This window comes from Taudactylus pleione, unplaced genomic scaffold, assembly GCF_031769625.1.
Source record: "Taudactylus pleione unplaced genomic scaffold, aTauple2 ptg001443l, whole genome shotgun sequence".
Lineage (NCBI taxonomy): Eukaryota > Metazoa > Chordata > Amphibia > Anura > Myobatrachidae > Taudactylus > Taudactylus pleione.
In genome coordinates, this window is record NW_028285842.1 from 626,706 (window position 1) to 762,726 (window position 136,021).

At 45.9% G+C, this 136,021-nt stretch overlaps 1 protein-coding gene and 1 pseudogene across 2 annotated transcripts; one reads left to right on the top strand and one right to left on the bottom strand.

Annotated features, from left to right (window-relative positions):
• Positions 1–10,884: 10,884 nt before the first annotated feature.
• On the bottom strand, positions 10,885–42,242 carry LOC148442594 (uncharacterized; annotated as a pseudogene). Its single transcript, XR_015875786.1, has 5 exons — positions 42,195–42,242; positions 33,564–33,672; positions 17,265–17,362; positions 16,597–17,089; positions 10,885–13,182 (listed from the first exon to the last, which is right to left on the bottom strand). The product of XR_015875786.1 is annotated as an uncharacterized LOC148442594 (transcript).
• A 152-nt stretch (positions 42,243–42,394) lies between these two features.
• On the top strand, positions 42,395–111,470 carry LOC148442595 (uncharacterized). The gene is made up of 8 exons (XM_088463776.1): positions 42,395–42,629; positions 49,206–49,355; positions 49,740–49,818; positions 49,936–50,033; positions 50,214–50,751; positions 54,997–56,442; positions 80,055–80,672; positions 110,333–111,470. The coding sequence occupies exons 3-8, from the start codon at positions 49,785–49,787 to the stop codon at positions 111,343–111,345; spliced, it is 3,747 nt and encodes a 1,248-aa protein (XP_088319902.1). The 5' UTR covers positions 42,395–42,629; positions 49,206–49,355; positions 49,740–49,784; the 3' UTR covers positions 111,346–111,470.
• The last annotated feature ends 24,551 nt before the right edge of the window (positions 111,471–136,021 follow it).

The window sequence follows — 136,021 nt, forward strand, 5'->3', positions numbered from 1 at the left end:
TGTCAGAGGCATCACCGGATCTGGTGACCCCCCGTGCACACTGTAAAAAACCCCTGCATGGAAAGGGGGCGTGGTCTCGCAGGAAAACCTGTTCTCATCACTCAGGAGTCGTAGTTCCTCAATTACAGTTTTCATGAATCACTCAAAAATGAAAGCTCTTATGCACGTGATACCATCATAATCCCAAAATAAAACCTTGGGGATTTATTAACAATAGTATGAACAATTTTTGAGAGTTTTATCAAAAGTTTAAAAATTAGGCTTTTTCATAAAAAAAATTGCAGTTTAAAGGTCTATAACTTCAAAACCAGTGTACATATTAGCCTAAGATTTTGGGAGGTTTCTTTACACCTATGGCAGGATTTATTATACCAAATTTCATTGAAGCTAGAGAATGAAAGTTAGAATTGTTTTGGAAATTGTGTTGATTTGATGCAGAATGATCCTACATCTGGGATGGGATGTGGAATAATTACATCTACTGAAAGGGAACTATCCACTACTGGGACAGGATGTGGAATAACCCTACATCTACTGGAAGGGAACTATCCACTACTGGGATGGGATGTGGAATGACCCTACATCTACTGGAAGGAAACTATCCACTACTGGGATGGGATGTGGAATGACCCTACATCTACTGGAAGGGAACTATCCACTACTGGGATGGGATGCGGAATGACCCTACATCTACTGAAAGGGAACGATCCACTACTGGGATGGGATGTGGAATGACCCTACATCTACTGGAAGGGAACTATCCACTACTGGGATGGGATGCGGAATGACCCAACATCTACTGAAAGGGAACTATCCACTACTGGGATGGGATGTGGAATGACCCTACATCTACTGGAAGGGAACTATCCACTACTGGGATGGGATGCGGAATGACCCTACATCTACTGAAAGGGAACTATCCACTACTGGTACGGGATGTGGATTGACCTACATCTACTGGAAGGGAACTATCCACTACTGGGATGGGATGCGGAATGACCCTACATCTACTAAAAAGAAAGTATCCACTACTGGGATGCGGAATGACCCTACATCTACTGAAAGGAAACTATCCACTACTGGGACGGGATGCGGAATGACCCTACATCTACTGAAGGGGAACTATCCACTACTGGGATGGGATGCGGAATAACCCTACATCTATTGGAAGGGAACTATCCACTACTGGGACGGGATGCGGAATGACCATACATCTACTGAAGGGGAACTATCCACTACTGGGATGGGATGTGGAATGACCCTACATCTACTGAAAGGGAACTATCCACTACTGGGATGGGATGCGGAATGACCTTACATCTACTGAAGGGGAACTAACCACTACTGGGATGGGATCGAAAGATATCAGATCTCTACAAAGAGCAATTAAACTGCCCCACCTAAATGAAACATCTAGATCCACCCCTGATGAGTGGTATCGTTGCATCTACTAGTTTCCAATCTTGCTTTTAATGAACTGATATATAAATACGTCACCATTGTTAGGTCCTTCTTGTTGAGGGATCCCCATGACAACGGATTCATCTGTGTGTTATTTAATAATTGTTATTTTCAACCTTTAGCCTTAGGAGTTATACTACATCATCATGAGCGGTGTACGTGAATTTGGTATATATACATACACAGACACACTGTTACTGTAATCTATATTTAGCTCTGTGTAGGGTGTAATAACTGGCTTATTGCTCATCAGTGTCATCTTTCATTCCATAATCACAGATTATCTAACAGGTTCCCCCCTAGTCTCTAATGCACCCAGTGAGGCTAAATCTGCCTCACCCAATCTCTGGGTCTTGGTATAGTCCTCTCCCAAAGCATCATGGTAAAAGCTTAACTCATCATTTCTGCATGAGAATAAGAATCAACTAAGGTCAGAGACTTGGATAGTGAGGGCAATGAGACCATGTACATAGAAGACTAATAACATCACACATTACAGTACATTACAATGTGGAATGGATGGATGGAGTTCCGGTATACAACACAAAGTGTTGGATATGAGATCCTGATGGTCAGTATACTGACAGTGGCAATGGTCAGTATCACATTGGATATTGGTAAGTATTTTAATCCAAATCTTAACCCTAACCCACACTCCCACAGCCTAAACCTAAACATCCTGCAACCCACCCCTCCCACAGCCTAACACTAACCCTCCCGCAGCCTAATCCACCCCTCCCACAGTCTAACCCTAACTGTCCTGCATTCTAACCCACCCTTCCACAGCCTTACTCAACCCTCCCACAGCCTAACCCTAACTGTCCTGCAGTGTAACCCACCCCTCCTGCAGCCTAACCCTTACCCAGCCCTCCCGCAGCCTAACCCATCCCTCCCACTGTCTAACCCTAACTGTCCTGCAGTCTAACACCCTTCCCACAGCCTATCCCTCACCCAGCCCTCCTGCAGCCTAACCCACCCCTCCCACAGTTTAACCCTCCTGCAGCCTAAGACTAACTCCTGCAGCCCAACCCTAACCCACCCCTCCTGCAGCCTAACCCTAACCATCCTACAGCCTATCCCACCCCTCCTGCAGCCTAACCCTAACCTTCCTGCAGCCTAACTAACCCAACCCTCCCACAGCCTAAACCTCCCCTTCTGCAGCCTAACCCTTACCCAGCCCTCCCACAGCCTAACCCTAACCGTCCTGCAGCCTAACTATCCTGTAACAACCCAAACCCACCCCTGCCGCAGCCTAACTCCCACAGCAAAAACCTAAACATCCTGCAGCCCACCGCTCCCACAGCCTAACCCTCACGCGGCCTAACCCAAACTGTCCTGCAGCCTGTCTTTAACCCACTGCTCCCGAAGGCTAACCCTAACCTTCCTGCAGACTAACCCATCCCACCCACAGCCTAACCCTAACCAACCCCTCCTGCAGCCTAACACTCCCGCAGCCTAACCCTAACTATCCTGCAGTCTAACCCTAATCAGCCTGCAGCCTGACCATAACCATCCCGCAGCCTGACCATAACCATCCCGCAACCTAACCCTAGCCATCCATCAGTGTAACCCACCTCTTGCAGTCTAACCCTCCTCTTAGAAGCTAACCCTAATCCTAGTACCTAACCCTCCTCCTAGTACCTAACTTTCCTCTTAGTACCTAACCCTCCTTCTTGTACCTAACAATCCTCCTAGTACCTAACCCTAATACCTAACCCTCCTCCTAGTACCTAACATTCCTCCTAGTACCTAACCCTCCTCTTAGCACAACACTAACCCTCCTCCTAGTACCTAACACCCTCCTAGTACCTAGCATTCCTCCTAGTACCTAACCCTCCTCCTAGTACCTACCCCTCTTCCTAGTACTTAACAGTCCTAATACCTATCCCTCCTCCTAGTACCTAACATTCCTCCTAGTACCTAACACTAACCCTCCTAGTACCTAACCCTCCTTCTTGTACCTAACATTCCTCCTAGTACCTAACCCTAATCTTAGTACCTAACCCTCCTAGTACCTAACATACCTCCTAGTACCTAACCCTCCTAGTATCTAACACTAACCCTCCTATTACCTAACATTCCTCCTAGTACCTAACACTTACCCTCCTAGTACCTAACATTCCTCCTAGTACCTACCCCTCTTCCTAGTACTTAACATTCTTCCTAATACCTAACATTCCTCCTAGTACCTAACACTCCTCCTAGTACCTACCCCTTCCTAGTACTTAACATTCCTCCTAATACCTAACATTCCTCCTAGTACCTAACCCTCCTCCTAGTACCTACCCCTCTTCCTAGTACTTAACATTCCTCCTAGTACCTAACCCTCCTAGTACCTAACACTAACCCTCCTCCCAGTACCTAAATTTCCTCTTAGTACCTAACCCTCCTTGTACCTAACATTCCTCCTAGTACCTAACCCTCCTCCTAGTACCTACCCCTCTTCCTAGTACTTAAAATTCCTCCTAATACCTAACATTCCTTCTAGTACCTAACCCTCCTCCTAATACCTACCATTCCTCCTAGCACTAACCCTCCTCCTAGTACCTAATTCTCCTCCTAGTACCTAACCCTCCTCCTAGTACCTACCCCTCTTCCTAGTACTTAACATTCTTCCTAATACCTAACATTCCTCCTAGTACCTAACCCTCCTCCTAGTACCTAACCCTCCTCCTAGTACCTAACATTCCTTCTAGTACCTAACCCTCCTCCTAATACCTACCATTCCTCCTAGCACTAACCCTCCTCCTAGTACCTAATTCTCCTAGTACCTAACCCTCCTCCTAGTACTTAACATTCCTCCTAATACCTAACATTCCTCCTAGTACCTAACCCTCCTCCTAGTACCTAACATTCCTCCTAGTACCTAACCCTCCTCCTAGTACCTACCCCTCTTCCTAGTACTTAACATTGCTCCTAATACCTAACATTCCTCCTAGTACCTAACCCTCTCCTAGTACCTAACATTCCTCCTCACCATCGGAATCTGCCAGGACTGTGACCGTCGCCGCCCTGACTACATCCCAACACAATATAGGAAATAGTAAAATAAATAAGAAATATGATGATATATTACCAGCTGGCACCGTGCACATGAGATTCCCTCACACACACTTAGCACCAGCTGTCCCATCATTTCCTTTTTATAATCTTACTACATACAGGACATCTACTTGTTTGATAATTATAGTTTATCACTTTATTATCTACTGACCATACAATAGCACATCATGTTCATCTATACACAGTACTGTTATTACATATATACAGGGTATTGTGATTACATGTGTGATAACATATACATGGTAATATATTGTGTGATATTATATACACAGTATTGTTATTACATATGTGCGATAATATATACACGGTATTGTTATTACATATGTGCGATAATATATACACGGCATTGTTATTACATATGTGTGATAATATAGACATGGTATTGTTATTCCGTATATGTGATAATTTGTACACAATATTGTTATTTTGTATGTGTGATAATATGTACACTGTATTTTTATTACATATGTGTTATAATGTATACAAAGTATGGTTGGAGATAACGGCTGGTGACCAATGGTTCTTGTTAGGAACAAGTCTCAGTGTATAACCCAGACTGGAGCAGATGGAATGGAGCAGACTTGGAACTGGAATCACGGACTGGAACCGTTCAGATACAGAGTACCTGGGAGCTCAGCACAAAGCTGTAACTTCAGCAGAAGCAGCGCTGTACTGGCAATGGAGGCCAGTCAGGAAATGGAATTTATAGGGGTGGGTCCCCAGGGATTGGATGCTGCAATCAGCTGGTCTGGCAGCAGCACTCTGAGTGGTGGAGAGTCAGATGACTGAATTCAACATGGCTGCGCCCATACTGAGTTGTGGAGGGAAATCTGTTGGAATATCACCAGCAGCAGGACCATCAGTGGGCAACTCTAGGGGTAATCATCCTCCAGGGTCCTCACATCAAGGGCAGTGGTGTCCACAGTGGGGTAACTAGACACTGAAGTCTGCTCTGTCCCGACGGCACTATCCAAGGGGGGCGGGGCATCATCCCCACTCCGTCCAGCAATCTTTATTCCCCCTACCACCACCACTATTATATATGGCAGTGGGCAGCCGCGGTGGATCAGAGAGAGGCAAGATAGAGGGGGTGATCGCGGGAGGAGGCAGCCAGTTCCGCTCACAGGGCATGTGCGCTCTGTGCAGGCGTACCGGCCGTGCCTCCCTAGTTGAGGCCTTGCTTTCAGCACCCATTCTGAGGCAACCAAGTTGTGATCAGCCCTTTTTCTAGCTGGTGGACGCCTCCATGGTTGGTGTTGGGGCAGTTTTGTTGCAAAAGGATAAAGAAAACAAGTTGTACTCCTGTGGGTTCTTCTCCCGAAAGTTCTCTGCACCAGAGAGGCATTATCCTGTTGGAGATAAAGAGCTACTAGCCATCAAGTTGGCCCCTCAGGAGTGGCGATACTTGTTAGAGGGAGCTAAATTTCCAGTGACAGTCTATACCAATCATAACAATTTTAGATACCTCAAGACAGCCCACTGTATAAATTATCTTCAGTCCAGATGGTCTTTTTTTCTTTATTGGTTTATGCCAAGGGTTCAACACTATCCTGGTGGTGGTGGATAGGTTCTACAAGGTCGCTCACTTTGTTCCTTTAAAAGGGCTAATTTCAGCACCAAAGTTGGCGGAAGTGTTTATAAGAGAAATCTTTAGGTTGGATGGGTTTCCTAAAGTCATTGTTTCCGACCGAGGGGTGCTATTTACCTCTAGATTTTGGAGAGCATTATGCAGGTGCTTTGGCATCAATCTGAGTTTCTCTTCGGCCTATCATCCCCAGATGGCCAGACAGAGCGAATAAACCGAGAATTGGAGAAATTCATTCGAGTGTATGTTTCTGTCAATCAGGATGACTGGGTCTCTCTGTTGCCATGGGCTAAATTTGCCCACAATCTGTGTCATGAGGCATCTGGGGACTCTCCATTTTTTACTCAGTACGGTTTGCATCCAGGGTTATCTGAGTTACCAGGTCTTCAATCAGTATCACTGCCAGTCGTGTGTTATACAGTAAACTGGTTATTTAAAATCTGGAAGCAGGTAAAGAAGAATTGTAAAAAGCCTCTTCAAGGTATAAACTGTTTGCAGACAGGAAGAGGATGGTTCCGGTGCTGAATCCTGGCGATAAAGTCTGGCTGTCAACCAAGAATCTGAGATTGAGTCCCAACGATGACGTTTGCTCCAAGATACATCGGTTCCTTCCAGATTCTTCAGGTAATCAATCCAGTGGCATTCTGTCTGAAACTTCCTAGTACACTTAGGGTACCCAATGTATTTCATGTGTCCCTCCTAAAAACCCCTGGTGCTTAATCATTTCTTGGCACCTTGCAACCCTCCTGCGATTTTGTTGACCCATCAGGAGGAGTATGAGGCGAAACAGATATTGGACTCCAGGGTTTCTAGAGCTGTTCAGTTCTTGGTGGATTGCAGGGGGTATGTTCCTGAGGAGCAGTGCTGGGTCAAGGACTCAGATATTCATGCACCTCTGCTTCTTCAGAAGTTCCACTAGAGGTTTCCTAAGAAACTATTTGTGGGTCATCCGGTGCCCACCCCTAGAGGGGGGGTAATGTCACAGTGCACTGGACTCCGGCTGTTGCTTATCAGAATTACTGGAGTCACAGGTGGCGGGCTGCAGACGAGGAGTCCTCGAGCCTGCTGCTGATGTGTCTGGCTCAGTGCAGCAGATAAATAGCAGGTGATTGCAGCTCTCCTAGGAGTGCAGTGCTAACCTGTAGGGAAATTTAAAGAGACAGGTGAGTCATTTGTGTAGTCTTGTTTGGGTTTGGTTAGAACTCCTTCCTATAAGAGAGAGTGTCTGGCAAGAGACAGGTGCCAGAGTATACGCTCCAAAACTGACCATTTTTCATCTGACCCCTGGTACTGCATTTGGTAATCTGGTTCTGACCTCAGCTATCCTCCGTGACCTGCATACGTCTTCTCCCTGGAACCGTGTTTCCCGTTAGATTCTGGCCCGTCCAGTCAACTACGCTGAAAGTCTTCTCCGCTCTATCCAGAGCTCACCAGCACCTGTATAAGGAAACCTATCCTGAGGGCCGCGACCTGTGTGTCAGACGCAGCCAAGTCCACACCTTCTCGCGGGGGTCCCTGATGAAAACCACTGGCACATTAAACTCCGCGCTTTAGAAACAGGTCTCCTCGTCTCCCAAATACGGGTTACATCCATAATCTACCTGAGAGTGTGACATTCACTGAGTGCAATGAGGTTAGCAATGTCTGAGTAGGGTCAGACCTTGCAAGTGTGCGCGAGGCTCCGATGTTACCGATGGTTTTGCAGACGTGTAAAGTATTACAGATGTGTATAAGGTAGGGTGGACGTCCTTATGGGCCCTAAGTTCATTTTAACCAATTTCATCCTGTTAGCCATAGAAAGCAGTATATATATATATATATATATATATATATATATATACTTGTTTTATATAAGAGACACTGACTGCACACACTGCTCCATGGTAACATATTACTGGTGTCATACAGGGGCTGTGACTGCTGGTGCTTTCCCTGCTATATAATCATCACACTGACTGCACACACTGCTCCCATATTACTGGTGTCATACAGGGGCTGTGACCGCTGGTGCTTTCCCTGCTAGATAATCATCACACTGACTGCACACACTGCTCCATGCTAACATATTACTGGTGTCATACAGGGGCTGTGACCGCTGGTGCTTTCCCTGCTAGATAATCATCACAGTGACTGCACACACTGCTCCATGCTAACATATTACTGGTGTCATACAGGGGCTGTGATCGCTGGTGCTTTCCCTGCTAATCATCACACTGCACACACTGCTCCATGCTCCCATATTACTGGTGTCATACAGGGGCTGTGACCGCTGGTGCTTTCCCTGCTGGATAATCACACTGACTGCACACACTGCTCCATGCTAACTTATTACTAGTGTCATACAGGGGCTGTGACCGCTGGTGCTTTCCCTGCTAGATAATCATCACACTGACTGCACACACTGCTCCATGCTAACATATTACTGGTGTCATACAGGGGCTGTGACCGCTGGTGCTTTCCCTGCTAGATAATCATCACAGTGACTGCACACACTGCTCCATGCTAACATATTACTGGTGTCATACAGGGCCTGTGATCGCTGGTGCTTTCCCTGCTAATCATCACACTGCACACACTGCTCCATGCTAACATATTACTGGTGTCATACAGGGGCTGTGACTGCTGGTGCTTTCCCTGCTAGATAATCATCACACTGACTGCACACACTGCTCCATGCTAACATATTACTGGTGTCATACAGGGGCAGTGATTGCTGGTGCTTTCCCTGCTAATCATAATTTTCGGACTCTTTGGATAAATATACTTATTAAAAATGTGAAGAGTATTTTTACTCCGCTGAAAAAAATGTGGCACAGCCATTGCTGAACTTACACTCTGAGTGATTTAGCTGTAAAAGTTTATCAGGTGTCTCCTTATTCTGCAAAGTCCTGGTGAGTACAGTGACCACTTCTAGTGTATACGCTGTTAGCCTGTAAGAATGAAGCTGGTAATCACACACAGCACTCACATGTGTCTCAGAGATGGATATACCACAATATTCATGGATCCATCAGGGAGACAGTATAAGTGATTTGTTACATCAGATCTATTATACAGCAATGACTGACGCATTTCACCTCCAACAGAGCTTTACCAGAGTCATTGCTGGTCTGTGACAGCTTCGTAGAGGGAGTGATCCAATTGCTGCATGACATTAGCCCACAGATGTTAGGGGACCTTTTACTTTGTGTACATGACATATAACACAATATAAATTGTAAAGAGAAAATTGGATGCGTGAAACTGGTTCAGTACAATAAATAACAGTTTTTTAATATTTTGTTTAGTTAATTAACACATAAACATTCAGTCCCTCGAATCTCAATACATGAAGATGATTGGCTGCTTTCTGTACATGGAAAACCAGAGAAACAAAACTACACAACATTACAATGTAGCATGTATACAATTATTAGTACACACAGCACAATATTACAATGTAGAATGTATACAATAATTAGTACATACAGCACAATATTAAGTTTCATAGATAGATCTTTATAGCCTCATTCTCTAAGCTCGGGAAGGAGTAGAGAGAGAATAGTACCCTGTATATACAGAAAGGTAGTACTGAGCACTAGGCTGCCGACCGATTTTGTGTCTCAGGAGCTGCTATATACAAAAAGGGTGTTCTCCCCTTACCATTAGATGCAATATACAGATAAATAAGTAACAGCGCTAACCCTTTGAACTCTAGATGTTGCGTTTAGTTCAGGCCAATGCCTGTACCAGGTGTCCTAGTTCTGCAATGAACAATATGAAATGAAATCGACAATATGACACAATCTGAGCGGATCCTTCTGTTTACTTAGTAAAATATCATGTGGACATTGTGTTAACACATAATAATGGTCTGCAATGCAAAGAACCTGCTACGTGGTGAGTGTAACTGAGTACACTGAATGTGATCTCCTAGTAGGAAATGGGGGGATGGTGAAGTCCTTGAGGTGGGTGTGTATAGGTTTAGCGGCGTCCCGCTATATTACCCATAAAAGTCCAGATATGACTGTCCATATAAGTAGGTCTATAAATGTGGTGCAATCGATGGTGGCCCGGGCGGCCTTCTTGGCAGGAGAGGACAACCACCTGGGTAGCAGTGCAGGATCTCCGGACTGGGGTCATGCAGGGTACAGTTAAGTGAGTGATACGTCTATTTAAATACTGTATCCTGCACTTCAACTCAGTGACCTGTCACTCCCGTCTGGGGAGGGGAATCGTCGGACGCGATCACTCGTGACCTGATCCGGCTTCCCCCTCCTGGAACAGAGACTTACCTGTCTTCCTGTCCTCCTCCTTCTGCTTGAATGTACTGTCTTCCGTTCAGCGATGGCGGAGGCCAAGAAGACAGCCCGGGCCACCATCGATTGCACCACATCTATAGACCTACTTATACGGACAGTCATATCTGGACTTTTATGGGTAATATAGCGGGACGCCGCTAAACCTATATACACCCACCTCAAGGACTTCACCATCCCCCCATTTCCTACTAGGAGATCACATTCAGTGTACGCAGTTACACTCAATCATTCATTCACCATGTAGCAGGTTCTTTGCATTGCAGACCATTATTATTATGTGTTAACACAATGTCCACATGATATTTTACTAAGTAAACAGGAGGATCTGCTCAGATTGTGTCACATTGTCAATTTCATTTCATATTGTTCATTGCAGAACTAGGACACCTGGTACAGGCATTGGCCTGAACTAAACGCAACATCTAGAGTTCAAAGGGTTAGCGCTGTTACTTATTTATCTGTATATAGTACCCTGTATCTATACATACACAGAAATATACACATACTGAGAGCACAAGGGACACCCACACATATAGGACAGTCTTTACTCCTCACTGTTATTGTGCCCTGATGGTGTGTGACAAATATATATATATATATATACATCATTAACTGTTTATATCCTCCCATTGCTCTGAGCACTTCCTTGCAGCATATAATAGAGGAAAGGGGGCTAGTGGCAGAAACTTGTCAGGTATCAGACCTTATGGTCTATTATTAGATGACAGGACTCTGTTACCGCCTTGGTCACTGTTCCTCGTGTCTTCCTACACCCTCTTATACCATTTGGGTGATCCAATTCCAAAAACTACTATAAACACTGCAGTCACTTTCCTTTCAAAATGGATAAAAGAAAAGTAACAACAGAATACAATGAGGGCAGTAGTACAAACTATGACCATTCACAAAACAGAAATTGCAGAGGTCAGTGAAGCGCCTGGGTCAGGAGAAATACTATGTTTAATAAAATTAAATACAAAAATTATATATTTCTCTTTGTAAACACGGTTTGTCTAGTGTAAATAAAGGATGGTCTAATTAGACCTGTTTTTTGTCATTTCTGATGATCAGGACATTAGTAGCTAATGTGTAAGATTTTTTATGTGAAACAAAATCTAATTTCCGTGTAAAACATTTAGAACACTCAGAACATGGAAATGTTTTCACCTGTGTGATTTCTCTGATGTCTAACAAGTTCTGATTTCCATTTAAAACATTTCCCACACTCAGAACATGGAAATGGTGTCTTACCTGTGTGACTTCTTTGATGTCTAACAAGATCTGATTTTTGTGTAAAACATTTCCCACACTCAGAGCATGGAAATGGTTTCTCACCTGTGTGACATCTCTGATGTATAACAAGACATGATTTCTGTGTAAAACATTTCCCACACTGAGGACATGGAAATGGCTTCTCTCCTGTGTGACTTCTCTGATGTGTAACAAGCCTTGATTTGTGTGTAAAACATTTCTCACACTCAGAACATGGAAATGGCTTCTCACCTGTGTGACATCTCTGATGTATACGAAGCTGTGATTTCTGTGTAAAACATTTCCCACACTCAGAACATGAAATTAGCTTTACACCTGTGTGACTACTCTGATGTGTAACAAGAGATGATTTTAGTGTAAAACATTTCCCACACTCAGAACATGGAAATGGCCTCTCATCTGTGTGACTACTCTGATGTCTAACAAGATGTGATTTTTGTGTAAAACATTTCCCACACTCAGAACATGGAAATGGCCTCTCATCTGTGTGACTACTCTGATGTCTAACAAGATGTGATTTTTGTGTAAAACATTTCCCACACTCAGAACATGGAAATGGTTTCTCACCTGTGTGACTTCTCTGATGTCTAACAAGAGCTGAATGATGTGTAAAACTTTTCCCACACTCAGAACATGGAAGTGGGTTCTCACCTGTGTGACATATCTGATGTTCAATAAGCTGTGATATGTATGTAAAACATGTCTCACTTGTGTGACTTCTCTGATGTATGAGAAGAGCTGATTTATGTGTAAAACATTTCTCACACTCAGAACATGGAAATGGCCTCTCACCTGTGTGACTTCTCTGATGCATACGAAGATGTGATTTCTGTGTAAAAAATTTCCCACACTCAGAACATGGAAATGGCCTCTCCCCTGTGTGACTTCTCAGATGTATACAAAGCTGTTATTTCTCTTTAAACCATTTCCCACACTCAGAACATGAAAATGGTTTCTCCCCTGTGTGACATCTCTGATGTGTAACAAGCCCTGATTTGTGTGTAAAACATTTCTCACACTCAGAACATGGAAATGGCCTCTCCCCTGTGTGACTTCTCAGATGTATACGAAGCTGTGATTTCTGTGTAAAACATTTTCCACACTCAGAACATGGAAATGGTTTCTCCCCTGTGTGACGTCTTTGATGTATAACAAGATGGGATTTCTGTGTAAAACATTTCCCACATTCAGAACATGGAAATGGCCTCTCACATGCCTTAGCTGGCTGATGGGTACTACGATCTGTGTTCTGTGTAAGACTTTTGGCTTCTATAGAAGAAGGAAATATTTTATCTACCCTAAGAGCTGTAATAGAGGTACGAGGAGGACATTCCTCATAATAAGCATGATCAGATGATACATCTGCACTGTGAGGTACTGGGCGTATAATTGGGGTAATGGGGTTTTCTCTCATAGAATCTTGGATGTCATTATTTTCTATTTCACAATCTGGAGATAAAACTGGATTTTCCTTTGAGATATTTCTGCTGTTACATCCATCTGCTGGGAATAAAATAAATGTATGAATGTCCCATAAATATATTTTCCATATAGACTGTTATCATAGGTCCCTATATCACCAAATGGATAAACTCACGATGCTCTAAGGTACAATGTAACACTCATCACCTGACATGTTACGATGTTATGTATAGAACAGGGATTACAGCTTTCTTGTAATCATATGTCCTGGGATTTACTCTGCAACATGTAGTGATAACACAGCACAGTGATAACATAAACCCCTCTGTATACTATCAGGGTTATTGTTGGCGTCTGACTGTGACATAACCCGATCCCCCCTAACTATGGTGTATTTCCTGTAACACTTATCAGCAACCTTAGAATCTGTATAGTGACTTTTAGGAGGATTATACTACCATTCCAATTATTATTCACAGACATTTGGATTACTCTATATGATTGTGAGAGGAAGCGGTTAGTCCTACTTGGATGTTTTCATGTATATTGATAAATATAAAGTATTGATTTATTATAGTAAAACAATTTTATTATGCTGGGGCCCATGTAATATTGTATAACTATTTTTTATTAGACAGCTTTTAATAAATGATATATTCTTTTGAACTGCGCCTGGGAATTATATTTATCACACAGACTGGTATAGCGCAGTTCATGTAATGTTTTTCTTTGGCTCATATTTATGAAACTGCAGAGTTTTTAACTTTTGAACAGCTGCTTAACCAGTCCTAAGGGATTATTATTATTATTTATGTTAGTGTTAATCAGCGCCAACTGCACCATGGACCATGGGACATTCAGAAGCTGTCCCTAGGGGAGGGTATGCTCAGAAAACCCAACACTAACATTCTTGGATGCAAAAATCCAGTCGCCCCTCATCAGCTGGAGGCCCCTGGACACAGGGAGAGACAGGAGGGCTGGGCTCCACAGACTGGTGTGCGGCCTCTGGAGGTATCCGGTTACCATGTGCTGCCCTGTCCTTATGTCTGTCATTGGGGGTTTTATTTACACTCTACTTGTATATTTCCAACTGCCTCCAGATCAGTACAGCCACCCCTTGAGGTTCCAGCCTCTGTCCCGGTCCAAGCAGACGGGCTCCGGGGACCTCGGGCAGCAGCCAGTGGGAGGCGGTGAGGCAGCACCATCCTCTTCTGCAGCTGACGCCATCTTCCTCCTCCTTCCACTCTTTTTCCACCGGCTTCTCCTCCCCTCCTTATCTCTACCACCTCCTACTGCTCCTTCCATTCTTTTCCCAGCTTTCCTGGAGCTCCCCCCAAGGACTAGATCTAGGTTTAGATTCCTGATAAACCAGCAGCAGTTGCATGGCATGGCCGGGGTGACCCACTACTACCACCTGCTCCAAAGCCCATCACCTCTTCCACATTATCTCCTCTGTCCTGAGTGCGCCAGGTATGGACAGAAATGACAACAGCCCCCCATAGGGAGTATGGCAATCCCACAGCCCTCCATTAGGAACAAGGAGAGTAACAAGCAATGAGAACCATCACATACTGTCCCCAGCAGGTAGTGGTGGATGTTATTTATCCCATGAGAACGATCGCAGAAAATCTGTCTGACAAGTTCACAGTGTACACAAAGTTTATACAGTAACTGCTGGGTACTGATAACGCAGGAATATGTGGTCGTACATGTTCCTCAGCAATTCACGAATATATGCATGTTTATATTCCTTTGTTTTTCCTTATATTGCAATGTAGATTATATAGAAATGTTAAGATGGTATTTATTAGTATAGTTGTGTGAGGTGCAGCTGGGTCGCATTTGTTGAATGGGCTCAGCCCTGGAAAAGATTGAGGCCTACCCTCCCTTGTCCAAAGTAAACACATGAGTTCCTGGCGCACCAGTATTTTATTTAATATTTAATCCAAAGATATAGTATATTATGTATTAATAAGTATATAGAGAGTAGTGTTTATTTCTATGCAGGTGTAACTAACTACGGCGATATGTATAAGTTAGAGCTGATAAAGACAGCCATCTTGTTTAGGGGTGAGCAATAAGAATTGTAAGCCATTTTGTTCTAGCAATAGGAATCACGGGTTTATAATATGTCAGTTTTTCAGTGTGAGCAGACAAGTCTCAGATTTAATAAACAATTGATACATACTACGTGTTACAGTCCGTATCCCAGCAGCCGCAATGCCGGCACTGATATTACCGGAGCCGGAATACCGACGCGTTTCACAATCCCAATATATTTAGTAAGTAGCGGGGTGGGGGTGAGGGTTAGGGTAGAGAGAGGGGGAGGGTTAGCTTACCAAACAAGTAGTGTAGGTATGCTAGCCGACTGCCAGCATTCCATGCCGATTCCTATACTAAGATCCACCATTTGTTTTATTGTCTGGTATGAGTTAAATATTACAAAGATTAAAGGCATACAGTATTCAATTTGGAGCGAAAACTTCGGAATCGGCTATAAATTATTGCCGATTTCAATTATCCCCGTATTCAATTTCAAAGACTTTTCGCAGGTGCGAAAAGTCTATGAAAAAAACGGGGATAACTTTTCACCATATTTTACATGGCGAAAAAAAGTGCACAATTAGGGTTTAGGGGTGCAGGATTAAAAAAAAAAAACAGCCTGGGAATGACATTTAAAAATCAACGTTGTCAAAATTTTCTTTTTATTTAAAAATAGGCCCACCCCAAAAAAAATATTTAAAAAATTGGGGTGAAAAAAAAAAAAAGTGTTTAAAAATAGGGAAATAGGTTCAGGGCTATTCTGCAAATATGCGGCAGGTGTTTTCTAGAATAGGCGATTAGCGGAAGGTGTATTTTTGCAGATTTTTAAAAAAAATACTTTAGGGACTTGAAAATATGCTTACCCCCATTTTCATGTACCCCAAATTTGATGGGACCACTTAAAAAAAACAAAAAAAATAACCTAAGTGCTCTTCTGCATCACTTCTTCAATGTCGGGAAAAAAAAAGAACCTGCAGCAGCTATTTAAAACTCCGACTCTGTTGCAGGCAAAAACGGGGGTACCCATAGTGATCCCCCATGTCTGGACAGCTTTAGGGGGGTCCTACAATTTACTCCAGGTAAATCCCGTTTTTTTTCGCCGATCCTACTTAGCCGGGTCCCGTTTTCGTAGCTTTTAAATTGAATACTGGGATAAAGCGGGCTCGGGCCCGATACTTTATCCCAGGAAAATCTCCGATGTGGAGCGAAAAGTCCAGCATGGACTTTTCGCTCCAAATTGATTTCGGCTGATAGACTACATTCAGTCACAGTCTGATTGCCTTTCCATGTCTCATTTAAATTGTGGACAAATCTGCAGTAACCTACTCTAATTTGATGTGGAAATTAACAAACTGCTCACTAACAAAGGAGGGTGTAAGATAAGAGATTGCTGTAGTGACAAAGCAATGAGAATATGTCTCTTTTCTGTAATACGTGTTTATTACTCACCTGTGCTGATATCTGTAGGGATTTCCTCCTCCTTACACTGCTGATCACCCCTCACATACGTCTCTTCTTCTCCCTCTGAATCTTCTGCCTTCATATCAGTCACATATGTCTCTTCTTCTCCCTCTATATCGTCTACTTTCACATCAGTCACAAACGACTCTTCTTCTCCCTCTATATCTTCTGCCTTCATACCAGTCACATACGTCTCTTCTCCTCCCTCTGTATCTTCTGCCTTCTTATCAGTCACATACGTCTCTTCTTCTCCCTCTATATCTTCTGCCTTCATATCAGTCACATATGTCTCTTCTTCTCCCTCTATATCTTCTCCCTTCATATCAGTCACATACGACTCTTCTTCTCCCTCTATATCTTCTGCCTTCATATCAGTCACATACGTCTCTTCTTCTCCCTCTATATCTTCTGCCTTCATATCAGTCACATACGTCTCTTCTCCCTCTATGTCTTCTACTTTAATATCAATCAGGTCTTCATCCTAAATTACCCACAAAACAATAATACTTTAATAATGTATGAGTAATTTATATTTAAGTAAATATTAGAATATCAGCATGTAGTGCAATCAATTAGATGTAGATTAATTATTTAATGCAGGTCAATTAATGAAAAGTCACTTTGGTATTTAAATTTTCGGGAAGATGCTATATTACCTGATCCTCCTGTGGGATCCTGTGATTCTCCTCTGTACAGTCCTGGGAATAAAGAGGACGGGGACATCTCTCTGGGGTATATCTGTTACTAGGTCCATCTGTAGGTGACACACAGTGACTGAGTACATTGTATATATGATTATCAGGTGATCTGTGTACAGTAACCTAACCAAATATACTGGATGGGGAAAGTTCCAAATGCAGCATTTACCAAGTATACAAGGAGGCATCTCATAAATGTTGCAATAAACAGGTTGGAACAATACGAAATGTCAAAGCTCTTTATATCAGGGAATAAACATCTATCATTATTATTTCATGTTAGGATATTCCCAAAAGATATGGTACAATGTATCTCTAAGGGACCCCACATCCCCAGCAGTGTGACAGGGCAGACCTGTGACACTATGTCTAGGGTCCTCACATCCCCAGCAGTGTGACGGGGCAGATCTGTGACACTATGTCTAGGGTCCTCACATCCCCAGCAGTGTGATGGGGCAGATCTGTGACATTATGTGTAGGGTAGGTAAATATCCCGCTGTTCCAGTTAGGTGAAGTAAAAAATAAATCCTTGTACTATGTGCAAATCCGGTATTGGAATCCCCCCCACCATCCTACCAGTGAGACTCTTAGAGGTCCAGTCAAACTCAACGTGGTAACAAACTAAGTGAAGGGGTCCAAACCAGCACAAAATGAGATGCAGCCGCATATGTAGGTACTACAGCCTTTAGTCTCCTATCTGTAGCAGCACATGGATGATCCGTTTCATACGTTGTAACAGGCAGCAGAGGGGAAGGTCTTTTACTACCTCTATATAAGCTGTAGTTGGTAAGAGAATGTACCTGAATACGTGCGGCATGCAATATGCTTTATCCGGATGGAGATAGTCAAGTAGTAATTCTGCTGTGAGCAATCACCAGACACACAGACGGGAATTTTGCAATTGATCTTGAAAGGATATGGGGGTTTTGGACCTTTTCTGCTTTAAAGAGGCAGAACCACTTCTCCAAGGCTCCTACCACCAGCACCTGGAAGCACCTTCTTCTGGGTATGTGGACATGCTACTTCAACATTTCCTGGGTAGTGTTGGCTAATACCCGTTGGTCCCTTAGCATGGACCAGTCTGCACTGTGTAGCTGACAGAGGGTTTCAGCTTGGAGACACTGGGCTCAGTGCAGAACCGCCAGAGAACAAAATAGTGATTTGCTCTATTCTGGCGCACACAGGATACAAGCAGATGCAGGTAACTTAAGGAAAGATGTTTATTGCTCAAATGTCTTGAAAAAGACAATTACCCATGCTGAAGGTGCTTGGGGCAATCACAGCATACACGATGTTCCACAAGTACAATCCTTCTTGATGTTCCAGAGGCTGTATGCTCAGGGCTCACAGGACATCCATTTACACAGTACTAATTCAGAATATCACAGGGGAAGCCCACCCTGGGTCCCTTAACCAATCAAGCTAACTGCATGTGCTGTGTATGCATACATTTAACATTTAGCCATTGTCAACCTGGCTACAGGAGCATCAAATCTAGGAGGGACTTCCAAAACCTTTGTCCTTGTCCGATAAGAGTATTTAAACCTTCTGGGAACCTGAAATTTCTTACATGGTTTTAACCAAACCTCCCTTAAAATGTCCAATAAATGTGAAAAGGCCGGAAAAGTGGATAACTGCTTCTTCTTATGAAGATCTAGCCTCAGGAGCCACTGTTTTCTAAATATTATGTGTCTGTCTAATTGCATCTATTAGTTTACAGACAACACTTGGAGATGCATTATCCCATCCCAATGTATCTACCAAATCCCCCTTTTGAGGAACCTACTGAATCAGAATCCAGGAAAAGCAGCAGAAGCTTGCTATGACCTCTTCCTAACTGCCAATGTGGGGGATGACAGAATCCTATCCATAGATGCCGACTTCTTAGAAACACACCACCCCATATTACGGGCCCATACTGGCTCAGTGGAAGGATCAGATAGAAGCTGAGGGACCCTCTAGCCACAGGAGAGAGAAGAATCACTCAACTCCAACTGCCGAATCACCTGCCTAGTAAGTTCTACAATGGCCTGAGCCATGGACTTAGCCTATTCCAGGATCACTGACTCATCCGTTGAACTTCCTGACGGCCGGTCCAAGGCCTTTGTCTCACAGACTGCGCATAGAGGGCTCCTGGCTCACTGTGACCCTTGTAAAATTTTGTTCCACATTTGGGGCAAGCATAATAGAATACAGAAGAGCTAAGCTTTGCCTTGGAAGCCTTTTCCTCTAATGCCCAGCCTTATAATCACCAACACTTAGAAGTATGGCAAACACTACCTAAAAGCAACATGTTCCTACGCGTAACATAGCGTGGTTACTAGATAACAATAATAGTATGTAATTGCCCCACAATAACCTCCATCAAGGCTTTAATCCATCCAAGTAAAAGAGAAAATATATAACCCAGCGCTATATAGAGCTGAAAATAGATATGAACTTATCCAAATAATAAATAAATCTGTAGCAACAAAGAAAAATGTGTCTGGTGGTGGCACAATAATCACCTAAATAGGTGTAACATAAAAAACTGAAAAAATATCTCTACGCTAAATTTAAGTTGAGAACGGTATGGATTGAATCATGCACTTTGTAAATGAAAATAATCACATTTAATAAAAGTTCATACAAATAATACAATAATGACCGCTCATAACACATATAAATAGAACAAATTCATATAAAAGACTTAAAAAATCAGACTGTATATTGTGTGATTATAAACACACTTAAAGAGGTGGATCAGAAGAAGGGAGGCATACTTCTGGGAGAGACCTGATGTACCGGGTGTTAGCGGCAGATGAAACTGGCTCCAGCCGCGTCTTGAACCCGGCCTCTACCCTCAGAGCTGCAACAAGTCTTCCGTCTCTCCTCCTAAATTGGAATAAAGGCAGGTGGGTGTAGAGTACATCCCAAGGGGTCCACAAATCCACTGACGCGTTTCGCTCCACAGAATAGGGGCTTTATCAAAGACTCTTTGATCAAAGACTCTCAGAAGTATGCCTCCCCTCTTCTGCTAATCCATCTCCATCCGTGAGGGCTCCCCTAAACTAGCTGTGGAGATCACCGATTGTATCTACCTGATGGTATGAAGCTCCACGGAGCTCAATACCTATGATTTTGACATTTTTCTCCATTGAGCGGTTAGACACATTTGGATACATATTGCTACTTGCAGGTGTGGGTGTGTTTATTGTCCCAATTCCCAACAGACTGGGTTATTATATATGACTGTGCAATTTAGATCCACCTCTTTAAGTGTGTTTATATTCACACAATATACAGTCCGATTTTTTAAGTCTTTTATATGAATTTGTTCTATTTATATGTTTCATGACCGGTCATTATTGTATTATTTGTATGAACTTTTATTAAATGTGATTATTTTCATTTACAAAGTGCATGATTCGATCTATACCGTTCTCAACTTAAATTTAGCGCAGAGATATATTTTCAGTTTTTTAATCATCCAACAAAACATGCCCCCACCGCTCTGCCAACAGCCCTCTAGCAGGTCCCCCAGCCTCTGGACACTTGCAGCCTCGGTCCTGCTGAAGCCCGCCAAGTAACACCGGGGTTTGGAGCCAGCCGCAATGCTTGCTTAGGAAAACGGTGCATCCACTGTCCCGGCTAATTAGCAGAGAGTCAGAATAAGCGCCAGCCAGTCACGGAGCCCCCTCCAGTTGGTACCATTTATAGAGAAGTGTGCAGAGGAGCGTCGCAGCCCAGCCCTACTCCAATAATAGGCTGTGACTACACACGGACTCCGGAGCTCCTATCAGGTACTGTCTCCTGTTTTTTGCTTAGGCAGGGCCCTGGACACTCAGACAGTGATCCAGCTACCCCCATTCAGGAGCTGATAGAGCCAAAATCACTCCAGGGCTTGCTGTCAACGAGACCCTACCGCAAGGGTCTCGTCGCAAGCCCGATGGTCTTGACCATCATCATGGACACTCGCATAAGCTGTGGGTGGTAACCCACAGCTATGCGAGCGTCCAAAAGGCCGCTTCGCAAATAAAAAAAACACGCCCTGATTCAGAGCGAGCGCTCGTTCAGAGCGTCCGGCTCTGAATCAGGCCCTGAGTTAGCAGAGTGGGTAGGTAACTAAAGCTGCATACACATTTAAAGATTTTCTGTCCAACCATCCAACTAGTTGATTGGTTGGAATGAAAATCTGGTAACGTATGGGAGTAACTGATGATCAGCAATTTGCTCCTAAATGCCAGAAAACAGATGAAAATGGCGTCAGACAAGTTTGTTAAATGTTTGATCTAAACAATTTGTTCAAACAACAGTTTTTGTCCATTTTCCGGTGTTTGGGAGCAAATTGCTGATTGTCATTTGCTTTCATACCTTACCAGATTTTCATTCCAACCAATCAACTAGTTGGATGGTTGGACAGAAAATCTTTACATGTGTATGCAGCTTAACTAAGCTCTGCTCTGCCGATGCCCTGAGCCCTCTAAACAGAGACTGAGAAGCTCCCAAAACATTGATAAAATTAAACACATAATTCTAGCAAAAAAAAGAAAACCGGAAGATAGGTCGAGGTAGGAGTGATTATATAGGTGCTGGGGAGGGGGGGGGGAGACTAACACAACCTTTTTAGTGCCTATACTCCTGGGCCAGACTACTAACCCTTAGTACAGACTACAGTGTCCCCCCAGATAAGATGTAAGAGGAATAGCAGGGCCTGATGGCTCCTGATGTATGAGATACACCAGAGAGTGTGAGGAGGAGATAGGTCAGATCTCTGGGCTAGTAACACATAGTGACATGATGTGAGGGGGGAGAGCAGGAGTATAATAGGGGATGATGGCTCCTGATGTAGGAGATACACCAGAGAGTGTGGGGAGGAGACTGGTCAGATCTCTGGGCTGGTAACACACAGTTACATGATGTGAGGGGGAGAGCAGGAGTATAAGAGGGGCTGATGGCTCCTGATGTATGAGTTACACCAGAGAGTGTGTGGAGGAGACTGGTCAGATCTCTGGGCAGGTAACACACAGTGACATGATGTGAGGAGGAGAGCAGGAGTATAATAGGGGCTGATGGATCCTGATGTATGAGATGCACCAGAGAGTGTGGGGAGGAGACTGGTCAGATCTCTGGGTTGGTAACACACAGTGACATGATGTGAGGGGGGGAGCAAGAGTATAATAGGGGCTGATGACACCTGATGTATGAGATACACCAGAGAGTGTGGGGAGGAGACTGGTCAGATCTCTGGGCTGGTAACACACAGTGACATGATGTGATGGGGAGAGCAGTAGTATAATAGGGGCTGATGGCTCCTGATGTATGAGCTATACCAGAGAGTGTGAGGAGGAGACTGGTCAGATCTCTGGGCTGGTAACACACAGTGACATGATGTGAGGGGGAGAGCAGGAGTATAATAGGGGCTGATGGCTCCTGATGTATGAGATACACCAGAGAGTGTGGGGAGGAGACTGGTCAGATCTCTGGGCTGGTAACACACAGTGACATGATGTGAGGAGGAGAGCAGGAGTATAATAGGGGCTGATGGCTCCTGATGTATGAGATACACCAGAGAGTGTGGGGAGGAGGCTGGTCAGATATCTGGGCTGGTAACACACAGTGACATGATGTGAGGAGGAGAGCAGGAGTATAATAGGGGCTGATGGCTCCTGATGTATGAGATACACCAGAGAGTGTGGGGAAGAGACTGGTCAGATCTCTGGGCTGGTAACACATAGTGACATGATGTGAGGAGGAGAGCAGGACTATAATAGGGGCTGATGGCTCCTGATGTAAGAGATACACCAGAGAGTGTGGGGAGGAGACTGGTCAGATCTCTGGGCTGGTAACACAGTGATATGATGTGAGGGGGAGAGCAGGACTATAATAGGGACTGATGGCTCCTGATGTATGAGATATACCAGAGAGTGTGGGGAGGAGACTGGTCAGATCTCTGGGCTGGTAACACACAGTGACATGATGTGAGGGGGAGAGCAGGAGTATAATAGGGGCTGAAGGCTCCTGATGTATGAGATACACCAGAGAGTGTGGGGAGGAGACTGGTCAGATCTCTGGGCTGGTAACACACAGTGACATGATGTGAGGGGGAGAGCAGGAGTATAACAAGGGCTGATGGCTCATGATGTATGAGATACACCAGAGAGAGTGGGGAGGAGACTGGTCAGATCTCTGGACTGGTAACACACAGTGACATGATGTGAGGGGGAGAGCAGGAGTATAACAGGGGCTGATGGCTCCTGATGTATGAGATACACCAGAGAGTGTGGGGAGGAGACTGGTCAGATCTCTGGGCTGGTAACACACAGTGACATGATGTGAGGGGGAGAGGAGGAGTATAATAGGGGCTGATGGCTCCTGATATATGAGATGCACCAGAGATTGTGAGGAGGAGACTGGTCAGATCTCTGGGCTAGTAACACACAGTGACATGATGTGAGGGGGGAGAGCAGGAGTATAATAGGGGATGATGGCTCCTGATGTATGAGATACACCAGAGAGTGTGGGGAGGAGACTGGTCAGATCTGTGGGCTGGTAACACACAGTTACATGATGTGAGGGGGAGAGCAGGAGTATAATAGGGGCTGATGGCTCCTGATGTATGAGTTACACCAGAGAGTGTGTGGAGGAGACTGGTCAGATCTCAGGGCTGGTAACACACAGTGACATGATGTGAGGAGGAGAGAAGGAGTATAATAGGGGCTGATGGATCCTGATGTATGAGCTATACCAGAGAGTGTGAGGAGGAGACTGGTCAGATCTCTGGGCTGGTAACACACAGTGACATGATGTGAGGGGGAGAGCAGGAGTATAATAGGGGCTGATGGCTCCTGATGTATGAGATACACCAGAGAGTGTGGGGAGGAGACTGGTCAGATCTCTGGGCTGGTAACACACAGTGACATGATGTGAGGAGGAGAGCAGGAGTATAATAGGCGCTGATGGCTCCTGATGTATGAGATACACCAGAGAGTGTGGGGAGGAGACTGGTCAGATCTCTGGGCTGGTAACACACAGTGACATGATGTGAGGAGGAGAGCAGGAGTATAATAGGGGCTGATGGCTCCTGATGTATGAGATACACCAGAGAGTGTGAGGAGGAGACTGGTCAGATCTCTGGGCTGGTAACACATAGAGACATGATGTGAGGAGGAGAGCAGGACTATAATAGGGGCTGATGGCTCCTGATTTATGAGATACACCAGAGAGTGTGGGGAGGAGACTGGTCAGATCTCTGGGCTGGTAACACACAGTGACATGATGTGAGGAGGAGAGCAGGAGTATAATAGGGGCTGATGGCTCCTGATGTATGAGATACACCAGAGAGTGTGGGGAGGAGACTGGTCAGATCTCTGGGCTGGTAACACACAGTGACATGATGTGAGGAGGAGAGCAGGAGTATAATAGGGGCTGATGGCTCCTGATGTATGAGATACACCAGAGAGTGTGGGGAGGAGACTGGTCAGATCTCTGGGCTGGTGACACATAGTGACATGATGTGAGGAGGAGAGCAGGACTATAATAGGGGCTGATGGCTCCTGATGTATGAGATACACCAGAGAGTGTGGGGAGGAGACTGGTCAGATCTCTGGGCTGGTAACACAGTGACATGATGTGAGGGGGAGAGCAGGACTATAATAGGGACTGATGGCTCCTGATGTATGAGATACACCAGAGAGTGTGGGGAGGAGACTGGTCAGATCTCTGGGCTGGTAACACACAGTTACATGATGTGAGGGGGAGAGCAGGAGTATAATAGGGGCTGAAGGCTCCTGATGTATGAGATACACCAGAGAGTGTGGGGAGGAGACTGGTCAGATCTCTGGGCTGGTAACACATAGTGACATGATGTGAGGGGGAGAGCAGGAGTATAATAGGGGCTGATGGCTCATGATGTATGAGATACACCAGAGAGTGTGGGGAGGAGACTGGTCAGATCTCTGGGCTGGTAACACACAGTGACATGATGTGAGGAGGAGAGCAGGAGTATAATAGGGGCTGATGACTCCTGATGTATGAGATACACCAGAGAGTGTGGGGAGGAGACTGGTCAGATCTCTGGGCTGGTAACACAGTGACATGATGTGAGGGAGAGAGCAGGAATATAATAGGGGCTGATGGCTCCTGATGTATGAGATACACCAGAGAGTGTGTGGAGGAGACTGGTCAGATCTCTGGGCAGGTAACACACAGTGACATGATGTGAGGAGGAGAGCAGGAGTATAATAGGGGCTGATGGATCCTGATGTATGAGATGCACCAGAGAGTGTGGGGAGGAGACTGGTCAGATCTCTGGGTTGGTAACACACAGTGAAATGATGTGAGGGGGGGAGCAAGAGTATAATAGGGGCTGATGACACATGATGTATGAGATACACCAGAGAGTGTGGGGAGGAGACTGGTCAGATCTCTGGGCTGGTAACACACAGTGACATGATGTGATGGGGAGAGCAGTAGTATAATAGGGGCTGATGGCTCCTGATGTATGAGCTATACCAGAGAGTGTGAGGAGGAGACTGGTCATATCTCTGGGCTGGTAACACACAGTGACATGATGTGAGGGGGAGAGCAGGAGTATAATAGGGGCTGATGGCTCATGATGTATGAGATACACCAGAGAGTGTGGGGAGGAGACTGGTCAGATCTCTGGGCTGGTAACACACAGTGACATGATGTGAGGAGGAGAGCAGGAGTATAATAGGGGCTGATGGCTCCTGATGTATGAGATACACCAGAGAGTGTGGGGAGGAGACTGGTCAGATATCTGGGCTGGTAACATACAGTGACATGATGTGAGGAGGAGAGCAGGAGTATAATAGGGGCTGATGGCTCCTGATGTATGAGATACACCAGAGAGTGTGGGGAGGAGACTGGTCAGATCTCTGGGCTGGTAACACATAGTGACATGATGTGAGGAGGAGAGCAGGACTATAATAGGGGCTGATGGCTCCTGATGTAAGAGATACACCAGAGAGTGTGGGGAGGAGACTGGTCAGATCTCTGGGCTGGTAACACAGTGATATGATGTGAGGGGGAGAGCAGGACTATAATAGGGACTGATGGCTCCTGATGTATGAGATACACCAGAGAGTGTGGGGAGGAGACTGGTCAGATCTCTGGGCTGGTAACACACAGTGACATGATGTGAGGGGGAGAGCAGGAGTATAACAAGGGCTGATGGCTCATGATGTATGAGATACACCAGAGAGAGTGGGGAGGAGACTGGTCAGATCTCTGGACTGGTAACACACAGTGACATGATGTGAGGGGGAGAGCAGGAGTATAATAGTGGCTGATGGCACCTGATGTATGAGATACACCAGAGAGTGTGGGGAGGAGACTGGTCAGATCTCTGGGCTGGTAACACACAGTTACATGATGTGATGAGGAGAGCAGGAGTATAATAGGGGCTGATGGCTCCTGATGTATGAGATACACCAGAGAGTGTGGGGAGGAGACTGGTCAGATCTCTGGGCTGGTAACACAGTGACATGATGTGAGGGGGAGAGCAGGACTATAATAGGGACTGATGGCTCCTGATGTATGAGATACACCAGAGAGTGTGGGGAGGAGACTGGTCAGATCTATGGGCTGGTAACACACAGTTACATGATGTGAGGGGGAGAGCAGGAGTATAATAGGGGCTGAAGGCTCCTGATGTATGAGATACACCAGAGAGTGTGGGGAGGAGACTGGTCAGATCTCTGGGCTGGTAACACATAGTGACATGATGTGAGGGGGAGAGCAGGAGTATAATAGGGGCTGATGGCTCATGATGTATGAGATACACCAGAGAGTGTGGGGAGGAGACTGGTCAGATCTCTGGGCTGGTAACACACAGTGACATGATGTGAGGAGGAGAGCAGGAGTATAATAGGGGCTGATGACTCCTGATGTATGAGATACACCAGAGAGTGTGGGGAGGAGACTGGTCAGATCTCTGGGCTGGTAACACAGTGACATGATGTGAGGGAGAGAGCAGGAATATAATAGGGGCTGATGGCTCCTGATGTATGAGATACACCAGAGAGTGTGTGGAGGAGACTGGTCAGATCTCTGGGCAGGTAACACACAGTGACATGATGTGAGGAGGAGAGCAGGAGTATAATAGGGGCTGATGGATCCTGATGTATGAGATGCACCAGAGAGTGTGGGGAGGAGACTGGTCAGATCTCTGGGTTGGTAACACACAGTGAAATGATGTGAGGGGGGGAGCAAGAGTATAATAGGGGCTGATGACACCTGATGTATGAGATACACCAGAGAGTGTGGGGAGGAGACTGGTCAGATCTCTGGGCTGGTAACACACAGTGACATGATGTGATGGGGAGAGCAGTAGTATAATAGGGGCTGATGGCTCCTGATGTATGAGCTATACCAGAGAGTGTTTGGAGGAGACTGGTCAGATCTCTGGGCTGGTAACACACAGTGACATGATGTGAGGGGGAGAGCAGGAGTATAATAGGGGCTGATGGCTCCTGATGTATGAGATACACCAGAGAGTGTGGGGAGGAGACTGGTCAGATCTCTGGGCTGGTAACACACAGTGACATGATGTGAGGAGGAGAGCATGAGTATAATAGGGGCTGATGGCTCCTGATGTATGAGAAACACCAGAGAGTGTGGGGAGGAGACTGGTCAGATCTCTGGGCTGGTAACACACAGTGACATGATGTGAGGAGGAGAGCAGGAGTATAATAGGGGCTGATGGCTCCTGATGTATGAGATACACCAGAGAGTGTGGGGAGGAGACTGGTCAGATCTCTGGGCTGGTAACACATAGTGACATGATGTGAGGAGGAGAGCAGGACTATAATAGGGGCTGATGGCTCCTGATGTAAGAGATACACCAGAGAGTGTGGGGAGGAGACTGGTCAGATCTCTGGGCTGGTAACACAGTGATATGATGTGAGGGGGAGAGCAGGACTATAATAGGGACTGATGGCTCCTGATGTATGAGATACACCTGAGAGTGTGGGGAGGAGACTGGTCAGATCTCTGGGCTGGTAACACACAGTGACATGATGTGAGGGGGAGAGCAGGAGTATAATAGGGGCTGAAGGCTCCTGATGTATGAGATACACCAGAGAGTGTGGGGAGGAGACTGGTCAGATCTCTGGGCTGGTAACACACAGTGACATGATGTGAGGGGGAGAGCAGGAGTATAACAAGGGCTGATGGCTCATGATGTATGAGATACACCAGAGAGAGTGGGGAGGAGACTGGTCAGATCTCTGGACTGGTAACACACAGTGACATGATGTGAGGGGGAGAGCAGGAGTATAACAGGGGCTGATGGCTCCTGATGTATGAGATACACCAGAGAGTGCGGGGAGGAGACTGGTCAGATCTCTGGGCTGGTAACACACAGTGACATGATGTGAGGGGGAGAGGAGGAGTATAATAGGGGCTGATGGCTCCTGATATATGAGATGCACCAGAGATTGTGAGGAGGAGACTGGTCAGGTCTCTGGGCTAGTAACACACAGTGACATGATGTGAGGGGGGAGAGCAGGAGTATAATAGGGGATGATGGCTCCTGATGTATGAGATACACCAGAGAGTGTGGGGAGGAGACTGGTCAGATCTGTGGGGTGGTAACACACAGTTACATGATGTGAGGGGGAGAGCAGGAGTATAATAGGGGCTGATGGCTCCTGATGTATGAGTTACACCAGAGAGTGTGTGGAGGAGACTGGTCAGATCTCAGGGCTGGTAACACACAGTGACATGATGTGAGGAGGAGAGAAGGAGTATAATAGGGGCTGATGGATCCTGATGTATGAGCTATACCAGAGAGTGTGAGGAGGAGACTGGTCAGATCTCTGGGCTGGTAACACAGTGACATGATGTGAGGGGGAGAGCAGGACTATAATAGGGGCTGATGGATCCTGATGTATGAGATACACCAGAGAGTGTGGGGAGGAGACTGGTCAGATCTCTGGGCTGGTAACACACAGTTACATGATGTGAGGGGGAGAGCAGGAGTATAATAGGGGCTGAAGGCTCCTGATGTATGAGATACACCAGAGAGTGTGGGGAGGAGACTGGTCAGATCTCTGGGCTGGTAACACATAGTGACATGATGTGAGGGGGAGAGCAGGAGTATAATAGGGGCTGATGGCTCATGATGTAGGAGATACACCAGAGAGTGTGGGGAGGAGACTGGTCAGATCTATGGGCTGGTAACACACAGTGACATGATGTGAGGAGGAGAGCATGAGTATAATAGGGGCTGATGGCTCCTGATGTATGAGATACACCAGAGAGTGTGGGGAGGAGACTGGTCAGATCTCTGGGCTGGTAGCACACAGTGACATGATGTGAGGGGGAGAGCAGGAGTATAATAGGGCCTGATGGCTCCTGATGTATGAGATTGACCAGAGAGTGTGGGGAGGAGACTGGTCAGATCTCTGGGCTGGTAACACACAGTGACATGATGTGAGGAGGAGAGCATGAGTATAATAGGGGCTGATGGCTGCTGATGTATGAGATACACCAGAGAGTGTGGGGAGGAGACTGGTCAGATTTCTGGGCTGGTAACACACAGTGACATGATGTGAGTAGGGAGCAGGAGTATAATAGGGCCTGATGGCTCCTGATGTATGAGATTGACCAGAGAGTGTGGGGAGGAGACTGGTCAGATCTCTGGGCTGGTAACACACAGTGACATGATGTGAGGAGGAGAGCAGGAGTATAATAGGGGCTGAAGGCTCCTGATGTATGAGAAACACCGGAGAGTGTGGGGAGGAGATTGGTCAGATCTCTGGGCTGGTAACACACAGTGACATGATGTGAGGGGGAGAGCAGGAGTATAATAGTGGCTGATGGCACCTGATGTATGAGATACACCAGAGAGTGTGGGGAGGAGACTGGTCAGATCTCTGGGCTGGTAACACACAGTTACATGATGTGATGTGGAGAGCAGGAGTATAATAGGGGCTGATGGCTCCTGATGTATGAGCTATACCAGAGAGTGTGAGGAGGAGACTGGTCAGATATCTGGGCTGGTAACACACAGTGACATGATGTGAGGAGGAGAGCATGAGTATAATAGGGGCTGATGGCTGCTGATGTATGAGATACACCAGAGAGTGTGGGGAGGAGACTGGTCAGATTTCTGGGCTGGTAACACACAGTGACATGATGTGAGTAGGGAGCAGGAGTATAATAGGGCCTGATGGCTCCTGATGTATGAGATTGACCAGAGAGTGTGGGGAGGAGACTGGTCAGATCTCTGGGCTGGTAACACACAGTGACATGATGTGAGGAGGAGAGCAGGAGTATAATAGGGGCTGAAGGCTCCTGATGTATGAGAAACACCAGAGAGTGTGGGGAGGAGATTGGTCAGATCTCTGGGCTGGTAACACACAGTGACATGATGTGAGGGGGAGAGCAGGAGTATAATAGTGGCTGATGGCACCTGATGTATGAGATACACCAGAGAGTGTGGGGAGGAGACTGGTCAGATCTCTGGGCTGGTAACACACAGTTACATGATGTGATGTGGAGAGCAGGAGTATAATAGGGGCTGATGGCTCCTGATGTATGAGCTATACCAGAGAGTGTGAGGAGGAGACTGGTCAGATATCTGGGCTGGTAACACACAGTGACATGATGTGAGGGGGAGAGCAGGAGTATAATAGGGGCTGATGGCTCAAGATGTATGAGATACACCAGAGAGTGTGGGGAGGAGACTGGTGAGATCTCTGGGCTGGTAACACAGTGACATGATGTGAGGGGGAGAGCAGGACTATAATAGGGGCTGATGGCTCCTGATGTATGAGATACACCAGAGAGTGTGGAGAGGAGACTGGTCAGATCTCTGGGCAGGTAACACACAGTGACATGATGTGAGGAGGAGAGCATGAGTATAATAGGGGCTGATGGCTCCTGATGTATGAGATACTTCAGAGAGTGTGGGGAGGAGACTGGTCAGATCTCTGGGCTGGTAACACACAGTGACATGATGTGAGGAGGAGAGCAGGAGTATAATAGGGGCTGATGGCTCCTGATGTATGAGATACACCAGAGAGTGTGGGGAGGAGACTGGTCAGATCTCTGGGCTGGTAACACACAGTGACATGATGTGAGTAGGGAGCAGGAGTATATTAGGGCCTGATGGCTCCTGATGTATGAGATTGACCAGAGAGTGTGGGGAGGAGACTGGTCAGATCTCTGGGCTGGTAACACACAGTGACATGATGTGAGGGGGAGAGCAGGAGTATAATAGGGGCTGATGGCACCTGATGTATGAGATACACCAGAGAGTGTGGGGAGGAGACTGGTCAGATCTCTGGGCTGGTAACACACAGTGACATGATGTGATGGGGAGAGCAGTAGTATAATAGGGGCTGATGGCTCCTGATGTATGAGCTATACCAGAGAGTGTGAGGAGGAGACTGGTCAGATCTCTGGGCTGGTAACACACAGTGACATGATGTGAGGAGGAGAGCAGGAGTATAATAGGGGCTGATGGCTCCTGATGTATGAGATACACCAGAGAGTTTGGGGAAGAGACTGGTCAGATCTCTGGGCTGGTAACACATAGTGACATGATGTGAGGAGGAGAGCAGGACTATAATAGGGGCTGATGGCTCCTGATGTATGAGATACACCAGAGAGTGTGGGGAGGAGACTGGTCAGATCTCTGGGCTGGTAACACAGTGACATGATGTGAGGGAGAGAGCAGGAATATAATAGGGGCTGATGGCTCCTGATGTATGAGATACACCAGAGAGTGTGGGGAGGAGACTGGTCAGATCTCTGGGCTGGTAAAACACAGTAACATGATGTGAGGGGGAGAGCAGGAGTATAATAGGGGCTGATGGCTCCTGATGTATGAGATACACCAGAGAGTGTTGGGAGGAGACTGGTCAGATCTCTGGGCTGGTAACACACAGTGACATGATGTGAGGGGGAGAGCAGGAGTATAATAGGGGCTGATGGCTTATGATGTATGAGATACACCAGAGAGTGTGGGGAGGAGACTGGTCAGATATCTGGGCTGGTAACACACAGTGACATGATGTGAGGTGGAGAGCAGGAGTATAATAGGGGCTGATGGCTCATGATGTATGAGATACACCAGAGAGTGTGGGGAGGAGACTGGTCAGATCTCTGGGCTGGTAACACACAGTGACATGATGTGAGGAGGAGAGCAGGAGTATAATAGGGGCTGATGACTCCTGATGTATGAGATACACCAGAGAGTGTGGGGAGGAGACTGGTCAGATCTCTGGGCTGGTAACATACAGTGACATGATGTGAGGGGGAGAGCAGGAATATAATAGGGGCTGATGGCTCCTGATGTATGAGATACACCAGAGAGTGGGGAGGAGACTGGTCAGATCTCTGGGCTGGTAACACATATTGACATCATGTGAGGAGGAGAGCAGGACTATAATAGGGGCTGATGGCTCCTGATGTATGAGATACACCAGAGAGTGTGGGGAGGAGACTGGTCAGATCTCTGGGCTGGTAACACACAGTGACATGATGTGAGGGGGAGAGCAGGACTATAATAGGGGCTGATGGCTCCTGATGTATGAGATACACCAGAGAGTGTGGGGAGGAGACTGGTCAGATCTCTGGGCTGGTAACACACAGTGACATGATGTGAGGGAGAGAGCAGGACTATAATAGGGGCTGATGGCTCTTGATGTATGAGATACACCAGAGAGTGTGGGGAGGAGACTGGTCAGATCTCTGGGCTGGTAACACACAGTGACATGATGTGAGGGGGAGAGCAGGAGTATAATAGAGGCTGATGGCTCCTGATGTATGAGATACACCAGTGAGTGTGGGAGGAGACTGGTCAGATCTCTGGGCTGGTAACACACAGTAACATGATGTGAGGGGCGTGCAGGAGTATAATAGGGGCTGATGGCTCCTGATGTAACAGATACACCAGAGAGTGTGTGGAGGAGACTGGTCAGATCTCTGGGCTGGTAACACACAGTGACATGATATGAGGAGGAGAGCAGGAATATAATAGGGGATGATGGCTCCTGATGTATGAGATACACCAGAGAGTGTGGGGAGGAGACTGGTCAAACCTCTGGGCTGGTAACACACAGTGACATGATGTGAGGAGGAGAGCAGGAGTATAATAGGGGCTGAGAGCTCCTGACTATACCACTGGGCATATACATTTTCATCATCAGTTTGTATTGACAGAGGAGGGTGCAGGATAAGAGATTGCTGTAGTGGCCGAACAAGGAGAATGTGTCACTTATGTAAAAAGTGTTTATTACCCACCTGTGCTGACATCTGTAGAGATGTCCTCCTCCTTACATTGATGTCTCCTCACATACATCTCTTCTTCTCCCTCTATATCTTCTTACTTTATATCAGTCATATCTTTACCCTATATAACCCACAGAAAAATAAAATAACGCTTAAATACCAATAAATGATATTAGACATTAGTAAAAGAGAAGAATATCAGTGGAAGACTAATTACAGCTGCCCTACAGACTGTATAGTAAATGTGGTATTACCTGTGTGTTACAGTAGAAGTCTGACAGTCACCACTATAAGTATACAATGGAATAGTACATGCGGGTGCAGAGATTTGTTCATGGTCCTCACAAACACTGGCCAAGTAGAAATAGTCATAAAAACTTGTAATCATACTGTGCATATCCCCATCCTATCACATCTTCCATCCAACTCCCATCTCTATCAGTGTGTGCTGGGAGCTGTGTTATTCCCCCTCATATATCACTGTACTGTCCCCTCTCCCCCTATATAATAATAATACCACATATCAGTGTGTGCTGGGAGCTGGGTTATTCCCCCTCATATATCACTGTACTGTCCCCTCTCCCCCTATATAATAATAATACCACATATCAGTGTGTGCTGGGAGCTGTATTACTCCCCCTCATATATCACTGTACAGTCCCCTCTCCCCTGTATAATAATAATACCACATATCAGTGTGTGCTGGGAGCTGTGTTATTCCCCCTCATATATCACTGTACAGTCCCCTCTCCCCTATATAATAATAATACCACATATCAGTGTGTGCTGGGAGCTGTGTTATTCCTCCTCATATATCACTGTACTGTCCCCTCTTTCCTATATAATAATACCACATATCAGTATGTGCTGGGAGCTGTGTTATTCTGCCCTCATATCACTGTACAGTACCCTCTCCACTATATAATAATACCACATAGTGTGTGCTGGAAGCTGTGTTATTCCCCCTCATATATCACTGTACAGTATCCTATCCCCTATATAATAATAATATCACATATCAGTGTGTGCCGGGAGCTGTGTTATTCCCGTCATATCACTGTACGGTCCCCTCCCCCTATATAACAATACCACATATCAGTGTGTGCTGGGAGCTGTGTTATTCCCCCTCATATATCACTGTACAGTCCCCTCTCCCCTATATAATAATACTACATATCAGTGTGTGCTAGGAGCTGTGTTATTCCCCCTCATATATCACTGTACAGCCCCTCTCCCCTATATAATAATGATACCACATATCAGTGTGTGCTGGGAGCTGTGTTATTCCCCCTCATATATCACTGTACGGTCCCCTCTCCCCTATATAATAATAATACCACATATCAGTGTGTGCTGGGAGCTGTTATTCCTCCTCATATATCACTGTATAGTCCCCTCCACCCTATATAATAATACCACATATCAGTGTGTGATGGGAGCTGTGTTATTCCCCCTCATATATCACTGTTTAGTCCCCTCCATCCTATATAATAATAATACCACATATCAGTGTGTGCTGGAAACTGTGTTATTCCCTCAAATATCACTGTATGGTCCCCTCCCCTATATATCTATATATAACATTAATACCACATATCAGTTTGTGTAAATTTATTGGGGAAGGAGTGTATGAGGGATATATGTATAGGGGTTTAGAAATATGGGGGCAGCGGTGTATGATGTGATTTTATATATGTTGTAGATATATGGGGGTCATAGGTGTATGGGGTGGGAGGGGGCTATATGTAAATACATGTATAAGGGTGTTGATATAGTGGGGCAGGGGTTTATGAAGTTCTAAGGGGATATATAAGTAGATAGGATAGATGTATGAATAGGGGTGTAGGCATATATGGGGCAGGGCTGTATGGGGTGTATCTACTCCCTATACATATATATGTATAGGGAGTAGATATATGGGTTGGGAATATATGTATAGTGGTGTAGTTATATGGGGGGCAGAGGTGAAAGGGGTGGGATGTGATATATGTATGCATATTATATATAAGGGTGTAGGTATATGGAGTAGGAGAAAGTATTTGGGGTAAATGAGGTAGGAAGAGTTATATGGGGGACACCGGGCAGGGGGGGTAGTTATATATGGGGTATATGGGGTGGGAGGAGGGGTAGGTTTATAAGGAGTGTAAGGGGTTGGAGGAAATAGATATGGGGTGTATAGGGGCAGGGGATATACAGTATGTATAGGGGTGTAGGTATATATGGGGTAGGAGCAGGGGCTGATCTAGACTCTTGCTTTAGGGGGGGCGGTGTGTTATATACACATATATATACATAGACACACACACACATATATATATATATATATACATAGATACATACACACACAGTGGTCGAAGTGGGAATTTTGAAGTGAGTTGTGGAGACACGCTGTGAAAAATGGGCGTGGCAATGTGTGAAGAGGGGCGTTGTTACGTTTCATGAGGGGGCAGCGACCACTGCAACTGATGATCGCGACGGTGGCCCAAGGCAGCATCTATGGACGCTGCACTGGGATAGTAACTGCATGTAGGAAGAGCCTAGTTCCTACAGAGGCCTTCTGCTGCATCTGCAGTTTAGCTGGACGGGTCACATATAAATCAGGCCCTTTATGCTCAGCATATGAAATCCACCAATATAATTGTACACATATATGCTGGGTCACAGATCCGGATATAGGATTATTCCCCGAGTTACCCTTTAACCGAATTGTAAGCAGAACCAGCAGAACGTTTTAGAGTAGAACTTAGTGATGCTGCTGACCTGGACAGTGGACATTAGAGAAAGCTCTTGCTCAGAAGGTGAGGAGCTTCTCTTATTAGCTTTTCCAAAGTGGTTCCATGTGAGGGGGGGGTCCTCCAAGCAAAGTGCCCCCCCACTTTCTTCATGTGCAGTGGCGGCAAGGATGTGCTTGCCACCGGGCTGGCGATCCGTCCATCATCATGGATACCAATGGGGGGCCCTGGGAGTGAGGTACGTGACTCGCCTGGGTCCTCAGACTCCTCATTAATACGGTTTTAGCCATCTGTAGGAGGGGGACCTTGTGTGTGGTATCTGGGCCGGTTCTAGACCAAGTAGAGCTCAGGGGGAATATTCCTTTTTGTGCTCCACTTAAAAGGACAAAAAAATATATATATATATCCTCCGTGGGCAGACAGTGTCCTCAATCAGTAGTCACTATTCACGTTGAAGAGCACATGGTCCGGAAGATGCCTGTGTGTGTAGGAATATAACCAATGTCATCATCATACAACAGAAGTTCAACCAGAAATGTGCCCCATGTGTCCCCTACAGCCTCCTGCATCGTGTTCTCTCCAGCCCAGTCATTCCAACTTCCAGCCCACTGGTGTACGGAGAGTGTGGCATTGTAAGGCATTGTGGCATTGTAAGGTTCTACCACAGTGTCTGAAACTTTGGGGGAAGGTACCAAACTGAAGGTATTCATTATGCGATCAGGGTATTCCTCCCTAATCCAGCCCCCTGTCATTCCAGCCTCCAGCCCTCTGTGTACCCTCAGCCCCCTCCAGCCTCACATTACTCCAGCCTCCAGTCCCATCATTCCAGCCTTCAGCACAGAGGGCCTGATTCAGACCCGCTCGCAAGCGGGTCGATGGTGACCCAGTGCGCATGCGTACGATGGAGCCGGCTTTGTCATGCGCCTGCGCGAGACCCGGATAGCGACGGGCAAACCGCCGCTCCGGGTCTCGTACCAAAGGGGGCGTGCTGTCGGTGTTGAGTGACAGCACGTCCCCTTTGGTGGGCGTGCCGGGGGCGTGGCTGCCCAGACGGAGGCGTTCCCATGGGAACGCCTACCGTCTGGGGCCGGCCCCACTGATATCACAAGTGATGTCAGTGGGAGTGCTTTCGGCTCTGTTAGAGCCGAAAGCACTCCAGGGCTTGCGGCCACAAGACCCTACCACAAGGGTCTTGTCGCAAGCCCGATGGTCGCGATGATCTTGACCATCGCGACCATCTTCCTGGCCGCTCACTATAGCTGTGGGTGGTCACCCACAGCTATACAAGCGGCCAGGAGGCCGCTCTAAAAATTAGGAAGGACGGCCCTGATTCAGAGCGAGCGCTCTGTCAGAGCGTCCGGCTCTAAATCAGGGCCAGTCCCTTCCAGCCCCCTCTAATTCCAGCCTTTAGCTCCCTGTCATTCAAGCTTCTTCCAGTCCTCCAGCCTCCCCCATCATTCCAGCCTCCAGTCACATGTTATTCCAGCCCCCTCTGTCCTCTCTATCATTCCAGCCTTCAGCCGTGTCCCCACCAGCCCCGTCATTCCAGCTCCCTCTGTCCCCTTCAGCCCTACCCCATCATTCCAGCCTCCAGTCCCGTCATTCCATCCATTATCCTAGCCCCCTGTCCTCTCCATCATTCCAGCCTTCAGCCACGTGTCCCCTCCAGCCCCGTCATTCCATCCCCATGTGCCCTCCAGCCCCGTCATTCCAGCCCCATGTCATTCCAGCCTCGTGTCCCCTACAGCCCGTCATTCCAGCCCCCTCCAGGCCCATGTCTCCCCTCCAGCCCTGTAATTCCAGCCACGTGTCCCCTCCAGGCCCGTCATTCCAGACCCATGTCCCCTCCTCCCAGCCTTGTGTCCCCTCCAGCCCCCTGTCATTCCAGTCCCCTGTGTCCCCTCCAGCCCCCCCCGTGTCCCCTCCAGGCCGCTGTCATTCCAGTCCCCTGTAACCTCCAGCCCCGTCATTCCAGCCTCCTGTGTCACCTCCAGCCCAGTCATTCCAGCCCCGTATCCCCTCCAGCACCCTGTCATTCTAGCCCCGTGTCCTCTCCAGCCCCCCGTGTCTCCTCCAGGCCACTGTCATTCCAGCCTCCTGTGTCACCTCCATCCCAGTCATTCCAGCCCCGTATCACCTCCAGCACCCTGTCACTCTAGCCAATGTGTCCCCTCCAGCCCCCCGTGTCCCCTCCAGGCCGCTGTCATTCCAGCCCCGTGTACTCTCCAGCCCCGTATCCCCTCCAGCAGCCTGTCATTCTAGCCCCGTGTCCCCTCCAGCCCTCTGGCATTCCAGCTCCCTCTGTCAAATCCAGTCCTCCAGCTCCCCCATCATTCCAGCCTCCAGTCCTGTCATTCCAGCTCACTGTCCTCTCCATCATTCCAGCCTTCAGTCTCGTGTCCCCTCCAGCCCTGTCATTCCAGCTCCCTCTGTCCCCTTCAGGCCCCCATCATTCCAGCCTCCAGTCCCGTCATGCCATCATTCCAGCCCTGTTACCCTAGCCGCCTCTGTCCTCTCCATCATTCCAGCCTTCAGCCCAGTGTCTCCTCCAGCCCCGTCATTCCATCCCCCTATGTTCACTCCACCCTCTTCATTCCAGCCCCATGTCTCACCCAGCCCCGTCATTCCAGCCCTCTGTAAATCCAGCCGTGTCCCCTCCAGCTCCATCATTCCAGCCCTGTGTCCCCTCCAGGCCCATCATTTCAGCCCCGTGTCCCCTCCTGCCCCCTGTCATTCCAGCCCCCTCTGTACCCTACAGCCCCGTGTCCCCTACGGAATGGGATTGAAATGCAATCCTGCCCCTTTTCAGTGCGTTTAGCTGCCGGTTCAAATCCCGACAGCGGATGCCCGACAGGAGGAGATCCCGATTGGGGCTGGTAAGTATACTAACCCTCCCCTAGTGGTGCCTAACCCTAACCTCCCCACTTAGTACCTAACTCTAACCTCCACCCCGGGGGTGCCTAAACCTAACACCCCCTCAACGCACCCTAAACCTAACCTTTCCCCGGTGGTGCCTAACCCTAACCCTCCCCCCTACGGATGCTTAACCATAATCTCCCCCCCCAAAACCTAATGCTAACCCAGCTAGACCTAATAATACTAACCCTCCCACCCGCCGCTAACGTTAAGGGTGCCCTGGACTTATCTTCGTTTGGGCTGGCGTCCTCTGCGTCCTGGCATCGGGATTAACATAGGCGTCAGTATTTCGACGCCAATGTTACATCCCTTGCTGGGATTCCGCTGTTGGCAGAGACCGGCGGTCTCATCACTACATCCCGTCCCCTCCAGTTCCCTGTCATTCCATCCCCGTGTCCCCTCCAGCCTCCTGTCATTCTAGCCCCGTGTCCCCTCCAGTCCCTGTCATTCCAGCCTCCTCTGTCCCCTCCAGCCTCCCGACATTCCCGCCCCGTGTCCCCTCCAGCCTCCTGTCATTCCAGCCCTGTGCCCCCTCCAGCATCCTAGCAATCCAGCCCGTGTCCCCTCCAGCCTCCTGTCATTCCAGCCCCGGGGTCCCCTCCAGCCCCCTGTCATACCAGCCCGTGTCCCCTCCAGCCCCCTGTCATACCAGCCCGTGTCCCCTCCAGTCTCCCGTCATTCCAGCCCTGTGTCCCCTTCAGCCTCCCGTCATTCCAGCCCGTGTCCCCTCCAGCCTCCCGTCATTCCAGCCCTGTGCCCCCTCCAGCCTCCTGTCATTCCAGCCCTGTGCCCCCTCCAGCCTCCTGTCATTCCAGCCCTGTGTCCCCTTCAGCCTCCTGTCATTCCAGCCCTGTGCCCCCTCCAGCCCCCTGTCATTCCAGCCCTGTGCCCCTTCCAGCCTCCTGTCATTCCAGCCCTGTGTCCCCTCCAGCCTCCTGTCATTCCAGCCCTGTGCCCCCTCCAGCCTCCTGTCATTCCAGCCCTGTACCCCTTCCAGCCTCCTGTCATTCCAGCCCCGTGTCCCCTCCAGCCTCCTGTCATTCCAGCCCCGTGCCCCCTCCTGTCATTCCAGCCCCGTGCCCCCTCCAGCCTCCTGTCATACCAGCCCTGTGCCCCCTCCAGCCTCCTGTCATTCCAGCCCCGTGTCCCCTCCAGCCTCCTGTCATACCAGCCCTGTGCCCCCTCCATCCTCCTGTCATTCCAGCCCCCTGTGTCCCCTCCAGCCCCCTGTGTCCCCTCCAGCCCCCGTGTCCCCTCCAGCCCCCGTGCCCCCTCCATCCTCCTGTCATTCCAGCCCCCTGTGTCCCCTCCAGCCCCCTGTGTCCCCTCCAGCCCCCGTGTCCCCTCCAGCCCCCGTGTCCCCTCCAGCCTCCTCATTCCAGCCCCGGGGTCCCCTCCAGCCCCCTGTCATACCAGCCCATGTCCCCTCCAGCCCCCTGTCATTCCAGCCCTGTGCCCCTTCCAGCCTCCTGTCATTCCAGCCCTGTGTCCCCTCCAGCCTCCTGTCATTCCAGCCCTGTACCCCTTCCAGCCTCCTGTCATTCCAGCCCCGTGTCCCCTCCAGCCTCCTGTCATTCCAGCCCCGTGCCCCCTCCTGTCATTCCAGCCCCGTGCCCCCTCCATCCTCCTGTCATTCCAGCCCCCTGTGTCCCCTCCAGCCCCGTGTCCCCTCCAGCCCCCGTGCCCCCTCCATCCTCCTGTCATTCCAGCCCCCTGTGTCCCCTCCAGCCCCCGTGTCCCCTCCAGCCCCCGTGCCCCCTCCATCCTCCTGTCATTCCAGCCCCCTGTGTCCCCTCCAGCCCCCGTGCCCCCTCCATCCTCCTGTCATTCCAGCCCCCTGTGTCCCCTCCAGCCCCCGTGTCCCCTCCAGCCCCCCGTGCCCCCTCCAGCCTCCTGTCATACCAGCCCTGTGCCCCCTCCAGCCTCCTGTCATTCCAGCCCCCTGTGTCCCCTCCAGCCCGTGTCCCCTCCAGCCTCCTGTCATACCAGCCCTGTGCCCCCTCCATCCTCCTGTCATTCCAGCCCCCTGTGTCCCCTCCAGCCCCCGTGTCCCCTCCAGCCCCCGTGCCCCCTCCATCCTCCTGTCATTCCAGCCCCCTGTGTCCCCTCCAGCCCCCGTGTCCCCTCCAGCCCCCGTGTCCCCTCCAGCCTCCTCATTCCAGCCCCGGGGTCCCCTCCAGCCCCCTGTCATACCAGCCCGTGTCCCCTCCAGCCCCCTGTCATACCAGCCCCTGTGTCCCCTTCAGCCTCCCGTCATTCCAGCCCGTGTCCCCTCCAGCCTCCCGTCATTCCAGCCCTGTGCCCCCTCCAGCCTCCTGTCATTCCAGCCCTGTGCCCCCTCCAGCCTCCTGTCATTCCAGCCCTGTGTCCCCTTCAGCCTCCTGTCATTCCAGCCCTGTGCCCCCTCCAGCCCCCTGTCATTCCAGCCCTGTGCCCCTTCCAGCCTCCTGTCATTCCAGCCCTGTGTCCCCTCCAGCCTCCTGTCATTCCAGCCCTGTACCCCTTCCAGCCTCCTGTCATTCCAGCCCCGTGTCCCCTCCAGCCTCCTGTCATTCCAGCCCCGTGCCCCCTCCTGTCATTCCAGCCCCGTGCCCCCTCCATCCTCCTGTCATTCCAGCCCCCTGTGTCCCCTCCAGCCCCGTGTCCCCTCCAGCCCCCGTGCCCCCTCCATCCTCCTGTCATTCCAGCCCCCTGTGTCCCCTCCAGCCCCCGTGTCCCCTCCAGCCCCCGTGCCCCCTCCATCCTCCTGTCATTCCAGCCCCCTGTGTCCCCTCCAGCCCCCGTGCCCCCTCCATCCTCCTGTCATTCCAGCCCCCTGTGTCCCCTCCAGCCCCCTGTGTCCCCTCCAGCCTCCTCATTCCAGCCCCCTGTGTCCCCTCCAGCCCCCGTGTCCCCTCCAGCCCCCTGTGTCCCCTCCAGCCCCCGTGTCCCCTCCAGCCTCCTCATTCCAGCCCCCTGAGTAACCATAACAACCATCCCGCTCCCCTCCAGTTACCTTCATTGTGGCAGCCGGACACCGCTCCCCCCGCTCTCCCGCCACCGCTATGCCCCGCCCCCTCCCCCCTCCCCCCTGACCCGTGGCACTGCCCCCTGCACAGAGCCGGGCGCGCCGAGGAGGGCGTGGCCTAATAGCGAGAGGCGTGGCCACGCCCCCTTATGGACAAAAATAAATAAATCCTTTTTGCAGCTGTGTTACCGGGGGGCGATCACCCTGATACCCCCACCAATGATATTGGGGCACCGGGCAGCGCGGAGACACCGGCACCGGGAGAGGGAAGTAGGGGAGGAGCTGGCAGCTGCCAGGAAGAGTAATGGCGGCGGCGGCCAGTAGCAGGAAGTGACGGAGGCCGCAGTGGGGCAGGAGAGAGAGGAACGCGGACAGGATAATAGGAGGAAGAGACCCGGCCTGAGCTGCTGCCCCGTCATACATGTAGGTATATATACAGTATATGTAATATGTGTTATATGTATGTATGTGTGTGTGAGACATGTATGACCTGTAGATATGACACACACTGTATACTGTTTGTCTATCTCTGTTTATGTAAGAAATAATAAATATAATTCTTTCCCCAATGTTGGGGTCCCCCCTATTTGTTACTGGCTTTGGTACTCCTAAAATCACAGGGATAAGTAGGGGTACATTCGGGGTGGGTTCTGGGTCCCCCCTCCCGCTTGCACCATGATACCAGGCAGCACAAGGCCAGTTGGGGTCAGGACTGGTTTTCCCGGGGAGTCAGCCCCCCCCCAGGTGTGACCAGCAGAGCCGCCATCATGGGGGTACAACCGGTACTCCTGTCCTAAGCCCAGGTAGCCAAGGCTGGCCCGTCCCCCCGGCAGAGTCAGTCGCGCTCGGACAGGACAGCGCACTCCGCTGGTGCTGGCCGGAGAGTTATATGGATTGGCCGCGTCGCACGTGCCAGGTTAGCTGTGTGGTGAGCGTGCGATAAGTCAATGACGGCTTGGGTACGGGATCCCGTCGGTCAGGATGCTGACCTCATTCGGTAAGTGCCCTAACGCTAACCCTTAGCCCTAACCCTCCCTTCCCGGTGCCTGAAGCTAACCTCCCCTCCTCCCTTAGTGCCTGACCCTCCCCAGTGCCTGAACCTAACCTCCCCTCCTCCCTTAGTGCCTAACCCTGACCCTCCCCCTAACCCCTAATACCTTCGCGATGCCGGCGGTCGGGATTCTGGAGCCTGTGTTTTGGGCGTCAGCATAATGCACCCTGGGATGCTGACTACCTCCCGTCAGCGCACATGGACCCGGGTTTTTGCTATGTGTGAAAGCACAGGTCTATGACCCGGCTCTGTACTGGGGTCGGGGACTGAGACCTGGGAGACTCCCGGGTCCATAAACCTGTGTACTTCCCGGCTCATCGGTGTGCGAGGTGTATAACAGCGCCGACCAGCGCCAGTGGCACGCGCCCGCTATCATCACAGCAGTGTATGTAATCCCTGCACTCACACTGATGGCGAGGATTGCAGCACTACTAGCGTCCCCGCTAGGCTGTTTTAGCGGGGCACTGCTCCCTGCCCTTCTTCAGGGGGGCAAAAAGCGCCCTGCCCTCAGCCTGCGGGTGCCGTCTTCACCCACAGGTCGCAGTGTCCCGCGGGTGGCGAAATGTGCGGTGACCTGGTCACCGCCGGAGAAAAGACGCCGGGCGCATGCACACAGCATCTATTCTCCCTGTCAGTAGTGATTGGGGGCTGCCCGGCATTCCGTAAGTGCTGGGCACGCCCCTAAGAGTGATGAAAAGGTGTCTTATAGACATGCCCCCTTTTCAATGACCACGCCCCCTTTTCAGGTGCGCGCGCGGAAGTGCCTACTCTAGCTTTGTGTTGGTTTGTTAGATTTCCTTTGTGGTTTGGTTTTTAGGGCGCTGGGTGTTGAGTATTTTGATAGTTTACCTATTTCCACAGTTCCCATCCCCCAGAATTCCCAGATGAGGCGGGTGAGGGACAATTGGGCCCCTGTAGCCTAATGACACTTTTTTAATTGCATCTGGTGCTGTTATGGTCATAGTCCAATTGGTCAGTGTAATGGTGGGTACATATCGGGCATATCGTCCAGTGCATCCTCAATGTCACTAATGCTGCGCTCTCCCACGCATCGTCAGCGACATCGCCAGTTAGAGCTGCATGCTCTCTGCTCTGGTGCTTCTAGCGCACTCTGGTCTGTATCTCAGCACTTTGTTGCATTAGCTGAGTGTGCTAGAAGCACCAGAGCAGAGAGCAACACCCATGGAAGGAAAGAGGAACTGCACGGGCTGTGACAGGTGCAGGGTGCTAGAATGAAGACTATGGGGTCAATCCAAACAGGTGCGATTTGCTATTTTCTCTTGGAATTCGCATTACCGAAATCATTTTGCAATCCAATTAGCAGCTCGCTCTGATCAGTCAGACTGAATTCGCATCTTTCCACTCGCACCTCCCTGAGGGTGAGAGATGGAAAGGAAAATCTTTATTTTAAGGTTAAAATGTCAGGACACTGTGTTGAACCCCCTGGACAACCCCCCCCCACTCCCTAATGACTAATTAGGCAATTGGAAGTTTCCAATTAGTTTAATTAGATCAATAATTCCATATCATTTGTGAGATAAAAAAAAAAAATTGTCCTCAAATTACCCCCAAATCAACTTTTTTGTTTAGGCATTCCAAATTCAATGACAATAATTTTGCAATTGAAAATGTAAATATTTTTTAAAAAATTTTCAAGATGCCCTCAAAGTACCCCAAAATCACCTTTTTCGTACTTATTTTTTTTTTTGCAATTTTTGTTTAATTCGTTTGAGATTATTTTTTTTTTTATAATTTTCTTGCATTTAAAAACCCCCAGAAATCAGCCATTTGACACCATTTAAAAACCTACCTTCCTAATGGCCACAAACAGCCCATTATACAGTCCTGCTAACGAAATTATCCATTTTGGGGGGTCCAGGATGGTCTCTCCACTTTTTCATACACTTCTCTCAAATGTCATTTGGAGGTCATTTCGCACCCCTCCGCTGCGAGCATCGCGAATAGGCATTTTTAATTGGATTGGAGAATTCTCGGGAACGCGCTTCGATGCAAGGTCTGCGAGTTTCAAGAAACAAACTCGCGACTCGCAATTCGCACCTCATTGGATTGACCCCTATATGTATGTTTGATGGCTGAGCTACTCTGCATGCTATCTTGAACGCTGTATCAGTGAGAATAGAGTTTGTAATATTGCTTAGTACATTTGGGGTAATATTATAAATGGTCACATATAGGAGAGGTAAATGCTATATAAAGTACTATAGGCCTTATTTATAAATTAGTTTTATAATTCACAACGAGGGATAATGTTTCGTATGATAATGTTGCTCCAACCAACCAGCTCCTAACTGTTATCTGTGTGAAAGACGACAGTTGGGAGCTGATTGGCTGAATCATCATTTATCATACGCAGCGAGTTTTCTCACTTGTTGTGAATGATAAAACTCATCCTATATTAGAAAAATAGGTTTAGGAACTCCTGGGAGGGGGGAGGCATAGATGGGCGGAGCTGTGAATAATGTGGGTGGAGCTACAGTGGGATGGGGCATCAATTGGTGTATAAACCAATGTTTTTCTAAACATCAAAATTTGGGCTGTGGCTGTTATTATAATGGTGCGTATCCACTATGCGATATTAATGGACGACTGAACGATAACGTTATCGTTCATTCGTCCATTAATCGTGCACTGATTGGGCACTAAAATGTTAGCAACGACCAGCGATGCGTGTTCACGCTGGTCGCTACCAGCATCGCTCCTCGCCCGAACATGCTGGTCAACCTGACGATATTGTCAGGTTGACGATGTTCGGGGTTGAGGGAGGGTGCCGGCACTGAACGATATATCGTTCAGTGTGGGCACTGTGCAGTTTAGTGTACGATATCGTTATCGTTCAGTCTTTCACAGTTGGGTAGTGGATACCCTCCTTAACTCTCACTGTCTTCTCCAATCTGTCTCTGATGACAATCTCCTATTCTGATTTATCCTTTCCTCTGCCATTTTTACCCCTTCCCCGTGCCCCTTTTGACCTCTCTCCATTTGCCCCACCCTGTCCCCACTCCTAATAACCTCAACCTCTTTCCTCCACTTTTCCTAACTAAGGTCCTTGTTCGCTGCTTTTCTCCCTTGTCTCCCCCATACTGTACCCTCTTCCTGACTCCATCTGTACTAACGTCTCCTCTAGGTGAGCTCTCCTAGTCAGCCCGATAGTGCTCTCTTCCTGACTCCATCTGTACTAACATCTCCTCTAGGTGAGCTCTCCTTGTCAGCCCGATAGTGCTCTCTCCCTGACTCCTTCTGCACTAACATCTCCTCTAGGTGAGCTCTCCTTGTCAGCCCGATAGTGCAGATGGCGTCAGGGAGAGAGCACTATCGGGCTGACTAGGAGAGCTCACCTAGAGGAGATGTTAGTGCAGATGGAGTCAGGGAGAGAGCACTAACATCTCCTCTAGGTGAGCTCTCCTTGTCAGCCCGATAGTGCTCTCTCCCTGACGCCATCGGCACTAACATCTCCTCTAGGTGAGCTCTCCTAGTCAGCCCGATAGTGCTCTCTCCCTGACTCCATCTGCACTAACATCTCCTCTAGGTGAGCTCTCCTTGTCAGCCCGATAGTGCTCTCTCCCTGACGCCATCTGCACTAACATCTCCTCTAGGTGAGCTCTCCTTGTCAGCCCGATAGTGCTCTCTCCCTGACGCCATCTGCACTAACATCTCCTCTAGGTGAGCTCTCCTTGTCAGCCCGATAGTGCTCTCTCCCTGACTCCATCTACACTAACATCTCCTCTAGGTGAGCTCTCCTTGTCAGCCCGATAGTGCTCTCTCCCTGACAACTGCTCTTTGTCACCCAAATTGCCCCTGATAACCCCTTGGTCTTGACGAGGAGGCAGCACTGAGACGAGGAGGGGGTACAGATCATGGGTGCTGGGGCCTGGAAAGGAGTCAGCACAAAGAATAGGAGGAGGGGGAAAGAGGTGGGACAGAGCAGAGAGTGCCAGCCCCAGCCGATGGCCCAGACGGGTGGCATCACTGGCCCACACACACTATGTGCAGCTGCAGACATGGACATGGCTGACTGCTGGGAGGAAGCAGAGACTGCTGCCTGGCTGCAGCTGCTTGCATTGTGACAGAGCGGCCAGGGAGCATCCTCTGCCTTCCTCCCGCAGTCAGCCATGTGCAGGTATAGTGCAGCTGCGGATGGCCCTAAATCAGTAAAATTGTACTGGGCGAGGGGGGCCGTTGGCACTGTCCTGCTTAGCTGAGCTCTCACCTGCCAGCTGCCATCTTGCAGGCATCTCGCTGGCTGTGAAGGGTCCTGACAGGATGTTCTGCTGGCAGACATAAGTTAGGAGATCCCCCAGCCAGTTATCGCACTGAGGGAAAAAATATGTGGGTCCCAGGGACCCGCCATTTAAAAAAAAATGGGGTCCTACCTGACCATTTCTCGGTCCTATCATAATTTATGCGTTAGAGCTCCCCATATGACCCTCAGACCTCCCCACACACCCCTAGAAGGCCCATATGATACCCACAATAGCATCAGTTTTGTACTCAGAGGTGAGACTGCAGTACCCATTGACAATAATGGGGACTGCAGTCAGCTGCGGTAGTTTGCTTTCCGCAGGAGATTTCTGTGAAATCTTCTGCATTAGACTGTTGGGTCATTCCGTGTCAAATCAACACACTGATTTTACCTCACCAGCTCAGATTTTGTAAAAATTTGGTATATGGCGAGTATATATGTAGTCTAAGAAATTTACAACATTTCATTTAAATACTGTATCTCATGCCGTTTCCAAAGTATGGCCATGTAAAGTTTTCAAAAATCTGTCAAAAACGCACAACCAGCATAGTAGCTCTCCTAATTATGCTACAGAGGTGGAAATGGTGTCAGTTTACTGTGTTTTTTATGCCCTTTCCCATGATATACAACACAATAGGCTTTGTGAGATAAAACTTTTTCCAAATTCAACTAAAATTTTTGATCATGATTATCTCAAAAAGTGCCTCGACAAAAAATTTCAAAACATTTCTGGAAATAGTCTATACTATACTACTATATGATACCTATAATGTTAAATGTTTTAAAAAATTTAAAAGTGGGAGGATAATGGGTTCATAGTTAAAAATAATTTTAAACCAGGAGTTCTATGACCTTCCAGCGCTGATATGTTGTCTCAGCTAGAGTACCTGACCACTGATGAGATTTGTACCCTTGTGGGCTCGCTTTGCTCGCAACGCTTCGGGCTCGGTGGCACACCACAGGTTTCTATTCCTTATCTATTCCCACTTGTATAGTAACTGATGACGTCAGGGTCCGTTTGGTGAAGAGCATCTAGACACTACCCAGGAGAGAGTGGCTATGTGCCACCGGCTATTAGAGGGGGAGGTGGAGTGGTTGGCAGGGGCAGCAGAAGGGGCTGGTGCCACCCGATATATGAGGTGGAGAGGAGCTGCAGACAGGAGGAGGTGGAGAGGTAGACAGGGACAGGAGAAGGGGCTAGGTGCAACCGGGTATTGGAGGTGGAAAGGAGCTGCAGACAGGAGGAGGTGGAGGGGAGCTGAGTGAGCTGCAGCATCAAAGGATGTGTAATGGCTGGCTCCACCTCCTTTTTGATATATCCCCTGCAGCTGGGCCAGTGGAGACATCAATCTTGTAACCAGAGGACAGGGGATTGGCTATCAGCAGAGCGCACCCCGGGGACCCACCCATTCAGAAAAAATGAGTCCCTGGTCCTCATTTTTGGGTAAAATACGGGCTATAGCACGTATTTGCGATTACTGCCCAGCGCAGGGTGTGCTGTAGTATTCTGCTAGCATATTTTAAAACAAAACTTATGCGGTTTAGGAACGCCATTCCAGATGATGTAATTTCTTACATGAACTTTCCGGCACAACTATAGCTCTGGCTATATACACTCCATGTTTTTCCTATTATCATCTAAGGCAGACTTCTAATTTACATTTTATTGATATCTCTTATTACACAGGGTTACACAGTATTCAGAAGACGTTTGTGTTACCATCTCAGCTGTGCCTCCTTCAAGGTGCCCCTACCTCACTCACTGATACATGAGAGAGACCATGACCAGGAGATCCTGGAACTCACCAACAAGATCATTCAGCTGCTGACTGGAGAGGTGACTGCTGGGAAGGGGACATTATACAGGAACACCAGGGGATGTGTCTGGGTGATGACTGGAGAGGTGACTGCTGGGAATGGGACATTATACAGTAACACCAGGGGATGCGTCTGGGTGATGACTGGAGAGGTGACTGCTGGGAATGGGACATTATACAGTAACACCAGGGGATGTGTCTGGGTGATGACTAGAGAGGTAACTGCTGGGAATGGGACATTATACAGGAACACCAGGGGATGTGTCTGGGTGATGACTAGAGAGGTGACTGCTGGGAATGGGACATTATACAGTAACACCGGGAGATGTGTCTGGGTGATGACTGTATCATTGTGTGTATCAGGTTCCTATAAGGTGTCAGGATGTCACTATGTCTCCATGCAGGAGGGGGAGTATATAGAGGAACACAAGAGTCTGCAAAAGGACGTGATGATGGAGAATCACCGGCCCCTCACATCACTGGGTAAGAGGAGACTTATTTATTGTACAGGGGAGAGCAGGTATGGGGGCCTCCTATATACACACATCACCTGATAATCACATATATACAATATACTCAGTCACTGTGTGTCTCCTACAGATGGACCCAGTAACAGAAATACCCCAGAGAGATGTCCCGGTCCTCTTTATTCACAGGACTGTACAGAGGAGAAACACAGGATCCAACAGGAGGATCAGGTAATATAGCATGTTCCCAAAGACTGAAAAACCAAAGCAACTTTTCATTAATTGACCTGTAATTATTAAATATTCTGCAGATAATTAATTTTTTAATATGCTGTTATTAAACTATTTATTTTCAAATAATGTACTCAGACATTATTAAGGTGTTATTTTATTGTTTTCTGGGTAATTTAGAATGAATATTTGACTGATATGAAGGCAGAAGATATAGAGGGAGAAGAAGAGACGTATGTGACTGATATGAAAGCAGAAGATATAAAGGGAGAAGAGACGTATGTGACTGATATAAAGGCAGAAGATACAGATGGAGAAGTAGAGACGTATGTGACTGATATGAAGGCAGAAGATATAGAGGGAGAAGAGGAGACGTATGTGACTTATATAAAGGCAGAAGATACAGATGGAGAAGTAGAGACATATGTGACTAATATGAAGGCAGAAGATATAGAGGGAGAAGAAGAGACGTATGTGACTGATATGAAGGCAGAAGATATAGAGGGAGAAGAGGAGACGTATGTGACTGATATGAAGGCAGAAGATATAGAGGGAGAAGAAGAGTCGTATGTGACTAATATGAAGGCAGAAGCTACAGAGGGAGAAGAAGAGACGTATGTGACTGATATGAAGGCAGAACATACAGAGGGAGAAGAGATGTATGTGATGGGTGATCAGCAGTGTAAGGAGGAGGAAATCTCTAAAGACATCAGCACAGGTGAGTTATAAGCACTTATTCCAGAAAAAAAAGTCACATATTTGCTTTGCTCAGTCATTAAAGCAATCTCTTTTACACCATCATCTTCCAGTACCAACTAAAGAGGGAAAAGTATCTACCCAGTGGGGAGTCAGGAGCCTCAGTTCCTATAAGACTTATGCTTTACTCCTCACATCATGTCACTGTGTGTTACCAGCCCAGTGATCTGACCAGTCTCCTCCCCACACTCTCTGGTGTATCTCATACATCAGGAGCCATCAGTCCCTATTATACTCCTTCAAACAACAGTTTTTGTCCATTTTCCGGTGTTTGGGAGCAAATTGCTGATTATCACTTGCTTTCAAACCTTACCAGATTTTCATTCCAACCAATCAACTAGTTGGCTGGTTGGACAGATAATCTTTAGATGTGTGGACAGCTTTAGAAGAGAATATATGGAAAATACCAGAATATATTAAGACTAACTATAGCAATGCAGCATGTCAAAGCTGATTGACACAATTAAAAGCTGGATCTGCTCAAGGCTTACCAAAACAATAATGAAAACACATGAAGCATCATTCATGAAAACTGTTGTATCTGCAGGCCGTAAATTGTAAAGTTTGTTGCTGATAATTGACAATATGTGTTGTATAATCACAGCCATGTGATGATAGGAAAGGTGTAGTTCTTAAGTAGGAGATGAAAAGTGTAGTTCCAAAACGTATGTCCTCCTTCTGCTGTCCTACCATGTGCAAGCAGTGAACGGGAGGAGGAGAGCACGGGTCATAGGATTGAAATCACAGGAGGAGGAAAGAAGTCACTTCTGGTGCAGGGCGAATCTAGCTGTGATCACCGATATCCAGGAGCATGGAAGGAGAGACAAAGGGCCTGATTCAGCTGCAGAAGTAGTTGCTATCGCAGCTGCTAACACGGTAGCAGCTGCGATAATATTATTATGTTAATGCAGTAGTAGGCTTCCAGTTCTCCTTCATGCATGCTGATCCAAGCTGCGTCCAAGGATGCGGCATCGGATTATTTGCGATCCCATTTACCGGCCTTGCTGACCATGGGGTTAGGCAAGCCGCCCACCGCAGATGCGGATGAGACCAGGAAATCGCCATCAGCTGGTGGAGATCCTGGCCTGTCCAATCCTCCCCCAATGGTGGCGACACGCCTAATTTTCGGGGAAACAGAGTCCGTCACTGCCCCAAAACGGCAGAAGACTGTTAATCGCTGACAGTCTGATGCCGAATTCCGTCCAACATTCCAGACCTGTACTGCACATTTGCAGTATGGGTCTAATGCATGTGCAGATTCCCGACCCTTGGGAATCAGTAATCAGACTCAAACTATCTTATCAGGTTGTGCTATATATGCCTGCAACCCATTTTCCCCATGGAGTCGGTTGGAGTTCCCACCGCTGGAATCACCCCATGTGTAGGGATCGGTTGGAGGTCCCACCTCGCACCCCTGGTATCACCCCATGTGTAGGGGTCGGTTGGAGGTCCCACCGTGCACCCCTGGAATCACCCCATGTGTAGGGGTCGGTTGGAGGTCCCACCGTGTAGGGACGTGTGTTTCGCTTAAAACTTTTTTTCTTTAATATACAATTATTAAAAGTTATATTTTAACTACAGATGTGCCCCCAAAAAGGAGTCTTTCTTCTGCCTCTTGCAGGAAAGATCTCAATGAATAAATGTCTTTATTTGATCGAAGGAACTACTTCCATCTGAAAATGTAATATACGTTGGTTAGTATATAATTTTGTTATTTCTGTGTAGTCCAGTGTGGAATATTTTTTGCCATTTTGAAACCTAAAAACAAATCAGATTTATAGAGCATAAGCAGAATACACAACAGCGAACCAGGGTATGTACAAAGTAAATCTGCGCATTACAGTTATGTCACACGGTAGGTGAAAGACAGGGATGAAGATGAGAAACTGACATAAATGACAAGAAGGCAGGATAACCTTAATGCAAAAAAAAAAAATGCAGCCTGGGCAGGACGTATAAGAACCAATTCAGCATAAGACATGACAGGGAGACTTGAAAAAGATTAAGAGTGGACAGATGTGAGACACATGGGAGGAGATAAAGAGATAATGAGCCAATGGGATAGTAGGCATAGAAGAGGGGGAGGCTGTATGTCCTAACTTTACAGGCCACAGGGTGCTTGGTGAAGTCCATGGTTGTGGAGGAGCAGGAAGTATAACATTGTGGCTGAGGTATAGAAAGGGAGGACAGATAGTAGGCCATAGCCTGTTGAGGACCCCAGTGGTACTTGGGCTTTTCAGGCCACAGTAGTGAGTGTGTTGTCTGATTCCAGAGCCCAGTGAAGGGATAAGTATAGCAGGGTACATTTCTGTTGTAATCAGTAGATGTATGCAGTCACCCCTACACATGGGGTAATTCCAGCTGTGCGTGGTGGGACCTCCAACCGACCCCTACACATGGGGTGATTCCAGCTGTGTGCGGTGGGAACCTCCAACCGACCACTACACATAGGGTGATTCCAGAGCCCAGTGAAGGGATAAGTATAGCAGGGTACATTTCTGTTGTAATCAGTAGATGTATGCAGTCTCTGTGCAATAGTGGTGATGGAAGGTACTCACCACACCAGCTGATCTGAGGATTTTAAGTTTTCCCATCTCCTTCCAAATTAAAGGTCTGCTTGGAGCAAAGGCCTAAATGGGGAGCAGGCGCAGAAAGCATAAAGGCATGGTCTGTCAAAGTGATGGGGCTTCATGAATTAGACAAGGTTTTTGCAGTCAAGTTGTAGATATAGGCCACAGTCAGTTGTTGATGTAGGCCAGTCAGCCATTCCTGAAGCATCACCCCAGAGTGAGGCGGAATGCCATGGTCCATCAGGTGCCGATGGTTTGGAACAGATCTGGTTACCTTTCGCTTCCGGTTCTTGAGCGATAAGCCAGGGATTTTTTTTAGTGTGGCGAGGAACAGACAGGGCAGCTCCGAGTAGACCCAAGTACTAAACCGAAGACTTAGTCTCGAGTAAAGGTGGAATTATATAATCAAGTTCAGAAATGCAGATCAGAGCAGACATGGCATACGAGGTCCAATTTAGAGACGTGCTGAAGTGGAGGTGAGATCCAGGCCGAAGTGGTCCATACAAGTAAGTGTAGGCCTGAGAGTGGATGAGGCAAGAGGAGGAGGCTCAAGGCAGGGATCATGAGATTGGCAAGGGAGCAGAGACACTCTAGTGACAGTGGTCTCCAGGGCGGATGTCTGAGACACTAATCGGCAGGGTGAATACTGAGCTGAATGGTGGGCTGCAGAACAGATTTAGGTTACTTAGCACAGAGGTTCCCAAATGCCACCATTATACTCCAGGTTTTAGGCATAATCATGGTTGAGCACAGGTTACTTAATTAGCACCTCAATTTGATTTAACCATCTGGACTCAAACATGGATAGCCTTAAAACTTGGACTGTAATGGTGGAGTTTTGGAACCTCTGATTGGGTGAGTACAGATTAAAGATCATGGGACCCATGGGAGAATGTGCCAGGCATAATTGCAACACAAAGCTTCAAGACATTTTTGACTCGTCAGAGGACGGTTTATAATGGAGGTCAGATGTCACCAATTGCATATATATATATTGCTAAGCTCCTGCCCTTTCCAGAATTCTTGATCTATTCGCAGAGGACTTTGAATCCTGACATGCTCAGTATTAGGAGCAGTGCAGTCTCCTATTACAGCTGCACAATCTAGGATAGTGGTGGGCAATATGCATCATGTAGACTGCTGTTGGACTACACATCCCAGCATGCCTTGTCATAGTGTTAGCATGCCCTGATCCACCTGTGGATCTTTTAACATGTCAGTGACTAATTAATACACCTGTGCACCTGCTGGGTGACCTGCAAAACGTGACCTGTTTGGCGTCCTGAGAAACTAGTTTGAGAACCAATGCTCCAGCTATATGACACAGGCACCTATATATTATATCACACAGTGACACTTTTTGTGTAGCACAGCCGGTTGCTACATTTTGCGTCATTTGGACACAGCGTGATGTCACGATTCACAGGCCTATGGGAAGGGGTGGGGCCAAATTTACGTGATTATCGTAGAATTGCGTCATATTGGCTGTTTATACATTTCTAATGGTAATGAAGTCTACTTAAGTTGCCAATTGGAATAAAATTACAGACCATCTTGAACTCACTAGTAGAATGAACCTTTGGGACATTGTAATCTGCTACGCAATGTAAAATAAGATTCTTTCCATTAATTTCCAGCAGATGGACAGAACAGCGGCAATACCTCGGAGGGACATCTCCTTTTGTCTCCAGATTGTGACATTAAAGATAACATCATCACACAAGTTTCTTTAGGAGAAAACACTCTTCCCCAAAATATACATCCAGTACTTCCCAGTTCAACTATATCATCTGATGCCTCTAATATTACTAATGACAACATTTGTCCTGATACCTCAGATAATGCTACACATAGTACAGTTCAAACAGGTGATAAAGTATATCCATGCTCTGAGTGTGGGAAATGTTTTACAAGGAAATCACGTCTTGTTACACATCAGAGACATCACACAGGCGAGAGCCCATTTGGCAAATGTTTTACACACAAATCAGATCTTGTTGCTCATCAGAGAAGTCACACAGGTAAGAGGCAATTTCCATGTTCTGAGTGTGGAATAAGTTTTTCACAAAAATCAGGTCTTGTTACACATCAGAGAAGTCACACGGGTGAGAAACCATTTCCATGTCCTGAGTGTGGGAAATGGTTTACACACAAATCATCTCTTGTTAGACATCAGAGAACTCACACAGGTGAGAAGCCATTTCCATGCCCTGAGTGTGGGAAATGTTTCACATATAAATCACATCTTGTTCTACATCAAATAACTCACACAGGTGAGAAACGTTTTCCATGTTCTGAGTGTGGGAATTGGTTTTCACGGGAAGAACACCTTATTCGCCATCAGCGAAGTCACACAGGTGAGAAACCATATCCATGTTCTGAGTGTGAGAAATGTTTTACACATAAATCAGCTCTTATTATACATCAGAAGCGTCACATAGGTGAGAAGCCATTTCTATGTTCCGAGTGTGGGAAATGTTTTACACAGAAATCAGATCTTGTTAGACATCAGAGATATCACACAGGTGAGAAACCATTTCCATGTTCTGAGTGTGGGAAATGTTTCACACAGAAATCACATCTTGTTACACATCAGAGAAGTCACATAGTTAAGACACCATTTCTGTGCCCTGAGTGTGGGAAATGTTTTGCACAGAAATCACATCTTGTTACACATCAGAAAAGTCACACAGTTAAGACACCATTTCTGTGTTCTGAGTGTGGGAAATGTTATAAAAGAAAATCAGATTTTGTTACACATCAGAGACATAACACAGGTGGAAAAACCTTTCCATGTTCTGAGTGTGGGAATCGGTTTTCATGGGAAGAACACCTTTTTCGACGTCAGAGAAGTCACACAGGTGAGGAGCCATTTATGTGCTCTGAGTGTGGGAAATGTTTTCCACATAAATTAGCTCTCGTTAGGCATCAGAGACGTCACAGAGGTCAGAAGCCATATCCATGTTCTGAGTGTGGGAAATGTTTTACACAGAAATCAGATGTTGTTAGACATCAGCGATATCACACAGGTGAGAAACCATTTCCATGCTCTGTGTGTGGAAAATGTTTCACACAGAAATCACATCTTGATATACATCAGAGAACTCACAGGTGAGAAACCATTTCCATGTTCTCAGTGTGGGAAATGCTTTACACTGAAACCAACTCTTGCTAGATATCAGAGCCATCAAAATGGTGCAAAACCATTGCCATTTTCTGAGTCAGGGAAATGGATTTCAGAGGAAGAACACTATTTGCCATCAGAAAACTCACACAGGTGAGAAACCATTTTGATGTTCTGAGTGTGGGAAATGTTTTACACAAATCAGATCTTGTTCCACATCAGAAATCACACAGGCGATAAGGAATTTCCCTGAGCTGATAGACATAACACAGAGATACCTTATGGAAGGCAATTCAAATAAGCAATCATACAGTATATAAACAAGTAATATTTTAATATACACATAGTGGATGTAAGTAACCAAAGTTAGAACAGACATCAATCAACAATAATAATACTACATTGTTATATAGCATTCTAATTAATAATCCTGTGAATGGGCTTCAGACTATTAAGGAGATTAAATAACTTGGCTTCCAGTAAAATCTTCTTTATATAATTATTTCAGCAGAGTTACAATTGATATTAGAGCATATGTTCTCAAACTCTGTCCTCATGACTCCAAACAGTGCGTGTTTTCCTGGTCTCCCCACAGAATCACAAGTGAAACAATTAGCTCCACCTTTGGCTATTTTAAAATGTGTCAGCAAGTAATGATTACACCTGTACACCTGCTGGGTGACCTGGAAAAAGTGAACTGTGTGGGGTCCTAAAGGCCGCGTTTGAGAACCACTGTATTAGAGCAATAGTGATATCAGCCAGGCATGACGTGGCGTGACAGCTGTCTTTCAAACTTCAATCCAAAATGTTCTCACACACATCACTTCAATCCTGCTTTTTATCTGAAACTATCACTAACATTTATAATGTCTTAATTATAAGTGGTTGGCACAGTTCCTGGCATCTTCCCATCAGTTATGGATTGGTTGATGGAGCCCTGCAGTTGTCTGGATATCAATTCATCAGTGAACTTCATGAAATGGGATGGTATTAATCTGTATCAAGTGCCAAGTTTAATGGGGTCTTCTCCAAATTGAGATCCACGGGGACAGGTGGCTTGTTGACATCTCGAGCCCGCCATCTCCTCAGCAAGCTGTTGAGTGTCTTTTGCGTAGTCATGCAAAGTCATCCATGTGCCACCGTCTCAACCAGCATCTGATGCCTGTTGATTACACGCCATCAAGATATAAGAAGCACGACTGCAAAAACAACTTGCATGAAGATATTTTGGCATTTTGCCATCTTCCATGTTTTAACACTCGAATATTCTATATGGTGCATTTTCTATACGTCAACTTTTATTAAAGTCTTATCTTTCCTAGTTCAGAGATAAAATATTGATAGACAATAAGAACATTTATCACTTTTAAACATTGCAGGATGATTTTAATAGCATAAATTCACTTTACACAAATTCCTTTTCTCATAATATAAGATACATTTTATTCCCTCTTTAACAGGGTTTTGGGTAAATAATAATAATGCGAAACAGATGTTATTACAGTGTTCATATTTTCTAATAAATCCCTTCAGTGCTAAGAACAAGTGAGACTTGTCCTCAACAAATACTTTAAAAGTACTGAGGATGAGACCCATTCATCCTTCGTACTGCAGGAGATTAAAGGGGGGGGGACTTACCTTACAGCTGATGGTGGCCACTGGGGGGAGTCATGGCCTGATTACCTCATTACTGCAATACACAATGACATCAAGCCCACCACTTAATTGAAATGGCTGGAGGGCCTTAAAAGTGCCTTATCTCCCTCATCCTAGGACCTAAAAATTGTTGGGCAACCTCAATGAAAGAAGGGAGTTGACTTTTTCAAATGATGTGTTCTCTCTAGAAGTTGTCCGGTGAACAGCGTGTTCTCCAGACAAAAAGATTCTATGCTGTAGAAATCATTATGAAGTCCAGGGATGGGGGAGGATCGCTCCTGTCAACTTCAATAAATTCGTGGACACACTTCCTTGAATGCAGGGTACATTAATTGCTTGCTCTCCATGTTAAATGTTACTCATTTGAAAGATGAAGTTCACATGTTCAGTGAATATGCCCCTTAGTAGTTATTGTCTGATGATCCCTCTATATTACAAAAAAACAAAGAATTCAAGAGATAGGAGAATTCTCACCCATCTCAACATCAATAAACACAGTAGGGCCCTTGATTCATGTCTACGTTTCAAAATGGAGAGACAAATGTAATAGGATGAGAGTTTAGCGATAAACTCACATTGGTTGAGTTTTATCTTCATCATGGGTAAACATCTAGATGAGAGTTAAATACTCTAAAAACAGAGTTCTCGGACAGTTTTTTCCATACTGCTGTGCGTATGCTAAAAGGTTGTAATGATCTTGATTGATTTATTTTGTAAATGTTTTATATTTTTACATTTGCAATATAACTGCCGCTTGTCTTATGTGGTAATGTGCTACATGGATTTTCGTTGACATCACTCGTTACAATAAAGTATTCTATTATGAAAATCTACATGTAGAATTGTTTTTTCCTGTTTTGGAAAGGTGGATTATCCCCTAGCCTGGCACAGTCATAAGATATGTGACCACAGGTAGTTGGCCTTTCAGTGTTTTTCGGTTGCATCTTATGTGACCTTAGAGGAGCACCAAGCTGTGGCTAGTTATCAGAAAGAAGAATGGGTGACGGTCTGGAGAGCAGAGAGGAGGAAGCTATGAGGATATGATTTGTGGAGATGGAAAGGTAAGTGGTGAGCAGAGAGAAGTAAGGGTGAAGATTTGTAGACCAGATAGAAGGTAGTGTGTGTTTCGGGTGAGGGAAGGGTGAGGGTATGGTGGGCAGAGAGGAGGAAGGGTGATGGTCTGGTGAGCAGGGAAGAGAAAGCTATAAGGATTTGAATGGTGTAGATCAGGGAGGGGGAATGTCCAGACTGAGGGCTGTATAAGGCCCGTGGAATCATTCAGTCTGGCCCTCTGAGCTTTTTTTTGCTAGCCTCATCTGGCTAGCAGGGTGCCTAGAATGATACCATACAGCCAGAATCTATGCAGCAGTGCCGCCTGCAGCATCCTTAGGACGCATCAGACGGTCACACCTCTGCCCTTACAGCTCCTCGGAGCATCCTTAGGATGCTTCAGGCATTGGTTATCACTGGGATTTGGGGCCCCACCCCATGTGATGTCACGTGGAAGGGCATGGCCTGCAATAGGCCCACCAATAATGTTATCTATATCAAAATGGCCCTCAGCAGAAAAAAGGCTCCCCACCCCTGGTGTAGATGAAAGGGTAAGAGTCTGGTGAACAAAGAGGAAGGGTCAGGTGAGCAGATAGGAGGAAGGGCGAGGGTCAGGTGAGCAGATAGGAGGAAGGGTGAGGGTCTAGTGAGCAGAGAGGAGGAAAGCGAGGGTATGATTGGTGTACTTGGAAGGGTGAGGGAAAGAAGCAGGGCGGAGGAAGGGAGCTTAGTGTGAAGGAGGAAGTTTGAGGGTCTGGTGAGAAAAAGGAAAAGTGAGGGTTTGGTGAACCAAAGTAAGGGTCCGGTTGAGCAGAGAAGAGTTGGGGTCCAGTGAGTAGAGAGGAGAAAGCCTGATGGCCTGATTGGTAGAGAAGGGGATAGGGTCTTACTAGGGGACTGTATAAAGGGTTAGATTCTGGTAAGTAGAGAGGAATGGTGGAGGTATGGTGAATGGAGAAGATTGAAAACATGCTCTTAACTATTGATTTACATGCCTGTTTTTACTTTGCTGATCTTTGAGTAGTTACATTTACTTATGTATACACTTGCTATGCTGCTTACTTTGTCACTGCTTTATGTCCCTTTTTTTTCCAATGACTTTTGATTCCTATTTGGCCTGCAGTGCCTTGTTTTCCTCATGTGCCCTGTATGTGGCATTCATACCCGTGTGTAGAATTCCCATACTCAGTACAACCTGCTGAGGGGTGAGAGATTACTATAATGCCCAGTACAGCATTCCCAGAATCCTCAGCACCCAGGTGTGTGTGATGACATCACTGACCATGTGGGAGCACTGACACCAGGACCTGCACAATAACATTATATAGAGAACATCACTAACAAGGCGCTGGGCAGAGACTGGCCGGCACAGGTAATGCTGGTGCTTCCGGGGCTTGTGGATTTATAAAGCCTCATTTTTTTATTGTATTGCTGGAGATTTTCCCCATTCATTTCAATGACCTTCCTAAATATAGTGCACCTGTGATTTCACACTGCACACTGCCATAAATAGGAAAAGATCAGAACTCTCAGAGGAGCTGGACCGGCCACTCTATATAATTACAGTACAGCACCGGGTACAGCCCACATTGTGTAGTGTTTATGGCGCCTAGAGAGGTATAAATGTGGGAACGTGACCAAGCTGAGGCCATATATACAGCAGGTGACAATTACATTGACATGGAACTTGGAGTAAAGCATCAGAGAAAACTCAGGAACACACTGGAGCTTATATTTACCCAGAATAATATAAGATTTGTACAATTATCTAGATCAGGATATCGTTTAATTGTCAGTAAAGTACATGTACTGTTTGTGTCTCATTCACTAACCTTATTCTACAGTTTATGACTTTTCTTCCAATGAGTTGTTATATTGCTAAGTAGTGACTTTACATGGTGGCCCGGTATATCATATATGTAACATACATTATACAGATTACACAATAGTAGTAGAAGAGGCATATGGTGGGGTAGTAAAGATACCGTACTGTATATTACATAGCAGGGGCGCACATTGGGGCAGTAAATAGAGGGCAAAGGGGCACACGGTGGGGTAGTAGAGATACCATTCTATACATTATACAGAAGGAGCACACGGTGGGGCAGTAGGTAGAGGTACCATACTATACAGAAAGAGCACACAGTGGGGTAGTAGAGGTACCATTCTATACATCATACAGAAGGAGCACACGGTGGGGCAGTAGATAGTAGAGATAGAGTACTGTACATTATACAGATTACACACCCATGGGAGAAGGCACATGGTGGGGTTGTAGATAGTACTGTATATTATACAGTTGATTATTACTGTTATAAATAAATTTTATATATATATATATATATATATATATATAGTATAATTTGGATAAAATTGACTATTCTCTGAATAAAGTATTTAAAAGGAATACCACAACACAATGTATCAAGAACTCTTTATCCCTAAATTACAGTACATGAGATATTGATTCCTCGGAAGGGGAAAGTTCTAATAACATGTCTTACAGGGACTTCAGAATGGTTTTTTTTAGGCAAACACCCCAAGGAGACACGAAAAAATACAAAGACAGATGGCGAAAGATCAGGAAAGGGAAAGGAAGAGAGGCAAAATAGAAAGACAGACTGGTGGGAGGAACCCAGAGAAAGGAGAAGATACATGAAGTATGTATAATATCTGATCCCAATAATTCAAGTGATGCTTTGAGAATTATAAATCTCATTTAAAAATGTTTGAATGATGACCAAGTCTCGATCCTTACCAAAGGAATTTCCTTCTCCCCAGCATGAGGTCTAGATAGATTTGATTTTTAGAAGGATCTCCATTTATTCACAAGAAAAATCCTTCTCAAAAATATTTATTACAATCAAATGTCCCTATATTAACAAAAATGATAGATCTGATCAAGAAAATATTAATATTCTGACGTCTCAAGATCTCTCAACTGTACAGATATTGGAAGACTTGGAACAAGAAATGTAATAATCCAATGGTGGCATTTCTGAACCCTTTGATAGAATCATATTTGTCCTCCAGTTAAGGTCTACTAAGACCTTGTTTCCAGAGACTTGGATCAACTATTTCTACAGAACAAACCTTATGTGGATAACAACTAAAGGGGAGAGAAAGGCACTCCCAACAAATTTCTAAGTGGCAAAACACCATAACTAAATCTCTCGGATAAAGTGGGGAATGCCATAGTTTGGCCAAGAAACATGTACATTGATGAACTTAGTGATACTAACTGTAATGAACTATTCCTTAATCCCACTCAGAATTTTCTGAGGGAAAACCAGTTTTATCCTACCAGTTTTTAAGAATAGGATTATGAACAGGAAAGACTAAGAATTGCTCAAGATAGATAGACCCAAAATATCGACTATCTTCCCAAGATACATAAAAATGACAAAATACCACATAGAAGGCCAATAGTCTCTGGTGTAGGGAACTGAACAGAAAAAGCTAGTATTTCTAGAGACCCACATCTACATAATTATGTAATTACCGTCCTACACTAGATTCTATGGACGTTTTGAATAAACTCCAAAACCTAAATGTCAACCCAGGGCTTGTATCATGTGACATTGAAAGTTTTTATAACAGCATAAACCATGAAAAAGGCATATCAGCAAATATTTAATGGGAACACAGAGCAACTTCCACAACTTTCTGGCTTCACTGCTTAAATTAGTCTTGATCAGAAATTATTTTACATGCAATGAGCGCTACTACCTCTAGGTTAGAGGGACAGCAATGGGCACAACTTGTGCCCCCACTTATGCTAACCTCTACATGGGGTGATGGGAGTGGGAAGTAGTATTCAAGGAATCATGAGAAAATTCCCAGAAAATATTTTGGTACATTGATATTTTGATGCTCTGATGGTTTACATGAGGATGTAGATGACTATATATCCATTCTCAATACTAATGACATTAACCTCACACCATGAGTCAAAGAGAAATTAATTTCTTGGACCTGACCATCAATATTGAAGAGGATGGCCAAACTATGACAGATATGTATTTATATTTTGCAATGTGATTGATTAAGACGACAACTAGGGATGTCGAAGTTTTCGTCAAACTCTATTAAAAACGCAAGTAAAAAATCTGAAGAATCCTCTGTAATATTATTTGGAACATATAATGCTCAATGGAAACAAATCAACAATATCATACAGAAACACTGGCCAACCCTACAAACAGATACAGATATTTATAAAAATCTAATCACCACAAGTCCAAACTAGCTGGAGACGCTCATGTACTATTAAAATTAGTACATACCCATTTAACAACTTAAAAAAAAAAATACAACTCAAAAGGATGTTATAGTTGTGGAAAATGCAGAGCCTGCCAATATGTAGTCCCAACACAGGAATTATGTGGCAGGTATAACAAAAGATGGTCCATTCCAACATATTAATTGTGCCACCATTGGCACAGTATACCACCTGTAATACCCGTGTGGCAAGATTTGAGGAAAACCTCATGGCCCTTGAAAGTAAGAACTTTAGAGCATGTTGGAACTATTCATAAAGCCAATCATGATGCAGCAAAGTTTAAAACCTTAACATCTGTAGCAAGGCATTTTTGTAATTCCATAAAAGTGACTCTAAAAGCATTTGGAATGAGACAAAACATTTGGAAATCTGTGAAGTGGATCTAGATCAAAAACTCAAGTTGAAAACAAATTATATTCTTAATGAATAGGTTATATCCAAGCATTCTTAATGAAGGGAACAGCTATGCACCATTTTTGTGATTCAAAGAGGCCTATTTAATTGATGTGGAATTCTCTTCTTTATTGTTCTAAAGAAACAAAAAATTTACATCAAATCATCTGTTAAATCTAAAACTACGTAAATGTAAATACATATTTTATGTACTCTTGGCTAAACTATTATTTTATATTTCCATTAGTATATAATATTGTTGCCTTACTAAAATTCTTAGGTGTACGTGTGTGTATTATATATATATACACACACACACACACTCAGGTTGAGTCTCCCATATATAAAAAAATGCTTGAGACCAGGGGTATTTTGGATGTCGGAATATTCTGTATTTTGGAATAATTGCATACCATATTGAAATGTCATAGGAATAGGACCCAAATCTAAACACAGAATGCATTTGTGTTATATACACCTTATACACACAGCCTGAAGGTAATTTTATACAATATTTTCAATAATTTTGTGGCTCAAACAAAGTTTGTGTACATACATGAAATTAATTTATGTTTCATATACACACAGCCTACAGGTCATTTTTTTTTATACTTTATTGTTAATAATTGTGTGCCTTAATAAAGTTTGTGTACATTGAACCATCAAAAATCAAAAGTTTCACTATCTCAGTCATGCTAAAAATATTCCGTATTTGGGAGACTCAACCTGTATATATTTTGAAACTTCTATAACATATCTAATAATGGTTATTTCTTAGGTTTAAATACCAGATATAAATAAAATTATCTCAACTTATTTTTCACATTTATACCACTAATACATGAATTAGCATCTGAGATCACATTATTTTGTAATTCACCTTTGTAATTTCATATACAGTATATTGAATATATTTTATACAATCAGCCATATATATGACATATGTTGAGAATCATGTATCTTGAATATTTGTATTGTATATGCATTTATTTCTTTTGAATTATTGGTCTAAATACAAATAAGGAAAGTATCCATCTGATGAGGGGGAGGACTACTTGAGAATTAGATATTTTAATATTGTCTATATTCCTACTGTATATTTAAACTAATATTTACACCAACCTATATATGTATATGTATAGATGACGATGTTGTAATTTTCGCCAATTTAATTTATCTCCCCGTATTCGATTTCTCTGACTTTTTGCCAGTGTGAAAAGTTTGCGCCTTGTAACCAGCGGAAAAGTTTTACCTATGAATACCCGGCGGAAAAAAGTGCAGAATAGGGATTTTGGGGTGCAAAATTGCGGCAAAACCTCTAAACCCTTTTTACACCCCCTCTTAACGCTAAAAAACCCCCACTAAAGACACCCCAAAAAAGCACTTTGAAAAATATGGGTGAAAAAAATCAAAGTGGGGGTACATATTTAAAAACTAGCAAAATAGCTTTTGGGGGTGTCTGGAAGTATGGGGGAGGTGTATTTTTTGGATTGCATGTGCTGAAGGTGCGTTTTTGGCGCTATTTAATGCTTGACTTTAGCAACTTTAAAATATCCTTGCGCCCATTTTCATGTACCCCAAATATGATAGGAATACTTATTTTCTCCCCCCCAAAATGGCTAAATGCTATTCTTCACCACTGTCACCAACGACACTAAATAGCGCCTATTGAGACCATTCAAAGACCCCAAATACCTTCAGCAGGGCTACTCAGGGGTACCCATATAGAAAACACACTTGTCAAAACATCTTCTGGGGGGTGTCAGGCTGATTTCCCCAAAAACGACATGACTTTTCACCTGTTTGCGTTTCACTGGGTCACGTTTTCGCCGATTTGAAATTAAATACGGGGATACGCGGGGGCACGTGCGATACTTTTCTGCTGGCAAAACCTCCGATGACGGCGAAAAGTCCGGCCCCGGACTTTTCGCTTCAAATTGAATGCGGACCTATGAGTTTTAAGCACTATTAAAGAGTCTTCATACAGTAAAGACAAAAGGTTCATATATGAATGTAAATAATAATTATATAAAATACAATTTTTACCATCAGACATTAGCATAAAAAACACAACTCTATGTATGGAATGAACGTGAATATATTCGGGACTGGTACAGTCCATCCAGGACCGCCGTGGTCAAGGAAGTCCTTTGGATACAGAGAATGGTATTGGGTACCTTACACTAATTCTGTCCTTTAAAGACCCAAGTTCAAAATGCAGGTGATAAATGTGTACACAAGGCAGCTGTCCGATTGCTATACTCATATTTGTTCTGTCAGTAGCAACGCCAAAGTGATGTTGGCCCTTCAGATCAATCGTGTGGATGGGAATGTGGTATCTTTAAATCCAAAGTCAGTCCAAAGTGTTGAGGTGATGACGAGCAGTCCAATGGGAAACCCAACGCTGTTCATAACCGCAGTAACTTCATCTACTGTAGCTGTCCAGTCATGTTCCTTTAGTACCCCAGTAATTAAACATATTCAAACTTATTTTCCATTTTTTTTTTAGAATTCGGCGCTCGGACCATTTTTGATCATCGAGTGGTCTTTCCCTTTTTCAATGTAGAAGACCTCACGGGCCAGTGATATTGTACAACTGCAAAACCAATACAGACGCTGTTCTAATGTTAAGAACTCATTCAAATCTCAATGACCCAATATTGTTAGTCCTGTTTGACACTATTCGCTACAGAGGGGCAGAGACTAACATGGCTGAGGTGTTCCAACGCGTACCCCCACCAGGAGGTATGGACTTTTCTGCTGACATCCAGCGGCTCACGGCCTCCCGGTGTAAGTATCAGACATGGCCAGCAGGAACAGTTGACATAAAGACACAATTATATCACTGTCAGAATGTAGAAACTACAAAAAGGTACAAGGCACAAGGATATCACGTAATTGACATTGAGGAACGAGAACATCGGGAACCAGTAACCGGAAGCAGATCTCAAGGACAGGAAACAGCAGGAGCCAACAATGTCGGATCAGCAATCTAACTAAAGCCGTATACACACTTGCCGATGCCGACCAGCGATAAACGATGTTGGGGGAGTGGGGCCATATCCCTCACGATATCCCCAGATTGGGCTGCATGTACAGCTGACTGGGGATATCGTTAATGGCCGGTGGGAGCGCGCATCGTTGGTCGTTCGGACCATACACACTAGACGATATGAACGACATACCGCTGAACGATATCCTTATCGTTCACTTTTATCATCTAGTGTGTACGCGGCATAAGACTAAAAGGGGTATCTTTACTAAAGTGAGAGTTTTTGGAAGTTGAGATGTTGCCCATAGCAACCAATCTGATTATACTTACAAATTTAACTGGCACCTTCTAGAAAATAAATGTGTAGAATCTGATTGGTTGCTATGGGCAACAACTCTCACTTTAGTAAATATACCTTTAATACTCTGACACCAGTATAGTGTATAGAGCAGGTGTAAATAGTTTGCTCATTGGTGAGGAAGTGTGCTCTGGCTGGGCCTGGTCATGTGACTGGGTTTTTAAAGGGAGCCTGAAGTTCTGGCGCACGACACCAAACACATAAACACTGGAGCTGCAGAAGCCGAGAGGATTTGGACTAAATTAGTCGGAAAAAAAAAAAAGGATCACAAAAATTATTCACTTGCTAGATCAGGGGTGGGCAATAGGCGGCCCCCCAGCTGCTGCAGGACTATACTTCCCAGGATGCCCTGCCACAATTTGCTATAAGGGCATACTAAAACTGTGGCAGGGCATGCTGGAATGTGTAGTTACACAGCAGCTGGAGGGTCAGTTATTGCCCACCATCTGCAATTGCTGACATCATCTGAGCCTTCTCCATTATAAACCGTCCTCTGACCACTCAAAACATCTTAAAGCTTGTGTTGTAATTATGCCTGGCGAAAGTGCCGGGCTTTTCTGAGCAGTTCCTGGTTGTAAAAACACAATGGGAAAAAAAACTTAGGGTTCCCCTGTATGTTCAATAACCAGCAATGGGCTCAGTGAGCAAATCCTGGTTATGGAAATACAGGAGATGAAATGAGTTGGGGTCCCTTGTATTTTCCACAACCAGTATCGGACTCTTTCTAGCTGGGGTGTAATGCCACAGCCGCGGGACCCTTTCACCGGGATGATTGTGTAAAAAATAGATGAAATAATATTGTCTTTTACAGTAGAACTAGAAGTCTCAGAAAGCCCCCTGCATGCTGGTATTTGGAGAACCACTAGTATTAGAATGTAGGGAATTAAGGGTCCGCTGGTACGTTTAGTTCATCTGCAAAAGACATATTAAAATAAAGCCAAGACTCACACACCGTGACAGTACACGTCTATTACACACAATCACACATACTCACCTTGTCCCTGGTGTAGATCGTGTCCAGTAGAATCCATACTCACCTACCCCTTGGCTCCAGTCCTCCTCTGTCCCTGTAGGCATCACGTCATCCATAACACAACAACCCGCCAATACCCGAGTCATGGACATGTATGAGGGCTCAGCCGCTGCAGGTCACATAGAAAGGTATTGGCTGAGGGTTCATTGGCTGAGGGAGACGACTCCCCACCTCTCCCAGCCAATGAGCGGTTCCCACCACTGACTTAGATGTTAGGAGCCGCTAGGTAACCTCTAGTAACAGATCCGCAATGGGTGTGGCCACTGCCGGGACCAGCGCATGCGCCCAACACCGGCTTCTAGGGAGGAGCAGCTGCTGCTACAGTGTTACATGTCTACAGGTCATATGTATGTCACACAGCCCCTAGGTCATACATGTGTCACACACCCCCTAGATTATACATGTGTCACACACAGCCCCTAGGTCATACATGTGTCACACACAACCCACAGATCATACATGTGTCACACACACAGCCCACAGATCATACATGTGTCACACACACAGCCCACAGATCATACATGTGTCACACACACAGCCCCCAGGTCATACATGTGTCACACACAGCCCCCAGGTCATACATGTGTCACACACAGCCCCCAGGTCATACATGTGTCACACACACAGCCCCCAGGTCATACATGTGTCACACACACAGTTCACAGATCATACATGTCACACACACAGCCCACAGATCATACATGTCACACACACAGCCCACAGATCATACATGTCACACACACAGCCCACAGATCATACATGTCACACACACAGCCCACAGATCATACATGTCACACACACAGCCCACAGATCATACATGTCACACACACAGCCCACAGATCATACATGTCACACACACAGCCCACAGATCATACATGTCACACACACAGCCCCCAGGTCATACATATATAACACATGTATGACGGGGGCAGCAGCAGCAGCTCAGGCCGGGTCTCCTCCTCCTATTATCCCGTCCGCGTTCTTCTCTCTCCTGCCCCACTGCGGCCTCCGTCACTTCCTGATACTGGCCGCGGCCGCCATTACTCTTCCTGGCAGCTGCCAGTTCCTCCCCTACTTCCCGGTGCCGGTGTCTCCGCGCTGCCGGTGCCCTGTGTGTGCTGAGGGGGGAGAGGCCGCTGCCTGACACTGAGGGGAGGAGGGGGTGAGGTGAGTGATGGCTGCCCGGTGCTTCCACACTTCGTACCTCGGCCTGTGCCTCCATATATACCTCCTCCTACCCTATATATACCTCATATATACCTCCTCATAGCTCATATACATTATATATACCTCCCCATACACCCCATTTATCCCTCCTCTAGCCCATATACCTCATATATACCTCCTCCTACCCCATATATACCTACCCCCCTGCCCGGTGCCTCCATATATATACCTTCTCCTACCCCATACACCCTATATACACCTCCTCCTATACCTTATACCTCATATATACCTCCTCACACCTCATATATGCCTCCTTCTACCCTATATACCTCCTCCTACCCGATACACCTTCTCCTACCCCATATACCTCGTATATACTTCCTCCTACCCCATACACCCCAAATATACCTCCTTCTACCTCATATACCTCCTCCTGCTCCTAATATATACCTCCTACTTGATATACCTCCTCCTACCCCATATACCTACACCCATATATATATATATATATATATATATCTCCTCCCACCCACTGCACCACATACATACATATCCCCGTACATCTCTATACATATATATCCTCCTACACCCCTGCTCGCCACATATCTCCACCCCACACATCCCTGCCCCTTATATATTCTATACATATATACACAACCCTGTCCCCCATATGTCTACACTCCTATATATACATATACAGATATACCCCTCCCACTATATAATATACAATTTTTTTTTTTACCATTTCTATACAGAGCAGATTTTTTTTTTTTATTTATAAATAAATTTCTTGTTTTGCACAGTGATATGTGGTGGCGCGCTGTTGTTATTATATAGGGGAGAGGGGACCATACAGTGATACATGAGGGGGATTAACACAGCTCCCAGCACACACTGATATGTGGTATTACTATTATATAGGGGAGAGGGGACTGTACAGTGATATATGAGGGGGAATAACACAGCTCCCAGCACACACTGATATGTGGTATTATTATTATATAGGGGGGAGGGGACTGTACAGTGATATATGAGGGGGAATAACACAGCTCCCAGCACACACTGATATGTGGTATTATTATTATATAGGGGGAGAGGGGACTACAGTGATATATGAGGGGGAATAACACAATTCCCAGCACACACTATGTGGTATTATTATTATATAGGGGAGAGGGGACCGTACAGTGATATATGAGGGGGAATAGCACAACTCCCAGCACACACTGATATGTGATATTATTATATAGGGGAGAGGGGACTGTACAGTGATATATGAGGGGGAATAACACAGCTCCCAGCACACACTGATATGTGGTGGTATTATTATTATATAGGGGGGAGGGGACTGTACATTGATATGATGGGGATAAAATAGCTCCCAGCAGACACTGATATGTGGTATTATTAATATATGAGGGGAGAGGGGACTGTACAGTGATGTATGAGGGGGAATAACACAGCTCCCAACACACACTGATATGTTATATTATTACTATATAGGGGAGAGGGTACTGTACATTGATATATGAGGGGGAATAACAGCTCCCAGCACACACTGATATGTGGTATTATATAGGGCAGAGGGGACTGTACAGTGATATATAAGGGGGAATAACACAGCTCCCAGCACACACTGATATGTGATATTATTATATAGGGGAGAGGGGACTGTACAGTGATATATGAGGGGGTATAACACAGCTCCCAGCACACTCTGATATGTGGTGGTATTATTATTATATAGGGGGGAGGGGACTGTACATTGATTTGATGGGGATAAAATAGCTCCCAGCAGACACTGATATGTGGTATTATTAATATATGAGGGGAGAGGGGACTGTACAGTGATGTATGAGGGGGAATAACACAGCTCCCAACACACACTGATATGTTATATTATTATATAGGGGAGAGGGGACTGTACATTGATATATGAGGGGGAATAACAGCTCCCAGCACACACTGATATGTGGTATTATATAGGGGAGAGGGGACTGTACTGTGATATATAAGGGGGAATAACACAGCTCCCAGCACACACTGATAGAGATGGGAGTTGGATGGAAGATGTGACAGGATGGGGATATGCACAGTATTATTAAAACTTTATATGACTATTTCTAATTAGCCAGTGTCTGTGTCTCTGCTCCCCCATGTACTAGTCCATAGTATTTTTATTGTGACTGTCTTGTAACACACACGTAATACCACACTTACTATATGGCCTATAGAGCAGCTGTAGTTAGTCTGCCACACTGATATTCTTCTCTTTTACTAATGTCTAATATAATTTATTGGTATTTAAGTGTTATTTTATTGTTCTGTGGGTTATATAGGGTAAAGATATGACTGATATAAAGGAAGAAGATATAGAGGGAGAAGAAGTGACGTATATGAGGAGGGATCAATGTAAGGAGGAGGAAATCCCCACAGATATCGGCACAGGTGAGTAATAAACACTTTTTACATAAGTGACACATTCTCCTTGTTCAGTCACTACAGCAATCTCTTATCTTGCGCCAAATTCCTGTGCCTGGATACTGAAGGTAAGTATCGGGGGAGTTAGGGTTAGGGACTAAGTGGGGAGGTTAGGGTTAGAAAACAAAGAAGGAGGATTAGGGTAGGGAGAGGGGGAGGGTTAGCATACCAACCAAGTGTCGGTATGCTAGCCCTTTTGGGATTCCAGCGCAGGCATATCATACCACTACTGTTAGTACAAACTAATTAGGGAATTGTATCTGCCCAGTGGTAGTCAGGAGCCATCAGCCCCTATTATACTCCTGCTCTCCCCCTCACATCATATCACTGTGTGTTACCAGCCCAAAGATCTGACCAGTCTCCTCCCCACACTCTCTGGTGTATCTCATACTTCAGAGCCATCAGCCCCTAGTATACTCCTGCTCTCCCCCTCACATCATATCACTGTGTGTTACCAACCCAGAGATCTGACCAGTCTCCTCCCCACACTCTCTGGTGTATCTCATACATCAGGAGCTATCAGCCCCTATTATACTCCAGCTCTCCTCCTCACATCATGTCACTGTGTGTTATCAGCCCAGAGGTCTGACCAGTCTCCTCCCCACACTCTCTGGTGTATCTCATAAATCAGGAGCCATCAGCCCCTATTATTCTCCTGCTCTCCCCCTCACATCATATCACTGAGTGTTACCAGCCCAGAGATATGACCAGTCTCCTCCCCACTCCCTCTGGTATATCTCATACATCAGGAGCAATCAGCCCCTATTATCTCATACACCAAGAGCCATCAGCCACTCTTATCTCCTACATCAGGTGACATCAGCCCCTATTATCTCATACATCAGGAGCCATCAGCCCCTATTATCCTCATACATCCTATCTGGGTTTCTAGTCTTTACTATGGGTTAGTGAGCTTGAACAGGAATATAAGCACTAAAAAGGTAATGTGTTAGGCTCCGTCCCAGCCCCTATATAACCTCTCCTTTCTCAACCTAACCTCTAAGTTATTTTTTGTGCCTTATGGTGCCTATCCATTAGGCGACCTGAAAGTCTGAACGTCTAGTGTTCAGACCTTCAGGTCGCCAAAGTGCGGTGCCTGCACTGAGCGGCGTTCACTGAAGGAAGCCCGACCTATCTCTGAACATACTGAAACTGACGAGCGTCGTCAGGTTGACAGGCATGTTCAGTAGATAGTCGGGGATTGCAAGGACCTCCTGGTTTTGGTTGGATTGTTCACAACGTCGAGTAATGAATAGGCCCCTTTAGGAGGAAGGCTTGTTTATAGCTAAAATTATGTGTTTTATTTTATCAGTGTTTTGTTAGCACCTCAGTCCTTGTTTACAGGCCTCAGTGCACTAGCAGAGCAGGGCTTAGTTACGTACCTGTTCTTCTAACTCAGCTCCTAAATGGGGGTAGCCTCGTCACTGTCTTAGTGTCCAGGGCCCTGCCTAAGCAAAAAGCAGGTGACAGTACCTGATAGGAGCTCCGGAGTCGATGGGCAGTCACAGCTTAGTATTGTAGTAGTGCTGGACTGCGACGGTGCCAACTGGAGGTAGACATAGTGTTACAGGTCTGCCCTGTCATACTGCTGGGGATGTGAGGACCCTAGACATACTGTCACAGATCTGTCCTGTCACACTGCTGGGGATGTGGGGACCCTAGACGTAGTGTCACAGATCTGCCCTGTAACACTGCTTGGGATTTGAGGACCCTAGACATAGTGTCACAGATCTGCCCTGTCACACTGCTGGGGATGTGAGGACCCTAGACATAATGTCACAGATCTGCCCTGTCTCACTGCTGGGGATGTGGGGGACCCTTAGAGATGCATTGTATTATATCTTATGGGAATATCTTAAAATGAACACTAATTATAGATATTTTTTCCCTGTTCTAAAAATCTTTGACATTTCCTATTGTTCCAACCTGTTTATTGAAACATTTATGAGATGCCTCCTTATATACTTGGTAAATGCTCCATAGGGAGTCATACCTAGAGAGCTTTCCCTATCCAGTATATATGGTAAGGTTACTGTACACAGATCACCTGATAATCACATATATACAATGTACTCGGTCATCGTGTGTCTCCTACAGATGGACCCAGTAACAGAAATAACCCAGAGAGATGTCCCCGTCCTCTTTATTCCCAGAGTTGTACAGTGCTTAATCACAGGATCCCACAGGAGGATCAGGTAATATAGGCTCTTCCCGAAGATTGAAATACCAAAGTGACTTTTTATTAATTGACCTGCATCTAATTGATTGTCTTACATGTTGATGTAATACTATTATAATATATATTCTGATATAATTTACTTACATTTTTAAAGTGTTGTTTTTTGGGTAATTTAGAATGAAGACCTGAATGATATGAAGGCAGAAGATACAGAGGGAGAAGAGACGTATGTGACTGATATAAAGGCAGAAGATACAGAGGGAGAAGAGACGTATGTGACTGATATAAAGGCAGAAGATACAGAGGGAGAAGAGACGTATGTGACTGATAATAAGGCAGAAGATACAGAGGGAGAAGAGACGTATGTGACTGATATAAAGGCAGAAGATACAGAGGGAGAAGAGACATATGTGACTGATAATAAGGCAGAAGATACAGAGGGAGAAGAGACGTATGTGACTGATATAAAGGCAGAAGATACAGAGGGAGAAGAGACATATGTGACTGATAATAAGGCAGAAGATACAGAGGGAGAAGAGACGTATGTGACTGATAATAAGGCAGAAGATACAGAGGGAGAAGAGACGTATGTGACTGATATAAAGGCAGAAGATACAGAGGGAGAAGAAGAGACGTATGTGACTGATATAAAGGCAGAAGATATAGAGGGAAAAGAAGAGACATATGAGACTGATATAAAGGCAGAAGATATAGAGGGAGAAGAAGAGACGTATGTGACTGATATGAAGGCAGAAGATACAGAGGGAGAAGAAGAGACGTATGTCACTGATATGAAGGCAGAAGATACAGAGGGAGAAGAAGAGACGTATGTGACTGATATGAAGGCAGAAGACTTAGACGGAGAAGAAGAGATGTATGTGAGGGGTGATCAGCAGTGTAAGGAGGAGGAAATCCCTACAGATATCAGCACAGGTGAGCAATAAACACTTATTACAGAAAATAATCACATATTCTCCTTGCTCATTCACTACAACAATATCTTATCCTACACCCACCTCTGTTAGTGAGCAGTAGGTGAGTGCATGATCTAACTCACTAGATATTTCATCCTGACGCGTTTAGTAGTTCCCATGCAGTTTCATCTGAGGAATAGCTTGTCAGGTTAAATCATTACATTTAAATGCCCTCATAAACCAATCAATTTGTGTGTGTATATATAGAGAGAGAGAGAGCGAGCAAGAGAGAGTAACAAGACAAGAATGTGTGTATAGAGTATAAAATTAAACACCAAGTGATGGATGTAAAAAAGGTATTGTGCGTACTAGAAAATCTGGATATTCTTATCTGAGTATGGTTCCACTCAAGGGTGATGGAAATCAAGATAAAGTCCTCTCCTAGGACACCTTTTCATCCACTTTTAATGGTCTCCATATCTGGAATACAGTCCAGCACTAAGCAAACAGAGAAGACTCATGTGGTAGTAATTTAGAATTTTCTATATCATCCCTGAGGAAGTTTGTTTTCACATGAAACGTGTTGGCGGTTCCTGTTCATCTTCCAAAGGCTCCCTCAGCCAGGGACGACCACTGCTACCGGGAGCTTCTACTTACTCAAGTGCAGTCTGCAGCGGTTGGAGCACCCTTTCTGTAGGATTAGCGTGAATTATATTGATATGGTGTTTGTATAGCTTTATATTGTATGTGTTTTGAATCCTATATTTTCATATGTAAAATCCCAAATGACTACACCCTGAATCTTCTCGGTGTGCTTGGTGCTGGGCTGTATTCCAAATTTATAGATCATTAACAGTGGTTAAAGTGCCCAAGTGGATGACTTTATCCTGATTCCCATTACCCATGAGTGGAACCATACTCAGATAAGCATATCCATACACTACCTATTTTACAGCCATCAATTGGTGTTTTATTTACTATTCTATGAGCGCCTGCTTGTTATGTTACTTTATTCCTTCCCTACCTTCCATGATCTCATGGGTACAGTGGCAGCCATGGTTTGGAGTTACAGTAAGGCCGGTCACTAATGTCCTATGTAATGACAGTACCCAGCAGTGACTGTATAAACTTTGTGTACACTGTAAACTTGTCAGACACATTTTCAGCAATCGTTCTCATGGGAGAAATAACATCCACCACTACCTGCTGGGACAGTATGTGATGGTTCTCTTGGGAGAAATAACATCCACCACTACCTGCTGGGGACAGTATATGATGGATCTCTTGGGAGAAATAACATCCACCACTACCTGCTGGGGACAGTATGTGATGGTGATGGTTCTCATTGCTTGTTACTCTCCTCCTTGTCCCTAATGGAGGGCTGTGGGGTTGCCATACTCCCTCTGGGGGGCTGTTGTCATTTCTGCCCATACCTGGCCCACTCAGGGCAGAGGAAATAAGATGTGGTAGAGGTGATGGGCTCTGGAGCTGGTGTTAGTAGTGGGTCACCCTGGCCATGCCATGCAACTTCTGCTGGTTTGTCATGAATCTAAACCTAGATCTAGTCCTTGGGGGGCTCTGGGAAATCTGGGAAAAGGAAGTAAGGAGCAGTAGGTGGTGGCACAGATATAGGGGGGAGGGGAAGCAGATAGAGACAGAGTGGATGAAGGAGGAAGGTGGAGTCAGCTGCAGAAGAGGATGGTGCTGCCTTACCGCCTCCCACTGGTTGCTGCCTGAGGTCCCCGGAGCTGGTCTGTTGGGACCAGATGACAGAGGCTGGAGCCTGAAGGGGTGGCTGTACTGACCTGGAGGCAGATGGAAATATACAAGCAGAGTGTAAATAAAACACCCTATGACAGACATAGGGACAGGACAGCACTTGGTTCCCGGTCACCTCCGGAGGCCACACACCTGTCTGTAGAGCCCAGCCCTCCTGTCTCTCCTCATGCCAGGTTGTTTCCTGCTTTTGACGGGCAACGGACTGCGCCAGCGTTAATGAGCGGGATTGCCAAAGACTTCCCCCTTGTGTGAATGGTGCAGGGCCTGCCTGCTCCCAGCCTATGTGTTGGCTTGCTCCGGGGGAACAGCAGGTGCAGGGCACAAACTGGCACTCTCAAAATACACAGGGCTCATTTCACCAAGTAAAAAAATGGACAGGGTGTGGCGCCCCGCTATAACAGCCAAGCTGTTAAAATCAGTAAGGAGGTACACTCACCAGAGCTGTAATTAGTGCAAATAAAGGGGGAAGGGTTCGTCCCAGCACAAGATCACCAATAAGTAGAAGGGTTAAAACTCCCACCCACCCTAGTTATGTTTAGATAGTGTTAGAGGTGCTCCCAGAAGTAAGACAATGATTCAAAAGGAACAGGAAGCTACTTCTCTATGGGGCACAGTCTGTGCCAGTTCTATAGTTTTTTACCAATATATAAGCCTTATGTTTTTTAAATGTGTACATCGGATAACGGACCTAATTGATGAATAGTAGATTGCCATCTAGTCCAGGTAATCCATTGTTATATTCTGTGTGGTCCATGTGTTGTTTTTTTGTGTGTTATTTTTGTATATATTGTAGAAGTTAGTCCAAACAAAGTCTATATATTGGTTAAACCCTACAGAATTGTAATTAATCAGGCAAGGTTTTGTGATTCTTACATAGTTATATCCATATGTAGATATATAGATATGTTGATGAGAATAAGATCCTATTTTGGGATGATCTCTTCTCCACTGTGTGATCATTTACTAATCTGGAATATAGCCCAGCACCCAACACACGAAGAGCCCCCAATTGATAAGGTGAATCTTAGGAAGAATTGATGTCCACAAAGTCTTGTTAGAATATAAGTGAGATTTATCAGCAATATAAATGTGGACAAAGTATTAGTGATTATAGGTAACACTACTATGCAGAAGCCAATGTAACCCAAGTGGGTTCTGCCTATAATACTGGAATTCCCTTCGTCATGATTAATATTAATTCTAGTACAATCTTGGTTCTCAATGGTCGGTGTGATGATCTCGGGACTTTCCAAACATCTGGAACATCTTGTGGTCGACTTGATATTTTATGATTTTCGATTCCAATAAATTGATAAACATTCATTGAGCAATAGTTCTATGATTTTAGTTATTAACTGTGTTTAATATCTACAAAGTGAAATGAAGGATTCTCCTTATATTTAATATCTCTCTGTCAGAGGAGGCTCTCAGCTTAGCCACACACTATTGTAACATGGAAAGCACAGAGCCCTTGGTTGCTCGCTACTTGTTTCCCCAGCCAATCGCAGCCTTAGTCTCTTTAGCCAATCACAGCCTGCAGTGTCTCCCTCCCTCCCAGCCCGCCAGTGCAGCGCATCAATCTGCTGAGTGCCCTCCAGGTCTGTCCCCAGCAGGGCCTCTGCATCCTCTACAGGGCGCATTGACCCCGGCAGCCACCGGCAGCACCATGTACCTAGTGCCGCAGAGACTGGACCTACTCACCCAGTGCAGTGCAGCCACCATCCTCCTCCGCAAAGATGAGCACTGCTCTGTCACTGCCCCATGTGTGCCCTGTATACGGGCAGCGAGCCAGTGTGACACCCCATGCCTGCCTACACTCCTCTGGCCAGCATCTCTGCCCGGGGAGAGGGTTAGGTGTATGTAGGCTTGAAACTCTGTGGTAGGGATGTGTAGAAGTGTCTCCCCCTGCAGTAGTGTGTGTTCCCTGTGCCTGCAGTGCAGCGCTGCAGCCTTAGATACATTATTACCTGGGCTTGGTATATCCTGGAAGGATCAGTCAGCAGTATTATTACTAATGTAGCACTGCCCATAGTACTGTCTGTGCTGAAACCACCTTTTTACCACAGCTACTAAGTACTCTTACCTCTTCCCTACCCCCAGTACTGACTGTCCCTAAGCACCTGCTTGCCCCAGCTGCTCTCTACCCTTACCCCCTAACTCCAGTACTGCCACAGCTGCTCTCTACCCTTACCCCCTACCTCCAGTACTGCCCCAGCTACTATCTATCCTTACCCCTAACCTAACCCCATCCTTGCAACCTAGTCCTGCCCCAGCTGCTATCTACCCTTGTCCCCTCCCTAACCCCCAGTACTGCCGTAGCTGCTATCTACCTCCACAGCACTGTCCCCAGTACTGCCTGTCCATAACCCCCTCCTTGCTCCAATGCTGCCCCATCTAACCTTACCCCTAGCACTGTCTGCCCCTAGCTCCATACTTGCCCCAGCACTGTCTCAACTGCTGTCTGCACTTACCCCCTCCCTGACCCCCAGCACTGCCTGCCCTTATCCCCTCTACACCCAATTCTCCCCACCTTTACCTCCTGTTCTACCCCAACTACTGCTTTCCCTTAGCCCCCTCTACCTCAGCTGCTATCTGCACCCAGCGTTGTCCCATAATATATGATGGGACCCAGAAACAGTGGAATAGAACCCCCATTTTTTGGAGTGAGAGGTCCCTGGGACCCACAATTTTTTTCGCTCAGCGCATTCACTGCACTGTAATATCATTGCATGTTGCAGAGTAAATTTGAGCACAAATGATTATAATAAAGCTGTAATCCCTGCTCTATACATAACAGCGTAACATGTCAGGTGATGAGTGTTACATTGTACCTTAGAGCATCGTAGTTTATCCATTTGATGGTGATATAAGGACCTTTGATAACAGTCTTTATTGGAAAATTACATTTATGGGACATTCATATATTATTTTATTCCCAGCAGATGGATGTAACAGAAGAAATATCTCGGAGGAAAATCCAGTTTTATCTCCAGATTGTGAAATAGATGATAATGACATTAATCAAGATTCTCTGGGACAAACCCCCATTACCCCAATTATACATCCAGTACCTCACATTGCAGATGTATCACCTGATCCTGTTTATAATGAGGAATGTTCTCTTGGTACATCTATTACATCTCTTAGAGTAGATAAAATATATCCCTCTTCTATAGATGACAAATGTCTTACACAGAACACAAAGTGTATTACCCATCAGCCAGCTAAAGTAGATGAGAGGCCATTTCCATGTCCTGAGTGTGGGAAATGTTTTACATGGAAATCACATTTTGTTACACATCAGAGAAGTCACACAGGTGAGAAACCATTTCCATGTACTGAGTGTGGGAAATGTTTTACACGGAAATCAGATCTTGTTACACATCAGAGAAGTCACACAGGTGAGAGGCCATTTCCATGTTCTGAGTGTGGGAAATGTTTTACAGTGAAATCATCTCTCGTTATACATCAGAGAAGTCACACAGGTGAGAAACCATTTCCATGTTCTGAATGTGGGAAATGTTTTACATGGGAATCAGATCTTGTTAGACATCAGAGACATCATACAGGTGTACAGCTTATTTCATGTTCTGAGTGTGGGAAATATTTTACACGCAAATCAGAACTTGTTAGACATCAGAGAAGTCACACAGGTGAGAAGCCATTTCCATGTCCTGAGTGTGGGAAAAGTTTTACATTGAAATCACAGCTTGTTACACATCAGAGAAGTCACACAGGTGAGAAACCATTTCCATGTTCTGAGTGTGGGAAATGTTTTACAGAGAAATCATCTCTTATTATACATCAGAGAAGTCACACAGGTGAGAAGCCATTTCCATGTCCTGAGTGTGGGAAATGTTTTACACGGAAATCACGTCTTGTTAGACATGAGAAAAGTCACACAGGTGAGAAATCATTTCCATGTCCTGACTGTGGGAAATCTTTTACACAGAAATCACATCTTGTTTCACATAAAAGATGTCACACAGATTAGCTCTTCTCATGTCCTGATCATCAGAAATTACAGAAATCAGGTCTCATTAGACCATCCTGTATTTACATTAGAGTGACTAGAGAAACCGTGTTTACAAATGGAAATTTATTTAAAAAAAGCAAGAACATCTTATTAAACAGTATTTCTCCTGACCGGGGGCTTCACTGACCGCTGACATTTCTGAATGGTCATAGTTTGTATTACTGTCCTCATTGTATTCTGCTGTTACTTTTCTTGCTTTTATCTATTTTGAAAGGAAAGTGGCTCTGCAGTGTTATAGTAGCTTTTGGAATTGGATAACCCAAGTGGTATAAGAAAGTGTAGGAAGACACGAGGATCAGTGACCAAGGCGGCAACAGAGTTCTGTCATCTAATAATAGACCATAAGGTCTGAGACCTGACAGACAAGTTCTGCCCACCAGCCCCCTCCCCTCTATTATAGGTTGCAGGAAGACAGGGTGCTCACAGCAATGGGAGGATATAAAGTTTTATATATAGTACCAGTCAAAAGTTTGGACACCTTCTAATTCAATGGTTTTTGTTTATTAAAATTATTTTCAACATAGATTAATGCTGAAGACATCAAAACTATGAAAGAACACATATGGAATTATGTTGTAAACAGAAATGTGTTATACAAATCAAAATATGTTTTATGTTTTAGATTCCTCAAAGTAGCCCCCTTTTTTTCTTGGATGACAGCTTTGCACGCTATTGGCATTCTCTCAATCAGCTTCATGAGGTAGTCTCCTGGAATGGTTTTCCAACAGTCTTGAAGGAGTTCCCAGAGGTGCTGAGCACTTGTTGGCTGCTTTTCCTTCACTCTGCGTCCAACTCATCCCAAACCAGCTCAATTGGGTTTAGGTCAGGTGATTGTGGAGGTCAGGTCATCTGACGCAGCACTCCATCACTTTCCTTCTTGGTCACGTAGCCCTTACATAGCCTGGAGGTGTGTTTATGGTCATTGTCTTGAAAAACAAATGATGGTCCCAGTAAGCGCAAACCAGATGGGATGGCATGGCGCTGCAGAATGCTGTTGTAGCCATGCTGGTTAAGTGTGCCTTGAATTTTGAATAAATCACCAACAGTGTCACCAGCAAAGCACCTCCACACCACCAGACCTCCATGCTTCAAAGTGGGAACCACACATGCAGAAACCATCCGCTCACCTTCTCTGCATCTCACAAAGACACGGTGGTTGGAACCAATAATTTCAAATTTGGACTCATCAGACCAAAGTACAGATTTCCACTGGTCTAATGTCCATTCCTTGTGTTTCTTGGCCCAAACAATTCTCTTCTTGTTGTTCATCCTCAGTAGTGGCTTCTTCGCAGCAATACGACCATGAAGGCCTGATTCATGCAGTCTCCTCTGAACAGTTGATGTTGAGATTTGTCTGCTACTTGAACTCTGTGAAGGCTTTATGTGGTCCCTAATCTGAGGTGCTGTTACGTAGCGGTTTCTGAGGCTGGTAACTCTAATGAACTTATCCTCTGCAGCAGAGGTAACTCTTAGACTTCCTTTCCCGGGGCGGTCCTCATGAGAGCCAGTTTCATCATAGCGTTTGATGGTTTTTGCAACTGCACTTGAGGATACATTCAAAGTTCTTGAAATTTTACGTATCGACTGACCTTCATGTCTTAAAGTAATGATGGACTGTTGTTTCTCTTTACTGAGTTGAGTGGTTGGTGCCATAATATGGATTACAACAGTAGTCAAATAGTGGTGTCCACTGTGTACTAACCCTACCTCTGCACAACACAACTGGTGGTCTCAAACACATTAAGAAGGCAAGTAATTCCACAGATTGACTCTTGACAGGGCACACCTGTTAATTCAAAACCATTCCAGGAGACTACCTCATGAAGCTGATTGAGAGAATGCCAAGAGTGTGCAAAGCTGTCATCAAAGCAAAAGGGGGCTACTTTGAGGAATCTAAAATATAAAACATATTTTGATTTAACACTTCTTTGTTTACAACATAATTCCATATGTGTTCTTTCATAGTTTTGATGTCTTCAGTATTAATCTACTATGTTGAAAATAATTTAAATAAACAAAAACCATTGAATGAGAAGGTGTGTCCAAACTTTTGACTGGTACTGTATGTATATATATATATATATATATATATATATACACACACACACACACACACACACACACACACACACACACACACACACACACACACACACAGTCAGGTGCATAAATATTGGGACATTGACAGAATTTTCATATTTTGACCTCTATTCACCACCACAATGGCTTTGAAATGAAACAAACAAGATGTGCTTTAACTGCAGACTTTCAGATTTAATTTGAGGGTAATTACAACCAAATCAGGTGAACGGTGTAGGAATTACAACGGTTTCTATATGTGCCTCCCACTTTTTAAGGGGCCAAAAGTAATGGGACTATCAACTCAAAAGCTATTTCATGGACAGGTGTGGACTATTCCCTCGTTATTTCATTATCAATTAAGCAGGTAAAAGGTCTGGAGTTGATTCTAGGTGTGACATTTGCATTTGGAATCAGTTGCTGTCGACTCTCAATATGAGATCCAAAGAGCTGTCACTATCAGTGAAGCAAGCCATCATTAGGCTGAAAAATCAAAACAGACCCATCAGAGAGATAGCAAAAACATTAGGTGTGGCCAAATCAACTGTTTGGAACATTCTTAAAAAGAAAGAACGCACCGGAGAGCTCAGCAACACCAGAATACCACGGAAAACAACTGTGGTGGATGACAGAAGAATTATTTCCCTGGTGAAGAAAAACCCCTTCACAACAGTTGGCCAAATCAAGAACACTCTCCAGGAGGTAGGTGTATATGTGTCAAAGTCTACAATCAAGAGAAGACTTCACAAGAGTGAATATAGAGGGTTCACCACAAGATGATGTGACTGCTGACAAAAGCAGCAGAATGAATTCTGAAGTGTTTTGGGCAATATTATATGCTCATATTCAGTCAAATGCTTCAGAACTCATTCAACAACGCTTCACAGTGCAGCTGGACAATGACCCGAAGCATACTGCAAAAGCAACCAAAGAGTTTTTTAAGGCTAAAAAGTGGAATGTTATGCAATGGCCAAGTCAATTCCCTGACCTGAATCCGATTGAGCATGCATTTCACTTGATGAAGACAAAACTGAAGGGAAAATGCCCCAAGAAGAAGCAGGAACTGAAGACATTTGCAGTAGAGGCCTGGCAGAGCATCACCAGGGATGAAACCCAGCGTCTGGTGATGTCTATGCGTTCCAGACTTCAGGCTGTAATTGCCTGCAAAGGATTTGCAACAAAGTATTAAAAAGTGAAAGTTAGATTTAGGATTGTTTAGTTTGTCCCATTACTTTTGGCCCCTTATGGGGCAAAAAGTGGGAGGCACATATAGAAACCGTTGTAATTCCTACACCGTTCACCTGAGTTGGATGAAATTACCCTCAAATTAAATCTGAAAGTCTGCAGTTAAAGCACATCTTGTTTGTTTCATTTCAAAGCCATTGTGGTGGTGAATAGAGGCCAAAATTAGAAAATTCTGTCAATGTCCCATTATTTATGCACCTGACTGTATACTTAATATCATGCAGCAATTGGATTCCACTACAAAGCTTTCACAGACCAGCAATGACTCTCTGATAAAGATCTGTTTGAGGTGAAGTGCGTCGGACCTTGCAGTTTAATAGATCTGATGTAACAAATCTTTTTTTTTTTAAAGTACCATTTATTGAATTTTCCAAATTAGCATCCATAAAATATACATGGAATATACAAATATCAATATAATATCCAATATGCTATAAAGAACAACATAGATGATACACATAGTCGTAATATAGCTGAAAAAATATTAAGAAACAAAAAAAAAAAAGAAAGATGCTAATTTGACCTTTATCCTAGTCGGAATTATATATTGACTTGGCCTAAATCCTAGGTCAAACAATCAATAATATTACCTGAGATAGTATATGAACTAATTTTTGGTAAATAGCATAAAAAACAAACACAAAACATGTAACACATAAGGAAAGAAGGGGGGGGGAAGGGGTATATATCTTAGTTAATTGAACAGAATTAGCTCCATCAATTTAAATATTATTGGAGTCCAATAAGAGTCATTGAAATGAGTAGGAGAGAAATATACAGTGGTATCTCTACTGTATCGACTAAGATGAATATAGACGTCAGTGTTAACAAATAATTTGATAATGTGATCCTGAGTAGATTTATCAAGAGTATTGATATAGGCTTCCCATTTATCATAAAATCTTTCTACTCCCTTATTTATGCCCGGCATGGTCGACCATGTGTCATAATATAACAATTGTAGCATCTTATGTTTGACTTCCACAAGAGTCGGGGATGATCTATTGGTCCAGTGTACTAAAATTACTTTCTTTGCTTACTTTGACCAAATTAACAATTGAGGGAATTTTTACATTTTTATGTGTTCCTAAATCCCATAGTTAAAAGCTAATGGGTTAGGTGTAAGTGTAAATAGGTTATTAATCATTTGAACTACCTTGTTCCAAAATTTCCGTATTTTGCCGCATTCCCACACGCAATGAATAAAAGTAGCGGTTACCATGTGACATTTAGGACAAATACCAGTTTCTGATTCGACCACGTGTTTATGCTGTGCTGGGGAAATATACGCCCTGTGAACTGTCCGGAAATGCACTTCCTGCAAATACGATGATTGTAATGTCCCTTAAAGAAGAATCCAGATATGTAGTTAAATCAGAAAGGGAAGAGATTCAATATCGCCATCTGAAACTAAGGGAATAGTAGATATGTAATGTCTTGTTTGCAAATACATATAGAAATGTTGCCTCAGTAATTGATATTTTTGTTGTAAATCAGCAAAAGACAATAGAGAGCCTCCAGGATCAAAGACCTTAGTAATGTTCGACAGACCTCTCTCTCCACCGAAGATAATTACTGTTAGTGAAGGGGGAAAGGCTGGGTTACCCCATAAAGGAGTATATGGAGAGTATAATTACTTCGTAATTTCTTGTTAATAGAAATCCACAAGTAATAAGTGATTTTGAAGAGAATGTATTGTAAAATAGAAGGAGGGATGTCTTTAATGTTGGAGTGTAATAACGCACTAGGGGAATACGGTGAGAACAATGCTAAATCCAATTGTTTATCTGTGTAGTTTCCTTTCTCTAATATCCAATCATTAATATACCGAAAAAATATGGAACGAGAGTAATTCTTAGGATCAGGGAGACCAAAACCTCCTTAACGCGAGTATTTGTCATCCTAGCCTGTGCTATACGTGGGCATTTACCTTGCCATATAAAATATGACTGCGGGTGTATCTGCATGCCCATATTCTGTGTGTGTGACTGCAGGTGTATCTGCATGCCTATATTCTGTGTGTGACTGCGGGTGTATCTGCATGCCTGTATTCTGTGTGTGTGACTGCGGGTGTATCTGCATGCCTATATTCTGTGTGTGTGACTGCGGGTGTATCTGCATGCCTATATTCTGTGTGTGTGACTGCGGGTGTATCTGCATGCCCATATTCTGTGTGTGACTACGGGTGTATCTGCATGCCTATATTCTGTGTGTGACTGCGGGTGTATCTGCATGCCTATATTCTGTGTGTGACTGCTGGTGTATCTGCCTATATTCTGTGTGTGTGACTGCGGGTGTATCTGCATGCCCATATTCTGTGTGTGTGACTGCGGGTGTATCTGCATGCCTATATTCTGTGTGTGTGACTGCGGGTGTATCTGCATGTCTATATTCTGTGTGTGACTGTGGGTGTATCTGCATGCCTGTATTGTGTGTGACTGCGGGTGTGTCTGCATGCCCATATTCTGTGTGTGTGACTACGGGTGTATATGCATGCCTATATTCTGTGTGTGTGACTACGGGTGTATCTGCATGCCTATATACTGTGTGTGTGACTGCGGGTGTATCTGCATGCCTATATTCTGTGTGTGTGACTGCGGGTGTATCTGCATGCCTATATTCTGTGTGACTGTGGGTGTATCTGCATGCCCATATTCTGTGTGTGTGACTGCGGGTGTATCTGCATGCTTATATTCTGTGTGACTGCGGGTGTATCTGCATGCCTGTATTCTGTGTGTGTGACTGCGGGTGTATCTGCATGCCTATATTCTGTGTGTGACTGTGGGTGTATCTGCATGCCTATATACTGTGTGTGACTCCGGGTGTATCTGCATGCCTATATACTGTGTGTGTGACTGCGGGTGTATCTGCATGCCTATATACTGTGTGTGTGACTGCGGGTGTATCTGCATGCCTATATACTGTGTGTGTGACTGCGGGTGTATCTGCATGCCTATATTCTGTGTGTGTGACTGCGGGTGTATCTGCATACCTATATTCTGTGTGTGACTGCGGCTGTATATGCATGCCTATATTCTGTGTGTGACTATGGGTGTATCTGCATGCCTATATTCTGTGTGTGTGACTGCGGGTGTATCTGCATGCTTATATTCTGTGTGTGACTGCGGGTGTATCGGCATGCCTGTATTCTGTGTGTGACTGCGGGTGTATCTGCATGCCTATATTCTGTGTGTGAATGTGGGTGTATCTGCATGCCTATATACTGTGTGTGTGACTGCGGGTGTATCTGCATGCCCATATTCTGTGTGTGTGACTGCGGGTGTATCTGCATGCCTATATTCTGTGTGTGTGACTGCGGGTGTATCTGCATGCCCATATTCTGTGTGTGACTACGGGTGTATCTGCATGCCCATAATCTGTGTGTGTGACTACGGGTGTATCTGCATGTGACTGCAGGTGTATCTGCATGCCTATATTCTGTGTGTGACTGCGGGTGTATCTGCATGCCTGTATTCTGTGTGTGTGACTGCGGGTGTATCTGCATGCCTGTATTCTGTGTGTGTGACTGCGGGTGTATCTGCATGCCCGTATTCTGTGTGTGTGACTGCGGGTGTATCTGCATGCCCGTATTCTGTGTGTGTGACTGCGGGTGTATCTGCATGCCCGTATTCTGTGTGTGACTACGGGTGTATCTGCATGCCTATATTCTGTGTGTGACTGCGGGTGTATCTGCATGCCTATATTCTGTGTGTGACTGCTGGTGTATCTGCCTATATTCTGTGTGTGACTGAGGGTGTATCTGCATGCCCATATTCTGTGTGTGTGACTGCGGGTGTATCTGCATGCCTATATTCTGTGTTTGACTGCGGGTGTATCTGCATGTCTATATTCTGTGTGTGACTGTGGGTGTATCTGCATGCCTGTATTGTGTGTGACTGCGGGTGTGTCTGCATGCCCATATTCTGTGTGTGTGACTACGGGTGTATCTGCATGCCTATATTCTGTGTGTGTGACTACAGGTGTATCTGCATGCCTATATACTGTGTGTGTGACTGCGGGTGTATCTGCATGCCTATATTGTGTGTGTGTGACTGCGGGTGTATCTGCATGCCTATATTCTGTGTGACTGTGGGTGTATCTGCATGCCCATATTCTGTGTGTGTGACTGCGGGTGTATCTGCATGCTTATATTCTGTCTGTGACTGTGGGTGTATCTGCATGCCCATATTCTGTGTGTGTATCTGCATGCCTATATTCTGTGTGTGTGACTGCGGGTGTATCTGCATGCTTATATTCTGTGTGTGACTGCGGGTGTATCGGCATGCCTGTATTCTGTGTGTGTGACTGCGGGTGTATCTGCATGCCTATATTCTGTGTGTGACTGCGGGTGTATCTGCATGCTTATATTCTGTGTGTGACTGCGGGTGTATCTGCATGCCCATATTCTGTGTGTGACTACGGGAGAATCTGCATGCCTATATACTGTGTGTGTGACTGCGGGTGTATCTGCATGCCTATATTCTGTGTGTGTGACTGCGGGTTTATCTGTATACCTATATTCTGTGTGTGACTGCGGCTGTATATGCATGCCTATATTCTGTGTGTGACTGTGGGTGTATCTGCATGCCCATATTCTGTGTGTGTATCTGCATGCCTATATTCTGTGTGTGTGACTGCGGGTGTATCTGCATGCCCATATTCTGTGTGTGACTGCGGGTGTATCGGCATGCCTGTAATCTGTGTGTGTGACTGCGGGTGTATCTCCATGCCTATATTCTGTGTGTGACTGCGGGTGTATCTGCATGCCTATATTCTGTGTGTGACTGTGGGTGTATCTGCATGCCTATATACTGTGTGTGTGACTGCGGGTGTATCTGCATGCCCATATTCTGTGTGTGTGACTGCGGGTGTATATGCATACCTATATTCTGTGTGTGACTGCGGCTGTATATGCATGCCTATATTCTGTGTGTGACTGTGGGTGTATCTGCATGCCCATATTCTGTGTGTGTATCTGCATGCCTATATTCTGTGTGTGTGACTGCGGGTGTATCGGCATGCCTGTATTCTGTGTGTGTGACTGCGGGTGTATCTGCATGCCTATATTCTGTGTGTGACTACGGGTGTATCTGCATGCCCATATTCTGTGTGTGTGACTGCGGGTTTATCTGCATGCCTATATTCTGTGTGTGACTGCGGGTGTATCTGCATGTCTATATTCTGTGTGTGACTGTGGGTGTATCTGCATGCCTGTATTGTGTGTGACTGCGGGTGTATCTGCATGCCTGTATACTGTGTTTGTGACTGCGGGTGTATCTGCATGCCTATATTCTGTGTGTGTGACTGCAGCTGTATCTGTATGCCTGTATTCTCTGTGTGTGACTGTGGGTGTATCTGCATGCCTATATTCTGTGTGTGACTGCGGGTGTATCTGCATGCCTATATCCTGTGTGTGTGACTGCGGGTGTATCTGCATTCCTATATCCTGTGTGTGTGACTGCGGGTGAATCTGCATGCCTATATCCTGTGTGTGTGACTGCGGGTGTATCTGCATGCCTATATCCTGTGTGTGTGACTGCGGGTGTATCTGCATGCCTATATTCTGTGTGTGTGACTGCGGGTGTATCTGTATGCTCATATCCTGTGTGTGTGACTGCGGGTGTATCTGCATGCCTATATTCTGTGTGTGTGACTGCGGGTGTATCTGCATGCCTATATTCTGTGTGTGACTGCGGGTGTATCTGCATGCCTATATTCTGTGTGTGTGACTGCGGGTGTATCTGCATGCCCATAGTCTGTGTGTGACTGTGGGTGTATCTGCATGCCCATAGTCTGTGTGTGTGACTGCGGGTGTACAGTATCTGCATGCCTATATTCTGTGTGTGACTGCGGGTGTATCTCCATGCCTATATACTGTGTGTGTGACTACGGGTGTATCTGCATGCCCATATTCTGTGTGTGTGACTACGGGTGTATCTGCATGCCCATATTCTGTGTGTGTGACTACGGGTGTATCTGCATGCCCATATTCTGTGTGTGTGACTGCGGGTTTATCTGCATGCATATATTCTGTGTGTGACTGCGGGTGTATCTGCATGTCTATATTCTGTGTGTGACTATGGGTGTATCTGCATGCCTGTATTGTGTGTGACTGCGGGTGTATCTGCATGCCTGTATACTGTGTGTGTGACTGCGGGTGTATCTGCATGCCTATATTCTGTGTGTGTGACTGCAGCTGTATCTGTGATTGTATTCTCTGTGTGTGACTGTGGGTGTATCTGCATGCCTATATTCTGTGTGTGACTGCGGGTGTGTCTGCATGCCTATATCCTGTGTGTGTGACTGCGGGTGTATCTGCATGCCTATATCCTGTGTGTGTGACTGCGGGTGTATCTGCATGCCTATATCCTGTGTGTGTGACTGCGGGTGTATCTGCATGCCTATATCCTGTGTGTGTGACTGCGGGTGTATCTGCATGCCTATATCCTGTGTGTGTGACTGCGGGTGTATCTGCATGCCTATGTTCTGTGTGTGTGTGACTGCGGGTGTATCTGCATGCCCCTATTCTGTGTGTGTGACTGCGGGTGTATCTGCATGCCTATATTCTGCCTGTGACTGCGGGTGTATCTGCATGCCTATATTCTGTGTGTGTGACTGCGGGTGTATCTGCATGCCTATATTCTGTCTGTGACTGCGGGTGTATCTGCATGCCTATATTCTGTGTGTGTGACTGCGGGTGTATCTGCATGCCTATATTCTGTCTGTGACTGCGGGTGTATCTGCATGCCTATATTCTGTGTGTGTGACTGCGGGTGTACCTGCATGCCTTTATTCTGTGTGTGACTGCAGCTGTATCTGCATGACTATATTGTCTGTGACTGTGGGTGTATCTGCATGCCTATATTCTGTGTGTGTGACTGCGGGTGTATCTGTATGCTCATATCCTGTGTGTGTGACTGCGGGTGTATCTGCATGCCTATATTCTGTGTGTGTGACTGCGGGTGTATCTGCATGCCTATATTCTGTGTGTGACTGTGGGTGTATCTGCATGCCTATATTCTGTGTGTGTGACTGCGGGTGTATCTGCATGCCTATATTCTGTGTGTGACTGCGGGTGTATCTGCATGCCCATAGTCTGTGTGTGTGACTGCGGGTGTACAGTATCTGCATGCCTATATTCTGTGTGTGACTGCGGGTGTATCTGCATGCTCATATCCTGTGGGTGTGACTGCGGGTGTATCTGCATGCCTATATTCTGTGTGTGACTGCGGGTGTATCTGTATGCCCATATTCTGTGTGTGTGACTGCGGGTGTATCTGCATGCCCATATCCTGTGTGTGTGACTGTGGCTGTATCTGCATGCCTATATTCTGTGTGTGACTGCGGGTTTATCTGCATGCCTATATCCTGTGTGACTGTGGGTGTATCTGCATGCCTGTATTCTGTGTGTGTGACTGCGGGTGTATCTGCGTGCCTATATTGTGTGTATGACTGCGGGTGTATCTGCATGCTTATATTCTGTGTGTGACTGCGGGTGTATCTGCATGCCTGTATTCTGTGTGTGTGACTGCGGGTGTATCTGCATGCCTGTATTCTGTGTGTGTGACTGCGGGTGTACCTGCCTGCCTGTATTCTGTGTGACTGCGGCTGTATCTGCATGCCTATATTCTGTGTGTGTGACTGCGGGTGTATCTGCATGCCTATATTCTGTGTGTGTGACTGCGGGTGTATCTGCATGCCTATATTCTGTGTGTGTGACTGCGGGTGTATCTGCATGCCTATATTCTGTGTGTGTGACTGCGGGTGTATCTGCATGCCTATATTCTGTGTGTGACTGCGGGTGTATCTGCATGCCTGTATTCTGTGTGTGTGACTGCGGGTGTATCTGCATGCCTGTATTCTGTGTGTGTGACTGCGGGTGTATCTGCATGCCTATATTCTGTGTGTGACTGCGGGTGTATCTGCATACCCATATGCTGTGTGTGACTGCGGGTGTATCTGCATGCCCATATTCTGTGTGTGACTGCGGGTGTATCTGCATGCCCATATTCTGTGTGTGTGACTGCGGGGGTATCTGCATGCCCATATTCTGTGTCTGTGACTGCGGGTGTATCTGCATGCCTATATACTGTGTGTGACTGCGGGTGTATCTGCATGCCTATATACTGTGTGTGACTGTGGGTGTATCTGCAGGCCTGTATTCCGTGTGTGACTGCGGGTGTATCTGCATGCGTATATACTGTGTGTGACTGCGGGTGTATCTGCATGCGTATATACTGTGTGTGACTGCGGGTGTATCTGCATGCCTATATTCTCTGTGTGTGACTGCGGGTGTATCTTCATGCCTGTATTCTGTGTGTGCCGGTGCCAGGCTCGGGGATTATCCACCTGTCCAAAACAGGAGAAACCAGGATTCTACATCTATGTGCAGATTGTATTATGAAAACCTAATTCAATTTGTATTAGTTTGACTAAAACACACAAAATATGTAAGGATGTGTAATAATGTAGCCTAAGAGACTCCATTTTGAAACATAGACAACATGACATAAGGGCCCTACTGTGTTTATTGGATGGGTGAGACATGGGCATTAGAATTCCCCCATCTCTTGCATTCCTTATACCTTCTGATCACCACACTACTAAGGGGCATATTCACTGAACGTGGGGACTTCATCTTTCAAATGAGTAGCATGTACCAGGATTGGGGATAACAAGCACAAGTATTGTACCCCCCCCCCCCATTCAATGAAGTGTGTCCATGGATTTATTGAAGTCAGGACAGGAGCGATCCTCCCCCATCCCAGGACTTCATAATGATTTCTCCAGCATAGAAGCTTATTGTATGGAGAACACACTGATGACTGGACAACTTCTAAAGAGAAGACATCATGTGTAACAGGTGATAGAAGCCGCGGTGGGCAGAGTTTCTGCAGGAACTTCATCTAGCTGCTCGGTCATGTTCCGTCACTACCCTAGTAATTATACCTATTGAGGGTTATTATACCTCACTCGAGTGGTCTTTCTCTTTTACCATATACGAGACCTCACAGGCCAGTGATATTGTACAACCACAAACCCAATACAGACTGTTCTAATGTCAGGAACTCATTAAAATCTCCATGACCCAATACAGTCAGTCCCATTTGACACTATTCACTACAGAGACTAACATGGATCAGGTGTTCACCAGGGAACCCTCGCAAGGAGGTATGGACTCTTCTGCTGACATCACGCAGCTCACAGTCCCCCCATTCCTCCCTTTCCGGTGATTATCAGACGTGACCAGCAGGAACAGATGACATGGAGGCACAATGATATCACTGTCAGAATGTATAGGTGACAAACAGGTATGAGGCACGAGGACATCACTGGCTGAATGCAGAACTGACATTGAGGAACAAGGACATCAGGAACGAGGAACTGGAGCTCAAGGACAGTAAACAGCAGGAGCCAACAATGTTGGATCAGCAATCTAAGTAAAGGACTGATTGTCCAATCCTGCGATCATATTGGAAATGCCGTTTAGAGGATTGGTAAAATTATACATGTTCAATTTCATCAATTTGCAAATCACGATCATAGTGATAGTGATAGGCAAAATCAGTAAAATCCAACATGTTGGATTTCACCGATCCTCCGACCCGGCATCTGGGTATCGCACAAACACGACAATCAGTCACTGCTCTGGTGCCAGTCTCGTGCATGCAGTAGGTGTAAGTAATTGGTGAGGAAGTGTGCTCTGGCCGGGCTTAGTCATGTGACTAGATCTTTAAAGGGACCCCTGAAGCTTTCATGTATGGCACCAAACACAGAAACACTGGAGCCGCCGAAACAGAGGATTTGGGCTAAGTTAGCCAAAAAAAAAATATCTCAGAAAATATCTCTTTGCTAGATCAGGGGTGGGCAATAGGCGGACCCCCAGCTGCTCCGGGACTACACATCCCAGCATGCCCTGCTGCAATTTGCTATCGGCATACTAAAACTGTAGCAGGGCATGCTGGGATGTGTAGTTCAACAGCAGCTGAAGGGTTGCTTACTGCCCACCTCTACACTAGATTGTGCAGCTGTAATATGAGCAGTGTATTCTCCTAATACTGAGTATGTCAGGATTCATAGTCCTCTGCGAATAGATCAGGAATAAGGCCCTGAGAGGGCAGGAGCTTAGCAGTATATATATATCTGCAATTGGTGACATCATCTGAGCCTTCTCCATTATAAACCGTCCTCTGACCACTCAAAACATATTGAAGCTTTGTGCTGTAATTATGCCTGGCACATTCTCCTATGGATCCCAGGATCTTTCATCTGTAATCTCCCAGATCCGTTCTGCAGACCACAATTCAGCTCAGTACTCGCCCTTCTGATTAGTGCCTCAGGCATCCACCCGAGAGACCACTGACACTAGAGTGTAGGGCCTTATCCCGACTGCCTCTGTATCTGTCTCGTAAACTACAGAAAAAAAAGGGATCTGCCCTCCAGCACACTGCAGCAATATCAACAAAAATTCTTGAATCCTACATAATAATAGAAATTCAGAGGCATTGGTTGCATACATTTGCAAATATAGGAATAAGCACCGGGCCAACGTCAAGGCTCCTCTATACCGGCGTCCCTAACATTATGGGAGTTAACGTCCGAGGTGCAGGGAAACCCAAAAGAATCCAGCCAAGGACGATCCCCAGGGCATCACACGAAAAAAGGTGATAGTGAAGTGTAAAGTATCTGTCTCCTGGCCCCCAAAGCTCCTGGGCACTGCTGGGTCCCATCTCTGTCTCTGCTCTCTCGCCCACCTCTGGCTCATTGACTTGAGGTTTCTCCTCTTGCCTTATCCGGTCTCAGAGCAACACTTACTTGTCCGGGCCACTTCGGCCAGGATCTCACCTCCACTCCAGCGCTTCTAAATCCGACAACCTATGCTGTCTGCTCTAAACTGCAGTCTCAGCTTGATCATATCTTCTGCATGGATCCCTTTACTCTCACGAGCAGGGCCCTCTTCCCTCACCTGTTTGTCCTTCCACTACTTACTCCTATCATTTACTCCTAACTCCCCAAAATGTAACATGGTGCGAGTTAGAGTGTCCCAGCTTGACTCGCATGCAAGTTACACTGCTGGTAAACGCGGACCTTGTAATGCGACTTTCATTACAAGGTGCGAGTTACACAGAAGCCTGCACTGATCAGTGAGATTCGTAAAGGCTTCTGTTTAAAAAATAAAAATAGTAAAATGTTAAATAAAAAAAAAAATGATGTGAGGTCCCCCCTTAAAGCACAACCAGCACCAGGCTTTTCTGAGCCGGTCCTGGTTGTAAAAAATTCAGGGAAAAAAAAAACGGAGGTGTTCCCTGTATTTTTAACAACCAGCGATGGGCTCAGTGAGCAAGTCCTGGTTGTGGAGATACAGGAGATAAAATGAGTAGGGGTCCCCTGTATTTTCCACAACCATTACCGGACTCTCTCTAGCTGGGGTGTAATGGCACAGCTGTGGCACTCTTTCCCTGGATCCCCTAGCCAAAGCATTGATCACCTGACTGCGTCAGCCCAGGTCGGGGATCCCTGGGGAGGTGGGGACCCCTCAATAAAAGGGTTCCCCCTCTCCAGGGCACTCCAGGCTTGGGCGGATAACCCGGGGCGATCCTCAGCACACTTGGGCAGTGGGTGCCAGGTTGATTGTATGAAAAATATTATTATTGTTTTTACAGTAGAACTAGAAGGCCCAGCAAGCCTCCCCCGCATGGTTGTACTAGGAGAACCACAAGTACCAGCATGCTGGGCATTAAGGGCCCGCAGGTACATTTAGTTCACCTGGAAAAGAAATATTAAAATAAAGCCAAGACTCACACACAGTAACAGTACACGTCTATTGCACACAATCACACATACTCACCTTGTCCCTGGTGTAGATCGTGTCCCCTTGTCCAGTAGAAACCATAGTGTTACCTGTAATATAAATCCATACTCACCTACCCCTTGGCTCCAGTCGTCCTCTGCCCCTGTAGGCATCACGTCATCCAATAACACAACAACCCGCCAATACCCGAGTCATGGACATGTATGAGGGCTCAGCCGCTGCAGGTCATGTGCTGGATGATCGATATCGATCACATACCACCAACTCCCCAACGACTATAGAGACTTAGTAATGTGCTCAATATCTAGCAGGCTGGCCAGCATGCACGGCCCATGGACGATATCACTGGACGTTAGTGGGGGCCTGAAAATGAAAGATTTCAAAGGTAACGTTATGAACGATATTGTTATCGTTCATTTAAATCGCTGCGTGTGTGTAGCGCTAGGTAACCTCTAGTAACAGATCCGCAATGGGTGTGGCCACTGCCGGGACCAGCGCATGCGCCCAACACCGGCTTCTAGGGAGGAGCAGCTGCTGCTGCTACAGTGTTACATGTCTACAGGTCATACATGTGTCACACACAGCCCCCAGCTCATACATGTGTCACACACTACCCACAGCTTATACATGTGTCACACACAGGCCCCCAGCTCATACATGTCACACACAGGCCCCCAGCTCATACATGTGTTACACAGAGCCCACAGCTTATACATGTGTCACACACAGGCCCCCAGCTCATACATGTGTCACACACAGGCCCCCAGCTCATACATGTGTCACACACAGGCCCCCAGCTTATACATGTGTCACACACAGGCCCCCAGCTCATACATGTGTCACACACAGGCCCCCAGCTTATACATGTGTCACACAGAGCCCACATAATATAACACATACACACATACATGTATGACGGGGGCAGCAGCAGCAGCTCAGGCCGGGTCTCCTCCTCCTATTATCCCGTCCGCGTTCTTCTCTCTCCTGCCCCACTGCGGCCTCCGTCACTTCCTGATACTGGCCGCGGCCGCCATTACTCTTCCTGGCAGCTGCCAGTTCCTCCCCTACTTCCTGGTGCCGGTGTCTCCGCGCTGCCGGTGCCCTGTGTGTGCTGAGGGGGGAGGGAGAGGCCGCTGCCTGACACTGAGGGGAGGGGTTGAGGTGAGTGGCGGCTGCCCGGTGCTTCCATACTCCGTACCCCGGCCTGTACCTCCATATATACCTCCTCCTAGCCCATATACCTCATATATATACCTCCTCCTACCCCATATACCTCATATATACCTCCTCCTAGCCCATATACCTCATATATACCGCCTCCTACCCTATATACCTCATATAGACCTCCTCCTACCCCATATAGACCTCCCACCCCATACATACCTCCTCCCACCCCATATAAACCTCTTCCCATATACCCCCTATATACCTTCTCCTACCTCATATATACCTACATCCCATATATACCTCCTCTTACCTCATATACCTCCTCCAACACCCCATATACCTCATATATACCTACTCCTACCTCATATACCTAACCCATTGCCCAGTGCCTCCCATAGACCCCCTCCCACCCACTACACTCCATGTACCTACACCCTGCCTGGTGCCCTCATATACCTCCCCCCGCCCCTTACAGCTACACCATCTTTACATATATATCCCCATACACCCCTATACATGCGTGTGTATATATTTATTTCCCCCCACACCCCTGTCCCCCATATACCTACACCCCAATATAAATATATATATACCCTCTCCCACCCCATACACCCCCTGCCCCAATATACACCCCCCTATATATATATATACATACATACATATATCCCCCTACACCCCTGCCTGCCACATATCTACACCCCTATACATATATCACCTGTCCTCTGTATATCTACACCCCTATATATATCCCCTACTCTCATATACCTATAATATATATATATATCCCCTCCACCCCACATATCCCTGCCCTGTCCCCCATATATCTACACCCCTATATATACACATACATATATCCCCCTCCAACTATATATATATATATATATATATATATATATATATATATATATATCTATCTCAATCTCAATATATCTAATTGTTTACCACTTCTATATATTTTTTTCATATTTGTATATACATTTCTGGTTTTGCACACTATGTGGTGGTGGGCTGTTATTATATAATGAAAAGAGGACCATACAGTGATATGAGGGGGGAATAACATCTCCCAGCACACACTGATATGTGGTATTATTATTAAATAGGGGGGAGGGGACTGTACAGTGATATGAGGGGGGAATAACATCTCCCAGCACACACTGATATGTGTATTATTATTATACAGTATAGGGGAGGGGATTGTACAGTGATATATGAGGGGAATAACAGCTCCAAGCACACACTGATATAAGGTATTATTATTATATAGGGGAGAGGGGACTGTACAGTGATATATGAGGGGGAATAACACAGCTCCCAGCACACACTGATATGTGGTATTATTATTATATAGGGGAGAGGGGACCGTACAGTGATATATGAGGGGGAATAACACAGCTCCCAGCACACACTGATATGTGGTATTATTATTATATAGGGGAGAGGGGACCGTACAGGGATATATGAGGGGGAATAACACAGCTCCCAGCACACACTGATATGTGGTATTATTATTATATAGGGGAGAGGGGACCGTACAGTGATATATGAGGGGGAATAACACAGCTCCCAGCACACACTGATATGTGGTATTATTATTATATAGGGGGAGGGGGCTGTACAGTGATATATGAAGGGGAATAACACAGCTCCCAGCACACACTGATATGTGGTATTATTATTATATAGGGGGAGGGGGCTGTACAGTGATATATGAGGGGGAATAACAGCTCCCAGCACACACTGATATGTGGTATTATTATATAGGGGAGAAGGGACTGTACAGTGATATATGAGATGGAATAACACAGCTCCCAGCACACACTCATATGTGTTATTATTATTATATAGGGGAGAGGGGACTGTACAGTGATATATGAGGGGGAATAACACAGCTCCCAGCACACACTGATATGTGGTATTATATAGGGGAGAGGGGACTGTACAGTGATATATGAAGGGTAATAACACAGCTCCCAGCACATGCTGATAGAGTTGGGAGTTGGATGGAAGATGTGACAGGATGGGGATATACACAGTATGATTAAAAGTTTATATGACACTTCCTCCTTGTATGGGGTTGCCAGTGTCTGTGAGGACATAGGGTATGTAGTCAGGAAGCAGGAAGTCGAAATGCCGTCCACCGGCTTCCCGACAGAAATCCCAGCATGGGACTAATGATAGGTGTCTAAATACTGACTCCTATCATTAGTCCCACGCCGAAATCCTGACACTCGGCATACCGATTATAGGCAAGCCGGGCGTCGGGAGCTGATAGCCATGCGCGGGGGGGGGGGAGGTGTTAGGTTTCACGGTCTCCCAGGGTGACTTTGGGTTAGGCACCCCACCCTGGGAGGGTTAGGCTAGGGGAAAGGGGGGGGGGTTAGGGTCAGGCACCCCCGGTGGGAGGTTAGGGTTATGCACACAGCCGGGAGGGTTAGGTTTAGGGTGCGGGAAGGGGGGGTTAGGTGTTTAGGCACCCCTGTGGGGAGGTTAGGGTTAGGCATCCCTAAGGGAGGGTTGGGGGGGTTAAGGATAGCCTTTAAACTTACCCTGTCGGTATTTCGTCGGTATAACATACCAATTCCATTCCACAGTATACTTATAGTGGAGACTTTCAGACCTCTCCTGTAACAAATGTAATTCCACATTTACTATATGGCCTATAGAGCAGCTATAGTTAGTCTTCCACGCTGATATTCTTCTCTTTTACTAATGTCTAATATCATTTATTGGTATTTAAGTGGCATTGTATTTCTTGTGGGCCATATTGGGTAAAGATATGACTGATATAAAGGAAGAAGATATAGAGGGAGAAGAAGAGATGTATGTGACGAGGGCTCAATGTAAGAAGGAGGAAATCCCTACAGATATCAGCACAGGTGAGTAATAAACACTTTTTACATAAGTGACACATTCTCCTAGTTCAGTCACTACAGCAATCTCTTATCCTGCACCCTCCTCTGTCAGTACATACTAATGAGGGAAATGTATCTGTCCATTGGGGGAGTCAGGAGCCATCAGTCCCTATTATACTCCTGCTCTCCTCCTCACATCATGTCACTGTGCGTTACCAGCCCAGAGATCTCACCAGTCTCCTCCCCACACTCTCTGGTGTATCTCCTACATGAGGAGCCATCAGTCCCTATTATTCTCCTGCTCTCCTCCTCACATCATGTCACTGTGTGTTACCAGCCCAGAGATCTGACCAGTCTCCTCCCCACACTCTCTGGTGTATCTCATACATCAGGAACCATCAGCCCTATTATACTCCTGCTCTCCCCCTCACATCATGTCACTGTGTGTTACCAGCCCAGAGATCTGACCAGTCTCCTCCCACACTCTCTGGTGTATCTCATACATCAGGAGCCATCAGCCCCTATTATCTAATACATCAGGAGCCATCAGCCCCTATTATCTTATACATCAGGAGCCATCAGCCCCTATTATCTAATACATCAGGAGCCCTCAGCCCCTATTATCTAATACATCAGGAGCCCTCAGCCCCTATTATCTACTACATCAGGAGCCATCAGCCCCTATTATCTAATACATCAGGAGCCATCAGCCCCTATTATCTAATACATCAGGAGCCATCAGCCCCTATTATCTAATACATCAGGAGCCATCAGCCCCTATTATCTTATACATCAGGAGCCATCAGCCCCTATTATCTAATACATCAGGAGCCATCAGCCCCTATTATCTAATACATCAGGAGCCCTCAGCCCCTATTATCTAATACATCAGGAGCCCTCAGCCCCTATTATCTACTACATCAGGAGCCATCAGCCCCTATTATCTAATACATCAGGAGCCATCAGCCCCTATTATCTAATACATCAGGAGCCATCAGCCCCTATTATCTAATACATCAGGAGCCATCAGCCCTTATTATTCCTCTTACATCCTATCTAGGTTACACTGTAGTCTTTACTACGGGTTAGTAGGCTGGCACAGGAGTATAGGCACTAAAGAGGTAATGTGTTAGGCTCTGCCCTCAGCCTCTGTATTACCCCTCCCTTCTTGATCTAACCTGTGTTTTTTTTTGTGTGTGTGCCTTAGGAGTAAGGCTTGTTTATAGCTAGAATTATGTGTTTTATTTTATCAATGTTTTGTCAGCGCTTAAGTCCCTGTTTGGAGGGCTCAGGGCACTAGAGCAGGGTTTATTTGCCTACCTGCTCTGTTAACTACGCTCCTAAATGGGGGGTAGCTGCATCACTGTCTAAGTGTCCAGGGCCCTGCCTGAGCAAAAAAGCAGGAGACCGTACCTGATCAGAGCTCTGGAGTCAGTGTGCAGTCACAGCCTATTATTGGAGTAGCGCTGGGCTGCGACGCTCCTCTGCACCCTCCCCTGTAAACGGTGCCAACTGAAAGGGGCTCCGTGACTGGCTGGCGCTTATTCTGACGCTCTGCTAATTAGCTTTGCACCCAGGTGTTACTTCGCGGGCTTCAGCAGGACCGAGGCTGCAAGTGTCCAGAGGCTTCGGGACCTGCTGGAGGGCTGCTGGCAGAGCAGTGGGGGAATGTGTGTTGGATGGATTAAAGCCTTGATGAAGGTTATTGTGTGGGAATTGCATACTATGACTGTTATTTGGTAACCCCGCGATGTTAGGCATAGGAACATGTTGCTTTTAAGTAGTGTTTGGCATACATCTAAGTCTTGGTAATTATAAGGCTGGGCATTACTAGAAACGGCTTCCAAGGCAAAGTTTAGCTCTTCTGAATTCTATTATGCTTGCTCCAAATGTGTAATAACATTTTCCAAGGGTCTCACTGAGCCAGGAGCCCTCTGCGCAGTCTGTGAGACAGAGGCCTTGGACTGGCCATCAGGAATTTTGATGGTGATCCTGGAATGGGCTAAGTCCATGGCTCAGGCCATTGTAGAACTTACTAGGCGTGTGACTCGGCAGTTGGAGATGAGTGATTCTTCTCCTGTGTGTCACGGCTGCCGACACTTGAGACTCCTGGAAAGAATCAGGCCTACTGGGCACTATAAACTGAGGTGGTTTTAGGAATGACCTTTTTCATGAAATCTCAGCAGCACGGATTAAACATAAATAGAATTTATTCACAGACAAAATATTATAGCAACCTTTCACATAAAGTCTCAACAACACAGTAGTTCAAATATGCAGTACTGAATATAGGAGTAAACCCCTATATGCAAGTAAAGTCTTTGACGCACAAGAACTAATGTGGTAGGTAAACCCCGAGTCCAATATGAGGCTAAAACCTCAGGATGGCATAGAGGACCTTTACTAGGTTTGGGCCCTGTAGCGTGATGGAAATCCAGAGCAGAGTTGAGCCCTGCAGTGTAGTGAAGATCCAAAACAGGGTTGAACCCTGAGACGTAGTGAAGATCCGAGACAGGGTTGAGCTCCACAGTGTAGTGAAGGTCGGAGCAGGGTTGAGCCCTGTGATGCAATGAAGATCCAGAACAGGGTTGAGCCCTGCAATGTAGTGAAGGTCGGAGCAGGGTTGAGCCCTGTGATGAAGTGAAGATACGGGACAGGGTTGAGCCCTGCAGCGTGATGAGGATCCGGAGCGGGGTTGAGCCCCGAGATGTACTAAGGGTCTGGCGACGATAACTGTAACTGTGCAGTTGACAACTGTAACAAAGGTAAGTCCAATGTCCACGGAAGTAGAAGACAACAGGCAGAATAAATAATGGAGTTTAACCGGAACACGGGCAGAAATATAGCAAAATCCACAGCAAACCACAGGCACAGCGGGGATCTGGTAGGAGTCCAAGAAAGACCTGAAAGTAACGTTGCACAGACACTGAGACACAGTTAGTAACAGGCTTTATACTAGAGGTCTGTGATTCATAGGAAGTTCAGAACATGTGACCCAAATGGAATCAGGTTTGAAATAATGACCAATCTAGAAATCCCACAACCTGATAACACCTATGAAACAGATGATCACTTTAACTCTCTATCCCCTGTATGTGGAGAACGCCAGCAAGCAGGATAGCTCCTCCAACGACCACAATGAAACTTTGGCAAATGTAGTTTATCTCTATGTACTGAAATAGTCGCAGTCCTGACACTGTGGCTAGAGGGTCCCTCAGCTTCTGTCTGATCCTTCCACAGAGCCAGTATGGGCCCGTAATAAGGGGATGTGCCTTTCTAAGAAGTCGGCATCTATGGATAGGATTCTGTCATCCTCTGCATTGGCAGTTGTTAGGAAGAGGTCACAGCAAGCTTCCGCTGCTTCTCCTGGGGATTCTGTTCCAGTAGGTCCGCAAAAAAAAGAGGATGATTGGGTAGATACATTGGGAAGTGATAAGGGGATGACGAATCTCCCAGTGTTGGTGTCTGTAAACTAATAGATGCAGATAAACTGACACGTAATATTCAGGAAACAGAAGCAGTTATTCCCCTTTTCCAGCCTTTTCACATTTTTATGATATGGGGGGGGGGAGGTTTGAAACTAGGTAAGAAATTTCAGGTTCCCAGAAGGTATAAATACTCTTATCCTTTTGCGGACGAGGACACCAAGGTTTTGGAAGTCCCGCCCAGATTCGATGCTCCTGTAGCCAGGTTGACAAGGGCTAAATGTTAACTGTATGCATGAACAGCACATGTAGTTAGCTTGATTGGTTAAGGTACAAAGGGCGGGCTTCTCCCTGTGTTAGTACTGTGTAAATGGATGTCCTGTGAGCCCTGAGTATACAGCCTCTGGAACATCAATAAGGATTGTACTTCTGTATCATCTTATATGCTGTGATTTCCCCAAGCACCTTCAGCGAGGGGAATTGTCTTTTTCAAGACATTTGAGCAATAAACATCTTTCCTTAAGACGCCTGCATCTGCTTGTATCACGTGTCCATTGTCACTTCCGGGTGTAGACTTGATTCCATGGAGGTGGAACGCACGTCACTTCCGGTATCCGCGAGTCACGGTTATGCTGTTTTATCACTTTTTTGAGAGATGTGCTTGTTGCATATAAGCTATATATGTCTCAGCAGGTGAGCGCTGACTTATGTTGTGAGCCTTATAAGGCATTTAGCTGTTAGTGTTTGTGTTCCATTTAGTTGTGGTTTAGTAGTATATGACGTCCCAATATCCTTTGCGTTTTAGGGGTGGAACTTGAATTAATCAGTGTGGGTATATATGTCTGCTAATGGTGATGGTATTCATTCTACACTTTGCTGTCTTGCTATCTTGTGGACATGTGGGGACCCTTAAAGATACATTGTACCATATCTTTTGGGAATATCTTAAAATGGAACATTAATGATATATATTTATCCCCTGATATAAAGTGCTTTGACATTTCCTATTGTTCCAACCTGTTTATTGCAACATTCATGAGATGCCTCCTTATATACTTGGTAAATGCAGCATAGGGAGTCATACCTAGAGAGCTTTCCCTAGCCAGTATATTTGGTTAGGTTACTGTTCACACCTGATGATCACATATATACAATGTACTGAGTCACTGTGTATCTCCTACAGATGGACCTAGTAACAGAAATACCCCAGAGAGATGTCCCCATCCTCTTTATTCACATGATTGTACAGCGGTTAATCACAGGATCCCTCAGGAATATCAGGTAATATAGGCTCTTCCCGAAGATTGAAATACCAAAGTGACTTTTCATTAATTGACCTGCATATAATTGATTGTCTTACATGTTGATATTGTACTATTATAATATTTATTCTGATATAATTTACTCAGACATTATTAAAGCGTTATTTTGTTGTTTTGTGGATACTTTAGGATGAAGACCTCATTGAAATTAAGGCAGACAATATAGAGGGAAAAGAAGAGACGTTTGTGACTGATAATAAGGCAGAAGATATAGAAGGAGAAGAAGAGACGTATGTGACTGATCTGAAGGCAGAAGATACAGAGGGAGAAGAAGAGACGTATGTGACTGATATGAAGGCAGAAGATATAGAGGGAGAAGAAGAAATGTATGCGAGGGGTGATCAGCAGTGTAAGGAGGAGGAAATCCCTGCAGATATCAGCACAGGTGAGTAATAATCACTTATTGCAGAAAAGAATCACATATTCTCCTTGCTCAGTCACTACACCAATCTCGTATCCTACACCTTCCTCTGTTAATGAGCAGTGTGTTAATTTGTAAATCTAATTAGAGGTGTTACTGCAGAACCATCCACAATTTATGAGACATGGAAAGTGCAATCAGACCATGACTGCATGTAGTCTGTCTTCAATGTAGGGGTGAGCGGGTTCGGTTTTACTCTGTTTTACTCGGTTCTTATCGCCACTTTACCGCAAATTTGGCTCGATTTTATTCGCTATCCAAAACACATGTTCGGCGACAGCCAATAAAAAGATCCGGGTAAAACCGAAACCGCTCACCCCTACTTCAATGTAATATATTACTCATACTAGACAATAGAACAAATGTCAGATAGTAGTATATATCAAGTACGAATACGTGAATCCTCACCACACTTCTGTAAACTGGTTTTCCTCACAGACCACTGCGATGAGTCAGTGGTCTAAGATAAGTCAGTAGCTGAGTGTATGATCTAACTCACTAGATGTTTCATGCTGACGCGTATAGTAGTTCCCGTGCAGTTTCATCTGAGGAATAACTTGTGAGGGTAAATTGTTACATCTAAATATCCTCATTAACCAATCGATAAGTGTGTGTATATATATAGAGAGAGAGAGAGATAGAGAGAGTAATAAGACAAGAAGGAATTTATAGAGTATAAAATAAAAAAACAATTGATGGTAGTAAAAAAGGTATTATGCGCACTTTTAGAAAATATGGAAAAGCTTGTCTGAGTATGGTTCCACTCAAGTGTAATGGAATCAAGATAAAGTCCTTTCCTAGGAGACCTTTTTAACCACTTTTAATGGTCTCCATATCTGGAATACAGCCCAGCACTATGCAAACAGATCAGACTCATGGTGTAGTCATTTAGAATTTTCTATATGATCCCTGAGGAAGTTTTCATTTTCAAATGAAACGCGTTGGTGGTTTCTATTCATCTTCCAAAGGCTCCCTCAGCCAGTTACGACCACTGCTACCGGGAACTTCTACTTACTCAAGTGCAGTCTGCAGCTGTTGGACCCCTCCTTCTGTAGGATTTGGGTGAATTATATTGATTTGAATCCTATATTTTCATATGTAGAATTCCAAATTTCTACACCATGAGTCTTCTCTGTGTGCTTGGTGCTGGGCTTTATTCCAGATTTATAGATCATTAAAAGTGGTTAAAAAAGTGCCCAAGTGGATGACGTTATCCTGATTCCCATCACCCATGAGTGAAACCTTACTCAGATAAGCATATACATACACTACCTATTTTACAGCCATCAATTGGTGTTTTGTTTACTACACTATGAGCGCCTTCTTGTTATGTTACTTTATTCCCTCGCAACCTTCCATGATCTCATGTATACAGTGGCAGCCATGATTTGGAGTTATAGTAAGGCCGGTCACTAATGTCCTATGTAATGACAGTATGCAGCAGTGACTGTATAAACTTTGTGTACACATTAAACTTGTCAGACACTTTTTCAGTGATATTTCTCATGGGAGAAATAACATCCACCACTTCCTGCTGGGACAGTATGTGATGGTTCTCATTGCTTGTTACTCTTTTTGTTTCTAATGGAGGGCTGTGAGGTTACCATACTCCCTCTGGGGGGCTACTGTCATTTCTGTCCATACCTGGCCCACTCAGGGCAGAGGAGATAAGATGTGGAAGAGGTGAGCTCTGGAGCTGGTGGTAGTAGTGGGTCACCCCGGCCATGCCATGCAACTGCTGCTGGTTTATCAGGAATCTAAACCTAGATCTAGTCCTTGAAAGCTGGGAAAAGGAAGCAAGGAGCAGTAGGAGGTGGCAGAGATAAGGGGGGGAGGGGAAGCAGATGGAGACAGAGTGGAAGAAGGAGGAAGATTGAGTCATCTGCAGAAGAGGATGGTACTGTTGGTAGGAGGCAGAGCCAAGTGCCAGCAACCTGCTGCTGAAGTGCCCAGCTTTTCTGCTGTTGGCCTCTGCAGCCTCGGCCCCTGCTACATCCTACCTGAGGTCCCCGGAGCCAGTCTGCTTGGACCGGATGACAGAGTATGGAGGCTGGATCCTGAAGGGGTGGCTGTACTGATCTGGAGGCAGTAGGAAATATACACCCAATGACAGACATAGGGACAGGACAGCACTTGCTTCCCAGATACCTCTGGAGGCCGCACACCAGTCTGTGGAGCCCAGCCCTCCTGTCTCTCCCTGTGCCAGGGGTCTCCATCTTTTGAGGGTCAACGGCCTGCGCCAGCGTTAATGAGTAGAATTGCCAAAGACTTCTCCCTTGTTCGAATGGTGCACGGCCTGCCTGCTCCCAGCCTACGTGTTGGCTTGCTTCGGGGGAAGTGCAGGGCACAAACCGGCACTCGCAAAATACGCAGGGCTCATTTCACCAAGTAAAAAATAAAACGGACAGGGTGTGGCGCCCCGCTATAACGGCCAAGCTGTTAAAAACAGTAAGGAGGGCCACTCACCAGAGCTGTAAGTAATTAGTGCAAATGAAGGGGGAAGGGTTGGTCCCAGCACAAGATCACCAATAAGTAAAAGGGCAAAAACTCCCACTCCTACCCTAATTATCTTTAGATAGTATTAGAGGTGCTCCCAGAAGTAAGACAATGATTCAAAAGGAACAGAAACAGGAGGGTATATCTCTATGGGGAACAGTCTGTGCCAATTCTATAGGTTTTAACCAATATATAAACATTGTGTTTATAAATCTTTACATGGGATAACGGACCTAATTGATGAATAGTAGATTGCCATCTAGTCCAGGTACCCCATTGTTATAGTCTGTGTGATCGATGTGGTGGTGTGTTTTGTGTGTTATTTTTGTATATATTGTACAGGTTAGTATAAACATAAAGTTTATATATTGGTAAAACCTATAGAATTGTAATTAATCAGGCAAGGTTTTGTGATTCTTACAGTTATATCCATATGCAGATATACAGATATGCTGGTAAGAATAAGATCCTATTTTGGGATGATCTCTTCTCCACTGTGTGATCATTTACTACTATAGCCCAGCACCCAACACACAAAGAAAATCTCATACATTGATAAGGTGACTCTTAGGAAGAATTGATGTCCACAATGTCTTGTTAGAATATAAGAGTGATTTATTAGCAATATAAATGTGGAGAAAGTATTAGTGGTTAAAGGTAATGCTACTATAGAGAGGCCAATGTAACCCAAGTGGGGTTCTGCCTACAATATGGGAATTCCCGTCATTATGATTAAAATTAATTCTAGTACAATCTTGGTTCTCAATGGTTGGCATGATGATCTCGGGACTTTCCAAACACCTGGAACATCTTGTGGTCGTCTTGATATTTTATGATTGACTTCAAATTCCAATAAATTGATAAACATTCATTGAGCAATAGTTCTATGATTTTAGTTATTAACTGTGTTTAATATCTACAAAGTGATATGAAGGATTCTCCTGATATTTATACGTATCTGTCACAAGAAGCTCTCGGCCTAACCACACACTATTGTAACATGGAAAGCACAGAGCACTTGGTTGCTCGCTACTTGTTTCCCCAGCCAATCACTGCCTTAGTCTCCTCAGCCAATCGCAGCCTGCAGTGTCTCCCTCCCAGCCCACCAGTGCAGTGCGTCAATCTGCTGAGTGCCCTCCAGGTCAGTCCTCAGCAGGGCCTCTGCATCCTCTACAGGGCGCATTGACCCCGGCAGCCGCAATCAGCACCATGTACCTAGTGCCGCAGACTGGACCCACTCACCCAGTGCAGTGCAGCCACCCTCCTCCTCCGCATAGATGAGCTCTGCTCTGTCACTGCCCCATGTAATGCTCTGTGTACGGGCAGCGAGCCAGCATGACACCCCATGCCTGCCTACACTCCCCTGGCCGGCAACTGCCCGGGGAGAGGGTTAGGTGTATGTAGGCTGTGAAACTCTGTGGTAGGGATGTGTAGAAGTGTCTCCCCCTGCAGTAGTGTGTGTGTTCCCTGTGCCTGCAGTGCAGCGCTGCAGCCTTAGATACATTATTACCTGGGCTTGGTATATCCTGGGAGGATCAGTCAGCAGTATTATTACTAATGTAGCATTGCCCATAGTACTGTCTGTGCTTAACCACCTTTTTACCCCAGCTACTAAGTACTCTTACCTCTTCCCTACCCCCAGTACTGACTGTCCCTAAGCACCTGCTTGCCCCAGCTGCTCTCTATCCTTACCCCCTACCTCCCCTGTACTGCTCCAGCTGCTATCTATCCTTACCCCCTCTCTACACTCAATCTAAGCCCTTCCTTGCAACCTAGTCCTGCCCCAGCTACTATGTACTCTTGTCCCCTCCCTAGCTCCCAGTACTGCCTGCCCCTAACCTCATCCTTGCCCCAGCTGCTATTTACCTCCACAGCACTGTCCCAAGTACTGCATGTCCGTAACCCCCTCCTTGCCCCACCTACCCTTACCCCCCCACCCGTCTGCTCCTAGCTCCATCCTTGCCCTCAGCACTGTCCCAACTGCTGTCTGCACTTACCCCCTCCCTGCCTGCCCTTACCCCTCTACCCCCAATTTCCCCTGCCTCTACCTCCTGCTCTACCCCAACTACTGCTTTCCCTTAATCCTCTCTACCTCAACTGCTATCTGCACCCAGCATTGTCCCATGATATATGATGGGACCCAGAGACAGTGGAATAGGTCCCACAATTTCTTAAGCTCAGCGCAGTCACTGCGCTGTATTATCATTGCATGTTGCAGAGTAACCAGGACATATGATTACAATAAAGCTGTAATCCCACCTCTATACATAACAGATCGTAACATGTCAGGTGATGAGTTTTACATTGTACCTTAGAGAATCGTAAGTTTATCCGTTTGATGGTGATATAAGGACCTTTGATAAGTCTTTATGGATAATTATATTTATGGTACATTCATATATTTTATTCCCAGCAGATGGATGTAACAGCAGGAATATCTCAAAGAAAAATCCAGTTTTATCTCCAGATTGTGAAATAGAAAATAACAACATCAAAGACGATTCTCGGGGAGGAAACCCCATTACCCCAATTATACATCCAGTACCTCACATTGCAGATGTATCACCTGATCCTGCTTATAATGAGGAATGTTCTCTTGGTACATCTATTACATCTCTTAGAGTAGATAAAGTATTTCCCTCTTCTAAAGATGCCAAATGTTTTACACAGAACACAAAGCTTATTACCCATCAGACAGCTAAGGCAGGTGAGAAATCATTTCCATGTTCTGAGTGTGGAAAATGTTTTACACAGAAATCAGCTCTTGTTAGACATCAGAGAAGTCACACAGGTGAGAAACCATTTCCATGTTCTGAATGTGGGAAATGTTTTACACAAAAATCAGATCTTGTTAGACATCAGAGAAGTCACACAGGTGAGAAACCATTTCCATGCCCTGAGTGTGGGAAATGTTTTACACAGAAATCAGAACGTGTTAGACATCAGAGAAGTCACACAGGTGAGAAACCATTTCCATGTTCTGAGTGTGGGAAATGTTTTACACAGAAATCACAGCTTGTTACACATCAAAGAAGTCACACAGGTGAGAAACCATTTTCATGCTCTGAGTGTGGGAAATGTTTTATAATAAAATCATCTCTTGTTACACATCAGAGAAGTCACGCAGGTGAGAAACCATTTCCATGTTCTGAGTGTGGGAAATGTTTTACATGGAAATCAGATCTTATTAGACATCAGAGAAGTCACACAGGTGAGAAGCCATTTCCATGTCCTGAGTGTGGGAAATGTTTTACACAGAAATCAGATCTTGTTACACATCAGAGAAGTCACACAGGTGAGAAACCATTTCCATGTTCTGAGTGTGGGAAATGTTTTACATGGGAATCAGGTCTTGTTAGACATCATAGACATCACACAGGTGTACAGCTTATTTCATGTTCTGAGTGTGGGAAATGTTTTACATGGAAATCAGATCTTGTTACACATCAGAGAAGTCACACAGGTGAGAAACCATTTCCATGTTCTGAGTGTGGGAAATGTTTTATAGAGAAATCATCTCTTGTTATACATCAGAGAAGTCACACAGGTGAGAAACCATATCCATGTTCTGAGTGTGGAAAATGTTTTACTAAGAAATCACATCTTGTTAGACATGAGAAAAGTCACACAGGCGAGAAACCATTTCCATGCTCTGAGTGTGGGAAAAGTTTTACGCGGAAATCATATCTTGTTTCACATAAAAGATGTCACACAGATTAGCTACTCTCATGTCCTGATCACCAGAAATCAGGTCTCATTAGACCATCCTTTATTTACACTAGAGAAACAGTGTTTACAAAAGGATATTTAAAAAAACAAATCTTATTAAATAGTATTTCTTCTGACTTGGGCGCTTCACTGACATGTCTTTCATGAATGGTCATAGTTTGTATTACTGTCCTCCTTGTATTCTGCTGTTACATTTCTTGCTTTTATCTATTTTGAAAGAAAAGTGACTGCAGTGTGTGTACAGTAGTTTTTGGAATTGGATAACCCAAATGGTATAAAAGGGTGTAGGAAGACACGAGGAACAGTGACCAAGGTGGTAACAGTGTCCTGTCATCTAATAATAGACCATAAGGTCTGAGACCTGAAAGATAAGTTTCTGTCACCAGCCCCCTCCCCTTTATTATATGCTGAAGGTAGTCAAGGTAATCACAACCATGGGAGGATATAAACAGATTTATATATATATATATATATACATACACTACCATTCAAACGTTTGTCATTATTTTTGAAAGAAAAGCACTGTTTTTTTCAATGAAGATACCATTAAATTAATCAGAAATACACTCTATACATTGTTAATGTGGTAAATGACTATATTAGCTGCAAACACATTTTTTAAAGGAATATCTACATAGGTGTATAGAGGCCCATTTCCAGCAACCATCACTCCAGTGTTCTAATGGTACATTGTGTTTGCTAAGCGCATTAGAAGACTAATGGATGATTAGAAAACCCTTTGCAATTATGTTAGCACAGCTGAAAATGGGTTTGCTTGTTAGAGAATCTATAAAACTGGACTTTGAGCTAGTTGAGTATGTGAAGCATCACATTTGTGGGTTTGATTATACTCGCCAAATGGCCAGAAAAGAGAGAATTCATGTGAAACTCGACAGTCTATTTTTGTTCTTCGAAATGAAGGCTATTCCATGTGGGAAATTGCCAAGAAACTGAACATTTCCTACAACGGTGTGTACTACTCCCATGAAAGAACAGCACAAACAGGCTCTAACCAGAGTAAAAAGAGAAGTGGGAGGCCCCGGTGCACAACTGTGCAAGAAGACAAGTACATTAGAGTCTCTAGTTTGAGAAATAAATGCCTCACAATTCCTCAACTGGCAGCTTCATTAAATGGTACCCGCAAAACGCCAGTGTCAACGTCTACAGTGAAGAGGCGCCTCCGGAATGCTGGCCTTCTAGGCAGAGTGGCAAGGAATAAGCCATATCTGAGACTGGCTAATAAACGAAAAAGATTAATATGGGCAAAAGAACACAGACATTGGACAGTGGAAGATTGGAAAAAAGTGTTATAGACAGATGAATCGAAGTTTGAGGTGTTTGGTTCACACAGAAGAACATTTGTGAGACGCAGAACAAGTGAAAAGATGCTGGAAGAGTGCCTGACGCCATCTGTCAAGCATGGTGGAGGTAATTTGATGGTCTGGGGCTGCTTTGGTGCTGGTAAAGTTGGAGATTTGTAAAAGGTAAAAGGCAGTTTGAGTAAGGAAGGCTATCACTCCATCATGCAATGCCATACCCTGTGGACAGCGCTTGATTGGAGCCAATTTCCACCTCCAACAGGACAATGACCCAAAGCACACCTCCAAATTATGCAAGAACTATTTAGGGAAGAAGCAGGCAGCTGGTATTATGTCTGTAATGGAGTGGCCAGCACAGTCACCAGATCTCAACCCCATTGAGCTGTTGTGGGAGCAGCTTGACCACATGGTACGCAATAAGTGCCCATCAAGCCAATCCAACTTGTGGGAGGTGCTTCAGGAAGCGTGGGGTGAAATTTCTTCAGACTACCTCAACAAATTAACAGCTAGAATGGTCTGCAATGCTGTAATTGCTGCAAAAGGAGCACTCTTTGATGAAAGCAAAGTTAAGGACAAAATTATTATTTCAAATAAAAATCATTATTTCTAACCTTGCCAATGTCTTGATAATGTGTTCTATTCATTTTGCAACTCATTTGATAAATAAAAGTCAGTTTTCAGTGTCTGGGTGACCCCAAACTTTTGAAGGGTAGTGTGTGTGTGTGTGTATGTATGTATGTATATATATATATAATGTCATGCAGCAATTGGATCACTCGCACTACAAAGCTGTCACAGACCAGCAAATACTCTCTGATAAATCTCTGTTGGAGGTGAAATGCGTCAGCCCTTGCTGTATAATACATCTGATGTAACAAATCACTTACACTGTCTCCGTGATTATTGTGGTATATCCATCTCTGAGACACATGTGAGTGCTGTGTGTGATTACCAGCTTCATTCTTACAGGCTAACAGCGTATACACTAGAAGTGATCACCAGGACTTTGCAGAATAAGGATACGAAGAAAAAGGTGATTTAGAAGAATAGTTAAATTCTTTACATATTATTATATACTGCACCCATACATATGATCTAATTGATTTATCTTTAATTTCACATGGGAGGTGCACCCTAGAATATCACATGCAAGAAAAAAATGGGGGTAGTATTCTAATGTGGGGCACTCTAATAAGCAGTATCTCTTAAAATGTAACCTTCATTACATTAAAAGCGAATTATAAAAACAATGTGAAATGATATGTAACATGTATGTAGTTTATATTGTCAGTTAAAAATGTACACATCAAATATACAATATTTACCCCAGTCCTTAGAGTGTGGGCCTTGAGCTAGAATGCAGCTTTTGGTAGTGGGGGTGTATTATCCAGGTCAATTATCCACCCTATTTTATTGGTGGTTACTTCTCCAAACCCTCTATAGAACTCTATAGGGAGGTTGTTCTAAACATCTTGGAGAACCACAGATCTGTGGATGTAGGCTTGCTCAGATCCTTCTGTCTCTTCATGTAATCCCAGACAGACTCAATGATGTTGTAATCAGGGCTCTGTGGGGGCCATATTATCACTTCCAGGACTCCTTGTTCCTCTTCATGCTGAAGATAGTTCTTAATGACATTTTCTGTATGCCTGGGGTCATTGTCCTAGTGCAGAATATATTTTGAGCCAATCAGACATGATGGTACTGCATGATGGATAAGTACCTGCCTGTATTTCTCAGCATTGAGGACACCATTAATCCTGAGTAAATCCCCAACTCTATTTGCTGAAATGCAGCCCCAATCATACAAGGAACCTTCACCATGATTCACTGTTACCTGCAGACACTCATTATTGTACCGCTCTCCAGCCCTTCGACAAACTAACTGCATTCTGTTACAGCCAAATATTTCACATTTTGACTCATTGGTCCAGAGTACCTGCTGCCATTTTTCTGCACCCCAGTTCCTATGTTTTTTGTGCATAGCTGAGTCGCTTGGCCTTGTTTCCAAATATAATGTATGGCTTTTTGGTCGCAATTCTTCCATGAAGAACACCTGGGTGCCACTGGTTTCTGACAGTTCTGAGCTGATGGCACTGCTGGACATTTTCCGATTTTGAAGGGAAGCATGATGTGTCTTTCTTCTGATGCACTAAGTTTCCTTGGCAACCATTGCGTCTACGGTGCTCAACGTTGCCCATTTCTTTGAGCTTCAAAAGAGCTTGAGCAGTCCCACCATGTGCCCCTTCTACCATGGGTGTGTAATCTGTATAAAGTATAGAATGGTACCTCTACTGTCCCACCATGTGCCCCTTCTGTATAATATATAGTATGGTACCTTTACTACCTACTGCCCCATCATGTGCTCCTTCTGTAAAATGTATAGTATGGCACCACTACTACCTACTGCCCCGTGTGCCCCTTCTCCCATGGGTGTGTAATCTGTATAATGTATAGAATGGTACCTCTGCTGTCCCACCATGTGCCTTCTCCCATGGGTGTGTAATCTGTATAATGTACACTACTTTATCTCTACTAGCTACTGCCCCTTGTGCCTCTTCTCCCATGGGTGTGTAATCTGTATAATGTACAGTACTGTATATCTATTATCTACTGCTCCACCGTGTGCTCCTTCTGTAAAATGTATAGTATGGTACCTTTACTACCTACTGCCCCATCATGTGCTCCTTCTGTATAATGTATAGTATGGTACCACTACTACCTACTGCCCCGTGTGCCCCTTCTCCCATGGGTGAGTAATCTGTATAATGTATAGAATGGTACCTCTGCTGTCCCACCATGTGCCTTCTCCCATGGGTGTGTAATCTGTATAATGTACACTACTTTATCTCTACTAGCTACTGCCCCTTGTGCCTCTTCTCCCATGGGTGTGTAATCTGTATAATGTACAGTACTGTATATCTACTATCTACTGCTCCACCGTGTGCTCCTTCTGTATAATGTATAGTATGGTACATCTACTACCTGCTGCCCCTTCTGTACAATGTATAGTATGGTACCTCTACTACCTACTGCTCCACCGTGTGCTCCTTCTGTATAATGTATAGTATGGTACCTCTACTACCTACTGCCCCACCATGTGCCCCTTCTGTATAATGTATAGTATGGTACCTCTACTACCTACTGCCCCACCATGTGCCCCTCCTGTATAATATATAATATAGTACCTCTGCTACCCACTGCCCCACCATGTGCCTTCTATATAATATATAGTATAGTACCTCTACTACCCACTGCCCCACCATGTGCCTTCTATATAATATATAGTATAATATATAGTATAGTACCTCTACTATCCACTGCCCCACCGTGTGCCCCTTCTGTATATAGTATAGTATGGTACCCACATCCTAACTACTCACTAGACCCACTCCCTACCTCCTATCTGCTCACTAGACCCTCACCATTTCTCCTCTGCTCACCACTTACCCTTCCATCTCCACCAATCACATCTTTCTGCTCTCCAGATTAACCCTTTTTTCCTCTGCTCACCAGACCCTCAATCTTATTTTCTGACCCCCAGACTTTTTTTTTTTCCTAATGACTAGTCGCAGGTTGGTTCTCCCCTCAGCACACAAGATGCGGTCGGATCACTGAAAGTCCGACTACGTGTAGTCACATATCTTATGTCTGTGCCAGACTAGGGGATTATCCATCTTTCCAAAACAGGAAAAACCAGGATTCTACACGTAGGTTTTCTAGATACAATCTGTACCTAATTTAATTTTTATTAGTTTGAATGAAACACATAAAATATATAAGGACAATAACGTAGCCCAACAAGAAACTATTTTGAAACGTAGACAACATGAAATAAGGGCCATACTGTGTTTATTGAAGTTGGGATGGGTGAGACATGGGCATTAGAATTCCCCCCTCTCTTGCATTCCTTATGCCATCTGTAGTATAGTGGTGATCACCACACAATATCTACTAAGGGGCATATTCACTGAACGTGGGGACTTCATCTCTCAAATGAGCAGCGTGTACCAGGATGGGGGAGAACAAGCACAATTATTCTACCCCCATTCAAGGAAGTGGGTCCATGGACTTAAGTTAGGACAGGAGCGATCCTCCCCCATCCCAGGACTTCATAATGATTTCTACAGCATAGAAGCTTATTGTATGGAGAACACTGATCACCGGACAACTTCTAAAGAGAAGACATCATGTGTAACTGGTGATAGAAGCCTCGGTGGGCAGGGTTACTGCAGTAACTTCACCTAGTTGCTCGGTAATGTTCTGTCACTACCTCAGTAATTATACTTATTGAGGGTTATTATACCTCACTCATCGAGTGGTCTTTTCCATGTAGGAGTCCTCACAGGCCAGTGATATTGTACAACCACAAACCCAATACAGATGCTGTTCTAATGTCAGGAACTCATTAAACTCTCCATGACCCAATACAGTCAGTCCCATTTGATACTATTCACTACAGAGACTAACATGGCTCAGGTGTTCACCAGGAACCCCCGAATGGAGGTATGGACTCTTCTGCTGACATCACGCAGCTCACAGTCCCCCCATTCCGGTGATTATCAGACATGACCAGCAGGAACAGATGACATAGAGGCACAATGATATCACTGTCAGAATGTATAGGTGACAAAAAGGGTACAAGGCACGAGGACATCACTGGCTGAATGCAGAACTGACATCAGGAACCAGAAACTGGAGCTCAAGGACAGGAAACAGCAGGAACCAACAATGTTGGATCAGCAATCTAACTAAAGGACCCACATACACCTAAGAGCTGATTGTCTGATTCTGCGATCATATTGGAAATGCCGATCTGCCATCGATGTTCTCTGATCCAACTGAGGATTGGTAAAATTATACATGTTAAGTTTCACCGATTGCAAATCACGATCATATTTTGATCGTGATTGGTAAAATCCATCATGTTGGATTTCAACTATCCTCCGACCCAGCATCTGGGTATCATGGAAACACGACACTCCATCACTGGTTTATGGGGCTATAACATTTATGCTCTGGCGCCAGTTTAGTGCAGGGTTCCACAAATCTTTGTAAACTCTAGGAGCCAGCTTAAAAGTTTAGGAGCCAGACTATTGTTCGGAAAGGGCAGTTACTGGTGACTAGCACTTATACAGTTGGAAGGGCAGTTATTGGCAAGGGGGGGCAGTTACTGATGGGTGGCACCAATAGACCATCCCATACTGATAATACACAGGGTACCTAATAAACTAATGCCCTCACCCCTACAAAGCAGCAACACCTGCAGTGGAGTTAATGGAAGGCTACCCCATATACAACAGTAGGGGAACTTCAAGAACCAGCAGGCACTGTAGAAGCCCCAAGACAGGATTGCAGGCTTATCTACCTCACACTGTGGGAGCTGGGAGGGGTATCAGCCACTTACTGTCAAAGCCGGAGTCCTCCTCCCGATGGAGTCTGTCTGCATGGGCTCCCTGTACAGTTGATCCCGCAGGTGTGAGTCTGAGGAGCCGTGACAGCCCCAGCACCACCCTGCAGCCAGCCAAGTCCTTCAGGTCCTGAGGCCTCTGGCAGAAGACCTCCATCAAGTAGTCCTGCAGAAACTCTGTCAGGCCGGGCAGGCTCAGTAGCTGCTGACCGGTAGTGACAGCGTGGTGGCTTGGTCCGTGAGTCAGTCAGTCTGTCCGTCCCCCCTTACACGCTGTCGACGCTGCTGGGAGGTTGGGGCAACTTCTCCTTCACTACAAAAAAAAAATGCTCCTTCGAATGTGCTTGCAGGAGGAGACGGGGCATGCATGTCACAGAATGAGGAGTGTGTACCCGCCACATGCAATCAGTGTGGCGCCACCTCCTCCCTCCTGCAAGTGTGTGACCAGCGTTTTGTTTTTTTTTACAGTTAGCTTTATTATTTTATTTGTAGTGTTTATTTATAAAATCTAGGGGCCAGGACTAAAATCTTGGTCACCATGGCGACCTGGATTTGTGAAGCCCTGGTCTAGTGCATACAGTAGGTGTAAATGATTGATTAATTGGTGAGGAAGTGTGCTCTGGCTGAGCTTGGTCATGTGACTGGGTCTTTAAAGGGACCCTGAAGCTTTCATGTATGGCACCAAACACAGAAATACTGGAGCCGCCGAAACAAATTAGCCGGAAAAAAAAAAAATCACACAAAATATCTCTTTGCTAGATCAGGGGTGGGCAATAGGCGGCCCCCCACCTGCTGTGGGAGTACACATCCCAGCATTCCCTGCTGCAATTTGCTATCAGGGCATACTAAAACTGTAGCAGGGCATGCTGGGATGTGCAGTTACACAGCAGCTGGAGGGCCACTTATTGCCCACCATCTGCAATTGCTGACATCATCTGAGCCATCTCCATTATAAACCGTCTTCTGACCACTCAGAGTGTCTTGAAGCTTTGTGTTGTAATTATGCCTGGCTCATTCTCCTATGGGTCCCAGGATCTTTCATCTGTAATCTTCTAAATCCGTTCTGCAGACCACAATTCAGCTCAGTACTCGCCCCTCTGATTAGTGCCTCAGGCATCCACCCGGGAGATCACTGTCACTAGAGTGTGGGGCATAATCCCGACTTCCTCTGTGTCCATCTACCTCCTGCCTGGTTGTCCTCTGCACGGGATCTTGAGCCCTACATTGGCCCCCAAAGCTCCTGGGCACTGCTGGGTCCCATCTTGGTCTCTGGTCTCTCGCCCACATTAGGTTCCCCTGCCTTGAGCCTCCTCCTGTTGCCTTATCCGGTCTCAGAGTAACTTACTTGTCCGGGCCACTTTGGCCCGGATCTCACCTCCAGCTCTTCTCTAAATGCTGTGTCTGCTCTAACCTGCAGTCTTAACTTAAGCATATCATTCTTCCTGGATCCCTTTACTCTCACGAGCAGGACCCTCTTCCATTACGTGCTTCTTCTTCCCCTACTTATACTATCATTTACTCCTAACTCCCCAAAATGTAACAGAGTGTCCCAGCTTGACTCGCATGCAAGTTAAACTGCTGGTAAACGTGGACCTTGTAATGCGACTTTCATTACAAAGTGCGAGTTACACAGAAGCCTGCACAGATCAGTGAGATTCTTGAAGGCTTCGGTTTAAAAAATAAAAAAAATGTTAAAAATATTTAAAAAAATTATGTGAGGTCCCCCCTTAAAGCACAACCAGCACCAGGCTTTTCTGAGCCGGTCCTGGTTGTAAAAATACAGGGTAAAAATAAATGTAGGATTCCCCTGTATTTTTAACAACCAGTGATGGGCTCAGTGAGCAAGTCCTGGTTGTGAAATACAGGAGACAAAATGAGTAGGGGTCCCCTGATTTTTCAACAAGCAGTACCGGACTCTTTCTAGTTGGGGTATAATACTACAGCCGCAGGACTCTTCAACTGGGTCCAATGGCCAAAGCATTGATCACCTGACCGCTAGTCAGCAGAGGTCGGGGATCCCTGGGGAGGAGGGGACCCCTCAATAAAGGGGTTACCCCTCTACAGGGCACTCCAGGCCTGGGCGGATATCCCAGGGCGATCCTCAGAGCCTCTGGGCAGTGGGTGCCAGGTCGGTGTAAAAAATAATAATATTGTCTTTTACAGTAGAACTAGAAGTTCCAGTAAGCCTCCCCCGCATGCTGGTACTAGGAGAACCACAAGTACCAGCCTGCTGGGCATTAAGGGCCCTCTGGTACGTTCAGTTCACCTAGAAAATTTTAAAATAAAGCCAAGACTCACAAACAGTGACAGTACACGTCTATTACACACATACTCACCTTGTCCCTGGTGTAGATCGTGTCCTCTTGTCCAGTAGAAACCATAGTGTTACCTGTAATATAAATCCATACTCACCTACCCCTTGGCTCCAGTCCTCCTCTGTCCCTGTAGGCATCACGTCATCCAATAACACAACAACCCGCCAATACCCGAGTCATGGACATGTATGAGGGCTCAGCCGCTGCAGGTCACATAGAAAGGTATTGGCTGAGGGTTCATTGGATGAGGGAGACGAGCCCCCACCTCTCCCAGCCAATGAGCGGTTCCCACCACTGACTTAGATGTTAGGAAGCGCTGGGTAACCTCTAGTAACAGATCCGCAATGGGTGTGGCCACTGCCGGGACCAGCGCATGCGCCCAACACCGGCTTCTAGGGAGGAGCAGCTGCTGCTGCTACAGTGTTACATGTCTACTGGTCATACATGTGTCACACACAGCCCCCAGGTCACACACACAGCCCACAGGTCATACATGTGTCACACACAGCCCACAGGTCATACATGTCACACACACAGCCCACAGGTCATACATGTCACACACAACCCCCAGCTCATACATGTGTCACACGCACACACAGTCCCCAGGTCATACACATGTTATACACAGCCCCCAGGTCATACATTTGTCACACAGACCGTCACACATATATAACACATGTATGACGGGGGCAGCAGCAGCAGCTCAGGCCGGGTCTCCTCCTCCCATTATCCTGTCCGCGTTCTTCTCTCTCCTGCCCCACTGCGGCCTCCGTCACTTCCTGATACTGCACGCCGCCGCCGCCATTACTCTTCCTGGCAGCTGCCAGTTCCTCCCATACTTCCTGGTGCCGGTGTCTCCGCGCTGCCGGTGCCCTGTGTGTGCTGAGGGGGGAGGGAGAGGCCGCTGCCTGACACTGAGGGGAGGGGGTGAGGTGAGTGGCGGCTGCCCGGTGCTTCCATACTCCATTACCCCCCTGCCTGGTGTCGCCATATACCTCCTCCTTCCCCATATACTTTATATATACCTCATCCTACCCCATGTACACCTCCCCCTACCTCATATATACCTCCTACCCCATGTATACCTCCTACCACCTCATATATACCTCTTCCTATCTCATATATACCTCCTCCTACCTCATATATACCTCCTCCTACCTCATATACCTCCTCCTACCTCATATATACCTCCTACCTCATATATACCTCTTCCTATCTCATATATACCTCTTCCTATCTCATATATACCTCCTCCTACCTCATATATACCTCCTCCTACCTCATATACCTCCTACCACCTCATATATACCTCTTCCTATCTCATATATACCTCCTCCTACCTCATATATACCTCCTCCTACCTCATATATACCTCCTACCTCATATATACCTCCTCCTACCTCATATATATCTCGTACCAATATATACATCCTAACTCATATATACTTCCTACCTCACATATACCTCCTCCTACCTCATATATACCTCCTCCTACCCCATATATATATATATAAAATCACCCCTATACATATCTATATCCCTCTACACCCCCTGCTCCCATATACACACACACATATTATATATGCTTCTTGACGAACGTCATATGACCGAAACGTTGAAGTAAATTTGTGGTTATTTACCCTGCTTCGATGAACTTTGTTTGTGAAGTGCCACCGCTTCTTTATGTATGTGTATATATCTATATATCTAGATTATATATATATATATATATATATATATATATATATATATATATCCCCTCCACGCCACACATCCCTGCCCCTTATATATCTATCCTATACATATAACCACACCCCTGTCTCAATTATATATACACATACATATATCCGCCTCCCACTATATATATATATATATATATATATAATATATATCTATCTAATTTGTTTACCATATCTATACAGAGTATATCTTTTTTTTATTCATATTTATATATACATTTCTGCTTTTGCACACTGTGGTGGCGGGCTATTATTATTATACAGGAGAGAGGAATGTACAATGATATATGAGGGGGATAACACAGCTCCCAGCACACACTGATAAGTGGTATTATTATTATATAGGGGAGAGGGGACTGTACAGTGATATATGAGGGGGAATAACACAGCTCCCAGCACACACTGATATGTGGTTTTATTATTATATAAGGGAGAGGGGACCATACAGTGATATATGAGGGGGAATAAAACAGCTCCCAGCACACACTGATATGTGGTATTATTATTATATAGGGGAGAGGGGACTGTACAGTGATATATGAGGGGGAATATCACAGCTCCCAGCACACACTGATACGTAGTATTATTATATAGGGGAGAGGGGACCGTACAGTGATATATGAGGGGAATAACACAGCTCCCAGCACACACTGAAATGTGGTATTATTATTATATAGGGGAGAGGGGACCATACAGTGATATATGAGGGGTGTATAACACAGCTCCCAGCACACACTGATATGTGGTATAATTATTATATAGGGGAGAGGGGACTGTACAGTGATATGAGGGGGAATAACACAGCTTCCAGCACACACTTGATATGTGGTGGTATTATTATATAGGGGAGAGGGGACTGTACAGTGATATATGAGGGGGAATGACACAGCTCCCAGCACACACTGATAAGTGGTATTATTATTATATAGGGGAGAGGGGACTGTACAGTGATATATGAGGGGGAATATCACAGCTCCCAGCACACTCTGATACGTAGTATTATTATATAGGGGAGAGGGGACTGTACAGTGATATATGAGGGGGAATATCACAGCTCCCAGCACACACTGATACGTAGTATTATTATATAGGGGAGAGGGGACCGTACAGTGATATATGAGGGGAATAACACAGCTCCCAGCACACACTGAAATGTGGTATTATTATTATATAGGGGAGAGGGGACCATACAGTGATATATGAGGGGTGTATAACACAGCTCCCAGCACACACTGATATGTGGTATAATTATTATATAGGGGAGAGGGGACTGTACAGTGATATGAGGGGGAATAACACAGCTTCCAGCACACACTTGATATGTGGTGTTATTATTATATAGGGGAGAGGGGACTGTACAGTGATATATGAGGGGGAATGACACAGCTCCCAGCACACACTGATAAGTGGTATTATTATTATATAGGGGAGAGGGGACTGTACAGTGATATATGAGGGTGAATAACACAGCTCTCAGCACACACTGATATGTGGTGTTATTATTATATAGGGGAGAGGGGACTGTACAGTGATATATGAGGGGTGTATAACACAGCTCCCAGCACACACTGATATGTGGTATTATTACTATATAGGGGAGAGGGGACTGTACAGTGATATGAGGGTGAATAACACAGCTCCCAGCACACACTGATATGTGGTATTATATAGGGGAGAGGGGACTGTACAGTGATATATGAGGGTGAATAACACAGCTCCCAGCACACACTGATATGTGGTATTATTATTATATAGGGGAGAGGGGACTGTACAGTGATATATGAGGGGGAATAACACAGCTTCCAGCACACACTGATATGTGGTATTATTATATAGGGGAGAGGGGACTGTACAGTGATATATGAGGGTGAATAACACAGCTCTCAGTACACACTGATATGTGGTATTATTATCATATAGGGGAGAGGGTACAGTACAGTGATATATGAGGGGGAATAACACAGCTCCCAGCACACACTGATATGTGGTGTTATTATTATATAGGGGAGAGGGGACTGTACAGTGATATATGAGGGGGAATAACACAGCTTCCAGCACACACTATGTGGTATTATTATTATATAGGGGAGAGGGGACTGTACAGTGATATATGAGGGGGAATAACACAGCTTCCAGCACACACTGATATGTGGTATTATTATATAGGGGAGAGGGGACTGTACAGTGATATATGAGGGTGAATAACACAGCTCTCAGCACACACTGATATGTGGTATTATTATCATATAGGGGAGAGGGTACAGTACAGTGATATATGAGGGGGAATAACACAGCTCCCAGCACACACTGATATGTGGTGTTATTATTATATAGGGGAGAGGGGACCGTACAATGATATATGAGAGGGAATAACACAGCTCCCAGCACACACTGATATGTGGTATTATTATATAGGGGAGAGGGGACTGTACAGTGATATATGAGGGGGAATAACACAGCTCCCAGCACACACTGATAGAGATGGGAGTTGGATGGAATATATGACAGGATGGGGATATGCACAGTATGATTAAAAGTTTATATGACTTGGGGGGGGGGAGGTTGAGAGAGAGTATTTATATTCTGCTGTTCCTTTATTTTATTTATTTATTTTTATTTACAAATTATATGTACTATTGTGCGATCACACAATGGCTACGCATCTGGGGAGTGACCTCTTGCTAAGTGGTATTTGATTATCAATGCATTGTGTGAGTAGTGAAGGTAAGTATTACTCTATGACTATACCTTAATTAAATGATTGTAGATGTGAATTGAAGCGCCATTACTTGAACTATATTGCGTATTATTAAAATTGTGTTTTTAGGTGAAACTTGAGTTTCAAATTGGACATCTAAATTATTCACTTACTTGAGCACCAGATTGTGTTCTCATATACTATAACATTTACCGTACGGTCTGTAGGGCGCTGTAATTAGTCTTCCACACGAATATTCTTCTCTTTTACTAATGTCTAATATCATTTATTGGTATTTGAGTGTTTTCTTTATTGTTCTGTGGGTTATATAGGTTAAAGATATGACTGATATAAAGGAAGAAGAAATAGAGGAAGAAGAAGAGACGTATATGAGGAGGGATCAATGTAAGGAGGAGGAAATCCCCACAGATATCAGCACAGGTGAGTAATAAACACTTATTACATAAGTGACACATTCTCCTTGTTCAGTCACTACAGCAATCTCTTATCTTGCACCCTCCTCCCGGAGTCTGGATGCCGACGCTCCTATAAGCTGCGCCAAAATCTAATGAGGGAAATTTATCTGCCCAGTCTCCTCCCCACACTCTCTGGTGTATCTCATACATCAGGAGCCATCAGCCCCTATTATACTCCTGCTCTACCCCTCACATCATGTCAGTGTGTGTTACCAGCCCAGAGATCTGACCAGTCTCCTCCTCACACTATCTGGTGTATCTCATACATCAGGAACCATCAGCCCCTATTTTCTCATACATCAGGAACCATCAGCCCCTATTATCTCATACATCAGGAGCCATCAGCCCCTATTATCTCATACATCAGGAGCCATCAGCCCCTATTTTCTACTTCAGGGTCCATAGGGTATCCACAGGATACCTCGGGTATAGGTGTGACGTCAGTCGCAGGGCACCAAAGAGTTAAGCTTTCAGCCTCCCAGGATGCACTAGGTCCCCCTCCTATACCCCGCCCCCGGGCCAAGGCACCTCAGTTTAGTTTGGTGCCCGGCCGGAGTCGGGTGCACCTGTTGGAGTGGGGGCTAGAAGAGCCCCTGAAGCTTTTTCTTCATGCAGCTGTGGCTGCACATCTGGATGAACAGCATGGACAGTCAGTCCTGACGTCCATGCTGTCTTCCCTACACCCCGCCGGTACCAGAACGCCGGTACTGATCCGGGGATGCTGGTGGGCGTCTGGGGTCACAGCTAGCGGTGACCCCAGATGTTCCGGACCATGGCCGGATTCAAGGGGGACAGAGGTAAGCAGCGGGGTTCCGCGGTGGGTCCCCGCTGATCACATGGTCCTAAGTCCCCAGGCAGGGGGCTCCCTGGGGACTGGCTGCAGCGTGGAGCCAGGCGACCAACCTGCGCTTCCACTACCCCCTGGGACAGCGGACCGCAGCAGAGCGGTAGCGCTGCGGCGTCCCAGGGGTTAAATGCATGCCAGGGGAGCGCGCCTTCCCTGTCTCACAGCCGGCGCCTCCCCCGCTGCACACAGCCCTCTCTGCACTGTGCTGACTGGTCCTGTGTCAGCGCTCCTCCCCCAGGCCAGCTTCTCTCTGCTCCTCGGCGGCCATCTTCTCTGCAACGCATGGTGAACGCTGCTGGAAGTCTGGAAGGAAGCATCGTGGTCTGGGTCCCCCCGCATACCTCTCCTCCGCTGTGGCTCAGGTCTGTGTATGCAGCGCTGTGTCCTACCAGGCCCTGTGTCTGTGTAGTTGAGTGATCAGCGCTGTTAGTGCAGGAATTGTTATTTCTCTGCATTGTATGTGACTGTGCTAGCGCTGCCTGTAACTTTTCTTCTCTAAACTGTCAGCTTTATTACTGTCCCTGTTCTTTCTGCTAAAGCCCTTGCGGTGCGGTGCTGCAGGGTGGTCTCTCGCCTATTTAATACTTAATTGGTGAGAGAGGTCACATACGTGGTGCCATAATGTCTGAAAGTGATTTTCCCCTCCGGCTACAGTGTACCACGTGCAAAGTACCGTTAGCGGAGGGGGAGGGTAGCGCGGAGGGCCTTTGCCGGCAGTGTTTGTCCATGGCGCGGCCTATTACGGTTACAGCACCGGTACAGGAGCCGCCCTGGGCTTGTTTCGCTCAGGCGTTAACAGCTTTAGTGGGCCAGTTAGCTCCGCAGCCCGCGTTTACTCCGATGGGTTTGTCCCAGCAGTCTGTGGTGTCGTCACCCATGCAGGGGTTCCCACGACAATTGGTGGTACCCCACAGTCTCCCTATTTCCCCGCTACCGGGTTCTCAGGAGCCAGCGTGGGTTAACTCCCTGACGAGTTCTGTACAGCACTTGTCGGATGTGTTGCAAGGGGAGTCTGTGATGCGGCCTCATAAAAGGCCGGTGGCGTCTCTGTCCGCTCCTTATGAGGATGACGAAGGGACGTCTGATGATGGGGAGATTCTGGATCCTTACGATCAGGAACCTTTCCATACTAAGGACGCTGATGCTAAGTCCAAAGTATATATTCCTGGACTTATTCGGGCGGTCCGCACAGCCTTGGTGATTGAGGACGAAGTTCCCCCAGCGGCTAAATCTAAGTATGCCTTTTTCAAAGATGTGAAGGGCGATGCCACAGTCTTTCCTCTTTCGGGTCAGTTGGTGGACCATTTAGAGGAGGCGTGGAAACAACCTGGCAAAAGATACCAGCCGCAGAGACGCCTGGCGGTGGCTTATCCGTTCGCGGATAATTATTTTGCTAAGTGTGAATCCCCTCCACAGGTGGATTCTCACGTGACCCGTCTTGTCCGTAGTGCCACATTGCCGATGCCATCCATGTCCTCCCTTAAGGATGCTACGGACCGCAAGGTAGAAATCTGCCTGAAGTCCGCTTATTCCCTTGCAGGGGGGGCAGCACGGCCGGCTATGGCCATTTGCTGGGTTGCCAGAGCGATGGAGCGCTGGGCGGATTCATTAGAGGCTTCTTTTGAATCCGACTGTCCGGCCGAACAGGCGGAGTTGATTGGCAATCTCCGTGATTCGGCCACCTACATCAACGAGGCGGCTCTAGACATTAGTACTCTGGTGTCTAGAATTTCTTCAGCAGCGGTAGCTGCTCGTCGCACCTTGTGGCTGCGATCCTGGAAGGCGGACGCAGATCCAAGAAAGGTCTGGAAGCGTTGCCGTTTACCGGAGAAGTTCTCTTCGGTCCGGATCTGGATAAGATTGTGGCCACGCTGGCGGCAGCCAAATCTGCTTGTCTCCCGTCGGCCGCTGCTCCTTCTGGTTCTGGACCATCGTCCTTTCGGTCATCTAGGGCCCAGGGCAGGCCCAAACCACAGTCGTTTCCTCGACAGGCTGGCCCTAAGAAATCGGTCAAGCCCCGGAAACAGGCATGGAGTACCAGACGTCCGGCCCCCAAGCCAGATGACAAGCCTGCGGCCTGACGGTCCGGGTCTCCCCTTGGGGGATCCCAGGGTGGGAGGCCGCCTGCTGCAGTTCTCCCGGTGTTGGTCGTTCACTACGACAGACACTTGGGTTCTGGAGGTGGTCTCTCACGGGTACGCCCTCTCCTTCCGGCACAGACCCCCGGCTCGATTCTTCACCACGGGTCTACCATCAGACCGGAACAAGGCTACGGAGCTGCAGAAGGTATTGCACACTATGCTCCAGGCTGGAGTTATAGTGCCTGTTCCATTCTCCCAGAGGGGCCAGGGTTTCTAGTCAAATCTATTTTTGGTACAGAAACCCAATGGGTCATATCGTCCGATTCTCAACCTCAAAGCACTCAACAAGTCTTTGCGGGTCCCGAAGTTTCGGATGGAGACCCTACGGTCCATCATTCTGGCGCTGGAACCTGGGGACTACATGGTGTCATTGGACATACAGGACGCTATGGCGGTCATGGCGGCTTCTCTGCGGCTGCAAGGAGTCCGCATGTTGCCGTACTTGGACGACCTGTTATTGGTGGCAGGATCTCCAGAGCTCCTGTTACACCACTTGGACCTGACCATTGCACTGCTGCAACGGCACGGCTGGCTAATCAACTGGCAGAAGTCCACTCTAATCCCGTCTCGGAGGATTCTGCATCTTGGAGCCTTATTGGACTCGGGACAGCAAAGGATCTTCGTGACGGAGGACAAGATCTCTGCTTTACAGTCAAGGGTGCGCAGTTGTCTGCACAGCCGCCGGGTGTCCTTACATTCGGCGATGAGGTTACTGGGCTCCATGGTGTCGGTGTTCGACATGGTGGAATACGCCCAGTTTCACTCCAGACCTCTGCAGCACCTGATCCTGTCCAAGTGGAACGGGCTGCCTCAGTCTCTGAAGTTCCAGACGATTGTGCTCACCCCGGAGGTTCGCCTGTCCCTTGCGTGGTGGTTAAAGACGACCCACCTCAACAAGGGACGTCCGTTCTGGGTTCCAAATTGGGTCCTGTTGACAACGGACGCCAGTCTTCGGGGCTGGGGAGCAGTTTCAGGTCCACACTTGTTCCAGGGCAGGTGGACACCGACAGAAGCGGAGCTTCCAATAAATATCTTGGAACTCCGTGCGGTCTTCAATGCTCTCCTGCAGGCACAGCGGTTTCTCCAGGGTCACCCGGTGCAGGTCCAGTCGGACAATGCTACCACCGTGGCCTACATAAACAGGCAAGGAGGAACTCGCAGTCGGGCGGCTCTCGTAGAGGTCTCTCGGATCCTGGTTTGGGCGGAGCGCAATCTTCCGGCCATATCAGCGGTCTTCATCCCGGGAGTGCTAAATTGGGAGGCGGACTTTCTAAGTCGCCAGGACGTTCATCCAGGGGAATGGTCCCTGCACCCGGACGTTTTTCAACTACTGGTGGACAGGTGGGGTCTTCCAGAAATCGACCTCATGGCGTCCCGGCACAACAACAAGTTGCCGGTGTACGGGTCTCGCACAAGAGACGAAGGGGCGTCTCTGGTGGATGCTCTGTCCGTCCGGTGGACGTTCAGGTTCGCATACCTGTTCCCTCCGGTCTCCCTTCTTCCACGGGTAATCCGGAAATTCAAACAGGAAGGAGGGACGCTCCTGTTGATAGCTCCCGCGTGGCCCAGACGGCACTGGTTCTCAGACCTTCAGGGTCTGTCCGTGGACAGTCCTCTGCGGTTGCCGCTACGACCGGACCTTCTGTCTCAGGGTCCTTGTCTTCACCCGGACCTGACTCGGCTGTCTTTGGCGGCGTGGCTGTTGAGACGGCCATGCTGAGGTCCTGGGGGTTTTCCAGCTCTGTGGTGCGTACCATGTTACGAGCTCGGAAACCGTCTTCCGCGAGGTTATACCATCGCGTGTGGCATACGTTCTTCCAGTGGTGTCGACCGAGAGGTTATGCACCGCGGGAGTTTCGTCTGTCTCGGATTCTCGCCTTCCTGCAAGCGGGACTAGATCATGGGCTTCGCCTTGCTTCTTTGAAGGTACAGGTTTCGGCCCTATCTGTCTGGTTTCACCGTAGGATTGCTACAATCCCGGATGTGCGCACCTTTATGCAAGGTGTTCTCCGTATTCAGCCGCCCTTTGTTCCACCTGTGGCGCCTTGGGATTTGGCTGTGGTCCTGAGGGCTCTCCAAGGACCGCCGTTTGAACCACTGGGCTCAGTGGATATTAAATGGCTAACAGCTAAGACTGTTTTCCTTCTGGCCGTTGCTTTAGCCAGACGTGTTTCTGAGTTAGGGGCTCTTTCTTGTAGACCCCCTTTCTTGGTTTTTCATGGGAACAGGGCAGTGCTCCGCACTCGGCCCGAGTTTCTTCCCAAAGTTGTTTCCCAGTTTCATGTTAACGAGGAAATAGTTGTTCCGGCCTTTAACTCACCGGGTCTTTCCGTGGGTGAGGCCTCTTTGGATGTTGTGCGGGCCTTAAGGACTTATGTTGACCGCACTTCTTTGTTTAGGAAGTCGGACGCTTTGTTGTCCTCTATGGCTTCTGTAAAAAGGGTTGGCCTGCTTCAAAGCAAACTTTGGCAGCCTGGATCCGTATGGCTATTTCTGAAGCTTATCTTCATGAAGGCCTACCGGTCCCTCCAACTCTGAAGGCTCATTCCACTAGGTCTGTGGGTCCTTCGTGGGCAGCTCGACGTGGTGCCTCGGCAGTTCAGATCTGCAAGGCTGCTACGTGGTCTTCTGTCCATACCTTCGTGAGGTATTACAGGTTTGACACCTTCGCCTCTCAGGATGCTTCCTTCGGGCGGCGGATTCTCTTTTCTGCACAGGAGCGTCCCCACCCTTAAAGGATACTGCTTTGGGACATCCCCAAGGTATCCTGTGGATACCCTATGGACCCTGAAGTAGAAAATATGAGATATGGTAAGAACTTACCCTTGTTATCTCTATTTCTACGAAGTCCATAGGGTTCCACAGGACTCCCGCCCTGTCGCACCTGTGCTGCAGATGGGCTTTGCTCTGGTCACCGGTTTTCCGTCTCCCTCTGGTGAGAATGTGATTCTTGTATGTGTCCAGATCTTTGTTCTCTCTCTTCCTTCTCCTCCTCCGGCCTATGGCTTGGTAACTAACTGAGGTGCCTTGGCCCGGGGGCGGGGTATAGGAGGGGGACCTAGTGCATCCTGGGAGGCTGAAAGCTTAACTCTTTGGTGCCCTGCGACTGACGTCACACCTATACCCCAAGGTATCCTGTGGAACCCTATGGACTTCGTAGAAATAGAGATAACAAGGGTAAGTTCTTACCATATCTCATATTTTTTTGCAGAACACTGTTCCCCTGAAGATTGCCTCATTTAAAATATAAGCCCTCCTTGTAAAATGGAGTCTCTCTCATTCCAAGTGTATCCCTGTTGAACGCCATCTCTTCTAATCTAAGCCCTCCCTGTAGAATGCAGTCTCTCACATCCCTAGCATCTCCCTGTAGCAGTCTCTTACAATCTAAGCCCTCGTTGTAGAATCCTGTTTCTCCCATTCCAAGTTCCTTCCTGCAGAGTGCAGTCTCTCTCATTCCAAGGGATTCCTGTAGAATGCTGTCTCTCACATTCTAAGTCCTCCCTGTAGAATGCTGTCTCTTACATTCTAAGCCCTTCCAGTAGAATGCAGTTTCTCACATTCCTGGCATATCCCTTTAAAATTCTCGGCCTGATTCAGAGCCGGACGCTATTTGCGCTCGCTCGTTCAGAAAAAGGGGCCGGATATTTAAATAGAGCGCTCGCTCTTTGCGGTCTGTTGACGCCTCTATGTCTGAGCGAGCGAATGAAACATGCGCTCGCTATTTTGTAAAGACGCCCCCTGGCCGCTCGCATCCTACGTCATCTCCGCTATTTATTTGATTAATCAAGTACACCGAAAGGCATCTGAACTGCTCGCAGTGCTTGTGGTTGGATTTTCCTACCGCAATCATGCGAACAGTTCAGGCTAAGAAACAACCAAGTGACGTGGTCGATGACGCTGCTTTGTTAATTATGCACACCCTTAAAACGCCCGTTTTGACCGTTTGGCACGCCTGCGTTCGGCTCTCCACTCCCCGTTTTCAAGCACCTTCCCCTGTTACCACCCACAAACGCCTCATCCTGTCACTCAAATTAGCAGGCACTCGCTATTTAGCGAGCGCTCGATTTCCGACTGCAATGACTGGTTGGCGCATGCGCATTACGACCCATACGCATGCGCAGATGTGCGAACATCGCTCGGAGCAAACGAGCGGCCGCTTACGATCGGCTCTGAATCAGGCCCTCTGTCTATTACAATCTAAGCCCTCCATGTAGAATGCAGTCTTTCCCTTTACAAGGGCCTCCTTGTAGAATGCAGTCTTTTCCCTTTCCAAGTGCCTCCATGTAGAATGCAGATTCACTTTCTAAGCCCTCCCTGTAGAATATATTACTTCATAATCCAATGTACCTGTATAATGCAGTATCTCATATTTCAAAAGTAGAACAAGCATTTTACAGATTCAAAGAAACAGAAGGAGATCCATTACTACAATACAAAATAAAAAACACACAAATAGGAGACTCTAAGGATTTTTATTTTGTAACAGATTACACCAGTCAAGCTAAGCACGTAAAACAGATTTTTACCAAACATTGGCCTATATCACTTCAAGACGAATCCTTAGCGGAAATACTACCAGAGGCCCATATGGTGGTATTCCGGAAAGCCCCTGACTTGAAAACTACATTGGTAAGAAACCATATAGCCCCCAACAACCACACACAAATCATTCTTACCAACATATGGAATAAGAAAAAGGAAGGTACTAATGGTTTTTTTTATTTCTTCGGTCAATGCATAGCTTGCACCGCAACAAAGAAAAGGGCCACAAACCCGATAAGCACAATTAGATCGACTTCCAATCATTTTGAATGGAAAACCAAGGTCAACATGACCTGTCATAGTAAGGATGTTATCTACATCCTTGAATGCCCATGTAAGAAACAATACATAGCCCGCACCATCTGCCCACTTAAACAAAGAATAGGAGAACATCTACGGAACATCAAGAGTGGCAGTGAAGAACATCCCATGTCACTGCATTTTATACAATTCCATCTATTGGACCTCACTGGATTAGATTTCACAGCTCTTAAATTAGTAAAACTCAACTGGAGGGGGTGGTGACTATTAAACAAATCAATAAAGAAGAGATTAGATTAATAATTACATTAGATACCTTAACACCCAAAGGGTTAAATATTGAAAACGTGGTGAGGTCTATAATTTGTGATTGAAAACTGCATCTTGCTAAATTGGAACACTGGACAAAAGAACATACAGCTATTCCAGGAAAGAATTCAACATATACCATGTATACCCATGATCCACTGTAATAATCAGAGCTAAATCAACATAAAGTTAACATAGAGATAACATTACCTTTCCTAATTGTATCATGGAATGACATGTTAATAACCACTTATCTAGATCAAATGATTTCTGAGTAGAGATTGCCAGAGCTGTAACACAATATGAGGTCCCAATCAATTTTTATTTTTATTATAATATCCATTATATTGTCAATTCTCTATTATGTTATGATGAAGACACCTCGCACCAACTAAGGGATTCACTATCCATTACATGTACCTATACTGTATACGGTAATCTTGATGTACATTAGGCCATTCAATTTGAACAACATAAACAAGAAGTGCCTGAAAGACTGGCTAAACAACCGAATATAAGGCTGAACGACAGTCCAAGCAACCAATTACGAAACCTAAGGACTGTCTAAGCATCCAATTAGAAATGACAACCAAAGACCAATTAGATCAGGGACAGAGACAAACTACTAACTTAAGCCCCAATACATCATATGTGACACTACTACAACTCCCAGAGGAAGACCCTAACGGGTTGAAACGCGTTGGAGACCATTCTAATAACCCAATATAACACTGTCCCCGAGAATCTATCACCTACGAACAACACGCTGTTCACTGAAGAGGAGTCTGATCACATGACCTGAAATGATCACGTGACCAGGAAGTAATAGAGACTTCCAGACGCCGGAGCCGGGTACCCGCAACCGCCGACTGGAGAACATGTAGCGTGGACAGGAGGAGGAGGGATCCAGCCACTCGTAGAGACGGGAGACAGGTGAGTCTCGTATGTGGAGTGGGAGCTGGCAGGGATCTTGCAAGGTCATGTCCAGCTTTCCCCCCCCCCAGAGGCAGAGGACTGCGCGGTCAGACAGCTGGAGTGTAGGATACTGGCTTTAATTAGACATTTCACTCACCCTGGCTCCAGCCAGTGCAGCCCCTGTTTCCTAATCCGAATGGTCTCCTCACACTTGTTCAGAAGACATCCAGGGCAACAACACTACTAAGCAGTACTATTGAACACTTAAGCCATTCTGATACCACATCCACATCATCAGAGGAATGAGCGGGACGCCGCTATCCTCCCTCCCTTATATTGTATCATTACACTTAGTGTATTGAGTATTACTAATTTACATTTGTTACACAGTACACGGTGTGATACGGAGACTGTATGCATTTATAACGGAATGGGATTGAAATGCCGGCGGCTGTGTAGCTGCCGATTCAAATTCCGACAGCGCTAGCCCGACGCGGAGGAAATCCCGACAGCGGAAGTAAGTAATCTAACCCTACCCTCTCCCCCCCAATAAACCCTCTTTTAGGGGTGCCTAACCCTAACCTCCCCTCCTATTGCCTAACCCAAACCTCTCCCCGTTAGTGCCTAAACCTTACCCCCCCTCCCCGCACCCTAAACCTAACCCTCCCGGGGGGTCCCTAACCCTGACCTCCCCCCCTAGTGCCTACACCTAATCCCTGCTTCCCCTAGCCTAACCCTAACCCTCCCCGAGGGGTTGCCTAACCCTAAGTCCCCCCGCTGGGAGTCCCTAAACCTAACCCCCCCATCCCCAGCTACATCGTTACTTTCGGCGCTGGACAATCAGTCTGGGATCCCGTCGAGTTTAACATAGGTGTCGGTATTTCGATGCCTATGTTCAATCCCCTGCCGGGATTGTAGTGTCGGTATTGAGGCCGGCAGCCATGCGGCCGCCAGTCTCATAACTACATCCCATTTATAACGTATGATTTTAGCATTTATATTAGTAAATTAGATTTTTCTTGGTATTTGGTATTTCCTTTTTTATGCATTATAGCTATATGTATCATGAACATATATCCAATATTCTTATTCTAGACTGATACCGAATCATATACACTCATAGAGGTTTTTAGCGCTGGATGCTTTCATTTTATTTTATCTCATATTTCAAGCCTTCCCTGTAAAATGCAGATTATTGGCCACTGTGCCATTCCCTACATACAGATGTGTCCTCTTAGATCTAGCCACAATACGCCACGCAGCATGGTTTGTCTGGTGTGGGAGAGCCACCAGGTTCCGTGTAACTCTGCTAACGTCGGGCATCTTTTTTTCATGAAAATGCATCTGCCGCAATGCGATTTTCCATTAACCAACATCGAGCTGGACGAGCTGGGAGGCTTAAGCTACAGCAGGGAGACACATAGTGTGGGGTCACCCTGCCATACTGTAAACCTGCCCCAGTCTGGTCAGCTCAGACCTGGAATTTCTTGGGAAGTTGGGACCCCATTAATAAAATGAGGTCCCCCTTCCCGAGAAACCTCCTGGCCTGGGCTGGAAGTCTACGGCTATTCGCTGGACCCATAGTGGCAGTGAGTGCGGGACCCCTGTTGACGGTGGATGCGGCGTTAATGGTGTAAAAATTAAAAATAATACTGTTCTTTACAGGGAAACTTCAGGTTCCAGCAAGGCAGCCAC

Bases quoted from the DNA above. Each gene is read 5' to 3' on its own strand.
- LOC148442595 (XM_088463776.1), top strand. From the start codon at position 49,785: ATGATGGAGAATCACCGGCCCCTCACATCACTGG. The intron at 49,819-49,935 runs GTAAGAGGAGAC...TGTCTCCTACAG, and splicing joins CCGGCCCCTCACATCACTGG to ATGGACCCAGTAACAGAAAT. The intron at 56,443-80,054 runs ATCTTGATATAC...CATGGAAATCAC, and splicing joins ATGTTTCACACAGAAATCAC to ATTTTGTTACACATCAGAGA.